This window comes from Peromyscus eremicus, chromosome 15 (genome assembly GCF_949786415.1).
Source record: "Peromyscus eremicus chromosome 15, PerEre_H2_v1, whole genome shotgun sequence".
Taxonomy (NCBI): domain Eukaryota; kingdom Metazoa; phylum Chordata; class Mammalia; order Rodentia; family Cricetidae; genus Peromyscus; species Peromyscus eremicus.
The window spans coordinates 71,333,231-71,477,409 of NC_081431.1; the positions used below are offsets into that span (position 1 = coordinate 71,333,231).

The 144,179-nt window shown below is 48.7% G+C and overlaps 3 protein-coding genes, 1 long non-coding RNA gene and 1 pseudogene across 5 annotated transcripts in view; 3 read left to right on the forward strand and 2 right to left on the reverse strand.

The window, feature by feature from the left end:
• Positions 1-28,644: 28,644 nt before the first annotated feature.
• C15H2orf76 (chromosome 15 C2orf76 homolog) lies at positions 28,645-95,624 on the reverse strand. The gene is made up of 6 exons (XM_059280857.1): positions 95,527-95,624; positions 66,378-66,522; positions 58,450-58,500; positions 49,714-49,751; positions 43,358-43,439; positions 28,645-28,802 (listed from the first exon to the last, which is right to left on the reverse strand). The coding sequence occupies exons 2-6, from the start codon at positions 66,508-66,510 to the stop codon at positions 28,726-28,728; spliced, it is 381 nt and encodes a 126-aa protein (XP_059136840.1). The 5' UTR covers positions 66,511-66,522; positions 95,527-95,624; the 3' UTR covers positions 28,645-28,725.
• Positions 82,399-83,102, reverse strand: LOC131924963 (prohibitin 1-like; annotated as a pseudogene).
• On the forward strand, positions 95,595-102,860 carry Dbi (diazepam binding inhibitor, acyl-CoA binding protein). Its single transcript, XM_059280859.1, has 4 exons — positions 95,595-95,797; positions 96,763-96,880; positions 100,061-100,123; positions 102,632-102,860. Exons 1-4 carry the CDS (start codon positions 95,789-95,791, stop codon positions 102,703-102,705), a joined length of 264 nt encoding a protein of 87 aa, XP_059136842.1. The 5' UTR covers positions 95,595-95,788; the 3' UTR covers positions 102,706-102,860.
• A 15,597-nt stretch (positions 102,861-118,457) lies between these two features.
• On the forward strand, positions 118,458-120,959 carry LOC131925191 (uncharacterized). 2 transcript variants are annotated; one of them, XR_009383171.1, is made up of 2 exons: positions 118,458-118,673; positions 120,413-120,959. It is a non-coding gene; the product is annotated as an uncharacterized LOC131925191 (long non-coding RNA). The 2 variants fall into 2 exon arrangements; XR_009383172.1 differs by having other exon boundaries at positions 118,458-118,637.
• Positions 120,960-137,148: 16,189 nt separating this feature from the next.
• Tmem37 (transmembrane protein 37) overlaps positions 137,149-144,179 on the forward strand; it is a 7,262-nt gene continuing 231 nt past the window's right edge. The window contains exons 1-2 of the mRNA XM_059280287.1: positions 137,149-137,542; positions 143,568-144,179. The exon at positions 143,568-144,179 is cut by the window's right edge and continues 231 nt beyond it. Of these exons, the coding sequence (XP_059136270.1) occupies positions 137,522-137,542; positions 143,568-144,140 (594 nt within the window). The 5' untranslated portion in view covers positions 137,149-137,521 and the 3' untranslated portion in view covers positions 144,141-144,179. The remainder of the gene's footprint in view (positions 137,543-143,567) is intronic.

Sequence of the window (144,179 nt, forward strand, 5' to 3'; positions counted from 1 at the left end):
AGGCTAAAAAGGAGAAGGAACAGAAAGAAAAGAAACCCCAAAAGTTTCATCAACGAGATGGCTCGGTGGGGGAGGGGGCGGGTAAAGGGCGTTCCACCAAGTCTGAAGACCCAAGTTTGACACCCAGCATCCACACGGCACATGGTAAAGAGAACCAACTCCCACAAGTGTGTTCTCTCTCTCTCTCTCTCTCTCTCTCTCTCTCTCTCTCTCTCTCTCTCTCTCTCTCCATGCACACACATACACTAAACAAATAAATGTAAGAAATACAAAAAAACAAGACACATGAAAATAAAAGGTAGATGTTAGAAATACACCCCATGAAAAGATCATTGTGCAGTGAGATGAACTCACCAATGTCTAAGATCTCTAAAGCCCCTGAGTCTCCAAGTCTGATGTGATCTTTCCGATACAAACCCACTGTCCTGAGGCTTTGCATAAACCTAGACACCAGTGTCTACTGAGGCAGAGCCAGAAGTCCAGCTCCAGGATTTCCTGCTCATAGGCAGTGAACAGGAGCCTAGCATCCATGAGAGCCTGCCTTCCAGCACACAGATGCTCCCAGAACAGAAACCAGCCTCCCTGGGCCCCCTCCCACTGCAGCTGAGGACCTCAGGAGGCATCCTCTCTAGGTTTTATATCCAGGAGTCGTTGAAATCACAAGCCTGTGGCACTGCAGGGCACCCCCGTCCTGGGAGGAACAAAGCTCAGCTGTTCTATACAGCTCTTTCTAAGTTCGGGTGCTGTGTGTGTGGACGTTCTTTCCAAGAGCTTTAAGAAAGGAGCGGGGAGCTGGATCAGTGTATGAAAACGCTTGCTGTACAAGCTTGAGGACCTGAGTTTGAGTCCCCAGAACTCACATAAAAATCAGGGTATGTAGTGTCTATAGTCCCAGGGCTGCTACAGGGAGATGGGGAGCAAAGACGGGAGACCCCCCCCCCCATGAGTTCAAGGGCCAGTTAACGTAGGGTACACAGCCGTGAACAAAAGATCATCTCAAAACAAGGTGGGAAGTAAGGACTGGCACCTGAGGTTGACCTCTGACCTCCACCCACATGTCACATAAAAACGTGTGTAAAATTGCAGAGAGAGAGAGAGAGACAGATAGACAGATCGACAGATAGACAGACGGGGGGACTGTGTTGGCCAAGGCCATATGGGCAATCACTACAATGAGCACGAATAGACTGCACTCTTCATTCAAAAGCTAGACATGGTGAGGAGTGCGTATGAAACCTCACCCCTAGCTGAGGAGCTGTTGGCCGGTGACGGCTGATGCAGGAGGGGACATCGGCTTTCTTTAGGGATTCGGCCCCTGTTAGACTGCCCATGCTCCAGTGGGTGACCCTGGACCTGGGCACGTCCTGGCAGCACTAACTAAACAAAAGATACCATGAAGTTGCGAGGAAAATATGACGGGGGGGGGGGGTCTGGGAGCAGTTAGAGGGGAAGGAATAGGGGTAGATCTGATCAAAACCTACTGTATGAATGCATAAAATAAAAATTGTTTGAAAGAATAAGCAAAAATATATTTTAAAAGAGGGAGATTGTCTGTTTGGATTTTGCCAATATAGTTCTGCATATAATTAATTATGCATACAGCTTCATACCTAGAGACTAAAGGCAATGGTCAGAGGAAACGTGTTAGGAAGGCAGAAACATTAAGACGGGGGTGGCTAGATTATCATGTAAGGTGTACTTTAGGACAAAAGGTATTGTTTGGGTAGAGAGGGTCATTACATAATGGTAAAATATTTGAACGTTTAGAACTGAATATTAGAAAATACGTAAGAGGGGCTGGAAAGATTGCTCAGTGGTTAGGAATGCTTGCTGATCTGCCAGGGGACCCGTGTTCTGTTCCCAGCACTCACATTGGGCAGCTCACAACCCCTTGTAACTCCAGTTCCAGAGGTTTCCAACAAGCCCTTCTGGCCTCTTCAGACACCTGCACTCACATGCACATACTCATACATAGACACACTTGCATACATATAATTAAGAATATAAATAAATAAATATTTTAAAAATACCTAAAGGAAGAGACACACTTGAGTTACCTTTCATGATAAATATCATGACCTAAAGCGACTTGAAGAGGAAAGGGTTTATGTTATCTTACACCTCACATTATGAGGGGAGTTAGAACAGGAGAACAAGGCAGGAACCTGGAGGCAGGAGCTGATGCAGAGGCCATGGAGGGGTGCTGCTTACTGGCTTGCTCCCCACGGCTTGCTCAGCCTGCTCTTTCATACAGCCCAGAGTGACACTGCCCATAGCGGGCACAGAGTTACCTACAAGCAATCGATGGCAGCAACCCCTAGGCTCCTCCTCCAAGATGATTCTCTCTTGTGTCAAGAGGATTACAACAACTAGCCATCACAGGAGGAATGAGGCAGGCAGGATGGGGAAGGGGCATCGCCACGCTAAATCCCAACAAGTAAGAATTACATGTGTGTTTAGCAATACAAGCTTGCCATCATAACAGGAAAATTCTATTCCTAAGAAAGCATATTAGACCATAAAGGAAATTTTAACAAATATCAAGGAATAAGTACCTAGAATACATTCTCTAAATTCAATGAAAAACATTAGATTTCAAGAACAATGTGGTATTTTAAATGTCTGCACATTTGAAATTTAAAATATTCATTTCTAATTAGGTCATTTATCAAAGAGAAAATTGCAATAGAAATTTTTCAAAAATTTTAATTGGATTATTATTAAATACCTCTATCAAAGAGTTCAGGATGCAATAAAAATATTAATTAGAAGGAAATTCATAGCCTTGACAGGAATCAAACATGACAGTAAAAAAATGAAAAATTTAAAGTCCAGACAAAGTACACAGAATGGTAAACAGAACGTAAGAGCAGAAATCTGTGAAGCAAGAAATGAAGACTTGGTAGAGGGGACAGCCAAACTCAAGATCCTCTTTTTCAGTTAAACTAATCAAATAAATCAATCTTCGGTAAGGCTGACGGTGACTAGAAAAACAAAGGCTCAAATAAACCCTTGCAAGCTTAAGAGGAGACAACAGTACAGATAAAACAGAATTTTTAAGAGACCATGAGCAATTACATGTGAGGGCTGGAGGGATGGCTCAGTGGTTAAGAGTACCTACTGTTCTTCCAGAGGTCTTGGGTTCAATTCCCAGTATCTACCTGGAACTTCAGCTCCAGGGGGGATCTGCACCACAGGTCTCCATGGGCACCTGCACTCATGTACACATACTTACACAATATACATAATTAAAAATGATGAAAATAAAAATTTAAAAAGCACTTACATGTGAGATTATGCAAATAAGCTTGGAAACTTGGACAGAATGAACCAGGCTATAATTATATGTGTGCAGTGCTCAGGGAAGCCAGAAGAGAATGTTGGATCCCTTGGATTTGGAGTTACAGACAGTTCTGAACTGCCATGTGGGTGCTGGGAACTGAGGTCCTCTGCAAGAGCAGCAGGTGCTCTTAACCACTGAGCCATCCTTCCAGACTCCTAAAAATATTTTTTAAAAACAAAAACTATTCTCTAACTTACTCTATGAGACTGTGAGGGCTAGTACAAGATAATATATAATAAAAGAAAATTAGTCCATTCATACTCCTAACACAAAGAAGACAATTGCAAGCAAAGCAGACTTAATCTTGCAATGTGACCAAGGTCATACATGTGACTAAGCTGGCTTATTCTAGGGATACAAGTGCGTCTTAATGTAGAGTCTGTAAACACCACTAACCACAGTCACCACATGACACTTTTGATCATCTCCATAGAAGGAAAATGATAAAAAAAAAACCTATCATCTATTTGCTATGGTTTGGATATAGCATAAATGTGTCTCCCAAAGTTTGCTTCATTGGAAAAATCTGTCTGCTATGTGGCATTATTAAGAAGTGATGGGACCTTTTAGATGTGAGGCCTGTTGGGGAAAGTCACTAGGTCATTACTGAGCATTGCCTTTGAGGGGGAATTAAGGAATAAGTAGCCTTGCAAGAACTGGTTGATAGAAAAAATAACAATAGAAAATAAAAACAAGCCAACGAGAACTCACCAGGGCCAGGGAGGCAGTTCAGCTGATATCTTCCTTAGGATTACTATTGCTGTGATGAACCCCACGACCAAAGGCAGCTCCAGGAGGAAAGGCTTTATTTGGCTTGTATATCCTGAATCACAGTCCACAGTCCACTGAGGGAAGTCAGGGCAGGAGCTCAAACCAGGCAGGAGCTGATGCAGAGGCCATGGAGGGGGGCTGCTTACTGGCTTGCTCCCCACTACTTGCTCAGCCTGCTTTCTTATAGAACCCAGGACGACCAGCCCAGGGATGGAACCAACCCACAATGGGCTGGACCCTCCCTGGGCCCTCCCCTATCTATCACTAATTAAATTAGGAAAAGGCCCTACAGGCTTGCCTACAGCTGGATCTTCTAGAGGTAATGTCACAGTTGAGGTTCACTCAGTTCTCAGATGACTCAAGCTTGTGTCAAGTTGACACAAAACTAGCCAGTACAATTGACAGAGTCCTCAGTGTGAGTCTGAGGACCTGAGTCTGGTTAACCAGAAGCCCCCAACATGCACACCTTTTCTAAAAAGCTAAGCATGGTGGTGTGCACTTGTAATCTCTGCGCCTCTCTGCGCCAAAGAGACAAGATGGGCGATTCCTGGGGCTTGATGGCTAGGCACCTGGCCTACTGAGCAAATCAGAAAGAGACCTTGTCTCTAAAAACAGGGTGTATGGCCCGCGAGGTTATCCTCTGGCCTCCGTATGTACATGCATGCACTTGTCCTCAAACCACGTACACATGGATCTGCACACACACAACATGCACATGCACAACACATACATGCACACGAAAGAACAGCTTCCTTCTCTCCCTCTACACATATCCCCACAGATGTGCTGCCATCTACCAAAAAGCTGTCCAGCCGTGGATTTTCAGCCTCCAAAACTGTCAACAAAACCTGTTTTCTTTACAGATTACTAAACTCATGTATTTTGTTATAGCAGCAGAAAACAGACCAATATACCACTCACGATGAAAGAGAGAACTTTCTTAGAAAAAGAGAAACCCAACAGATTTTTTTTTCTTAACGCAATATACATCATCTATAAATCTACAGCAATTATCATTTTGATACTGAAACGTCAGTCACATCTGACTTCAAAATCCAGAACAAGGGCTGGGGATGCAGGTCAGTGTACAGCATTGGCCTAGCATGGCAAACCTCTGGATTCCATCCCCAGTGTTGCCAAGATTTAATTGATTAACTAAAGAACAAGACAAGCGCACTCATCATCATCGTTCTATGTACGACCGAATCTGTTGTAGAGATCTCAGCCAAGGCGTAAGGACCAAACGATTAAAGAGGCAAAGCTGGGCTGGGGATTTAGCTCAGTGGTAGAGCGCTTGCCTAGCAAGCACAAGGCCCTGGGTTCGGTCCTCAGCTCTGAAAAAAAAAAAAAAAAAAGAGAGAGAGAGACAAAGCTACATGCAACAGGGAAGACGCACCTCTCAGTACTTTCAAATAACAGTCACTTGCATTGGAAAGTCAGAAAAATGAACGTTCGTCCTCACAGCCACTCAGAGGCTTTGGGCAGCCTGCTTTTCATTAACATAAAGATCTGCTGAGAGCTGGACCATGGCTCAGTCAGTAGAGAACTTGCCTCAAATGCACAAAGCCCTGAGTTCCTGAGTTCTATTCCCAGCACAGAATAAACCAGGGCTGGTGATTCAACCCCAGCACTCATGAGGAGAGGGTTGAGGCATGAGTTTTAGGAGTTCAAGGTCAGCCTCAGGGAGTTTGAGGCTATCCTGGGGAATGTGACACCCTGCCCCCAAATAATAAACGGGTGGATAGACAGACAGACAGATAGATAGACAGATTGTTCAACCTTCAGGATCTTCTCTCAAGAAAATAAAAAAATGGCCGGGTGGTGGTGGTGCATGCCTTTAATCTCAACATTCATGAGGCAAAGGCAGGCAAATCTCTGAGTTTGAGGCCAACCTAGTCTACAGATCCAGTTCCAGGATAGCCAGGGATACACAGAGAAACTCTGCCTCAAAACAAACAAACAAATAAACAAACAAACAACAACAAAAACCTGAATTCTCATATGCTAACAACAGTGGTTTAGAAAAAGAACAATTTTAAAATGATTTTTGCAATGACAAGAAGAATATAAGCTGTATAGAATAAAATCTAATACATATGACAAAGAACTTTAACGAAATGACAGAACTTGATTGAAAGCATTAGATATGCTCTTGGGAAAGAAAACTCCAGGTTCGAAATTCCAGTTTTCTCTAAGTTTATCTATATATTCAACGAGATCAAAGCCCAATAATTCTTTTGAAATAGAATTGTTCAGCTATTTAATAGGTTTCACTAGTATTTTGCTATAGTGCTGCCAGTGAAGGATTATTGTACTCACAGATCTGGTGAGAGAGTCATCGTGCTATGATTGGCCACACGAGGGAGCACTGGGGTCAGTCGGGAGGCAAGCGGGTGGGGGGATGGGCAACTGACTTCATCATAGCGTCCACCAGAGGGAACTGGCACGTAGAGCAAGCAGGGTTAGTGGACTCGGGAGTATGTCCATCAGTGGACTCGGGAGCATGTCCATCAGTGGACTCGGGAGCATGTCCATCAGTGGACTCGGGAGCATGTCCATCAGTGGACTCTGGGAGCATGTCCATCAGTGGACTCGGGAGCATGTCCATCAGTGGACTCGGGAGCATGTCCATCAGTGGACTCTGGGAGCATGTCCATCAGTGGACTCGGGAGCATGTCCATCAGAGGACTCTGGGAGCATGTCCATCAGTGGACTCGGGAGCATGTCCATCAGAGGACTCTGGGAGCATGTCCATCAGTGGACTCGGGAGCATGTCCATCAGTGGACTCGGGAGCATGTCCATCAGTGGACTCGGGAGCATGTCCATCAGTGGACTCGGGAGCATGTCCATCAGTGGACTCGGGAGCATGTCCATCAGTGGACTCGGGAGCATGTCCATCAGTGGACTCGGGAGCATGTCCATCAGTGGACTCGGGAGCATGTCCATCAGTGGACTCGGGAGCATGTCCATCAGTGGACTCTGGGAGCATGTCCATCAGTGGACTCGGGAGTATGTCCATCAGTGGACTCTAGGAGTATGGGCTGTCTCAAGTTGCTCAGTATCGGGCTGTGAGATGATGGTGAGGAGCAGAGAGACCTAAAGTGTGAGACTCCAATACAGAAGTGGCTGGGGGCACACAGTGAGGATTTTACATTAAAAATGTGGCCTGGAGAGATGGCTCAGTGGGTAAGAGCACTTGCTATGTAAGCATCTGGACCTGAGTTCAGACCCCAGAACCCACACAAGAAGCCAGGACTGGGGGCTGGAGATATGGTTCAGCAGTTAAGAGCACTGGTTGCTCTTCCAGAGGACCTGGGTTCAATTCCCAGCACCCACATGGTGGCCCACAACTGTTTGTAACTCTAGTTCCAGGAGATCTGACACCCTCTTCTGGAACCCACATGGTGTATAGACATACAGGCAAAACATCCATACACACAAAACAAAAATAAGTAAACTATTAAAAATAATAATAAAGTCAGGCTTGTCTGAGTGCTTCTGTAACTCATCCTACAGACAGGAGGAAACAAGGGCCCCTGGAGCTTCCTTCAGCCAGCCTGTACCAGGCACAGTGGAGGACAGAATGGAATGCATAGCATCCTCTGGCCTCTGCATGTGCACACACCACACACACACACACACACACACACACACACACTCACCACACACACACACACACACACACTCACCACACACACACACACACACACACACACACACACTCACCACACACACCCACCACATACACACCATGCACACACACACCACATACACATCACACACAAACACACACCACACACACACACACACACACACACACACACACACTCACCACGCACACGCCATATACATACACAATGTGTACCATAGAAGGAGAAGGGTGACAGATTAGCAAGGGGCCAAGGCAAGGTGGCTTGACCATATTATGAGGTCAGCCAAAATAAGGTGTGCCTGGCAAACACAGGTAGGGTGGGTGTGAACACGGGCTCTCCAGAAGCTGGTGCCAACATCTCTGAAGAGAAACTGAAAACCCAAGTCAAGTTAAGGTACTCGTGACGAATCAGACGTGGAAAAGTGCCCTACCAAATATCAAGATGTATTTTAAAGTTATCCTAATTAACACAATGTGGTGGAAGCCCAGGAATAGATAGAACAGAAAACCTAAAAACAGACCCACACAGATATGGAAACCTGATACACATTTTATTGATTCAGAGACACACAGCTTGCATATTTTAATTTCTCTGAAATCAGAACACTGCTTGCAATTGATAGCCTCTGCAGCACCCCTGGTTAGCAGCTACTCAACGGTTACCACCCACATTCATTTGTTGATGTGTGCATGTGCAAACGTGTATATGTGCATGGGTGCACATACGCCACAGTGCACATCTCAAAGGATGTCTTGTAGCAGTTGTTCTCTCCCGCCACCGTGTGGGGCCCGGGCATCGAACTCAGGTCATCAGACTTGGCAGCAAGCATCTCCACCTGCTAAGCCATCTTGCCAGCCCTTGCACTGCTTTTGACTCCCCTTCTTGTAGCTGATCTTTCAGGCAGGAGGTGACTTAAGGAAGAAGAGGCTGGATGCATAGTGGTTCTCACGTTACAGCTCCCTGCTGGTAAAATCAGGAGAGGGCATTGGAGGGGAGGGAGGCACAAGCTGCAATCCCAGCATTGGAAGTCAAGAGAGGAAGATGAGGAGCCCCAGGTTCCCCTCGGCTACACAGTAAGTTTGGGGCAGCCTGGAGTACAGAAGACCCTGAAAAATGAAAGAGGGAGGGAGGAAGGAAGAAAGGGAGGGAGGGAGGGAGGGAGGGAGGGAGAGAAGAAAGTGCTTTTGTACAACTTATAGAATAGTTATCAGTTGTATTGAAGAAAATTCCAGAAAAAAAAAAAAAACCTAGCTCATCAAACAAGTTCATCACCCTTCTAAAAGTCTTGCATAGTAAAAAGAACGGAGCTATTGATACATAAATATTAGTTCACCAACAAAGACTTCATGCTGAGCCAGAGGAAGTCAACCACAGAAGGACACAAAGGGACACGCTCAGAATCCATTCATGCCTGAAGAGGGTGAAGCTGAGAGATACAGAAAAGAACTCAGTAACGAATCGGAAGAGAGGCCACTGGACATGGACATGAGCACCTTTTCGGGAGGTGGACATGTGTGTGTGGACATGTGTGGGTCATATCGGCAAGAGTGGGGGTCACATGACACACACAGTTACGGAGGATGAAGCTATGCATATGACCACATTTCGGCAGTTTACTCCTTATGCCTCAAATACAAGTTTTCAAATTGTGTATCAACAATGCTGTATGGTTTCGTCTTTGGTGGAGAGCAGAACCCCCACCCCAACCCCCAGCTACACAAGGAGTTGGAGGCACAAGGAGAAGGAGGAGCAAGGCAGGAAGAGGAGAAGGATGTGGAAAGAAAGAAAGATCAAAGAGGAAAAAAAAACTGGCCCCAAATGGACAGAATCAACTTTTTTCTGAACTCTGGAAATGAGTCAAACATTTATAGTCACCTGGTGATTTATATTAACATCACCTGGGTTAATGCTGGAACCAGCCAACTGTGAGAAAGAGCGGCGTTCTGTTGCTGTTGGCCTGGCTCTGTGTGTGTGTGTGTGTGTGTGTGTGTGTGTGTGTGTGTGTGTGTGTGTGTACGTGTTTGTATGTGTATAGGAGGACACGTGTGCATGCGCATACACATATTATAGAGGTCAAAGGACAACATCAGCTGTCAGTCCTCAAGAGCCAATCACAGCGTTTTGAGAAATGTCATTTTACTGAGACCCGGAGCTCACCAGCTCACTAGACTGGCTGGCAAGTGAGCCCGGGGATGGTTCCCTTTCTGCCTGCCCAGCACGGGGATTACAAGTGTATACCACCGGGTCCCACTTTAAAAATAATTTTTAAGCGTATGAGTGTTTTGCTTTTACGCATGCCTATGTATCCTGTGCGTGCAGTGCCTAAGGAGGTCAGCAAAGGGCATCAGGTCTCCAGGAACTGCATTCTACCGACGTCTGTGTATCTCCATGCGGGTGCTGGGAATCAAACCCGGGTCCTCTGGAAGAATAGCCAGTGCTCTCAACTGCCAAGCCATCTCTCCAGCCCATGCCCAGCTTTTTTACTGGGCTCTGGAGGTCAAACTCAGGGCCTCATGCTTGCAAAGCAAACAACCGAGCCTTCTCTTTCTTTTTGAGGGTTTCATGAGGTAGTCCAGGGCAGTCTGGAACTCTTGGCAAATTTCCTGCCCCAGTTTCCCATATGCTGGGATTACAGGTAGGAAGCTACCATGCCTGGTTTATTGTTTTTTAAGTTGCCCAGACTGGTCTTGAATTCAATTCTCTGAACTCACTTTTCCAAGTCACTGGGATTCTAGGCACACACGACAATGATCAGCCAGAGACATTTGTGAAAGACAATGACAGATATTTCACTGTGCAGCCACCTGGGGTGTTAGAGAAGAGTCAGGGCAAACTGGCTGAGCTATAGAGGAAGATCTTTTTAAAAATGAGGAGGAGAGAGAGAGAGAGACAGAGACAGAGACAGAGACAGAGAGACAGAGACAGAGAGAGACAGAGAGACAGAGAGAGAGCGCTATGGGGAGGGTCTGAGAAGAGTTTGGGTCAATATGATCAAAACACATTGTACGCATGTGTAGAATCTCAAGGAATTAATAAAAAACATACTTAAAGTCAAAGTCTATCCTCCTTTCCTTACCCTCCAAGAAAGAGGGTATCCCTTCTTTTCAACGAGTTATTTAACATTCAAAGAACTGCAAGGAAAAACACATAGTTGTTAAAATAACTGTTCACATGAGTGTGCATGCAGCGTAAAACAAGAGAGAGAACCATGAACACTTCACACAGTCCATGAAAAAGAAACTGCTCTGACCCATAAGCCTGGCCCTCCCTTTCCCAAACACTGTTCCCTTCCCTCCGCCTTTGGGATAACTCTCTAATCTTTTCTGTGTAGAGGGCCTCCCTATCTGACCACCACAGTCCACTCTCCCTTTCCTTTCTCTTTGCTGCTGTCTGTTCAGATCTGGTCTATCTGGAACATCCTGTGTCTCTTCCTTCACTCCCCCTTGTCACTTCAGACATTGTTCCCGTAGGTTGGTGAGATGGCTTGGCTGGGAAAGGCACTTGCTGCCAAGCCTGATGACCCAGGTTCCATTCCCGGAACCCCTACAGTGCAAGGAGAGAACTGACTCCTTTGGGTTGCCCTCAGCTTCCACACACACATGTATTTTTAAATGTATATAGCATTATTGTGCATAATTGCTCCACATTAGAAAGCAACTCGGGTTTAATCTACAGGAGCCTTCATGAATATATTGTGCCATTCAAATGATGAACAATCTATAGCTGAGTGAAACTTGAAAACACAACATGGGATGGGAAAACAGCAAGTCACAGAATACCATATGTCATGAGCTGCCATTTACATAGACCTCAGATGCTAAGCAAAAACTGGATAACATACTGTTGAGAGATGCATAGTTACATGGCTTTTAAAGCTGTGTTTCAAGGAAGTATGATGGATTAAAAACCAATAGATTATATCCTTTTTGACACTACTTTTATAATGATTAGACACAATCACAGGCAAACATTATTATTTAGCAGTGTGATTTAAATTTTTTTAATTACTTTTATTTATTCATTCATTTTTAATTTATTGTATGTATGTGATGTATGCATTTTCACCACAGTTCATGGGGTGGGGATGTTCAGAGGACAACCTGCAGGAGCTTGTTCTCTCTCTAGCATGTGGGACTCAGGATCAAATGAAGGTTGCCAGGCGTTGTAGCAGGTGCCCTTATCCTTTGAGCTACCATATCAGCCCTAGATATATGATTTCTAAAACTGTGTTTAAAAAAAAAAAAAAAAAAGAGGAGCCAGGCAGATCTCTGTAAGTTCGAGGCCAGCCTGGTCTACAGAACGAGATCCAGGACAGGCACCAAAACTACACAGAGAAACCCTGTCTCAGAGAGAGAGAGAGAGAGAGAGAGAGAGAGAGAGAGAGAGATAAAAAATAAATTCAGGATAGTTTTTGCTGTTGTTTGTTGGTTTGAGGTAGGATCTCTCGTATTCCAGGCTGGCCCAGAACTTGCTGTGTACCTGAGACTGTGAACTTCTGATCCCTCCTGTCCCTGCCTCTAAGCTAGGTTTACAGGTGTGTGTACCATGCTTGGTTCATGCTGGGGTTCGAACACGGGGCTTCACATAGGTTGGCGAACGCGTCACAGATGAGCTCCAAACCCAGCCCCGAGGCTGGTGTCTACTTCTAGGGAGGCAAAGATGAGGGGAGCCGTACAGCAAGTATCTAAAGCGTGTAGATCCACGGTGTGCTTCTCAGTACCGTGTCTGGGGCTTCACATTGGTTCTAAACGAAGACTAGAGAGGATCTGCCCACAAAGAATGCGAATCCACATTCACCCTTCAGCAGCCATTAATTCAACTACTCACTCAAAAGACAGCTGTTGTGCATCTGCAGCATGGAGGCACATGGGTTCCCGGCCACAGCAGTGGGGGTCACTGAACCCGTTCCTACCTCACAGCCTTCCGGGAATTAACCACACTGTCAGCAAGTAGTTTGGGGAAGGTCTCAGGAAGCAAGATCCAGATCAATCCAGAATCAGAGTCATCAGTCTCAGAATAGCTCAGGGACACCTTCTTGGTACCATTTGAAGGAGGTGATTAGAAAAATAAAGCCAGTGAGAAGGCTCACCCGGTTAAGTGCTTGCCAGGCAAGCCTGACAGCAGAGTGCAATCTTGGGAGCCACGTGGTAGAAAGGAGAGAAACACCTCCCACAGTTGTCCTCTGGCCACCACGCATGCTCCATGTGCACACATACACGGTATATAAAACATCACAGATTAAATTCCATTTGTCTAGAAAACCTATCGGAGAACACACGTTTTCTCTTTCATAAAACAAAAGATCTAGAAAGGGTCTGGGGGAGCTCAGAGAAGACGTGACACAGGCTGAAATGGCCTCTGCCCTCAGCCAGCAGACCTGTGAAGGACTCAGGGCAGCCCTCTCCTTCTTCTGTCACTCAAGGTCACCCTAGTCCACCAGCGTAACCGAGCACCTTGAGTCCTGGCAGGGAGGCTCAGCTTGGGAACCCATCCTCAAGAGGCCAGTCAAACAGACAGTAGTGAAAAGCAGAAAGAAGAGACTGATTCACTGTGGTCACATTGAGAAAGGGACAAATAAAGAGGTTCCCTGTAAGTCCATCTTCAGGGTCCTGACGTGAGGTTCAGGTTTAAGTAGGGAGAAAGAGGTGTGCAGAGCCAAACAGTCCTGGTCAAGGTGTGGTCCTGCCCGTCACTGACCCATCATAGTCTGGGCTCCAGTTTCTGTTGCAAGGTATTCTGACAGGCTGTCATCACTGTGTGGTCTCTTCCTGGAGACAAGCCCCCACCCCCACCCCACCCCACCGCCGGGAGACACCTGCTCCAAGTAGTCTTTCCTTCTCCTAGCAAGAGACTGATGGGGAAATTCTAATTTCTTGGGATCCACTGATAACCAAAGTGACAGGCACAATGTCTCTTTAGAATATCTTCATGCCTTCCAGGGTAGTTACACATGGCTGTCCATGTCCTGGAAAGTTCTGGAAAGGCCATTAAGATGTAAACAGTTGAAGAAGTTGGAGATGTCCTGAGTAATTGGCATAAATGAGACATAAAAGGAGGCATTCTCTATGGATGTGCTCACAACCATCACCCTCAAGCAGAGAGCAGGCTCTCACACTTTCCTTACTCCTGTGCAGGAATCTCTTTTCACTTTGCTCTGAGGCTTTGCTGTCTGAGACACAGCCAAAACAGGACTGTCACTCACCAGACCTCCTTGCTGTCCTTGATCTGGGGTGATGCAGCACTTTCCTGGAGGTGATTCCAGGTGACACCGTCACAGCCAACTTGCTTTCTGTCCTCTTTGGCAGAGAGGCTGGGTTTTTTTTCCCCCATGCATTTATTCCTTTACCATTTGAGACAGAGGGCTAAAGGGTATTAATAGATTTGGGATCTTGGTGCCTCTGAGGCTCCTGCCTGGTGTGGCTCATGTGACAAGCCCATGTAAAGGGTCAGTCTCTAGGGTCTTGGTGGACAGGGTGAGCACCCGTGCATCGCTCTGTGAGAGGATCAAGAGGATGGTTTGAAAGCAGAGCTCTGTCTCTGTCCCTGGAGAACAGGTGTCGCAGAATCAACAACACGCGCAGCACTGCATAATCAGCCCAACAGCAGAATAACAAAAATAGGAAAGAAGATTAAAAAGTAATCCAGGTTTTGCAGTGCTGAGGGCTGTGAAGAAATGAGAATCAGATGAAGGTGTCATAACCCAGAATTGCCAGTGTGTGCAGTCAACATGCATATGTGTGCATGTGCGTGTGAGGACAACCTCAGATGTCACTCCTTACACACTCCCTAATTTGGTTTTGGTTTTTAATACGTTTGTTTTTGAGACAGGATCTTTCACTGGCCTGGGACTGGCCAACTAGTTTAGGCTTTCTGCCCAGCAAGCCTTAGGACTCCTGTCCCTATCTCTTTAGTGCTGGGATTGCCAGCGTGTGCCACGGTACCTGGCTTATATGTATATTTTGGGTGTATAGGACGGAACACAGGTCAAAGCATTCTACCAAACGGGCCATCGCTCTAGCTGCTTTCACTCTCAACACCTCAAGACTGAAGTAGCAAGCAATCTGCCTGACCTTGGGGGAATTCACCTAACTGCATCTGACATTCTCTCTTTGAGGATGTACACAGAAGAAACTGAAATTCCAGCTGCCTTGGAAGGGTGTCACAAATCTTTAGCTGGACCATTTACCAATAGGCCCCTATATTAGTTACCTTTCTCCGTGCTGACAAACTACTGAACTGTGATGGTCTGAACGAGAAAGTCCCCATAGGTACATATAATTGAATGGTTGGTCACCAGTTGGTGGAACTCTTTAAGAAGGATTAGGAGATGTGGCCTTATGGGAGGAGGTGTGTCACTAGCAGAGGGCTTTGGGGTTTCAAAAAGCCTATGCCATTCCCAGTTAGCTCTCTTTCCTTCATGCTGTGGATCAAGATATAAGCTCACAGCTACTGCTCCAGCACTATGCCTGCCTGCATGCCGCCAGGCTCCCCACCACGATAGTCATGGACTCTAACCCCCTGGAACTGTGATCCCCAAATTAAACACTTCCTTTTACAAGCTGCCTTGGTCATGATGTTTTATCACAGCATTAGAGGAGTAACTAAGACACTAACCAAAGCTACTTAAGGAGGGAAGGGTTCCTCTGGCTCACAGTTGGAGGGGATGGTCCACTGTGACAGAAGAGCCGTGGTAATAGGAGCCCGAGGCAGCTGCTCATGTGGAACTCACCGTCAGGAAGCCCCGGGAGGAGAATGCTGGTTCTCAGCTCACTTTCTCATGTTTTAGCCAGTCTGGGACCCCCAGCCCACGGGATGGTGACACCCACATTTAAGGTGGGTCTTCCTACCTCAATTAACCTGATCTAGAAACTCCCTCATAGACACGTCCAGAGGTTTTCCCCGAGGTGACTCTAGCTCCTGTCGAGTTGATGAGCAGTATAACCATCACAGGCCCCTTGCTTGCCCAGGGAGTCTGTACGGAGCTCCTTCTGGGTTCCCAGCTGCCTGAGAGACGCTGAGAGCAACTCTTCTGAGGCTCTGGCTGGATGCCCGTGGTGGCTTCAGTGACTTGTAGTCGGGGAAACACAGGAGCTGAGCCAACAGGCTGGGTGGCCACCCCTGCCCTCCCATTCTGTGGGTTACATAATATCTTGGCAGGAAAAGCTCCACCGGGCCCTCCACTGCTACACCCTCCTCTCCCCACACTCCTGGGAGCCCAGCCCAGCCTCTGCACTGTTCCAGCGTTTCCGTCCCTCCGTCATCCTTACGTTCCGCTTGCCTGTCTCTCCCCTCTTCCCTTCCTTCCATCCATCTCAGTTTTGAAACATTTAAGGATTCAGACCTGAGGATCTTTCTGTTGTTATACACCATCCCCGAATAGAAATTGGTACTTTGACAAATGGGACTGAAATTTGACACTGGGGCTCCCCAGAAAGTCCGGCCTCGGGTGACCCCAGGCTGAAATGGCCTAGACCTTCACGAGCATGGTGAAGGTCGTCCCTGATGGAGTCACAGATGCCCTGCTATTCTAAGAGAAGAAAGCAGGTTTTATACAGACACCACACTCAGGGTAGGTGGGATGGCTCAGTGGCTAGAGACACCTGCTGTCAAACATGACAACCTGAGTTAATCCCAGGGACCCACATGGTGGGAGAGAACCAATTCCCCAAAGTTCTCTCTCTCTCTCTCTCTCTCTCTCTCTCTCTCTCTCTCTCTCTCTCTCTCTCTCTCTCTCTCTCTCTCTCATACACACACACACACACACGCATCAGTGAATGAATAAATCAATAGGAAATAAGGATCTATTTACATGTTCTCTTCTTTAAGGTGTGTGTGTGTGTGTGTGTGTGTGTGTGTGTGTGTATATACAGATGTTCATGTGAGTGCAGGTGCCCACTGAGGACAGAGGCATTAGAACCCTCTGGAAGCGGAGTTGCAGGTGGTTATACGCCACTGGACTTGGGGACTTGGGACTGAAGTCACGTCTTCTGCCAGAGCAGCACTCTCCACTCGACCACTGAGCCACCTCTCCAGTCCCTCTTCACACGTTCTTACCAAATTCCTTAAAAGTTGAGAGTGGAGTCAAATCCGAACAACACGCACACACTTTCTAGAATTATCTGCAGTGCATTCTGGAAAGAATGATGCTATAACGATCGAGTTTTATTCAGCATGATGTAGTGCCATGGTCTCTGCACAGTGACCTTAACGGCTTCCAGACTCCTTCCTTATTTTTACCACAAGTCACAGTGGTGAGACAAAAGCTTGACAGGGTCACACAGCTACCTGTGGATGTGTGCAGGCATCTCCGGGGACAGGGAGAAGGTCTCATTAAATGACATCAATGGCTGCTGCACCCCCACCCAAGGGTCTACCCTACCCCCTTTTCTATGTGTCAGGTCTTCAGTAGCTGGAACATCTCCTCTGTCTCTTGTGTTACATCCCAGACTCCCAGCCAGCTAAGTTTACAAACCAGTTACCACCAGACACATAACCCGAAGGGTAGCAGGGACTTCTCATGTAGAAACTGTGGTCCTGCCGCGAGGCACAGATAGTCTTGCTGAGCAAACTGTACAGTGGCTGATGTACCTGGAGATTGTTGCTGGTATCTGAATCTCCTCATGTAAGTTCTGGAAAGCCCAGTAAACTCCAGAAGAATATACAATATAAGATGGACAGCCAACTGACTCATCCATACACAGATAAACAGATCCACATTTCTGTTAATTCCCAGTATGTGCCAGGGAGTGGAGATGTAGAAAAAGCATAGCCCAGTAGCAGAGGCTTGACCATGCATTAGGTCCTGAGACCCATCCCTTCCATGCAAAACAAAGCAAGTCACAGCATTTTACCAGGTTCTAATAAGCTGGCATGGTCACAGTTTTACGAGAGAGAATTCCTAGAAAGAAGTCATGTCTGCAAAGGCTGGCTGACTGACTGAAACTTCAGCGACATGGAGAGGTTGGAATGTTCCAGGTTCACAGCCTAATCATAATTCATCTTGGGCCATCTTTAGCTCTCTGAATAGCCATTCCTTGCCCACGTCTGCCAGACCTAACATCCCATGACTAATGGGTGAAACCCTTCGGGATGTATTAACAAAAGCCTATTCTCCACCATCAAAGGGCTAAGAATCCCATCCGAGGCCTATAGCTAAGGTCTCTCTGCTGGGCTGTAACCCACCTCTGGGATGTCCCACCCATATATCCGAAAAAATACCTTGATTATCACTGTTTGTTACCATAAAAAACAACATGAAATGACTTCCACATTCGAAGATGGAGTTTGGAGTGACCTAAGTCTGTGTCCCTGAGCCATGGTCACTCATAGTTGGCTCCAGGATAAACTAATTCTTCTACCTGTTCAGGTGAGAGCTGTTTTGTGTCCACAGTTGCTAGGATCAGAGCCTGGCAACCCTAACAAGCTAGGATCAGCCATCATCCTCAGCAGGCCAACTGAGGAGGCACGTGTTAGCGGAAAGGAGGGAAAGAGTTCAGTCTACTGACTAGAGACGGTGGTGGAGTGGTGGGGCAGGGGGTTGGGACGTAATGGGGTGGGGGTTGGGAAGTGGGGTGGGGGGTTGGGAAGTGAGGTGGGGGGTTGTGTAGTGGAGTCGGGGTTGAGGAATGGGATTGGGAGGGTTGGGTAGTGGGGTGGGGAGTTGAGTAGTGGGGTTCGGAGGGTTGGGTAGTGAGGTGGAGGGTTGGCAGGGTTGGGCAGTGTCCCAGGAGGCATCAGGCAGCGGGGCTTCTAGAACTGGCTCGCCATCTTCAGGCCTCAGCTTTGAAAAATAACCCTCAACACATAAGCAGGGCATTCCATGACGGGTTAGCACATCCTTGACATTCTAGAAATCAGCCGGCTGGGGGCTGGGGAGGTGGCTCAGTCGGCCACGCGCTTGCTGGACTCACATGAGGACCCGAGTTTGATCCCCAGCATCCATGTCAAGTCAGGTATAGTGGTGCAGAAGGGGTTGGAAACAGCTGGGTAACACAACTCCCTGGCCAGCAAGTCTAGCCAATCAGTGAACACCAGGTTCAGGGAGAGACTCTGTCTCAAAAACTAAGGTGAAGAACTACAGAGGAAAGCACCTGATATCAACTTCTGTCCTACACACACATACACACACACATGCACACATACACACACATGCTCACACACACATACACACACATGCACATGCACACATACACACACACGCGCACACACACACGCGCACACACACACGCACATGCACACACACATACACACACACATGCACACACACATGCACACACACACACACACACACACACACACACACACACCCCAGCAAGAATATCAGAGGTGCAGTATGGAAGTCGTGCTGTGACTCTTGAGTACTCAGGCCCTGACTTCGACATTAATCAAATCGTGGACACTAGACATCTCACCACCACTTCTGAGCACTGTCAAGGGCCACACCAGCAGCACGCTAACGGGTTTGACTTTGAGCTAAAGAACTCAAGGCCAGCCACCCGCAGGCGGGCCAACCGCCCACTCCAGGTGATGAATAAATGATAAATGACTCACAGGCTCTGCCCCCAGCTTCCGGTCCTCGGCAGACTCTGCTGCCACCTGGTGGCTGACGGAGGGCAGCCAGGCACCGTCTACTGCCTGGCCTCTGTAAGGAATGCAGGCTAGAACCCCAGGAAGGTACCTCACTGAGACCAGTGGCCCGGCAGTCATCAGCTGGGACTGAGCTCCGTATCTAGAAAATTCAAAGTGCAAAAACGGGCTCTGCTAGACCACTCTACCCAGAAACCATGTCTGGCCTCTCTGCGTCCATCTGTGCTGTACCTGAACTTGAAGCAAGCTGTGCCCAGAGCACATGGGAAGTGTGAGTTCATCTGCTGTCTTGGGAACTCACGCTTCCTACCTGGAAAACAAAGTGAGAGGAAAAAGGGGGACACACGAAAGTGACGGGTCACGTGCTCTGGTTCCCTTACCCAGGTATAAGGCATCTGGAAAAGGAGACTGGGAGGCAAGGGATTATGGGAAATGAGAGTCCTTCCTGGGCCGCTGCAGAGCTGAGGGTTTGACTGGCAGACACCAGCAATCAGGGCAGTAGGAGTGCCCGCCTTGTGGGAAGTCCAGGTACCACGAGTGCTTACCTCATGTGGGATATAACATCCTGTTCAGAATCCAGTTTCTTTTGTAAGTGTGTATATGTGTGTGACGTATGCGTGTAGTGTTCATGTGTGTGTGTGCATGTGTGCATGAGAGTGCACATTCACGTGTGTTCACGTTCATGTAGAGGACGGAGGCCAATGTCAAGTGTCTTTCACAATCACTCACCTGCTTCTCTTTCTTTTTGAAAGATTTAATTTTTATAATCGTGCAGATATGTGCACAGGAGTGCAGGTGTCCTTAGAGGCCAGAAGAGGGTGTCGAATCCCCTGGAGCTAGAGTTACAGGCATTTGTGAGCCACCTACCATGGGTGCTGGGAACCGAACTCATGGCCTCTGGAAGAGCAGTACATGCTTTTAACTGCCAAGCCATCTCTCCAGACCTTCCACCTTGTTCTCTGAATCAGCGTCTTTCACTAAACCCCGAGTTCCCCTATTTGGCCAATGGCTGGCCAGTGAGCTGGGGGGGGGGGGGGCCTTGTGTCTGCCTCCCTAGCACTGGAATTAGAGATGCACACCACCACACCCAGCTTTTTATGTGGGCTGCTAGGGATGAGAGCTCAGGTCGTCACACTAGAGTGACAAGCCCCCTGCCAACTGAACCCCCTCCCTAGCCTCAGTGTCTATACTTCTGGTGCAATGGGATTGATGCTGATGAAGCACAGACGGGCTAGAACAGCAGGTGTGCTACACACCTTGCCACTCATTTCCCCAAAGCCCAAGGGCAATCCTGCCAGGTCAGCATGGACATCCCCATTTAATGGAGCAGAAGACTGAGGCTTCCACCCCACCAAGGTCAGACCTCTAGGTCAGTGGTGATGGGTGTTGGTTTTCCAGGCTGCTGCTGCTGCCTGACTACAAAGCGGATGCTCCTTCCTTCTCCTCACGCTTGCCTAAAGCAAACACAGCAAGACAAATAACAACCCATGCGAAAGTGCACCATTTGCCTTTTGTAATCTGTACGATTTGAAAAGTCACCCCAAGTTCACCTCGAGGTCACTTCTAAACAAGCCACTTTGCTTTAAGGCAAGTGGGGGAAACTGCAGGGAAACGTGTGCACTTCTAGAAGCCACTGTTGAGCTCTGTACTCCGCTTTCCAGGGACAGTTCAAAAGGAAGCATGACAATCTAGGACACTTATCTTTCCCACGGTGGATAATCAGAATAGCGTTTTGTTTTCTGGTTGGCAAAAGAAAAAAAAAGTCCTCATAAGGCACAGAATTGCCTCTGGGCATACAGGGGACTTCCTTGCAGGCAGAGAAATACATCTGATACCCAGAGATACAGACGCGGTGCCTATGGGAGGGGGACGGACACTAACTAATCTGCATCTCTCCATTTCTCTGTCTCTCTTGGAGACAAAGTCTCATGCAGCCCAGGCTGACCTTGCTGTATAGCCAAGGGTGACTTTGAACTTCTGGTCTTCTTGCCTCCATCTCCCAAATGCTGGGGTTATAGGCATGCACCACCATGTCTAGTTTTTACGGTACTAGGGATCATGCCACAGGCTTCATGTGTACTTGGCAAGCAGCGCACCAACTCAGCCCTCCCCAGCCCCTCTAACGCACTTTTTCACCGTATTTCTCAACTCCTTTTGGAATGCATAAGCACTCAGGACCACTGAGCAATTGTTTCCAGAGCCCAGCCCACACAAGTTTATGAAGCTGACTATATAAACGTATTCCTTCTATACAGACCACTGAATTTATTTTGCTATAAAATGAGTGTCGGGGACTGCCAAGCTTTGTTTAAAAACCCAAACCCAACCTCCAAGTCATTCATTCATGCAAGAGAGAGTTGAAGTCAGAGAGCTGGTGGCAGAGAGGTGGCACGGGCCGGTCACCTAGGGCCTCTAAGCCTCCTCAGGAAACTAGTCTTGACTGAATGTGGTGTGTGCGTGCATGTGTGTGTGCGTGTGTGCGTGCATACACCACAGCACACATGTGAAGGTCGGAGGACAATTTGCAGAAACCAGTTCTCTCCTTCTACCATGAAGGCCCTGGTGATCAAACTCAGGTCATCAGGCTTGGCCACACACACCTTTATCCACTGAGCCATCTCACTGGTCCATCTGTTTTTTTCTTTGAAAAAGTATTTATTTTATGTGTATGTATGTGTGTACCTGAGTGTATGTATATGCACCACATGCATACAGGAACCTACAGAGGTCAGAAGAGGGTGTTTAATCACCTGGAACTGGAGTTTGGGGCAGTTGTGAGCCACCACGTGGGTGCTGGGAACTGAACCCGGGTCCTCTGGAAGGGCAGCCAGTGCTCTTAACCTCTGAGCCACCTCTCCAGCTCATCACCTGTTTTTCTTAAGTGAGTTCTGGGAATATGAACTCAGTTCCTCATGCTCATGCTGCAGGTACAGTACCTACTGAATCCCACCTGCCTTTACTTACTTCAAAAGACTCATACAGCATCATCTGAGACCCAAAGTGGATTCTCTCTATCTTCAGTCTGGCTGCCTACAAATATCGTTATTGTCTGAGTACTCACTCGGAGCCGCACGGAACAGATTAGGGCGCATTCTACAAAACACAATGTGAGCAGTCTGACACGCACCCTGGATGCTTCTCTTAAGCCATTATACACTGTATGATCTCTCACTGACTAATGACAAAAAAAAAAAAAAAAAAAAAAAAAAGAGATGAGTCACCAAAGGCCATTATCTGAACTCTTCTGTTCATGTTCTCACCCAAAACGCACATTTGGGAACCAGAGGCTGATCTCAGGTCTGATTCATTGAATAAATGTGTCGGATGGGAAGAAACGACAGGATCACACCTTCTCCTCTGAACCCGCACTTGCCAGAGATGCTGGAGGTGTAGGGAGAGGGGAGAGGAGAGCCGGGTCTCATGCTGTGGGGTCACTGTGAGATACGGGGTGCTGACCCCTGCAGAGCCCTAAGCCCCGTCCTGATGGCGGAGTTCAAGTCACCACTACATCAACTAAGAGAACATCTTCATATTGAGTAACTTTCCTAATCGAACTCATCAGGAGTTTCTGAGAATAAAATGAGGTGAAACAGCCAGTCAACAGTAGTCGCGAGCTAGCCTGTCCCCTGAAAGTACACACAGTGAGAAACGGAGAGCAGAAGTCCATCTGCCTGGGGTCAGGGAGATGGTCCAGCCAGTAAAGCGCTTGCTGCACTAGCGTGAGGACCCAGGTTTGAATCCCCAGGACCCATGTAAAGCCGGTGGTGGTAGAGCCTGTCTACAATCCCAGCAATCATACAGTGGAATGGAATACAGAGACAAGAAATTTCCCAGACGCCTGCAGGCTAGCCAGCTTAGCATCAGAGGCAGCCAACTACAGAGACCCTGTCAAAACAAGGTGGATGGTCGAGATTTTCCTCTGACCTCCACACGTGCACGCATATGAATGCACACACACATAAAATAAATATTTTTGTTCTTTTTTTTTTGGTTTTTGGAGACTAATTTGTGCACATGTACACTGTGTAAGTTGTATGTCGTGTTACTGTGACAATTCTGCAGTGTGGCCCCTGCTGTCTTCTCCACGGGGGAAGCAAGCTTTCTTGGTGCCCTTCCTTGGGGCTGAACGACCGTTTGAGGTCTGAGGGCCTCGGCTGAAGCAAACTGAGGCCTTTCAACCCTAAGATCACAACCCTTGGCTGCCGCCACCGCGGCTCAAGGGGCGCTCGCTGCCGAGCATGAGGACTGGAGCTGGATCCCTCAGTCTCACATGGTGGAAGACGAGAACTCCCAAAGTTGTCCTCTGCTCTGCACACAGGTACCATCACACACACACACACACACACACACACACACACACACACACACACACACACACAATTATAATCCTTTAAAGTGTATATATTGACAAAATGTGTGTGCTCTCCCACCTCAGCCTCTGGGTCCTTGGGACTACAGACACACTCCAGTGCACCTACAACATGCCTATGTACTTGAACTATATGTGCAGAAAATGTCTTAAAATGCGTACAGAAAGGTGGGCAAAGAACTAAGCATAGAATGAGGGAATTCAGGGCCAGGGATGTGGCTCAGCCGGTAGAGCGCTTGCCTAACCTCCATGGGGCCCTCTGCTCAATCCCCCTACACCAGAATTGAACGGGGTATGGCGACCCACGCCCAGAATCCCAGCACTTGGAAGTAAAGGCAAAGAGATCAGGAGTTCAAGTTCATCCTTGGCTACAAAACAAGTTTAAGGCTAGCCTAGGCTACAGTATATATTATATTTATAATGTCATAAATGTAAATATATAAAATTATATACATATTACTTTTTCACCTCCAAGATGGTTTCTAAGAAGTAACTATTACTTGTCAAACTTAAAATACATAAGACAAGATAAACAGTAAAATATTAATATAGGGAAAAACAATTCAGAGGGAAATAAAATACTAAAATGTTCAATATGTTCATGACATTTACCTGATGGGTTTCTTTTCTTCTTCTTGTTTTCCCTGTTATTTTAAATTTGCTGTATATGTATTAGATTTGTTTTTACTGACTTTGAAAGCAAATATATTCTGGTACAATTCAGCATTATAGATAAGACTTTTTGTGTCTTTTCTTCCCAACCCTAGCTTCCTCCTGTGTGTCCTGTGCACATGCATATTGCGTAACTTCTATGTCTTGTTGCTGGGACAAAATTCCCAACAAAAGCAACTCAAGAAAGAAGAGCTTATTTGAGCTCACAGTTTGGGGGTACCGTCCATCATGGTGGGGAGTCATAGGAGCAGGAGCAGGAGGCGGGTGGTCACATGACATCCACAGTCAGGCAGCAGACAGATGGATGCTGATGCTCAGCTCACCTTCTCCTTTTTACGCAGCCCAGGACTCAAACACAGGGAACACTGGTGCCCACGGCTGGTGTAGACCTTCTCATCATAATTAACCAAATTAGAAACTCACAGACATGCTCAGAGCTTTGTCTCCATGGTGATTCTAGGTCCAGTCAGTGTGAAGATCAATGCTGACCACCATATAGATCACCGTGTGTATTCGTATACGTATGTGAGAGAGTCAGTTCTCTCCCTCCACCGTGCGGTCCTGGGGATTGAACTCAGGTCACCAGGCTTGGCAGCAAGCACCTCTACCCATCAAGCCTCATCTCCCTGGCCCAGGGTTGCTTTTGAGAACTGGCGTCACATCTGTTTGAGACCCTCCACAGTTTCATCATCATGTCTCAGACTCCGTGTCACTAAGTGGCACGATGTCCTCATCTAGAACAGAGACACACAGTGACACAAACTCTATTACCATCATCTAGGGTGGTTACAGTTTCCTATTTTAACACTACAGCGAATTCCCTTCTTAGATATTTCTTTGGAAAAAGACTCCAAGAATTGGACTTCTGGGTCCCTATAATTTACAGTTATTTCAATAGACACTCCTCCAAATTGCTCATTTAAATGACTGGGTACGATTTACTCTCCCATCAGCAGTACGGGCACACCACTGTCAGCGGCGGCCCAAGGCTTTCTTTTTAGTCAGTCTGTTAATGGAAAGTGGAATCCTGCTATTGAACTTGAATTTCCTTGGAAAATGCGCTCTCTCTCTCTCTCTCTCTCTCTCTCTCTCTCTCTCTCTCTCTCTCTCTCTGTGTGTGTGTGTGTGTGTGTGTGTGTGTGTGTGTGTGTGTGAACACTGCTTGAAGCAATCAGTTTTCTTCTTCCACCATGTAGGTCCTGGGACCAAACTCAAGAACTCAGGCTCAGCAGCAAGCCCTTTAACTGATGAGCATCTTGTCTGTCCCCTGTATTCCTTCCCTACAAATCTTTGTAAATTTTCATTATGTAGTTGTCTTCTTTTCACTGACTTGCAAGAGTCCTTTAAGTAGACTAGAAACTAGCCCTTCATTTTTATGTGCAAATAGACTCTTTCAGTCTTTGTATTTTGACTTTCACGTGACTTTTTTTAAAAAGATTAATTTTTAAATTATATGTATGTGTGTACGCTTATGTGTGGGTTTGTGTACATGAGTGAAGTGCCCACAGAGGCCAGAAGAGGGTGCGAGATTCCCCTGAAGCTGGAGTTACAGTGGTTGTGAGCTCCTGGAGGTGGGTGCTGAGAACTGAACTCACGTCCTCTGTAAGAGCAGCTTAACTGCTAAGCCATCTCTCCAGCCACTGTGACCTATGACCTAGGTTCTCATATTTGTATGTCAGATTTGATGAATGTCAGAAGCCACATTTGAAGGTCTTCTCTTTCCCAAGGTCATGCACATTATCCAAACGTTCTTCTCAAACACTCATCATTTTTCCATGTTTATTTTCACACTCTGCAATCACAGTCCCTGTCCCCAGCCCCTGGAACCCACACTTCCCACTAAAGCCCCACGCTCTCCCACGCCGCCTTGCCTGCATGCTTGCTAGTGTCTCGTGAAAAAAACAAAACAAAAAACAAACAACAACAAAGACAAGACACAACAACCACAGCAGCTACAACAACCACAACCACAGCAGCTACAACATCAACAACCACAGCAGCTACAACCACAACCACAGCAGCTACAACCACAACCACAGCAGCTGCAACATCAGCAGCAACAATTCTTTCCCTCAGCACAACTATCTGTTCGGTTCTTGAAGACACAGCTCAACCAGGACTTAGAAAAATACTAAAACAAAAATAACACCTCACAGAACTGATGGCCCCCTTGTCCGTGCTCCTGTGGCAGTTTGTCCTGCCATTCTAGTAAAAGCGTGTCTACCATTCCCACTTACTGAGGCAAAAATTGTCTGAAGCCATCTGTGTATTCAGCACTTTGTTTAATGAGCGAATGAATAAAACAAACAATCTCTGTTTTAAAAAAGGACTCTATTAAACCTTCCAACAAAGCGGAGTGCTTCTGACCATGCTAATCAGACTCTTCGAGATGATTCCTTTAAAGAGAAAAACATTAGCTGCCTCGCAACTCCACCACGGTGAAACCAGTTCCCCGTCTCTGCAAAGGAAGAGGCCAACACTGGAAGCCCGGAGCCAGCCAGCCCTTCTGGACCATCTACGCCGAAACGTGCTAGCTGAGACCCACAAAACAGCTCCTGCTCAGCACCCCCAGGCACCAGGAGAATCACATCGCTCTGGAGGAACGTGTCTTCCAGGACACAGACTGTGTCTTCACACTTTTCTCCTGGAAGTACACACATCCGGCTACCTACTCTCTCCCAACAAATGAATTTGGTTCTATTACAGTTTGCTGTAATAAAAGTCAGGAAATGACCCAGAAAAGAAAAAATGCTAGCAGCATAATTTGTGAGGACTGATGAAAAGAAACAAACAAACAAAAAGGGCAAACAACCCTTTCCTTTTAGGAAACTTCCCCAAAATAACCCCTACCCAATGCCTTGGGGGCACACATCTCACACTGCTGGGTAAGCAATGGCTGTGACTGTCCCTTACCAGCTTCCTGCAATCTCTGCCAGTCAAAGACAATAGTAGTTTCTCTAAAGAGTCTCTCCCAACAGCATAATCTTGGATGTATCTTTCTCTAATGTTTTTTAAGTTTGTGTGTGTGTGTGTGTGTGTGTGTGTGTGTGTGTGTGTTTCATGTGTGTGCAGGGGGCACCCACCCCAGCATGTGCAGAAGTCAGAAGAGGATGCTGGGTCCTGTTCTGTCACTCTGTTTCATACCTTTGAAGGGTCTCTTACTGGACCTGGAGCTAGGCCGGCAGCTTGCACGCCCCAGTGACACTCTTGTCTGTCTGTCCCTCCACGGCTCTGGGGTTACAGGAGCTAGGCCGGCAGCTTGCACGCCCCAGTGACACTCTTGTCTGTCTGTCCCTCCACGGCTCTGGGGTTACAGGAGCTAGGCCGGCAGCTTGCACGCCCCAGTGACACTCTTGTCTGTCTGTCCCTCCACGGCTCTGGGGTTACAGGAGCTAGGCCGGCAGCTTGCATGCTCCAGTGACACTCTTGTCTGTCTGTCTGTCCCTCCATGGCTCTGGGGTTACAGGAGCTAGGCCGGCAGCTTGTATGCTCCAGTGACACTCTTGTCTGTCTGTCTGTCCCTCCATGGCTCTGGGGTTGCAGGAGCTAGGCCGGCAGCTTGCACGCCCCAGTGACACTCTTGTCTGTCTGTCCCTCCACGGCTCTGGGGTTGCAGGAGCTAGGCCGGCAGCTTGCACGCTCCAGTGACACTCTTGTCTGTCTGTCTGTCCCTCCAGGGCTCTGGGGTTGCAGGAGCTAGGCCGGCAGCTTGCACGCCCCAGTGACACTCTTGTCTGTCTGTCCCTCCACGGCTCTGGGGTTGCAGGAACACCTGGCCACAGCCTGCTTTCCACGTGGGTGGTGGGGATTGAACTCGGTCCCTCATGCCAGTGCGGCAGAGTGCTCTTACCAATCTCTCCTGCTCTGCTGTATCTTTTTAAAGAACCCAACACATTAAGCCACCAAATAGTTCCTAATTTTAGGGAAAAAAAAATCATTTATTTTTGAGACAGGGTCTCATGTAGCCGAGGTTGGCCGTGAACTTCCTAACAGACAAGGATGACCTTGAACTCCCGACTTGCCTCTCAAGTGCTGGCGTTCCAGGCATATGCTTTCACACAGGGTTTATTCATTACTGGGGATGCTTTTTAAACATTTATTTCATTTTTCAAAATCAAATGTTTTGTTCATTTTATGACAAGAAAGGAAAGAAGGAAGTGATGAAGGGAGGGAAGGGGGAAAAGGAGGGAGGGAGGAAAAGAAGAAAAGAGAATGGCAGAGACCCCTATAGAGAAAGATCATCCACGGATTAATTCTTTAAAGATTTATTTGACAATTTAAAAAACTCACTTGTGGAAGAAAGGAATGCAAAGGTGTACCCCGGGCACTTTCACCAGGAGGAGGTGGGATTAGCTTTGTATCTCTTATAATCTTCTCTGCAGAAGAAAGCAATTTCAGTTTCACTGGCTGAAAAGAAGAAACAGAAAAGGAGAGAAACAGGATTTTAATGTGAAACTAGATTTTAAGCAAGTATGGAAATCCGTATTACATTGGTTTGTTATCATGGATGCTTAAAAGGAAAAGACAAGTTGATGGTTGGACTGCGTAATAACTTTTTACCAAACCAACCAGAAGTTTCCGTGCGGTTATAGTAGATTAAAACTCAAATAATTCAAAAATAAAAGGAAGAATAATTCATGCTAGTGAGATGGTAAAGGAGCTTTCTGCTGAGTCCGGCAGCCTGAGTTCAGTCCTCAGAGTTCACAAGCTGTCCTCTGACTTACACTGACACACACACACACACACACACACACACTTACAAATAAATGAAATTGAGAGTTAACACAAGAGTGAAGATTTTCAGGGGGTTGCCTACATTGCTCATTTATATCCCTGGAAAATAGAAAACCTTGATCTCTTTCAAGTAGACTAGTCAGTTCCAGAAGGGAAGGGGCTCCCCCGCCCCCTCCTGAAATTAGCCCGTAGGTATAATAATTTAATACTTAGAGGATCAGTAGAATATTTTACAGATCACTTTACATTCTCCCTCATGACCCATCAAAATATGTGTCTGAAGAAGTTAATTTTTGGCCCTGCTTATGATTAATTCATGAGGCTTCAGCAATATGCAAAGTGAAAGACACAAATTGGCTTCTATGCAATACCTTCAAATGCCTCTAATTATTCACGGGGGAAATGGCTCAGCTAAAGGACCCACAGAGGTTCAGAAGCTTTCAACCTAGCGGGTCAAGGACTCCGTCTTCTAAAACAATAAGTCAGCAGCATTATTAATTCAGATCTGATGGAGAGCCTTCCCATTATTAAACATGTGGCTCTTCAAGGAGTTGGCACCCACAAGTTCCACACTGGTTTTTTAAAATTAAACCAGGAGTTAATACAGTCTGCTCGGCTTTCACAGAAGGCAAAAGGCCTTCCAAAGCTCAACAAGAAAACAGACATGATTATTCGTAATGAATACTGAGTACTCAATTAACATAGACGCTCCAAAGAGACAAGTGAAACTCTTCAACCCAAATAAATAGGATGAGGAGTGCAGAGGATTACCTCCGGTCTGCAGCGTAGAGCTCTAATCTCATCATTAGATTCTATCACAAAAGAATGAAATTCAAGAGATTAGTACGACATTTCATTAAGAATGTCTTTTGTTGTTTGCAAGAATATCATATGTAGTATCTCTCTAACATAAGCTATCCTGTGCTCCAGAGAAAAATGAACAAATATTGAGGGAAGGAAAACGATACGGCCATATCCACAGATCCTCGGTCCAGATGTACTTCACCCTCGGGATTAAATTTAATCCAAGGGGTTGATAATTTGATTGGGAACTCTCATGGAATTGAGCCTGGGTTGGGTAGGCGCTGCAGAGAAAAACTGAGAATCGAAGACGGGCTAGAGACGAGACTCCCTCAGCAAACAGTGGCTTAGCGAGCAGGTCGTCACGTTTCAAAGAATCGGCTGACTGTAAAGCGGGGCGGGAGGGGCTGGGAGATGGCTCAGTGGGTAAAAGCACTTGCTCTGCAAGCATGAGGAACTGAGTTCGAATCCCCAGCACCCACGTAAAGGCTGAGCATGGCTGCGGGAGTCCGTTACCTCATCACTGTGGGGTGGAGACAGGAGGATCCTGAGAGCAAACTGAACAGCGAGCCTAGCTGAAACAGTTAAACAGCGAGCTTCTGGGTCAGTGTGAGCCCCTGTCTCAAGGTAAGAAGGCAGAGAGTAATAGAGGAAGACACCGGTTGCCCTGCTCTGGCCTCCACAAGCACACAACACACACACACAAGCACTTGCACTTTGCTGAGCAAAGGGGGGGTAAGGCTTCAGAAAACTAGTTATTCCAAGGGAAGGTATCTGGAGCACTATGCCTTGTAAAACAACAACAAAAAGTTTTTTCTGAAGGGACCCATACTGGGGGGAGAGATACACGATTCATTCCTCCCTCTCTTCCTTCTTTTCTTCTTGACAGGGTTTCTAGCCCAGGGTGGCTTTGAACTCCCTCTGTGCCAAAGATGACATGAACTCCTGATCTTGCCTCTACCTCCCCAGCTCTGGAATACGAGTGTGCACCATTAGCCCAGTTAATGCAGTAGTGGGGATGGAACTCAGGAATCTGTGCATACTAGGCAAGCACTCTCCCACGGGCTACACCCTCGGCCCCAGAGCTGTGCTTCTAGTAGAGAAAGCGAAGGCATGTGCTCAGATCACAGGGCAAGGCTTCGTCTTCGTGTGCTGTTACATACGAAACTCTGCAGTCTTTGCCCACCTGGCACTCTGCTGAAGTCACTGAGCTGTAACCACATTTGTCACTGCCTGCCTTTGACACTCACCTGCAGCCTCTCAGGATAATCGGGGAGAAGGCCAGCGCTGAACAGGCAGTTTGATTTTGAGGAGCCATTAGAGTAACTCAATAACTTATGGCTTGGCTTTTGTTAGCCTGTTGGTTTTGAGACAGGGTCTGACTATGTAGTCCTGGCTGGCCTCGAACTCACTATGTGGACCAGGCTGACCTCTCCTCACAAAGACTACGTTACTCAAGTTTAGGATCTACTTTTTCGTTTGTTCAGTTTGGGTGTTTGAGACAAGGTGGAATCGTACAGTGCAGGCTGATAGCCTGGAGCCCATGACCCTCCTGCCTCTGTGTGTACCACCACGGCCAGCTGTGACTCGGTGTTTATACAGCGTGGATGGACGCAAAGGCTCAGAAGAAAACCACTGAAGGTGGAGATTTCATTTTTAGATCATGGCCCCCCAGTCTCTGGAAAACTGGGCCAATAAATGGGTTAAATTTAATGCTTATATATATTATGTATATATTTATATATGTATATATATTTATATATGTATATATTAAAAGCTCGACTGTAACAAATCAGAAAACACAAGCTACAAATTAACTATTCAAAGGTAAAACATAAAGGACTGGAAAGATGGCTCAGTGGTTAAGAGTACCTTCTGTGCAAGCGACCTGAATTTGAATCCCTGGCACCATGTAAAAAAAACTTAGTGTGGTCACACATGCCTGTAACCCCAGTTCGGTGGGAGGTAGAGACAGGAGGCTCCCCAGAATTTGGTAGCCATCACCCTAGCTCCAGGTCTTAAAGAAATAAGGTGAAGAGTGATAGAGCAGACCGTCTGGTGTCTTCCATTGGCCTCTGTGGATGCACCCCCACACAGGCACACGACACACAAGCTCACATACAAAGTAAAGCATAAGACAGTGTCTTAGTTAGGGTTTTTATTGCTGTGAAGAGACACCATGACCCTGGCAACTCTTATAAACAAACATTTAATTGGGGGCGGGGCTCATTTACCGTTTCAGAGGTTCAGTGCATTATCATCATGGCGGGGAGCATGGTGGCGTGCAGGCAGACATGGTGCTGGAGCTGAGAGTCCTACATGTTGACTCAGAGGCAACAGAAAGTTGACTCACTGTCACACTGAGGGAAGCTTGAGAAAAAGAGACCTCAAAGGCCACCCCCACAGTGACACACACCCTCCATCAAGGCCACACCTCCTAACAGTGCCACCCCCTTTGGGGGCCATTTTCTTTCAAGTCACCACAGACATAGTGGCACATGCCTAAAAGCCCAGCACTTGAGAGGCTGAGGCAGGAGGATCATAAGTTCCAGGCTACTGGCATGGATTACAGAGAGAGGACTTGACTCAAAAAACTCTAACTAAACAAACAAACAAACAAACAAGTATATTTTAGACTTTAGCAACATAGTTTCCAAATGGAAAGAATAATTGTTTTTAAAAATCTGGATATCCGTTGGAAATATTTGAGAGACTGGGTTCAAGTACTTAAATTTTTTAAACAATTTAAACAGCAATTACAAATGGTTTTCTTTTTGAGACCAAGTTTCCTGTAGACCAAGTTTTTCTGATGTAGATGAGGATGACTGAACTTCTTAGCCTGCCTCCACCTCCCAAACGTTGGGGTGATAAGCATGGACCACCATGCGCAAGCTGGGGCTAAAGCTGGGGGCTTTGTAGCGGTCAGCAAGCACTCTACCAACTGAGGTGCAGGCCCTCCCACAAGTGACTTTTATGACCACTATCTAACCATTCTCTCCACTAGCATCCCTTCAACTCTTCCTCCCCAAGCTCTATTTAAAACACTTCTTTAAGCTCAGCAGAAAAGAGCAGGTAGGAAGGGGGCACCTGGCTTTAAGTTAAATGTGCTTTGAGCACAGTACAGTGGGTGCAGAGGTCTCGCTCGGTGTGGGAATCTGAAGAGACTGTGAGATCTAAAACCAAGTGTCCTCGTGTCACTATCAAATGAAACCAAGGAGAGCCGCCAAATACATGTGGAGTCTCTTAATTCTGGCCTGCCATTGTGACATGAGCGGGGACATCCAGACTTTAGATATAACATTAAGAATTTTGCCGGGCCGGGCGGTGGTGGCGCACGCCTTTAGTCCCAGCACTCGGGAGGCAGAGCCAGGTGGATCTTTTGCCGGACGGTGGTGGCGCATGCCTTTAATCCCAGCACTCGGGAGGCAGAGCCAGGTGGATCTCTGTGAGTTCGAGGCCAGCCTGGTCTACCAAGTGAGCTCCAGGAAAGGCTCAAAGCTACACAGAGAAACCCTGTCTTGAAAAAACCAAAAAAAAAAAAAAAAAAAAAAAAAAAAAAAAAGAATTTTATAACACTTTTAAACAGATTTCACACACACACACACACACACACACACACCACACCACACCACACACACACACACCACACACACACACACCACACCACACACACCTCTTCAGTGGGACACTGATGATTACTTGAATTAAGAGAAAGTAAGAATAATCTACTCTAACTCTGAAATCTCAAGAGAAATTAGTTTAATCAATCCTCTGACCTATTGAAACACACTTATTGGCTATCAACAAAGACACACTACAAGCTCTCTGTCTACCTTCCTGACCTTATGCTGTGACTTACGTAGTCTGAGAAAAACAGAAAAACAGGTATGTCCTGGCTTTGTGGGACATCCAGGACAGAGTGTCAAGTGATGATAACAGCATTTAAAAAAAAATAGATCTCAGAACAAATTGATGTCCAAAGAGAGTTCCACTCTCTCTTCTGCTCCAGGAAAATGTTTTATCCTTCCTTTTGTATGTATGTGTGTGTATACATGCGTGCCCATGTATGTGTGCACGTGCATGTGGAAGCAGAAGTCAACCTTAGGTGTCATTTTTCAAACACCTGTTTTTTGAGATTTATTTTTGTTTATTTTATGTGTATGGGTTTTTGCCTACATATACATCTGTGCACCACATGCGTACAGTGCCTGCAGAGGCCAGAAGAGGGAGTCAGGGGCCATGAAAGTGGAGTCACAGACACCCGTGAGCCACCAGGTGAGTGTTGGAAATTGAACCTAGGTCCTCTGGAAGATTTTAACTGTTGAGCCATCTCTCCAGCCCCCCACCTGGTTGTTTTTGAGGTAGGGTCTCTCATTGGCCTGTGAGAGTAGGCCAAGTAGGCTACGCCGGACCTGCCTATCTCCTCCTTCCCAGAGCTGGGATTAGAAGTATGCACCATCACACCTAGCTCTTTTACATGGATCTGAGGGGACCGAACTTAGATCCACATGCTCACAAAACCCTAACCTTCAAATCTTTCTGTGTAGAACTCACAGCTGAGTTCTGCTTCTAAATTTTTATCAATGGAGGCTGAAATGAGGGGAAATGGTCTTACTGGGACCTTTATATCATGCTTGCTTTGTCTAGGGCTGGCTGTGTAAATCAGCCAGTAGGGAAGATTTCAAACAACACATGAAAGACAGCACATAATGAAACATCTGAGCTTTCGTACACCAGGCACATGCCTGCTTGGAGTTGGAGAGGTAAAAATATCTATGCAGTGGAATGCAATCCAGCCATGAAAAGGATGGAATCCTAGCATATGTAACAATATGCATAGAGCTTGATGACATTAGATAAGGACATACATCAGTCACAGAAAGATAAACACCTGTGGAGCTCACTCCTATGTGAAAGCTAAAATGTACTTTTTGGGGATCGAGGGGCGGTTCAGTGGGTAAAGTGCTTGATGTAGTATGTTGGAACTCTAGCACCCACATAAAAAGCCGGGCATGGAGGTCCATGTCTGCAACCCCAGTACTTGGGGAGATAGGAGGGTCTCTAGAGCTCATGGACCAGTCAGCCTACATGAGTTCCAAGGTCAGTGAGACACTGTCTCAAAAAATAAGGTGGAGAACAATTGAAGAAGACATTCAATGCTGACCTCTGGCCTCACATGAGCATGCACACACACAAACTTATACCCCACTGTAGTGTTTTGAATAAAAATGGTCCCCACAGGCTAATAGAGAGTAGCACTATTAAGAGGTGTGGCCTTGTTGGAGGAAGTGTGTCATTGGGGGTGGGCTTTAAGGTTCAGAAGCTCAAGCCAGGTCCAGTGGCTCTCTCTCATTCCTGCTGCCTGACAATCTACATGTAGGACTCTCAGGCCCTCTCCAGCACCACGTCTGCCTGAGTGCTGCCATGCTTCCTGCCTTGATGACAACAGACTAAACTTCTGAACTGTAAGCCAGCCCCAATTCAATGCTTTCCTTTAGAAGAGCTGCTGTGGTCATGGTGTCTCTTCACAGCAATAGAAACCCTAACTAAGACACCCAAATGTACACAAACACATACATAATCTACACACATTTTAAAAAGGTATTTTCATAGAATTAGGCTTCCAGGGGTCAGGATATGTTGTATTTCAAAATGGCTTGAAGGACAGGTTTCTCATGTTCCCAACATTAAATAAGTAATGTGTCTGAAGTGACAGACTTGATCATTATATATGTATACATGTATGTATGTACGTATGTATATATATGTGTGTGTGTATGTATTTGTGTATCAAAATATGACACTGTACTCCAGAGTGCAAATATCTTTACTTATAAATACATAAAATTGTTACAAACACATAAAATCATTATGTGTCAATTTTATGTGTCAAAAAGTGATACTTTAAAATAATAAAAACCATGGTACAGCTCAGTAGTGCAATGCCTGCCAGTGTGTGCAAGGCCCTGAGTTTAATCCCCAGCATTGCTAGAGAAAAGGAAAACATAAATAAAACCTAAACAACAAATGCTAACAGGAACAAAGGAGGATGAGCTGAGAAGGTGGCTCAGTTGGTCACGTGATGTCTGGCAAGCTTGAGGATCTGCTTTTCTTTATTCCATTCCTGAGGCAACCGGGGGTGTGGGGATGGGGGGGTGGGAGGGTGGGGGGTGGGGAGCCGGCAGGGGAGCCAGGCATGGTGGCCTGTGCTCGTAATCCCAGTGCTGTGAGGCCCCTGGGGCTCACCGGCCAGCCTAGCCTACTTGATGATTTTCAGGCTAGTGAGAGACCCTGTCTCAAAAAACCAAAGTGGATAGCTCCTGAAGAACGACGATTGAAGCTGTCCTCAGGTCTGTGCACTCACATGTGCACATATGCACACCTATCTGAACACACACACACACACACACACACACACACACAGCCCACAAATAAAGGAAGAAGCGTCGGTAGGTGTGGTGATATTGTGTTCCCCAAAATATTGTGCACCCTAATTAACTTATCTGGGGTCAGAGAACAGAACAGCCACTACATACAGAGGCCAGAAAATGGTGGCACACACGCCTTTAATCCTAGCATTCCAGAGGCAGAGATCCACCTGGATCTCTGTGAGTTTAAAGCCACACTGGAAACAGCTAGGCATGGTAACAAGGGCCTTTAATCCCAGGAAGTGATGGCAGAAAGCAGAAATGTATATAAGGCACAAAAACCAGGAACTAGGCCTGGTTAAGCTTTTAGGCTTTGAGCAGCAGTTCAGCTGAGATCCATTTGGATGAGGACTCAGAAGCTTCCAGTCTGAGGAAACAGGATCAGCTGAGGAAATGGCGAGGTGAGGTAGCTGTGGCTTGTTCTGCTTCCCTGATCTTCCAGCATTCACCCCAATACCTGGCTTCAGGTTTGTTTTTATTAATAAGACCTGTTAAGATTCATGCTACAGGTAGGGGTGCTTTCTGAATCTGTTCTAGAACCCCAGCCTGCATTGCTGAGTCTTGACAGCCACTGTGACAGGGAAGAAAACACAGGACAGGCAAGGGCCTGGATCCTTAAGGAAATGCAGACCCACACTGTGAAGGGGGGGGCAGAGACTTGCACAGTGTTTCTCTATGTAGGATGCGACCGAGAGGTTCTGGATGGAGGCAGAGGGCAGGATGCTGACGGCAGACGTGATACACAAAGTGAGAACCAACCCCAGGGGAGTTGTGGGATTATTACAGAACCACGGTTGGCAAGAGAGGCCTCAGATAATCGGTGCTGGTGTGGCCCACTGACACCGGCTTTAACGTCTTCACAGTAAAACACAACCTGCTCTGTGAGAGTCACTAAGCCGTGAATTCTTTCTCACAACAGGACAGATTCAAAGAGGAGAGCGGGAACACAAAGCAAAATGAAACAGATGAAAACAGCACTGCAAAACTTACGGCACTTTTCCTTCTGAGGTAAATTAGTCCAGGAAACTTCACTTATTGAGGACAACCTTTGAGTCATATAAGTTAAATGTCTCGGTGAAACTCCCTCCTCTTCCCAGTAGTAAATCCTATTTTTCTTTTTGATGTGTGTTGTGTAGGTGCGTGCAATATCTACATACATGTGCACACAGAGGCCAGGGGAGGATGTCAGTGTCCCGGTCCATCACTCCCCACCTTGTTTCTTCCAGAGGGTCTCTCACTTAACCTGGAGCTAGGGTGGCAGCCGACAAGCCCCAGTGATCTCCTGTCTTAATCCTCCACAGCTCTGGGGTTATAGGTAAATGTGTGTAGCCATGCCCAAGCTTTTTATACGGGTGCTGGGGATATGAACTCAGGTCCTCAGGCTTGAGCAACAAATCCTCTTAATCCTTCAGTGATCTTCCCAGCCCTAAAGCAAATCACTTTATTTATACAAGTCCCCCAACAAAAATGGGCGCTACTGTCAGGAATATACCATGGGTGGTATATGTTGTATACTACTGTGTGGGATATATCACGGATGGTATATACTGTATGCTACTGTGTGGGATATACCACGGGTGGTATATATCGTACACTACTGTGTGGGATATGCCACGGGGTCCCAGGAAAGCAGAAAGGCTGCAGAGGAACGGCATCTTGTTCTCTTCTCCCGGCTCCTCTCCCAGCCTTTCTTTTCCAACTCCTGCAGAAAGTCAGGATGACACATTTATCACACTGGCATTATTCCCATGGTAACTGGCTGTGATAGCAGACTGACAGCTTTTCAGTGAGATCAAGGAGAGGAGAGGAGCGAGTGCTGACTTTGAGTTTGTCTCTTAAACCTCCCCGAAGCCGAAGCAGACACAGGCAGGGAGGAAAAGTCCCTAGAAATATCACACTTGACAACTCGACTCCCACTTGTAATTTCCTCTGCTCTCGGGGGACTGCGTCCTCCCCCAGATATAACCAAGGCTTGTTCCCCAGAGGACAGAACACAGCTCTAGGAAATGGAGGAAATTGTTTCTAGGAAGGACCCACATGCTGCCTTGCCAGGTCTAGAGGGCATTTTTGGGGATCCCTAGATCACTCCAGGCCCAGAGGTGACTCCATAAAAAGGATCTGATTTGAATCAGAGTCTGATCAAAGCCTTAAAACAAAAAGGGGCAAAATGCTCGCCTTGCCAGCATCAGGACCTGAGTGTCATCCTCAAAACCTACATTTTTAAAAAGGCCAGATGTAGTGCACACACTTGTAATCCTGGGACCCAGAAAGTGGACACAGGCAGGTTTCCAGGGCTCACTGGCTGGCTGGTGTGTGGTCCTTCCTCCATACACACTTACAAACATGGATTATGTACCTTTTATTATTTAAAAATTTTTAAATATTGTTATGTATGTGTGCGTGTGTGTTTGTGAGTAGGTATATACATGTGTGTGTGTGGAGGGGGAGGTACAGGCAGTGGTCAGAAAGAGGGCATTCGATTCCCTGGAGCTGGAGTTACAGGCAGTTGTGAGCCACCCAGTAGGAGTCCTGGGATGCAGGCTCATCTTCTGGAAGAGCATCAAGTGCATGTAACTGCTGAGTCATCTGTTCAGCCCCATGTGTATGTTTTAAATGATGATATCACACAATATATTTTTTATCCATGGGATAAATATCCACATCAGTGATTCAGACGAGGAATCGGAAAGGGAACCCTACCGCCTTCAGAAGGTGGACCTGAGGAGGCATGCTCCTGTAGACTTAGAAGACTTAGAAGGACACAGAAAGTGGTCCTCAACTACAGAGCATGAAAGGAAATGTATGCTCTCAGCAGATGTGCATGAGAAAGTCCTATCCCACACTATAACCTACCTGAGGCTCACCAGTTTTATTCATGACTGCCAATCTTGTAATAATTGCTGGTGGTTCAAAGTCACCCAGATGGACACAGTGGACAGAAACAGGTTCTGAGCCCAAGCCCTGGGGGCCAGGGTGTACTCTCAGTTTCTTGGCTCTGCTATGCAGATAGCATCTCTTTCAGCATGCATTTGCCACCCGAGTAACAGTGTGGAAGTATTTTTGACATCGTAACTGTTCCTTCAATCTGTACAGTTTTTCATTTTTTTCTATACTAACTACAAGGTTGTTTGCATGTATGTCTATGTTGTATGTGTACATACACATGTGTGTTCAGGTGTGTGTGTGTGTGTGTGTGTGTGTGTGTGTGTGTGCATGTGGAGGCCAGAATTTGATATCAGAAATCTTCCTCAGTCATTTTCCACCTTATTTTTGTTTTTACTTTCAAATTCAATTAATTTTTAAAAATAGTGTGTGTGTTTGCACATGCTCATGCTCAGTGATCAATGAAGTAAGAAGGTATAAGAATTTGAGACATACAAAGTTGTAAGCTGCCCAACATGGGTGCTAGGAACTGAACTTGGGTCCTCTGCAAGAGCAGTGTATAATTTTAGCCACTGAGCCATCTCTCCAAATCTTCGACGTTATTTGTTTGAGACAGAATCTCACTGAACTTGGAGCTCAGTGACTGTTTAGCCTGGCTGGCCAATGAGCCCTAAAGATCCTCCGGTGTCCACCTCCCCAGCACTGAGATAACAGAAATGGGCCACCACACCTTGCTGGTTTTGTTACCTACCTACCTACCTCCTCCCTTCCTTCTTTCTATTTTAATTTGACTGCTAAGGATTAAACTTGGGTTTTTACCGAGTAAACACTTTACCCATCACCTCTCCAAGTCCTGAAGAGTTCTTCAGTCAGGCTATGTAGTAGGACAGGCCCATAGGGTCAAGGAAATTGACTCAAACCAGTTGCCAAGGCATGCACATAATGTACTTCCTTATGAGCCAACCTGGAGTCTGTCTGAGGGCCTAGCAACAGGAGCTGTCAGAGTTCCTGATTGTGCCCAGCCAATGAGGGATGGCCATGCAATGTCACACAGCCTGGGTGCTGGCAGGAGGGTATATAAGGCTTCCCCCATTATGGACTCCCAGTGTCTGTATCATTGATGCCACGCCTTCTCACCCCCTCCCCTGAGTAAGCCATCAGGATCCAGCAACAAGGCCAGCAACTTTTTATGTGTCATTGAACACTCAACATACGTATTCATAGTTTGTTATTTTTCCTTTAGGTCTGTGTCTTATTTAGGGTTTACACTGCTGTGATGAAGACCACGACCATAAGCAAATTGGAGAGAAAGGAGGTTATTTTGGCTTATAGTTTCACATCACAGTCCATCATTGACGGAAGTCATGTCAGGAACTCAAGCTGGGCAGGAACTTGAGGTAAAGGCTGAAGCAGAGATCAAGGAGTCCTACTTACTGGCTTGCTCAGTCTGTACCCAGCACCACCAGCCCAGGGGTGACACCATTCACGGTGAGCTGGGCCCTCCCATATTAATTATCAATTAAGAAAATGTATCGCAGGCTTGCCCAGAGGCCACTGCTGGGGGCATTTTCTCACTGGAGGCTCTTGTTTCCCTGAATGACTTTAAGTCAAGTTGACATAAAACTAGCCAACACAGTCTCTTTACCATTTTTAGTATCATATTATACATTTCCCCTTCTATAACCTCTCCTCTGAAGTCATGAACTCACATTTTTATTAGATGACAAGATGGCACTTGCTCCAAGCCTGAAGTCCTTAGTTCCATTCCCTGGGACCCACAGGCTGTCCTCTGACCTCCATATGCTTACCACAGTGCATACCACTGCACCCCCCTCGCACATGAACACACTTACATAGATGCATGCAAAAAAAGTATAAAAAATTTTTTTGAGACAGGGTCTCACTATGTAGCTCTGGCTATCCTAGAACTCACTCTGTAGACCAAGCTGGTCACTAACTCACAGAGATCCACCTGCCTCTGCCTCCCAAGTGCTAGGATTAAAGGCATGTACCCCAATACCTAGCAAGTAAAAAATACTTTAAAATTATTTTTACATTGTGACATTAATTCATCTAGAATTTCTTTTTAAATAGAGACTGAATTAAAGATTTAAAATTTATTTCCTAGAAACTCACATAGTTTTGGCTAATTCATTTCTCCTTTGTTTATTTGCAAGATGTCAATTTTATTATCTCAAAGTCTATCTCCTGAGTCCTTGAGCATTCTGTCTTCCTTCAGCAGGAGTGTGTCGTCGTCCTCCAAACCCAAACACAACAAAAATTTTACATTGTTTTTCACTGAGCTACTTGTCCACTCCCACATCAATACCAGTCTATAACGTTCATTTCGGTGCTGGCTTTTAAAGCAAGCCAGCCTTCCCCCAGGCTCTAGAAGTCTCAATTAGACAAGTGCCCCCTGCTATAAAAGCAGCATTTGATACAGCAAGTGTCAAGTTAAAAAATCATTTCTCACTGGCACAAAATAAGCATTCAATACCTATTTGGTGGATGGCTTTTTCCAAATAGCAAAAACATTAATTTATTATTTATTTATTTATAGACAGGCTCGCAGCAGATAGTCTAGATTGGTCTTGCACTTGCTATATAACCCAGGATGACCTGAAACTCACGGCCGTCCAGCCTCAGCCTCCCCTGTGCCAGGACTAAAGGCATGCACCACCATGCCCAGAAAGAAGCCATTATAATTGTCCCAAATTTGATTTTACTTCCAGGGAACTTGATCCTGGATGAAGTTACAGAAAATAATACAAGCATCAGAGAATACAATTCCTGTGCACAATTCAGACACAGAAAATGATTTTTAATTTCATATAACAATAAATCTACTGCATTCATAATATGAACAGGCACTAATTACAGCAAATTGTGTAGACTTAACACAGATATCAAGTTTATGATTTCATAACCCACCATTTATTTATTTGTGTCTCTGTGTGTGTCTGTGTCTGTCACTGTGTCTGTGTGTGCAAGTGCCCATGCAGATGCAAGAGTTGATGTGTGCAGAGGCCAAAAGAGGACATCAGTGGTCCTGCTTGCCATCTTATTCCCCTGAGGCAGCGTCTCTCACCGAACCCGTAGCTAGGCACAGCCAGCAAGCGCGAGAGACCCTCCCATCTCCACCTCCCACACTGCTGTGGTTATAGGTACTTACACAGCCACACTCCCCTTTTTTACAGGGATGCTGGGGATCAAACTCAGGTCCTCATGCTTGCACAGCAAGCTCACCTACCCACGGAGCCATCTCCCCAGCCCTTTGACCTAGTATTTTAAATCCTGTTTCCATGGAAAGATCACTGTCAGGAATTCACATAAACCATGTGAATCCTTTAAAAGTAGATTCCTGGCATGCAGTAAAAGCGGCTCAACTGAACACCTGTCCAAAATGACAACAAAACCTCACGGCTTCCCAGTGTAACCCTCACTGTCCACATCTCTTACCTACTGTACTTGGGGACTTACGGAGGAAGTGTGCGCTGGGACACTAGCTTGCTCTCAGAGCACAGAGGTGTGTCAGAGGCAGCAAGTGCCTTCTGCTTAGAACTCCTGCTCATATTCATGCACATACTGAAGGCCTAAGTAGACTAACACTGACATCTAATGGCCACACAGAATTTCTTTCAAATGGAACTGAACGCACATTCTAAGTTGAAAGGCTAAATCAGGTCATTTTCTCACTGTACACACCAGGCTTATAGTTTAAATTCCACGGCTTAGCTGGCCTTGAGAGTCTTGAGTGACTGTCAGAAGTTACACTGCGTGTTGTACAAACAACATCTCATTTCATTATTCTACATTAGTTCCACTAGGTCCATTTCTCTCCAACCGTGCTGATGACAGTCGGCAGTTAGTGTACTAATAGCCTGTCAATCATTTACAATGACCCTCACCAGAGTTCGGAACAAACCTGCAAAGAACTCTTTGCATTCTGCACGTATGCAGAGCAAACTCCAGTGCCCTGGGTCAAATGATCAGCACGCACAGCATTCTCAGCACAGGGGCTTTACTTTGGGAGGATTCTCAGACACTTTCATCCAGGGGCCCTCGCACACAGGCCGGGAAGCCCCATGCCCCTCCATCCACCCCAGCCCTTCTTACCTACTCCTGAGTCCTTGAGTGTTCTGTCTTCCTTCAGCAGGAGTGTGTCATCGTCCTCCAAACCCAACACAAGCTCATTTGTCTAGAAAGAAAGAACCCCCACTTGATCAGGACACTTGGCCAAGACGTCACAAAGACCAGAGAGTGGTACTTGGAGAGGCTGGGAAACGGCTGAGTCAGCAGTGTTCGCCCTGCAAGTTCGAGGACCTGAGTTTGGAACCCCGTGCCATGCAATCTCAGTGTTGGGGAGGTGGAGACAGGAGGACCTCTGGAGCTCACTGACCGGCCAGCCTAATCAATCAGCAAGTCCCAGGCCCAGTGAGAGACCCTGTCTCAAAGAGGGATGTGGATGGGACTGGAGAGATGACTCAGAGGTTAGAGCTTGCTGCTCTATCATGAAGACTGGAGTTTAGATCCCAGCACCCACGTCAGACAGCTCACAACACCAGTAACTCTAACTCCAGAGGATCCAAGACTCTTCTGCACTCTACAGGCACCCTCCACACACACACACACACACACACACACACACACACACACACACACACACGTACATATACCCACATTGACACACGCAAATAACAAACAAAGAAATATTTTAAAAAGTAAAGTGGACAATAGAGGAAGACACCCAACACTAACTTCTGGCTTCCATATCCATGCACACATATATGCACCCAGCATGTACATGGGTACACACCTATACCACACACACACACACACACACACACAGCTGTTACGTGGAGTCTCAGCAATAATCTAAGTCATGTTAAATTCTACTATGGTAAGGAGATAACAGAGAAGATGCAGAATGTAGACCTACTAAGTGCTAACACTGTAAGCTACATTGTAGACAGTGCTACAAAGAGGCTTTGGAATCAAACTAGGGTTCCAAGGCATGTTCCCTTGGTGCCCAGCTCTGTGCGCTCAACACTGCAAACTTCTCCAAGCTTTAGTTACCTTGCAGCTACAGAAGGAGAAGTGAGTGCAGCTTCCCCTTTCTTTCCCTAGTACTGAGGAAGATGTGTGATGATCCGATGACCCGTCCGGACCCTCAGCACTGAGTAGGCCCTCTACGTCTGCTGTCACCGTGCTGCGTCATCATCACAAGAACCTGGGAGGAACTGCAAAAAAGTAGGCCTGGGGCGAGTGGCTCATCAGAGGTGGAACTGAAGATGCACTCTTGACAAAATGTGACTTCTCAGAGGAGCAACTTGGCCTTCAGTGGCCCCGAGGGCACATATCTAAAATCCTCACCCAAGCTGACAAGGATTTCAGCCCGTGTCTTATTAACTGTCACATTTCCTCGTGATTTGGAGTGGTACTGATGTTTGTTCTCCAGAGATGTTTGCAAATCCAGTTGGACATCACGTGAGACAATTTGAAGTTGTTGTCTCCCCTGAATAGCACCTGGAAGTTCCTGTGGATTGGGCACATGGTACCACCTGCCAATCAGAATCCAGCTGTTCGTAGTCTATTCTAGTTCCCTTTATGTGTGTGCATGAGAATGCATGGGTATGTGTGCAATGGAGGCCAGGAGCCAATGTTGGGTGGCTTGCTCAATCTCTACTTTGGAGATTTTTGGAACAGGGTCTGTGGAGGTTTGAAAGAAAATGTCCCTCAAAGGGAGTGGTACTATTAGAAGGTGTGGCCTTGCTGGAGTGGGTGTTACCTTGTTAGAAGAAGTGTGTCACCGTGGGGCAGGCTTTGAGGTCTCCTTTATGCTCAAGCCACACCCAGTATCTCAGTTCACTTCCTGTTGCCTGTAAGATCTAGAACTCTCAGTTACCTCCCCAGCACCATGTCTGTTTGCATGCTGCCATGTCCCGCCATGACGATAATGGACTGAACCTCTGAACCGTAAACCAGCCCAATTAAACTTTTTCCTTTATGAGATTTGCTGTGGTCATGGTGTCCCTTCACAGCAATAAAACCCTAAGATAAGGTCTTTCACTGAACCTAGAACTCACTGATTAGCTGGACTAGCTGGCATAAGCCCTGGGGAGCTGCCTGTCTCTGCCTCCCCAGGCTGATTACTAAAAAAAAAGATTTTCTTTCCTTTTACATACCAACCCCTGTTCCCCCTCCTTCCTCTTCTCCTGCTCCCCCCACCTACCCTCATCTCACCCCCATCCCCTCCTCATAGAGAGTAAGGTCTCCCTTGGATAGTCAACACAGGCTGTTATACCATGTTAGGGCTAGACCTAGGCCCAACATGCATCCCTCCTGCATCAAGGCTGAGTAGAGCATTGCACCATAGGAAATGGGGTCTAAAAAGCCAGTTTGTGTACCCAGGATAAGTCCTGGTCCCATTCACATCAAGCCACACAACTTTCACCCCCATTCAGAGGGCCTAGTTCAGGCCTATGCAGGCTCCCCAGCTGTCAGTCCACAGTCCATGAACTCCCATTAGCTTGGGTCAGCTATTTCTGTGTTTTTTCCCATCATGATTCTGACCCCCTTGCTCTTATAATCTTTCCTTCCTCTCTTCAACTGAACCCAGGATCTTGGCCAAGTGCTTGGCTGTGGGTCTCTGCATCTGCTTCCATCAGCTACATCAGCTATGATGACAATTAGGGTAGACACCAATCTGAGTGCACATTCTTAGCCATCAGGGAAATGCAAATCAAAACGACTCTGAGATATCATCTTATGCCTGTCAGAGTGGCTAAGATAAAAAATATAGATGACAGCCTATGTTGGAGAAGATGTGGAGAAAGGGGAACTCTCCTCTACCTGCTGGTGGGAATGCAATCTTGTATAGCCACTCTGGAAATCAGTATGGCAGTATCTCAAAAAATTGGGAATCCACCTACCTCAAGACCCAGCAATACCACTCCTGGGTATATACCCAAAAGATGCTCAACCACACCACAAGGACATTCGCTCAATCATGTTCATAGCAGCATTATTTGTAATAGCCAGAACTTGGAAACAATCTAGATGCCCTTCAACAGAAGAATGGATAAAGAAAACGTGATACATTTACACAATGGAGTATTATGCAGCAATAAAAGCCAATGTCATCATGAAATTTGTAGGCAAATGGATGGAATTAGAAAAAATCATCCTGAGTGAGATAACCCAGACCCAGAAAGACAAACACAGTATGTACTCACTCATAAGTGAATGTTAGAAGCAAAGCAAAGGATAACCAGTCTACAATCCATAACCCAGAGAAGCTAGGTAAAGAGAAGGACATTAAGAGGGACACACATGGACCACCCCAGGAAAGGGAAAGGGTTAAGATCTCCTGGGCAAACTGAGAGGGGAGAATAGAGGGGAGGGGGTGGGAGGGGAAAGGAGGTGGGAACATGGGGGAGAGATGGGGAGGGAGAGCAATGAAAGAGATACCTTGACAGAGAGTACCATTAAGGGGATGGGGAGAAGTCTGCAGCTAGGGAAAACCCCAGGAACTCAGGAGATTGTCCCCAGCTAAAACTCATAGCAGTGGTGGAGAGGGTTCTCACACACCTGCCTTTCTATGTGAGTTCTGGGGACCTCAACCCTGGTCCTCATGCAACACTTTGCTGACGAAATCATTTCCCAAGCCCAGTCCACCGTATTTCTAGAATATATTTGAGACAGACTCAACAGAAAGGTCTCTCCACTGCCAAACAGAAGCCCCACAAGCCAGAGACCACATTCCACGGATCATGAACTTCACTCAGTACAGACTTGAACTTGAACTCCAGAGTACATTCACCGAAAAAAAATTCAACGCTTCATTAAAAAGTTCTTTTAGAACACAGAATCTAAACACAAAATCCCCCAAGCACATAGAGAGTGAAAACTGCAGTCTCCCACCCCTACGCCCTAGCTACTGAGCTGTCCTCTGCAGAACCTGTACCTGGCCATGTGTGCTTCCTGACACCACCGACATATGCGTCACACGTGTGGAGATGTGCCTGTAAACTTTGCTGTGCAAACAGAAATGCATCATGTGCCGTCTTCTAAAGTCTTACGGTTTTTCTCTCTTAAAACTATGGCTGTAGGGCAGGAGAGATGGCTCACCCACCAAGTAAGAGTATTTTCTGCGCAAGCATGAGGACTTGAGTTCAAATCCCCAGCTCCCTCAAAAGGCTGTGGGTGCCTGTGACTTCAGTGCTATATGGAGTGCAGACAGGAGTCGCTGGGGCTCACTGGCTGCCAGCCTAATTCTCCAGGGAGTGTGGCAGAGAGTGACCGAGCAGGACCCAACTCCCTCTGCTGGCCACAGCACACACACATATGCACATATACACGGGGGGTGGGATGGGGTGGGGGGTACTGAGCTCCAGCGTCCATGGCTCTGCTTATTATAAATGCCATGCTTGCCCCTCCACGATGGCCTGGGTTTTAGGATATAAAATAATAAAGAAATAACTCCCTCTCTCAAGCCTCTTTTGTGAGGTATCCTACCACAGCAAAGAGAAAAGTAACTAATAAAACATAAAACAAAACCATACCTTGCCTTCTCTACTGTTTAGAAATCAGAATGAACACACTCCATGGATGAAGCCTGTGGTCAGACTGTGCTAGAACATTCTGGTATCCACAAAAGGAATGGGTGCCACATGTAGTCTCAGACATGCGTGAGACACTGTCAAATGTTCATACGCAATAAATGTCACTAGGTCCCTGACACCGGCTGACACTCTCAGCCACTTGTCACCAGGTCCCTAACCTGACACCGGCTGACACTTTCAGCCACTTGCTCTGTGTCACCTGTGACACACATTTATCTGAAAGCTTGAGTTTACAATGGCACCAATGACTTGAAACAAAAATAAAATGAAATCAATTCATTGATAAATACTTCACTCAAAACTTGTTAGGGAGAGCCAGAGAGATGGCTCAGAGGGGAAAAGCACCTGAGGCCAAGCCTGAAGACCTTGATCCTTGTAACCCACATAGCAGGAGAGAACAGACTCCTGAAAGTCACCCTCTGACCTTCACACATGCACTCACCCACATACACTTGTAATAAATAAATAAATGGAAGTGCAATCAAGATTTTTAAAATTACAAAAATCCCTATGACCCAGGCATTACACTCGATGATAGATGTAAGAAGAGGCTTGAATAATAACATGGTCCCTCAGAGCTGGGATGTAGTCCAGGCAGTCAAGTGTTTGCCACAAAAGTGTGAGGACCTGGGTTCAAAAGCTGGTCACGGTGGTGTAATCCCAGTGTTGGCAATGGGGAGAAAAGACGATCCTGGGGATAAGCCAGCCAGTGTAGCCAAATCATGAGCCCCAGGCTCAGTGAGAGATCCTATCTAAAAGATAAGGTGGAAGCCAGGCTTGGTGGCACCCACCTTAAATCCCAGCACTCCCCAGGCACAGGCAGGTAGATCTCAGTGAGTTCAATGCCAGCCTGGTCTACATAACGAGTTCCAGACCATGCAGACCCAGATAGCGAGACCCTGTCTCAAAAAACTACAATAAAAAGTGGAGAGCAATTAAGGAAGACATTCCATGTGGACCTCTGGTCTTCACATGCATGTGCACACCTGTCTCCATACACACGTGTAGATGCACACGTACACACAGACATACACACGCCCACACAAAGGTGTGTCCCTTATCCTTGAGCAGTTAATGTAAGAGTGAGTTGACACGTCCAATGAGGAGTCTATGAAAGGTCACCGAGGCTCCAGAGAAAAGACGTTCCCATCCCATCTGAGAGGCACACCTTTGGTGGCAATGTCATCAGAACCTTACATAAATATTCAAGAAGGTATGAATGAAAGCACAAAACACATAAACGCACAGCTCTCTTCAGGTAAGGGGTACCCTGGAGGGGTGGGCGGGGCCTCTGTGACAGCCCCCACCAGGGCTCTTGTGGCCTGCATCTGTACACAGAGTACCACTGTTTGCTTCTGGGCCTTTGTTTCTGGTGCAGAATTAGGAGGGCAGACTGCCTGCCGGACAGCAAGTCACAGTCCACACACGAAATGCTGCTTCAGCTTAGTCTCTGAGACAGTGTCTTCCTGAACCTGGAGCTCACCAATTCAGCTAGGCTGACCTGGCTCAATTGATCCCCCTGTCTCCCGATTCCCAGTGCTGGGATTACAGCTGTGCACCACTGCATCTGACTTTCACCTGGGTGCTGGGGAACCAAACTCAGGTCCCCACGCCTGTAAGGTAAACACTATTGACCGGGTCATCTCCCAGACCCTATTTTTCTTTCCCTTTAATAGGAAAGGAAGGCTGTAGAGAGTACTCCTCCAAAATTTAATTCCCAGAGTAGGAGATTTTAGACATACACCTCCATTTGCATACTCCCCATTCCAACAACACTGGTGAAGCTGGTGTCCAGAAACCCCACCCATCAGAAACCCCACCCATCAGAAACCCCGCCCACAGACACACCTTTGCTTTGTGAGCTTGATGAAGAATCTTCAGTGTATCTGAAAGAAAAACAAAACACGTTCTTTGTTCACACAGATTTATCTAAAACCTCTGTTGTAATTATTAGGTGAGAAACTGGAAACACGGAACCCCTTTCTTTATAAACACACCTATTTAAAAATCTGTCCTACTATAAGAGAAAACGCACTTTAGCAAATCATTCAAAGTGCAGCAGGCAGAAGTGGGCGCCGTGGTGGACGCTCGCCTGGCAGAGGGAGGTCCCGGCAGGAACGAGGAGGGACCCCAGGGAGAAACCAGAGAGGAGGGAAAGGAAGACAGAGGAACTGAGAGGGAAGAAGAGGAAGAGGGAGGGAGAGACACCCAGACATTTTAAATCAGTAAGTGTACAACCTTTTGACACTGAGTGATACAAAATTGTCATCTATAAGTTCATAATCAGGAACCACGGAATTACCAAAAACAAATCCCAGAAAGTTTTGCAACATTTTAAGTACGAGTCACTTATGTGCTGGGTTCATGAGGCCTGTGGGCCAGGCATGCCCATGTAGGTTCATGAGGCCCGTGGGTCAGGCATGTTCATGTGGGTTCAGAGCTTAGGCTTTGACCTGCAACCATGGAGTAGCAGAACTGGAAGTCTCAACAGTGAACACAACTCCATTTTATCTTCTAGAGCCACTAAAGGCCAAAACTGAACAATTAAAAAAAACCCACATATAAATCTTAAATTAAGACACAGTGACAGGCAGGCATGGTGGTGCACATCTTCAATCCCTGCACTCAGGAGACAGAGGCAGGCAGATCTCTATGAGTTTCAGGCCAGCCTGGTTTACAGAGTGAGTACTGGCCAAGGCTGCATGGTGGGACACAAGTGAAGAAAAGTGGCTTTCAAAAATCACTAATCCTTTGGGGGCAGTTATAAGGCCTGCAGAATTCTAACATTATCTAGGCTCAGTGGTCATGTGAACACGCCAATGCCCAAAAGACACAATATCTGTTATTCTTTTTGTGTGTATTTATGTGTGTGCATGGTGTGTATGTGTGTGTACAGGGGCATAGATGTGTGTGCCTGCATATATATATATATATATATATATATATATATATATATATATATATATATATATACACACACACATGTATATATATATATATACACATGTCTGTATGTATGCACAGGTGTATGCATGTGTGTATGGGTGCATGTACATGTTTGTGCATAGTATGCATGTTGCATGTACATGCACAAGGAGGCCTGAGGTTAATGTCAGGTATCTTCCCCTATTGCTCTCCACCCAGTGTTTAGAGACAGTCTTTTACTGAACCTGTAAGCATTAGAACTCAGATGGAAAGGTATCCTGGCAGGTGGGAGCCAAGGAACACCACCAAGTCATTTTGCAGCTTACAGCTCTGCCCCAGGGAAAGGTTTTCCCAATACAGTGTAACAACTCTGCTCCGGCAGGGGAGGTTTCCCCAGCAAAGTTGTTACAGCTCTGCTCAGGTCCAGAGAAGTGATACAGCTGGGCTTGGCTAGGGGGGAAGTGTTAGAATTCTGCTCCACTCCAGCTCAGGAGAAAGTTTAATAATTTTCTACATACATTTCCAATACAGCTAGGCTTCTCTCCAGGAAAAGTGTCACACTGCTCAACAAACCTCTTTCGAGATGTACTGGGAAGGAAAAATCCAGGAGGGTGGCTGCCTCTAGGGTGAGCAGGAGCCAAAAACGGAACCAAGTACAGAGATTATATAGGGGGTGGGGAGGGGGGGACTTTCCAGGGGAGCTTGGGATTGGTGGGTTTTTGTAGCCTAATTCTGGGGCAAGCTCAGGGTTGGTGCAAGGATTCTGTGCTCAGAGATCTCAGGGATTGGTGGGATTCTGTGCTCAGGGATTGGTGGGATTTCAAGCTCTGGTCCTGAGGTCAAGTCAGGATCAAGGTGTTTCTCCTCGGCCCTTTTTACCATATAGAACCTGGAATTCACATATTCTGCTCAACTGGCTGGCCAGTGAATCCCAGGGATCTTCCTGTCTCTGCCCTGCCAGGGTTAGCATTTCGGGCGTGTGCCACCACATCCAGCTTATTATGTGGGTGCTGGGAGTCAAACTCATTGTCTTAGTTAGGGTTTTTATTGCTATGAAGAGACACTATGACCACGGCAACTCTTATAAATGAAAACAGTTAATTGGGGTGGCTCGCTTACAGTTCAGAGGTTCTATCCATTATCATCATGGCGGGGAGCATGGCCGCATGCAGGCAGACATGGTGATGAGAATCCTACATCTTGTAGGCAACAGGAAGTCAGCAGACTCACTGGGTAGTATTCCAAGCATAGGAAGCCTCAAAGGCCACCCTACATACATACTTCCTCCAACAAGGCCACACCTCCTAACAGCGCCCCCCTTTGGAGGCCATTTTGTGAGCACTGTGAAGTACTCATTATCTCCAACAGTCTGGTTGGGGAGAGGGATCAGTCAGTAAAGTGCTAGCTGTCCAAGCAGGAAGGCCTGAGGTCCATCCCCAGAACCCACGTAAAAAAGCCAGGTTTAATGGCACACACCTGTGATCCCAGCACTGGGGAGGTGGAGACCAGCAGAACCCTGGAGCTCACTGGCTGGCCAAGTCCAGCTGAGTAAGTGAGCTCCAGGTTCAGTGAGAGACCCTGTCTCAAAATAAATAAGGTGGATAGTGCTAGAGGAAGATACCAGATGTCAACACACACTTGCATATATGTACACTCCCCCACATATATGTACACATACAAATACATACACACATAAACACACAAGAGAGAAAGAAGAATCAACTTTCAATTATCTATTGCAATCTTTTTTTTTTAGTTATTTTTATGTGCATTGGTGTTTTGCATGTATGTATGTCTGTGTGAGCATACCAGATCCCCTGGAACTGGAGTAACAGAAAGTTGTGAGCTACTACATGGGTGCTGGGAATTTGAACCCGGGTCCTCTGGAAAAGCAGCCAGTGATCTGAACTGCTGAACCATCTCTCCAGCCCACAATCTTTTTTATTATTGCAATTTTAACACTATTTCAGCACCCTAGGACCATAACTATAGATTTTTAAACTATTTCTTTAGTGTGTGTGTGTGTGTGTGTGTGTGTGTGTGTGTGTGTGTGTGTGTTGGGGTTGGGGTTCTCTCCTCCCACCACATGGGCCCTGGTGATGAGACTGAGTTGACAAGCTGAGGAGTAAGTGCCTTTACTCGCTGAGCCAGCTTGCCTATAACTCTTGTTTTTTGAGCTAGCTCTGGCTACCCTGGAACACACTTTATAAACCAGGGTGGCCTCCAACTCACAGAGACCTGAGTGCTGGGATTAAAGGTGTGTGCCACCACACCTAGCTTAAACCCAGACTCTTAAGGAATAAAAATAAATATAGCCTAAGTAAAATATGAGCATCATCAGGAATGTGAATATGCCCCAAATGCCGAAATAAATTCACAATGGACCCAGAAAAAGAAGCAAATGTGACTTTTAGATTATCTACAATTCTGAGTCTTCCACTGCATTCTTTTTAGTCACTAAAAATCAATGTCCATCTAGTATTTGAGACAAGGGGGATACCAACAGTAATTTATTTTAAGTAAAGAAGCTTGGGGTCTGTAGACTCCACCTGCAAAATTGTATTCTGAACTTATGAGCATTATCCATGACCTATACATTTTGTTAATAAGATTTTTAAAAGTTGTGTGTGGGTTCATGTACAAGTACATGTACATGTGCCTTCATGTGGAAGCTAGCAATGAACCTTGGGTTTTATTCTCCAGGTGATATCCACTTTGTCTTTTTTTTTTTTTAAGATTTATTTGTGTGTGTGTGTGTGTGTGTGTGTGTGTGTGTGCTCACGCTCGTACACACAAATCATATGTGTGGTGTGCCCACACAGGCCAGAGGAGGACCTATCTGGAGCTGGAGTTACAGGCAATTGTTGCTTGGAACTGAACTCAGATCCTTTTCAAGAGCAGTGCACAATCTTAACTGCTGAGCCATCTCTCTAGCCCTCCCCGGTCTGCCCTGTAGCTCTCCATGTAAGCAAGGCTGACTAACCAGCACACTCCAGGAACCTGCTGATCTCCACCCCCTCAGTACTGGCATCACAAGAGCCCACCACCAGGCTGGGCTTTTACGTGGGTGCCTGGAATCAAACGAAGGTCCTTATATGTGCAAAGCAAGTGCTTTACCAAATGAGCTACTGTTTAATGCAAAATGCATATTTTAGATTTGTTTTCTATTCCGTGTGCATGAGAGGCTGTATAAGCACCATGCAAGTGCCTGGTGCCATCAAAAGTCAGAAGAAGGCATTCGATCCCCACGGAACTGTAGTTGAGGATGGCTGTGAGCAGACACATCTGTGCTGGGAATCAAACCTGGGTCCTCTGCAAAAGCGACACATCCCCTAACTGCTGAGAAACCTCCCCAGATCCTAAAGGGAAATAACGCTCCAGCAGGCTCAGCAAACCCGCAATAGGGGAAGCTACGTTTTCTTAGCAGGACAAAAATGGTGCAAACAGAAATTTTCACCCTGATTTTTCCCTTCAACAGAAATTGGCAGAACCAAAGAAAGTGGAGAAAAATGTCACTTCCTCTACAGTGATGTCCTCTGTCACTCTGACTTTGGGGTGGTTTGTTTGGTTGTTGTTTTTGCCTGGTTTTGATTTTTGTTTGTTTGTTTGTTTGTTTGTTTGTTTGTTTGAAACAGGGTCTCAAGTTGCCCAGGCTGGTTTTGAACTTGCTGTACAGCCAAGACTAGGCTTGGACTCCTGGTCCTCCAGCTTCTAACTCCTCAAGTGCTGGCATTGCAGTCATGTGAATTTTGACTTCTTAAAAAAAAAAAACAAAAAACCCAACCCACTTTATTAACAAAAACATCTTTCCTTAATAAAAAGTCTTTGAAAAATGCAACTTCATAAATATATCATCCTAGGGCTAGGGAGCTGGCTCGAGGGTAAGAATGTGTGCTGCTTTTTCAGAGGACAGGAACCCATGCTGGGTGGCCCACCATCACCTGAGACTTTACTTCAGGCTTCAGGAGATCCGATGCTCTCCCCTGGCCTCCACAGAAACACACACACACACACACACACACACACACACACACACACACACACACAGCATCCACACACAGAGACACATATGCAAATAAAGATAAATCTTTAAAAATTATATCCAAATAGGGTCTGTAAAAGTGACTCAGCAGTTAAGAGGATCCAGGTTTGGTTCCCAGCACACATGGGATGGCTCACAACTGTCAGTAACTCCAGTTATGGGGAATCTGACACGGCTTCTGTGGACACGGTATATACATGGTACACATACACACACACACACACACACACACACACACACACACACACACACACACATACACACAGGCAGACATACGCATAATCACTACCACAGAGAAAATGGAGTTCTAAATGTTTAAAGTAAAAAAAAAATAGTATTGTATATTTGTGGAGTATTCAACATGCTAGCCCATGCATTGTTAAATTTCATACTACATCAAAAACACACCAGGCTAGCCAGGTGTAGTGACACACACCTTTCATCCCAGATTTCAGGAGGCAGAGAAATGCAGATCTCTGTGAGTTTGAGGCCAGCTTGGTCTACATAGAGAGTTCCAGGTCAGCCTGGGTTACATAGAAAGACTTGGTCTCAAAACAAACAAACAATAAAATTTAAAGACTCACACACAAGGCTTAGCAGAGTGTACAGAAGTCAGGATTTCTGTGTGTCCAAACGCATGGTAGCTGAACCCCCAGGACAAACAGCTTATTCAACAGCTGTAGACACTGATCATATAGGAAGAGAGCCTCAGAAATCACTGTGGCTGTAAGAGCAGGCCCTTCGCCCAACAGCACAGAACCAATGACCAGCAGGAGTGAACCTGCCGCTGAGACCCCCCCCCCCCCACTTCACACTCAGTACGCTGTTCTGTTGCCACAAGTCAGACAAGTACCTGGTGACCATGGCAGGTGAAAAGGTGGCACCAAGCCTTTCCTACGCAAGACAAAGCAGTGGACTGTTCCTCAGCCAGACCCAGCCGAAGAGCGTCTCCACGCCTGCCGGGGTCCAGTGCCTCTGTAATTCCTTCCTAGGTTCCTGCCTGCTCATCCGAACATATGGAAATGCTATGATGCACGGGGTTAATGAGACAGAGGAATCTCCATGACATGTTCTCTACCCCAATGACGTGTTCTCTACCCCAATGACGTGTTCTCTACCCCAATGATGTGTTCTCTACCCCAGTGAGACTTAGCAACCTGGAGACTCTGATGGTTGTACTTTCTTCTTTAATAGTGTGTGTGTGTGTGTGTGTGTGTGTGTGTGTGTGTGTGTGACAGTGTAGAGACCAGAGGATAACTTCGACTGTCCTTCCTTGGGAGCCATCCACTCTGTTATTTATTTACTTACTTATTTTTGAGACAGAATTTCTCACTGGCCTAGAGCTCACTGGTTACATTAGGCTGGTCTGGCCAGCAAGCCCCAAGAACACACCTAACTCTACCTCCCCGGCTCTGGGATTACAAACATGTGCCATTGTGCCCAGTATGTTTGATAAGGGTTTGGGGATTGAATTTAGGTCCTCATTCTTGTCCAGGAAGCACTTAGCCAAATGAGCCATCAATAGCTCCCCAGATCTGCTTTCATTGTTTTAAAAGTTATCTTTTAAGAGAGCTGACATTGCACACATTTGCCCCCACACACACACATGCACACACACACACACACACACACACACACACACACACACACTCACACACATTCACACATACAATATGCAAAAAGGGAAACTATATGTAATTTGCAGGTGGATTCAAGCTTAAGATTTGAGATTCTATTCATGGCATTCTCCTCCAAAAGCTGTGAAAGCCACAATTGAGAAGTCTCATATTTCCCTCAATCATGCTTTTGATTCCTTTCTCTGCTTCAATACTGAGTGTATAAATGCTTGAGGTCTCATAAATCAAAGTACTTTCCACTCAGTGCCTCTGCCTCCTGCCTGACCGCCTCTCCAACCTCACAATTAGACTGTGGTATTAAAATGCAGGCCCACGTAGATTGTGATTTAGAAAGAAGGTAGGTCATTGGTTGCCCTATCAGATGGGAACGGAATGAAAAGCCACTCTGGAAAATGACTTAAGGTAATAAAAAATTTACACTTTCAAATGTCTGTCCTAATTAGCAGAAATATTTATTAGATGCATTGTAACTTTCAAGCAGGGGTCTCAAGTCCAAGTTTGCTCAGTACCACTCCACTGAGGATGAGGGGCTAGAAGGTCTTTATAACAAATAATGACGCATAGCCTCTGGCTTTATTACAGTATTTTTACTTTTTATTGTATTTTATTTATTTTGTGTGTTTGTTTGTGCATACATGTGTGCCAAGGTAGAGGACAACCTGTGAATTTGAGTTCTCTCTTTCCATTATTTGTGGGTCCAGAGATTGAACTCAGGTTGTCAGGATTGGCAGCAGGTGCTTTTACCTGCTGAGCCATCTCACCAGCCTTCTCTCTCTCTCCCTCTCTCTCTCTCTCTCTCTCTCTCTCTCTCTCTCTCTCTCTCTCTCTCTCTCCCTATCTATCTATCTATCTATCTATCTATCTATCTATCTATCTATCTACCTACCTACCTACCTACCTATCTATCTGTAAGATGGCGTCTCGTGTATCCCAGGCTGGCCTTTACAGCTTGCTTTATAGCTAAGGGTGATTTTGAACTTCGGATCCTCTTGTCTCCAGCTCCCAGGTGCTACGGGACTACCCACTTTATGCAGCAGTAGGGGTCTCACTGAAGACTCTCTGCATATGAGGTAAACACTCAAACAACTGAGCTTCACCTCGGCTCCTGTTACTGGATTTTTAGGTCACTAATTGCAGCATATCAAACGAGCATGTTCAAGTGATTGGCATTTAAAATGCCAAACCACTTCTTTTGAGACAAAGATGCATCCCAGGTTGGCCTTGAACTCCATTTGTAGCTGAGAATGACCTTCAACTCCAGATTCTCCTGTCTCGCCTCCCTGCTGGATTACAGGTGTGCACCGACACACTGACTGGATCACAAGTGTGCACCAGCACACTCAGTTTCATTTGGGTCAGGGATGAAACCCAGGGCTTCCTGCAACCGTAAAACCTCCTGATGGAGTCACATCCATCACCCTAAAGACTTCTTTTCATTTTTGGTCCCTGCCATTTTTTTTCTTCTTTGTTTACCTGGCAAAGAAACCTCATTTACAAACAGTTTTGCCAAGCAAGCTATTCCTCACAAGCATGCTACTTCCCTACACAATTACAATTGACTTTCACAGCATGTTAGACTCCTATACTCCTTAGCAAACTTCCATACTGATGTGTGTGTGTGTGTGTGTGTGTGTGTGTGTGTGTGTATGATATGTATTTATATTGCCAAAGACCCTCAAAAGCATCTCTGATTCATATGCTAAGCAAACATCAATGATATAAAAATAACAATGGCTCATACATGCATAACAGTCCATGAGTATACGTAGTATATACTTGTATTATATATACATTAGTGCTGGGATCGAACCAGGGTCTTGCCCATGCTAAGCACACATTCTTCACTAAGCTATGCCTCTTGCCCCTCCAAAGTGACTTTAATTTATAGTAAATTAATTTTTGAACACCACATTTGAATTCATGCCAACAAAAATAATGCAAAGTTATATATCTTTTAAAATAGTAAGAAAAATTGGTTACCGTATTTGTAATTTCTGAGTGGTGGTGGCAGGCTGGTCCTCAAAGGGACATCTGCAAGAGAGAATGATGATTTCTCATTACAAAATATTCAATAGGATGCCGAGTCTTTCAGTTATGGCCAGGTTCTTTCACCTTTTTCCTTTCCTTCAACAGGGTCTCATGTAGCCCCAGGCTGTCCTTGACCGCCACATGTATCCAATAATGATCTTGAACCTCTGATTCTCCTGCCTCCACCTCCCGAGTGCTGGGATTACAGGTGTGTTACCATGCCTGGTTTGCATGGTGCTAGTATGGAACTCAGGGTTTTATGCATGCCAGGCAGGCACACTCCCAACTGAGCTACATCTCCAACTACAGACTAAGCTAATTTTAAAAATTAGACAAAATGAAGCTAATGCAGCATCAAAATCCAGGAGCCATCTACCATAAGGAAACCATCACTGAGATGCGGAGCTGGTAGCCACTGAACTGAGAATTTGGCGGAACTATTGAAAGAATGATTCCTGGGAACAGTGAGAAGGTTCGGTCAGAAAAAGTAGCTGCTTCACAGCATAAGGATCCCGATTTGGATCCCCAGAGCCCACAGAAAATGTCAGAGAAGAGTGGTATACTTCTGCAACCCTGGCCCTGGGGGAGGGAGAGGACCAGCTGCCATCCTAGCCCCATAAGTGGGCTTCAGCTTCAGCGACAGACCTTTCTCCAAACATGAAGGTGGAGAATGACCAAGGGAAGACACTGGACATTGACCTCAGGCCTCCACACAAATGTGTGCTCACCTAAATGTGCACCCGAACACACATGTGCCATACATGAGGCCCTGGGTCAACGGAAGACACTGGACACTGACCTCAGGCCTCCACACAAATGTGTGCTCACCTAAATGTGCACCCAAACACACATGTGCATACATGAAGCCCTGGGTTTCCATCCCAGCACTGCATAAACTGGGCATGGTGATACACGTCTATAGTCCTAGTACTTGGGGAAGTTGAGGTGGGGGGATTAGAAGTTCAAGGTCATCTTTGGCTACACAGAAAAGTTTGAGTCCAGCCTGGGCTACATGAGATCCTGTCTCATAAAAATAAATCATTATTTTTCTCAAGATTTATTTTTATTAATTATGGGTATAGGGGAGGGTATATACACATGACCGCAGGTGACCGCAGAGGCCTGGGGGTTGGATCCCCTGGAGCTGGAGTTTTAGGCAGTTGTGAGCTGCCCACCATGGGTGATGGGAGCCAAACCTGTGTCCTCTGGAAGAACAAGAAGAGCCCTTAGCCTCCGAGCTGCCTCTCCAGCAGTTTTCAAAAACAAACAGTGTACAGGCTAGAAGGAGAGGCGGTGGGGAGAGGCAGGGGAGAGAAGGGGAATCCATATCAGGCTTGGCCACTGAGGGCAGATCAGACGCTGTGCCCTGAGCCAGACGATGGACTCCCGGAAAGTGATCAGGTGAAGAACTGGTCCTGACGCTATTGTCGTGTGGAGACACACAGAGAGGGGGTCATGGCCAACACACCTTCCTTTGCACCCCCTCTCTGCTGTCATGACCACCCACAGCCCCATGGGCACTAGCTCCTTGGATGCAGGTATAGCCATGCTGGTTTACCTGAAATGTCTCCATTCTCTGCTAATTCACAAATCCCTGAAGATGAAGACACCACAGACTGTCTTCTCAAATATTGCATAGAGACCACAGCCTGCTTTTCTCACTGTGTAGTTACTTTCTAAAAATCATCCCTGGTGTGTGGCAGGCACTCAGAAACCCTCCAGAAGGAGAAACACCGTCAACCCCTTCACCTGGCTGTTGTGAGTACCAAGGTTCCAAGGAGGTAATTAGTGACGCCTGGTGGCTGCGGGCTGGAATATCTGTACCAAAAATGAAACACTTAACACACATGCACGTATGTACATGTGCACACATGCCAGGAATACCAACTGAAACCAAACACCAGGGCTATAACCATGCAAGCAAGTCAAAATAAATATAAACATAAATATAAATAAACTCATTATTATTACAAATGATACAGAAAGCCCACTCTCAGGGAGTGAGCAATAACTCCCTGATCTTCAACTATTGACTGTGCACAGAAGTAACTTCCAAGGCTCCTGTGACACAAGCTGGCCTCCAAGTCCCTAAGTAGCTGAGGATGGCCTTGAACTCCTGGTTCTCCTGCCCCCACCTCCTGAGCGCTGGATTACAGGTGTGCACCACCATACCCAATTCATGCAGTGTTTAGACATCTAAGTGACGTCTCTGGCAGGCTCACTTTCACGGCTACACTTTCCCACATACTCAGTAGAAACAGGTCCTAGTTACGTCGGTGCTGTGGCTGCTGAAAGGTCAAGCAGGCAGGCCTGAGCATCTAGCTGTGACAGGCACCACCATTCTGTTGGGGACAGAGGTAACCAATAGTTACTGTGAATGAATCATTCTATGGTACCTGGGAGGCGAAGAGCAGAGCGACCCAGGGAACCACGACTTCCTGTGCCACCATAGCAACCTGAAAATCACATCTTGTTCCTGAGGACTTCAAGAGGGTCCCATCCTGCCTGACAAAGAACATCACACTCTTGCTGCATCGATGCCAAGAAACACTCAAACCCTCGGCATCCGTGGAGACGTGAACACGCGGGCCGGGAGACGGCTCAGCAGCAGGTAAGCGCACATGCCACCAAGCTTGACGGTCTGTGTTTAATTCCTGGGCCCCACGTGGTAGAAGGGGAGAATGACTTCCTCCTCCACTCACACACTCTGCGGTACACACATGCGCATAGACATGCACAAGCAGGTTGGCATGTGCATGAACACACGCACACACAGAGAGAAAATAAATAAAATGTATTAAAAATGATAAAAGAATTTGAAAATAACTCTGTAGAAATCAAACTTCAAATACGCTAAGGAATGACTTTCAAAAAGCAGGCCGCTCTGTAATTGGCACTGGAAGTGACCAGAACATGCCATCCTGATATATGCCTACCTGGCACAGGATTGTTTGGAGCGAAAAGCTGATGCCTAGTGCTCTCTGCCCTCCCTGTTTGCCAATGACAAAGCTACACCCTTTCTCCCAGAGCAACCTTAGAAGGCTGTTATGCCCCTCATCGGCCTGCAGGGGGCATCAGAGTGTGCCATACCACAAGGCTTCAGCAACCCCTCCTCTACTCCCTGGTCTATAAGCTTCCACCCCTAGGTATCCAAAGTCCTCCTTGTCCGGGCACTTCTCTGAGAATTTTTCACTCCCTAGGAATCCCACACACATGGCGTGCACTCAGCAGTAACTCCTGCTGGTTTTTCTCTTGCTTATCTGTCTCTTTCAACTGAGAACTTATGAGGCTGGAACCGGGGCGGACGGCTTGCCATGCAAGTGTGAAGACCTGACTGAATCCTGAGTCCACGCCAAGCCTGACATGGTAGTACACGTCCATAACACCAGAGCTACAGACAAATGAAAGGCAGAGAATCGCCAGAAGCAGAAGACACAAAACACCCTGTCTCAAATGAGACGGAAGGGGAAGACTGACATGGAGTTGTCCCCTGACTGCCATGTGTGCTCTGGGACACACAAGTGTGTGTGTGTGTGGGGGGGGTGCACACACATAGGCACACACCATACACATACAGATTTTTTAAAAGAACTTAAGAGTGGGGAAAATTTACTCCCCCCTCCATTAACATTATTTCTTAGTATGAAATATCAATACCCCCTAATAATAAAGAACACAGCAACAGATAGCTGGGTGTGGTGGTGCACGCCTTTAATCCCAGCACTTGGGAGGCAGAGGCAGGTGGATCTCTGTGAGTTCGAGGCCAGCCTGGTCTACAGAGTGAGTTTCAGGACAGCCAGGGCAACACAGAGAAACCCTGTCTTGAAGGCAAAAAAGAATACAGCAGCAAAACTTTATATTCTAAGTGTAAGTCAGAAGTTACTTCGTGAACTACTTTAATGACAGCAAAGGAACCTGTCACCAAACCAAGTCCGTTCCTTTACCTCTCACAAAGAGAGCCCGAAGAATTAGGGTGAGTAGTTAGAGCAAGGAAACAGTTCACTCATGGATGGAGAGACGGCTCAGCAGCTAAGAGCGCTTGATGCTCTTGCAGAAAAACCCAGGTTCAGCTCCAGAACCCACACCAATGGCAGCTCACAACTGTCCATCCCCCAATTCCAGAGAACCTAGTGCCCTCTCCTGGCCTTCATGAGCACTGCATGCACGTGGTAAACATACTCACACACACATAAAATAAAATTTATAAATCTTTATAAAAATATTTACTCAAGATGCCTATAAAACCAGAAAGACAACAGGCCAATGCCTTGGAAAAACACGTCAATTTTTAAAATATTTTGTTTATTTATTGTTTATCATTGTGGACACACATGCCATGGTGCACTTTTGGTGGCCAGAGCAGAGTCAGCTCCCTTTTTCCACCACGTGGATCGAACTTGGCTCCTCAGGCTTGGTGTCAAGTGCTTTTATCCATTAAGCCGTCCCAGCGGCCTGAAAAAACACATCTTCACTCAGTGTAAGTGAGGCAAGGGAAGAGCAGAGGGCTTAGGTAAGGGAAGGAGGGAGGCTGCACATTCTTAGGCCCCGTCCCCATGGAGTGGAACGAGACGGGGCCGTGAAATCGGTGGTCAGCACTCGTGCGATCAGTGAAATCGGTGGTCAGCACTCGTGCGATCAGTGAAATCTGTGGTCAGCACACGTGCGATCAGTGAAATCTGTGGTCAGCACACGTGCGATCAGTGAAATCGGTGGTCAGCACTCGTGCGATCAGTGAAATCTGTGGTCAGCACACGTGCGATCAGTGAAATCGGTGGTCAGCACACGTGCGATCAGTGAAATCGGTGGTCAGCACACGTGCGATCAGTGAAATCGGTGGTCAGCACACATGCGATCAGTGAAATCTGTGGTCAGCACACGTGCGATCAGTGAAATCGGTGGTCAGCACTCGTGCGATCAGTGAAATCTGTGGTCAGCACACGTGCGATCAGTGAAATCGGTGGTCAGCACACGTGCGATCAGTGAAATCGGTGGTCAGCACACGTGCGATCAGTGAAATCGGTGGTCAGCACACGTGCGATCAGTGATATAGGTGGTCAGCACATGTGCAATCAGTGAAATCAGTGGTCAGTACACGTGCAATCACAACACCGTGGTGCTCATTGGAACAGATATGGCATCTATGACGGTCATGCCCAAGAACAGCCTAACCAGGTTGAAAAAAAGAGAGAAGAGAAAAATATCATCCTGGTTTTTAAAGTTATTCGTGTGCTTGTCTGTGCACCTCCTTGTCTGTGTGTGCACCACATGCATGCAGCGCAGCGCTGACAGAGGCCAAAAGAGAGCCCCGGATCCTGGAACTCAGTGTTAGGAACCAAACCCAGGCCCTCTGCAAGAACAGGCAGCACTCTTGGCCACTGGGCCACCTATCCAGCTCCCTAAGCAACCTTACGATTGTGCGTGTGGATCATTTCTAGGGCACACGTGGCCCTCAGGCCACAGGTTAGATACACTGGCTTGAAACCTGGAAAGTCTATCAGCCACCCCCATCTTGACGCCTTTTGGCTTAAAGAGAGAAGAAGGATTGGATGAGTTTAGTACAAACGATTGTTTACCACCTCCCAAGTACACACCAAGTGACTGAGATGTCTACACAATGTGACCCAAACGTTAGGGTGGCAAGGGGACAGACACAACAGACACAACATGAATGCAGAAACGCCCACTTTGTCACCAACAGACCCAAGAGAAAAGTGAGGGCTTTAAACAAAAGTGGCTTTCAAGTCCCTGGAAAGTAGCTCTGGCAACCTTCACTATCACGACACACACAGCCTGCACACATGTGCACACACACAGCCTGCACACACGTGCACACACACAGCCTGCACACACACAGGCTGGGGAGATGACTTAGTGGTTAAACCACTTGCCACATACATATGATGACCAGAGTTCAGACCCCAAGAGCCCGGTGGGTGTGTGTGGTGGTTTGAATAGGAAGGGCCCCCATGGACTCATGTGTCTGAATGGTTGGCCTATAGGGAGTCGCATTATTAGGAGGTGTGGCCTCATTGGAGGAAGTGTGTCACTGTGGGGGTGGGCTTTGAGGTCTCATATGCTCAAGCTACGCCCAGTATGGGAGACAGTTCACTTCCTGTTGCCTGAGGATCAAGATGTAAAACTCAAGATGCTCCTTCTCCAGCACCACATCTGCCTGCATGCTGCCATGCTTCTTGATAATGGACTGAACCTCTGAACTGTAAGCCAGCCCCAATTAAATGTTTTCCTTTATAAGAGTTGCATGGTCATGGTGTCTCTTCACAGCAATAGCATGTTATAATTCCAACCTCAGAAGGCAGAGACGGAGGTATCTAGATTGAGCTGGCTAACAAAACCAGCTGGTCAGTGAACTCTGGGTTTGACTGAGAGACTCTGTGCCTCAGTGAATAAGGTGGAAAAGCAACAGAGGGTGATTCCCAACATCAACCTCAGGCTTCCTCATGTATACATGCGTATACACACACACACACACACACACACACACACACACACACACACACACACACACACTATAAATAAATATGAAAAGTGTAAAGAGTGTTGTCTCTGTGACCACAGTGATCCAGTCTCTCCTGTTTGCTTCAGCTCCCTGCTGCCCTAGCCACACTGCCCAGCAAGGCTCCTGTGTGCTGGGAAATGACACAGTCAGCTGCATTCCACTCCCTTCCCATTCAGTCTCCAAAGATAAACTCCTTACGGGTGGACTTGACTTTCTTTGTGTGTACGTACATGTTTATGTATGCATATGTGTATGTGGAGACCAGACGTCAATACCGGATGTCTTCCTCAATCTCTCTCCGCCTTATTTTCTGAGACAGGCTTCTCACTGTACCTGGAACTCACCAACTCTGTTAGACAGATGCAAGGGGCAGAGAAAGCCAGGAGTGAGCGAAGTCCTGAGTAAACGTGTATTTTGACATAAGCAAGGCCTGTTAAGGACTCCGAGACCAATTGGTCCAGGGTAAACTGGCAAAGCCATTACCCATATGGGCCAGGCTCAAGAAGGATGGCAAAGCCTGGGCATGAGAGATTATGGATCAGTGTGTGCAAAGATTAACAACTGCAGTGTCCTCCTCCCAGAAGCTTATAGCCTGGGGTTGCTCACCTACAGAGACCTCCGACCAAGACCAGCCAACCCCCACCCCATCCTGTTCCCAGCTCGGTTGTCTGTGTGTCTGTCCTTCCTTCATTCCCTTGCCATCCCTAGCCAGGGTTCTGGGACCCAAGTTGTGTGGGATGAGGCAGGCAGGCCAGACAGTGAGCCCCAGGGATACTTTCTCCACCTCCCCAGTGGGATTACAGGTTCACACCTCTATTCCTTTATTACCTGGGTTCTGGAGGATCAAACACATATTCTCCTCACGCTTGTGTGGCACACACTAGACAGTCACCCCCCCTGCCCTGGACCTTAGCCTGTTTGAGGCTAAACACGATGGTTGTAACTCCTGGTGAGTGTGTTCACACTATTCACTGACAAACTGGGGCAGCTGGTGGCAGGGTCCAGGACACAGCCAGCCTGGCCCCTGTGAGCACCAGCTTCCCAAGCACTTCTGGACTGGGGAAGAACTACTTCAGTGCTGTTCTTGGTTGATTTTTTTTAATTACACATAAATACAGCTATGTAACCCAGGCTAGCCTAAACGTCACTATATAATCTAGGCTGGCCTAAAACTTGCTAGATAGCCAAAGCTAGCTTTGAAATCACGATTCTCCTGGCTCTACGTCCTGAGCGCTGGGATTACAGGTGTGCACCACTAGGCCCAGCCTAATTTTGTACTTTTCAAAGATTATTTTTAACATCACAGTCAGATGTTTTTCACCGTCAAAATACAAATGAAACAAAGCAACTCTATTTCTCATACCTTGCTTTAGAAATATTATAAATTCCTTCACAGTTTGGTTCAAATTAACTCCATGATATACCACAGGCTTGAAATTTCGATGCTCAAATGACCGGATGAGGCGAACTGTGAGGGTCCCTTCCTCGGCAGCCATGTGTAGAGACACCTGTGGTAAGACACATGGGTGAAGTGGGTAAAGGCATTGCCGTGAAAGAGTGAGCGAGCAGAGCTCAGACCCACACAGAAGCTGGGCCCATACAGGAGCCTGCTGCAATCCCAGCGCTTGGGAGTCAGAGACAAGAGACACCCAGGGCAATCTGGCTGGCAAGACCAGCCAAAACTGGTAGCTCTGCCTCAATAAATGGAGATTGACCAAGGAAGACATCCATTGCCAACCTCAGGCCTCCTCCACACGCACACATGTGCACCCAAACACACATGCACACACTACACATACATACACACATTAAAATAAATAAAAGTCATTTCTTAGTGGCAGGGGCCTTAATAATTGGCAACATTCTATACATCTTAAGTAAGATATTAAATATAGGGACAGTACGCTATTTTTATGCCTTTCAATTTGTCTGAAATAGTCCATAACACACAAATAAGCCACACAAACTTTGCTCAGAAAGTCTCTCTGAAAAACTGAGTGCTTGTCCAACTGTTTTACTAAGTTTGGGGAAAGATACAGCACATTAAGCATGGAGAGCTAAGGAGTTTACTATTTGAATGCACCAAATAATTTTTAATTAAAATTAGCATATTAGCTATAATGAAACGGCTTCTATAAAACCTGAAATAGATTTTCCCCATAAAATAAAGTAAGGGTTCATCTAATCTTGTCTCATGGCTAATAAGCCTAATAAATCTCTTGATAATTCCAGTATTGGTTATTACAGCATTCCTCATTACTTCCTTCATATTCTCCTCAGAAAAACACGGTCCTAAAAGCTACCAAACAATAGTTCAACACACATCCACAAAATAAAAATGTTTAACATACTGAGGCACTTAATGATTATTGGCACAATCCATGATTTCAGGGATCTTGTGAACAAATATTCTAAATCTCTTCTGCAGGCTGGGGCACAGACTCAGAGACTGGCATGTCCTCGGTCTGTGCTCTTCCACTGAGCGGCTCCCCACCCAGCCCTGAATGTCCTGTTGTGTTCATGTCATGTGAGTGCATAGGTGCATGTATGTTGTATGTATGGGTGGAGGTCAGAAGACAATGTCACATGTTGCTCCTGGGGTGCTGGGGTGGTATGAATAGGAACGGCCCCCATAGGCTCACATATTTGAATGCTTGGTCATCAGGAAGCAGCACTGTTAGGCGGTGTGGCCTTGCTGGAGGAAATGTGTCACTAGGGGTGGGCTTTGAGGTTCCAAATGCTCAAGAGAGGGCCAGTGTCTCTCTTCCCGCTGCCTGAGGATCCAAATGTGGAACTCTCAGCTGCTTCTCCAGCACCATGTCTGCTGGTGTGCAATGCCACCATGCTTCCCACAGTGATGACAATGGACCAAACCTCTGGACTGTACGCCAGCCCCAGTTAAATGCTTCCCTTTAGGAGAGTTGCCGTGGTCGTGGCGTCTCCTCACAGAAGAGGATCCTGACTAAGAGATGCCTTCTACTTTTTGTTTGAGGCACCGATTCTCATTAGCCTGAAATCTTACCAAACTGGCCAACATTAGCCAGCCAATGAGCTTCCGGGGACCCACCTGTCTCTGAACACAGCACCACTCTGGGAATTTTAACATGAGTTTGGGTCCTGGGGATCCAAACTCAGGTCCTCATGTTCGCAAGGCAAGTGTTTTACTGACTGAGCCGTCTCGCCAGCCCAGGTTCTCATCCTCACTACATTTACTTGTTTATCTATCTATCTATCTATCTATCTATCTATCTATCTATTTACTTATTTATTTACTTACTTACTTGCTTGCTTGCTTATCGTGTGTGTGCATTTGGTTACACTGTGCCGTGGTACCCATGTGGAGGTCAGAGGACAGCTGGTGGGACTCAGTTCTCCCTTTCCACCATGTGGATCGAACTCAGGTTTTACAGCCAGTATCTTTACCCCCTGAGCCATCCCTCCAGCCCACGCTCTGGTTCTTGACTATGACATTATCCATCTTTATCTACACATGTGATAAAATCACATAAAATAAATGCATGCACACATAGACATGCCTAGACATACACATACAAGTGCATGTAAAACTAGTGAAATCTGAACAGAAGTCTGGTTGTGCCAACAGCAGTTGTCTAGCTATGAAAATAGACTTACAGTCAAGCCAGGTACCACCACCGGGGGGACACTGGCGGAGAGGTATAGGAACTCTTTTCTGCATTATTTATAACGATTTCATGTAAAACTATCTCAAAATATAAGTTTCTAAAAATTATCATTCAGTATGGTGGTTTGAAAGAAAATGGCCCCCAAAGGGAGTGGCCTTGAGGTAGTTGTGGCCTTGTTGGAGGAAGTATGTCACTGTGAGGGTGGGCTTTGAGGTCTCTTTTGTTCAAGCTTCGCTCAGTGTGAGACTGAGACTGCTTCCTGTTCCTGCAGGTCAAGATGTAAGACACCGGCTACTTCTGCAGCATATGTCTGCCTGTACATCGCCATGTCCTGCCATGATGATGATGGACTGAACCTCTGAACTGTCAGCCAGCTTATTAAATGTTTTTCCTTTATCAGAGTTGCTGTGGTCATGGTGTCTCTTCACAGCAATAGAAACCCTAACTAAGACATTCAGACAAGCCTGCTGAAATCATGAATGGAGGGAATACACTGAATAACAGAGTACTAAAACCATCAGGTAAGAGACTGGCAGAGAGCTTAGAATGGAGACACCAATGCAGCCAGCCACTGGCTGACAGCATCCAAACGCACCCGCCAATCTCAATGAATGCATCGGGCCCAGAGCTTCCAGTGTATCTGCTCTGACAGAGAGGGTGTGAGGCCAAGTTCATTGACACCAGAGGTACCAGCCAAGGTCCGAGGCTAAGGAAGTCTACTGGAGGCATGGCCTGGCTTCTCCAGCAATCTCACAAGGAATAAAAGAGGCAGTCGAGGGAGATTGCTCAGTGGGTAAAATGCTTACTGTCCAAGAGTGAGGAGTGAGTTCAGCTCCTCAGAACACATAGAATGCCAGACTTATTCCAGTGCTTCTGTGAAGAGATGGGAAGTGGAGACAAGAGACTCCCAGAAGCTTGCAGGCCAGCTAGCCTGCCATACAGAGAGGGGGATAACAAGGTGGAAGGGGCTGGAGAAAGAGATGGCTCAGCAGTCAGGAGCACTCACTGCTCTCACAGAGGGACTGAGTTCGATTCCCAGCACCCATGTCAGGCAGCTCACAACCACCTGTAATTCAGCTCCAGGGATCCGATGCCCTCTTCCGGCCTCCATGGGCTCCTGCATCTGTGTACACCAGTGGTTCTCAGCCTTCCTAATGCTGTGACCCTTTAACACAGTTCCTCACGTTGTGCTGACCTTCAGTTATAGAATTTTTTTTGTTGCTACCTCATAACTATAATTTTGCAACTGTTATGAATCATAATGTGAATATCTATTTTCTTATGGTCTTAGGCGACCCCTGTGAAAGGGTGATTCAGCCCCAAAGTGGTCGTAACCCATCGGTTGAGAACTGTTGATGTACACAAACCCTACACTGACCCAGATCCAGGCGCATAAATTAGAAATAATAAATAGAGGCAGGCAGATCTCTGTGAGTTCGAGGCCAGCCTGGTCTACAGAGTGAGTTCCAGGAAAGGCGCAAAGCTACACTGAGAAACCCTGTCTCAAAAAAACAAAAAACAAAGAACAAAAAAAAAGAACAAAGAAATAATAAATAATAAGGGCTGGAGAGACGGCTCAGCAGTTACGAGCACTTTCAACATTTCCAAAAGACCAGAGTTCCGCTCTTAAGTCCCACATCAGATGGCTCACACACATCTGTAACTCCTGCTTCACGGGACCCAGTACCCTCTTCTGTCCTGCTTGAGCACCTGTACACATGTGGAATACACAGACACAGACACATACACATACACAGAAGTACATCTTTAAAAAGAAATAAAAAACAAAATAATAAACAAAATGTGGAAGGGGAGGACCAACCCCTGAGGTTGTCCTCTGATCTCCACATGCACACCATGGTATGTATGCAACTTCTCCCACACACGTGAGCACACACACATACACACAAAGAAAGCATGCACCAAGAGTGACGGCACGTATCTAGACTAGCGTGGTTCGGACATGGGCTGTGTCCCTTGGTGCTGCGTATGTCAGAAACTTGGCCCCCAGTGTAGTGGTATGGGGGGGGGAGGACCTTCAAAAGATGGGAACCTCCTCTGGAGATGGGACTCAGCGGCAGAGCACACGCTCAGCATGAACGGGGAGCCTGGGCTCAATTCCCAGCATCACGTGGTTATATTCCAGCTACATAGTGAACCTCAGCAAATAAATCCAAACAGCATGCAGCAGTTGGGGCACCAGAATCAAGTCACATGCCTGGAAGGAGTCTGAGCTTGTCTTGGCCCAGCCTGGGAGTCCTCACCATCACAACCCACGCTCCTCCCACACTCAACCCAGCCCGGGAGTCCTCACCATCCTAACCCATGCTCCTCCCACACTCAGCCCAGCCCGGGAGTCCTCACCATCCTAACCCATGCTCCTCCCACACTCAGCCCAGCCCGGGAGTCCTCACCATCCTAACCCATGCTCCTCCCACACTCAGCCCAGCCCGGGAGTCCTCACCATCCTAACCCATGCTCCTCCCACACTCAGCCCAGCCTGGGAGTCCTCACCATCCTAACCCACGCTCCTCCCACACTCAGCCCAGCCTGGGAGTCCTCACCATCCTAACCCACGCTCCTCCCACACTCAGCCCAGCCCGGGAGTCCTCACCATCCTAACCCACGCTCCTCCCACACTCAGCCCAGCCCGGGAGTCCTCACCATCCTAACCCATGCTCCTCCCACACTCAGCCCAGCCTGGGAGTCCTCACCATCCTAACCCACGCTCCTCCCACACTCAGCCCAGCCTGGGAGTCCTCACCATCCTAACCCACGCTCCTCCCACACTCAGCCCAGCCCGGGAGTCCTCACCATCCTAACCCACGCTCCTCCCACACTCAGCCCAGCCCGGGAGTCCTCACCATCCTAACCCATGCTCCTCCCACACTCAGCCCAGCCCGGGAGTCCTCACCATCCTAACCCACGCTCCTCCCACACTCAGCCCAGCCCGGGAGTCCTCACCATCCTAACCCATGCTCCTCCCACACTCAGCCCAGCCCGGGAGTCCTCACCATCCTAACCCATGCTCCTCCCACACTCAGCCCAGCCCGGGAGTCCTCACCATCACAAACCACGCTCCTCCCACACTCAGCCCAGCCCGGGAGTCCTCACCATCCTAACCCACGCTCCTCCCACACTCAGCCCAGCCCGGGAGTCCTCACCATCCTAACCCACTTTCCATGCGTCCTTCCAGCTACAGTCACAGCTCATGGCTTCCCACACAGTCACCAAGCTTGGGCTACACTCTTCCACTGTCAGGGTCTCCACCCTCCAACAATGGGTCCCTTCAGGAAGCAGGTCAGAGACTCCCAATGTAGGACAGCTTCAATCTCGGTGCCTCCTCCCTCAGGCTGAGCTCTGGCCCTGTCTCTCCTGTTAAAGGGTTCCTCACAGGAAAACACACGACATGCTTGCTTTCTTCTAGATCCAGCCACTTGGGCTACATGAGGAGCGTCGGGGGCATCAGGGCTGCTTGCTGGCTGACAGCAGGGTTGGGGACAACCTGTGTTCCCCGGGACACACTAGCAGAGCAGTCCCGCATCACCATCGCAGGGCCCCAACACCATCGCAGGGCGGGCGGCAGGAGAGGTATGAAAGCTGAGAGTGAGCGAGCGGTACCGCGCCTGCCTGGAAAGCACGAGGCTGGACCACAGCACCCCAAAAGGCATCAGAGAGGGAGGGAGGAAGGGAGGGGAGAGGGGATGAGTAGAGCAGGGAGGGAGGGGTGAAGGAAGGACATACAGGAGGGAAGGAAGGGTGGGAGAGAGAGGGGAAGGGAGAGCAAGAGGGAGATAAAAAAGGAAGAGAGGAATGGAGGTGAGGAAGGAGATGGGCAGAGGAGAGGAGAGGAAAGAAGGAAGGAGACGTAAAGAAAACCTTATTGTTTCCCAACAACAAAAAATCATTTTAAAACCAAAATTAATATTGAAATGTCTATAAACTGGAGCATTCAACAGCAACTCAATGTCTCTGTATTACAGGCAGTTCAGCTGAATTTAGACGGGAACACCCTAGTGTACAGGCTCAGGCAGGGCTCTGAAAAGGGAGAGAGCCCGGGGCTTAGGAAGGTCTTTAAACCTCCCATCTACAAAACCTGTTCTGGCCGGTGCCTGCTGGAGCACCCGGTTCCCTGGTGGCCACATCTCTGCAGCCAGATACTCAACAGCCCCTGCAAAGCCCTCCCTTAGAACCGAGGGCCACACTGGCCCAGGCTCCGGCATGCTTAGGGTCACCAGAGCCAGGAGGTCTCCAGACTCCAGTCCTCTGAGCGACAGAAATTCAGGAACCAAGCAAAGCAGGGACAGGCTGCCACACAACACTCCAGGACTTTTCAACTTCCCAAGCCGGCGGCGCCTCCTGGCTTGGCGGAGTTCCCAGCTGCACAGCTAGGAACCCAGCAAGGCTGGCTCCTGAAACGCCAGCGCCCGACACTCCCACAAACATGGAAAACACATGTTCACATCACACTGGGTTGTGGGCTTTACACTGATCTATATCAGCTCGAGAAAAACATGTAACTACACTTTGATTTTGGCTGTTCATGTAGTTTGTGTCTATGAAGTCGGCTCTCAACAATGACTTACAACTCATGAACCCCTGCTAAGACAACCATGGGGTGGGGCTCCTAGGAACCTCTGGTCCTGGCACTTCTGTCGACTGATCAAGACACAAACTGTCCCGTTCTGCCTGCATGTCTGTTGGTCAACATCGAATTCACAGACGATGACAGTGACTGTGTGTGAAAAGCTGCCTGCTGTACCTGTTTGCTCTGTGTGCGTGGCCTTCTCACACTTACGAACACTCAGTGGTTCAGATCTACACCTGGGGGCATTACGTACAGCGAAAGATGGGGCCAGCGAGATGGCTCTGCCTGTCACAGGTGCTTGCTGTGAAAGCCTGAAGACCCAAGTTCAATCCCAGAACCCGAGTGAAGAGAAAGAGAGAAAACTGTCTAAGACAGCCAGGGCTACGCAGAGAAATGCTGCCTTAAAAAAAAGGGGGGGGGGCATAGGCTGATTCCACAGAGCATTCTCTGGGCCTCTGTATCACACTGTGGCACATTTATGACCCTCATACACAATAACACTAACTTTTTAAAAATTAAAAACAAAATGAAAAAGTAAAAGATGGGCCGGGGAGACGGTTGAGTTGGTAAAGCGTTTGCCTCATAAGCATGAGAACCCAAGTTTGGACCACTAGAATCTACAGAAACAGCCAGCACAGGGGCGGTGAGGGGCCTTAGCAAGTAAACGCCCTTACCACTGCGCAGGACAACCTCAGTTTGAGTCCAGACCCCACACCATGGAAGGAAAAACCAACTCCGGAAAGCTGTCTCTTCTGACCTCCAGTGTGTACCCCCACCACATACATATAGAGGGCATTTTTAAATTAAAAAAAAATGGCTGGGGCTGGGGAGATGGCCCAAGACGTGCTGCCAAACCTACTGTCCCGAGTGTGACCCTTGGGACCCACAGAGTGAAAGAGGAGGAACGATCCCTCCGTTGTCCTGGACCTCCACACATGTGCTATCGCACAGCACATACACATATAATAAATAAATAGATGTAGTTTAAAAACTGATGAGTCAACTTAGAAGTGATTCGAGGGAGGAAGGGAGAGGGGAGGCGGGGAGGAAGGAGAGGGAAGGGAGGGAGGAGAGTCAGTACAGTGGCACATGCCTAGAATCCCAGTGGCAATACGGCAGGCAGAGACAGGCAGGTCCTTAGAAGCTCAGGAGAGCTAGCCTAGTCTACTTAGCAAAGTCCAAGGCTATTAAGAGACTCTGTCTCCAAAAAGGGGAAGGTACCCGAGGAGTGACATTGAAGGTTGTGTTTCACCTCCAAACACACGCAAGGCAGACACGCACACACACACACACACACACACACACACACACACACACACACATACACCACACCACACACACACACACCACATCAAACATACAACACACCATACCATGCCACAAACACCACACCACACACACACACACACACACCACACCAAACACACCACCACACCACACCATACCACACCACAAACACCATACCACACCACACATACACACATACACACACACCACACCACACACATACACACACTGTACCATACCACACCACAAACACCATACCACACCACACACATACACACACACACACACAAACACACACATACTGGTGAGGATGTGGAGTCATTACAGTCCAGCCACTATGAAAATCAGAATGGAGGGTTCCCAAAACAAACCCCCAAACACTCTTTAAGAAGCACTGCCATATGACCTGGAACCCCAGTGCTAGGGAACAACCTGAGAGATCCACACAACCCACACACTGACACACCATGCTTACTGGAGCGCCGTTACCAACAGTGAATTACAGAATCAGCCGTGTCTGTGTGTGTGATGTGTGGTATGTAGTGTATGGTGTGTAGTGCAGTGTGTGTGTGTGTGATGCATGGTGCTTAATATGTGGTGAGTAGTGTGGTATGCATGTGTGTGTGTGTGTATGTGTGTGTGTGTGTGTGTGTGTGTGTGTGTGTGTGTGTGTGTGATTTAGTCAGAAAAGAGTAACAGTATATCTTCTGGAGGAATATGGATGCAATGGGAGAGATACTGTGTTGAACAGTCTCTGTGGGATGCTGATTTAGAGCGGTGTTTCTCAACCTGTGGGGTGCGACCCCTTTGAGGGTTTGCCTAAGACTATCAGAAAACAGATATTTACATTATAGTTCATAACAGCAGCAAAATTGCAGTCATGAAGTAGCAACAAAAACAATGTCATGGTGGGGGTCACCACAACAGGAGGAACTGTATTAAAGGGCCACAGCATTAGGAAGCTCGAGAACCACTGCTCTAGAGTCCTTCACATGTACATTCAAGACTAGTTTAGCTGGATGACTTGTCTTTAACTGAGAAACCTCCCTTGGGATCGCCGTGGTGGCCGCACAAGTTTACATTCCCACTGGAGCAAACAATGGCTGTCTTCTCCCCACGTCCTCACCAGCGCTGACTGCCCATTTTCTTCCTCATGAAAACCATTCTGACTAAAGTGAGATGGAATCTCAGATTTCTTTCCACCATGTGAGTCCTGGGCATTGAACTCGAGTCTTCAGGCTTAGCAGCAAGTGCTGTGTCCGCGGAGCAATCTCAGCGCCCCTGTGAGACAGACTATCAATGCAGCTTTAATCTACAGTTCCCTGATGGCTAAGGGTGCGGGCTCTGTTTTTCAAATATGTGTTGGCCACATGTGTCTGTTCCTTTGAGCAGCATCTTTTCAGTTCTTTAGGACATTTATTAACCAGGTGACTTGCTTTTTCTGGTACTTTTTCCAGCCATTTGTATATTCTGCATATCAGTGCCCTGTCGGATGTTGGTAAGGATTTTTTTTTTCCAATTCTGTAGCCTTTACCATTTCCTCTGCTGTACTTCTAAATGTATTTCATTCTATCTGTCAATTCTTAGGATTATTTCCTGTGCTTCTGGAGTCCTTCTCAGATGCCTACGCCTGTATCTTTACATGCAGTGGTAGTGGTCAGAGGCATCAGATCCGCTGGAACTGGAGTTACAGCCTTTGAAGAGCTGACAGACATGGGTGCTGGGAACTGAAGTCATGCTCTTCACTGACCAGCTTCCAAGCCCCTGTTTGTACCTCCAAGTTTTCCCCTCCAGCATTCTCGAAGTTTCAGGCCTTACATTGAGGTTTGTGCAAGGTGAGAGCTGCGTGTTTGGTTTTATTGTCTTGCCTGTTGAAGCTTTCCCAACCAATGCATGTTTCTGACACCCCTGTCAGAATTAAGTGGCTGTAGCTGTGTGGGTTTATTTCTGGGTCCTCAATTCTATTCCACTTGTCTCTGTCTGATTTTGTGTATGGCTGGAATTTGAACAGGCACTTGGGTGGAATAATTTTAAAAACCTGAATCATTTTAGAGTTACATATATTCTATCAATTTGAGTATTATAAAACTCAGAATTTCCATTTGCTTTAAAGGTCATAACTGCAGAGGGAAAGTACAAAGTACAGCTTTCCAAAAAGTATGGTTTATCTACAAACAAACAAACAAATCATATTCATATTACCTTAAATGCTTAGTTTCCTCTATATTTAGAGATCAGTATTATAAGTGTACAAGTTTACAGTTTTAAGTTTCCAAATTTTATTTTGTTTATTTTGAGGGTGGGTGGGGGTATGTGGAGGTCGGAGGACCGCCTATAAGAGTCGGGTCTCTCTTGACCATGAGTCAGGGATGGAATTAAGGTCACCAAGCTTAGCAACAAGTGCTTTACCTATAAGCCACCTCACTGACCCTGTTTTCTTTAAAAATGAATTGGCCTTGTATGTGTGATCCTGTGATGGCTTCTTGTTTTATTTATTCATTAGTGCCTGCGGGGGCGGGGGGCGGGGGGCGGGGCGGGGGCGGGGGCGGGGGCGGGGCGGGGGCGGGGCGGGGGCATGCCACACTGCACAAGTCAGGGTCAGGAGATAGCCGTGGGATGGGTTCCAGGGATGGAGCTCACACAGTCAGGCTTGCCCAGCAGGTGCTTTCACAGGCTCTCATCCCAGCTGCCAGGTGGTTAATGCTGGTTGTTGGCATGGTGAAGAAACAGCCAGGAGAACAGGGCACCCCTCGGAGGGCAGAGTCCGTCTAGGAGGTGTGTGCAGAGACCATTAGATCACGGGAACTCTGATCTAAGGAAAGGATTAGATGAACTCCGAGGACAATGGCACAGTGGGAGGCAGTGAATGGTGGGAGGTGAGGCCTGGCTGGAAGAAGGAGATCACTGGGAACTTGTCCTTTGAGGTTATATTTGCCTTGGACTCTTCCTATATCCTCTTTCCTCCACTTCCTGTCCCATGTGACATGAGCCACTCAGCTCTATCCCCCTTGCCATGATGGACTGAGCCCTCTGCTGTACCCTCCCTGTATGAATGGACTGAACCCTCTGAAACTGTGAGCCCCAAGAAACCTTCACCCCTGAACTTGTTCTCTTGGGTATTTTGGTCACGACAACAAGAAATTAACTAAGAGTAACAAAACTAACACAGATGACCAGGTATAAAAGATGAAAATGGACTGGAGAGATGGCTCCGTGGGAAAAGTGCCTGCCACACAAGCATGAGGACTTGAGTTTAATCCCTGAGCCCCACACAGGAGAAGTAGAAAGCTGACACCTCCAAGTTGTGCTCTGACATCCTCACACACTACGGTATGTAGCCCTTCCACACACGCGCGCACACACACACACACACACACACACACACACACACACAAATAAATATATATGATAAAAACATAGAATCTAAAGCCAATAATAAGAATTGGTAATGTAAAACTAAGAACTTAAAAACTAGGACCATGTGACAATCAAAGGAACATTTGGAAACTCTGCCTTTTTCTTTAGTTTGCTTACACACTATAAACCAAAGTACCATTATTCTAGAAAGATCGGTGTGAACATATGTCACTGACAAAACTTTTAAGGAAACCACTTCTAACATTAATTCAAGAACGGTTGTAGCTGGAAAGATGGTGTCTTAGTCACTATTCTATTGCTGTGAACAGACATCAAGACCACAGCAACTCTTATAAAGGAAAGCACTGGGGGCCGCCTTATAGGTCCAGAGGTTAGAAGTCCACGATCATCACGGCAGAAAGCAGAGAGCACGGTGGCAGGCAGGTGTGGTGCTGGAGAAGCAGCTGAGAACTACATCTGATCTGTAGGCCGAGAGACAGAAGGGGGGTGGGAGGGGGAGACTGAGATTGGTGGGACCTGACATGGATTTTTGAAATCTCAAAGCTCACCTCCAATGATATACTTCCTCCACCAGAGCACACCTTCTCCAAAAAGGCCACACTTTCTAATCTTTCTCCAATAGCGTCTCTCCCTGGTGACTACACATCCAAATATATGAGCCTGTGGGGGCCATTCTCACGGAAACCACCACAGATGGCTTACTAGTTAAGAGTGTGTTGCACTAGGAAAGAACTGAGTCCAGATCCCAACACTCAGGACAACTTACAACTCCAGCTTCAAGGAATCCAATGCCCTCTTCTGAAATTCCATGAGCATTGGCACACACATGCACAAGCCCACACACACAGAGACACACACATAAAAAAATCTGAAATAAAAGAATTCTTTTAAAATTTGGATCATTTTTAAATAAGTTAAACGAAAAACCTTTCACCTGCTGATATTTAAGTAACATGGTAGGCTCAAAACAAACACGAGCTAATCTAATAACTCCCACTCGTTCCCCCGTGTTGCTGGGGCTCATCACATGGTGACCTCAGCAGCTGAGGATGGGTCATTATCAATGCCAAATAAGTAAATAAGCACAAGATCCCTGCTCAGGCCTCGAGTCTATGACCTGCTGGCACCAACACACACAGCTCCAGAGGTGCCTTGGCCGTGGCCCTTCATCGTGGGCAAATGTGCAAGCAGTCCCTTGTTTTCCGGGCTGAAGACACGTGAGGTTTAGGAAATGATCCAAGGCCGCCGAGTTTTCCAGATCTGGGAGAAAGACTGTTTCATGCACATCTGTTTCCCTCTTATGTCTCTCTGTCCATCTCTCTGTCTGTGTGTCTACAAGGCTATTATTAATTAGGGTGTCTTCCTCAGTCACTCTCCACCTCATTCATGAGACAGGGTCTCTCACTGAACTGAGACCTCACTGATTCGGCTTGACTGGGCTGGCAAATGAGCTCCAGGGATCTACCTGTCTCCACCTCCTCAGTGTCAGGATTACAAACAGGGGCCACTGTGTCCAGCTTTTTTGGCCTCACTGTACATCTCTAACTGGCCTGGGACTCACTGTATAGATCAAGGTGGTCTCAAATTTACAGAGATCTACCTGCCTCTACCTCTGCCTGTGGAATGCTGGGACTAAAGGCATGTCCCACCATGACCAGAGTGTGTCCAGCTTTTTATGTAGGTTCTGGGGGAATGTGAACTCAGGTCCTCAAGCTTGTAAAGTAAGCACTGTACCCAGAGTCACCTCTCCAGCCCGTTACTTCCCTTCTTAGACAAGGCACATGAACAGGAACCCATTTCCCTCGATCACAATCATCAGGGAGAAGGTCCATCCCTCCGTGCTGGTCTCTTACAGATTTTGCATGCATTATGAGCAGAGGTGGTGGGTGGCCTTCTGCTGTTTTAAATCATCTTTCAAGCAGCTGAGCAAGACAGAGATGGGACCTCCTCCCAGCAGAGCAGGCAGGGCTGGTTACCGTCTGGTAAAACGAAGAGAGGGTCTCCCTCAGAGGAACGTTGCTCGGGGTCCTATTATAAAGGTTTGGATTACCTAAAACTGAGATTCTACAGCTGTGACACAAACACATGTATGTGTACCAATTCTGAGCCACACAGCCCTGACCCCTGGGACTTCTTGGGCGAGAGGAACTGAAATTATGGTAAGTGCCATTGGCTGTGCCATGAACAACAAAGTCCTTTGTCTCTGACCCAAGAGTTTCATGTCTCCTGTCAACATCAATCAAGACTTAGATAATCTGGCGGCAGATGTGGTTCGGTTGGCAGAGTACCTGGGTTTGATCAAACCAGGCATGGCAGTGCACAGCTGTAACCCCAGAATTCAGGAGGCGGAAGCAGTGAGTCTGAGAACAGTCCAGGGTACAAGAGACTCTGTCCCGAAGAGTGGGGTGTGTGGGACTCATGAGATGGTTGTCTGGTTGGTTCTAACTGTCAACTCCTCACAATCTAGAATCACCTGGGAAGAGAGTCTCAATGAAGGATTGTCTACACCAGTTGGTCTTTGGGCGTGTCTTGGGGGGACGGTTATCTTGATTATGTTAATTGAAGTGGGAAGACCCACTGTGGGTGACACCATTCCCTAGGTAGGGGTCCTGTCTCTAAGAGTGGAGAAAGTGAGCTGAATTAGCGTGCACTCCTTAATTGACTGCTCTTTGTTCTTGACCCTGTTTGGCTGCTCCGAGCTCCTGCCACCCTGACTTCCCACTATGATGCACTGTGACCTGGAACTGTTATCTAAAACAAACCCTTTCTCCCACAAGTGGTTTTTGCCAAAGTATTCTATCACAGCAACAAGACACAAAACTAAGACAATGGCTCAGTCAGGTGGTAGAGAACTTGCCTTGCAAGCACAAGGACATGAGTTTGGTCCCCAGAACACACGTTAAAAAGCCAGGTGTGGTGGTGTAGCCTTATAGCTGGGGATGTGGAAACGGCAGGTCCCTGGGGCTTGCTGGCCAGTCTACAGGCAAGTTCCAGGGTGGTGAGAGACCCTGTCTTGAAAAAGAAGTGGAAATGGCCTAAGAAACAACACCCAAGGCTGTCCTCTGACTTATGCATGCACGCATATACAGGCACAGGCACACCCACAGACACGTGTACCCATATGTACACAAACACACACATAAGACGATTCAGATGACCTAAATGTGAGGGTCTCCACTCCAGCAGAAACCCATTTCAAGGGAGGCACCCACAGAGGCCACTCTTTGGGACTACAGAGCTCAAGGAACTGGTATAAACATAGCTTGATAAAGCAAGTAGAGTGAAGCCATTAGCTCTGGCCTCCATAACCAGAGTTCTCAGGTAGGCAACTGGGAAACTGGCCTGGCGATATCTCAGTAACACAACAAAAGGACAACCTTCAATTCCCTGAGACAAGGGACCTCCCCTCTGACCATAAATAAGCAAATAGCTCAATTTCCAAAACCTAATATGGCAAACACCTCCCTACTTGTTTCTGTCTCTGGGTTGTAAAAACATAGGCTGGAGATGTGGCTCTGTTGGCGGAGTGTTTGTCCAGCATGCATAGAGCCCTGAGTTCTGCCCCCAATAACATAAACCAGGCACAGGGGCACACTCCATTATCCCAGCACTCAGAGAGTGGAGGCAGGAGGATGAGAAATGCATGTTCATTCTTCACTATGTAACAGTAGCTATCCTGGGCTACAAGAGGCCCTATCTTAAATGAACAAACAACAATTAGAGAGAGAGAGAGAGAGAGAGAGAGAGAGAGAGAGAGAGAGAGAGAGTCAGAAGAACCAATTTTGTGACTTGTGGGAGGAGAGTCCTCTGTGAAGGTCATTTTCTGCCTGGCAGATCATGTATCTCTTCCTCTTGGGCCAGAAAGGTGGCTTAGGTCCCTGTATCCACTGAGCTATTAAGTCCCCACTCCCACGTTCTCCAGAAGTACTTGGATAAGAGATACAGGGCTACTGTGACCCACCCTTCAGGCATCTTTCTTCTTTTTTTGGGGGGGGGGCGGTTTCAAGACAGGGTTTCTGTGCAGCCTAGGAGCCTGTCCTGGAACTCACTTTGTAGACCAGGTTGGCCTTGAACTCACAGAGATCCACCTGTCTCTGCCTCCCAAGTGCTGGGATTAAAGGTGTGTGCCATCACCATCTGGCTTCATCTTTCTTCTTGCTATATATGTCAGGATGGCCTCAACTCTAGAGCAGTGGTTCCCAATCTTCCTTTTTTATTGTTTTTTCATAACTAGAGATCTGAAGTGATTTTACTTTTATTTCCTTCACTGTAAGCCAATCAGGAAATTTCGCAGTGATTTCTGGGGTGGGGGCAGAAGGAAAGCGTCACTCAGAATTATCAAGGCCATGGCCTGGTTGGCCTGAGAAGGTGCAAGCAGGGACGGCCTCACTGGGGAAGCTGGAGGAACACCCACTGTCCCACTGGCACCTAGGCAGGTGATGTCCAAGAACAGGGAAGCTGGCAGGCAACGTCCTCAGCAGCTGCCATCACCTGTGGTGGCCGGTGAGCTGGTGATTGATCAGCTCAGAGGCCCTGGAGTCATCCTCAGCAGAGGTGGTGGCTGCCTTCTGCTGCTGCTCAGCCTTTCCACCACAGATCTGGTCCTCTCCACTTCCTGCTGAGCCCCCTGTTGGACTTCCACCCCTTCTGTGAACTCCTTCCTGGAGGTCAGATGTGTCCTTCCGGGACACGTCCTTCAGGATGAGCCCAAATGTTGCTGCTCACTCTATGAGGTCATCACTCACCTGCCTGGAGACCGGCTCTCATTGGGTGATCAATTATCCATCATCAAAGCAAGCCACTACTGACTTGAGGATCTCCATGGTGATGGATGGCAGCACCCACTCATCATAGTCCTCACCGATACTGGTGCAGACACAAAGAAGCTAGCTGGCCATCAGCCGGAAGAGGATGTGTAGTGTGATGTTGATGTTCTGCAAATCTTTGCTACCAGTGATAGCCAGTACATTGCGTGGTCAAGAGCAGCAGCCAAAGATATTTGGTTTCTGTACCCAAGGGATGAGAAAGTTTGTCCCTTCCCCTACCAATGCCCTGTACTCCACGGAACCAGTCAAAGATGACAGCTCTGTGCCCTGCATCCACATTTATATAAGGCAGAGTTCACCACGTTTCCTGTAACTGCTAAACTCAGGCTGAACTTTCCAATGGACTCCAACACTTTGGCAGCCATGATTCCTTCCGTTGTCCTCACTCACACCTGCTTTCACAAAGACCTCCACATGAATTCCCCAGCCATTCTCAATGCTGAGACCCTTTAATGCAGCTCCTCATGTTGTAGTGATCCCAACCATAACATTATTTTCATTGCTACTTCATAACTGTAATTTTGCTACTGTTATGAATGGTAGTTAAATGTGTTTTCTGATGGTCTTAAGCTACCCCTGTGAAAGGGTCCTTTGATCCCCAAAGGAGTTGTGACCCACAGGTTAAGAACCACCGTTCTATATCCTCCCGCTTCAGATCTTCAACCACTGACCTCCAAAGAGCCCAGATTATAGGTATATGCCATCATGCCTAGCAAAACACTATTTTAAGATCATACTCGTAGATCCCATGGGCCAAGAGTACAGTCTAGGCCCAACAGGGATGGCTGGTGTCTACTCAGTGCTGCCTGAACCCTGGCTGGGAAGGTTCTTTCTCTAGCTGATGACCTAGGAATGTACTGTCTGACACCTACTGACCTGGGGTACCACACACACTGTCCACTGCCCCCCATCCTCATGCTATATCACCTTTGGGGTTCAGCCCTATGAGATACTCGGATTTTATTAACAGGGTTTAAATAGGACTCACAATTTGTCAGCTTCCATATAACAAATATCTGAGATGGGAATGGCCCCAGAGACTCTTATATTGGAATGCTCGGTCATTACGGAGTAGTGCTCCTGCGAGGGGTCAGGAGGGGTGGCCTCGCTGGAGAAAGCACGTCACTGGGGAGGAGCTTTGGGATTTCAAAAGCTCAAGCCAGGCCCAGTGGCTCTCCGTGCTGCCTGTGGATCTGGTTACAGAACTCTCAGCCATCGTGTCTGCCTGCACGCCGCCATGTTTCCCGCCATGAGAAAAATGAACTAAACCTCTGAAACTGTAAACCAGCTCCAGCGAAATGCTTTCTTTTATAAAAGTTGCCGTGGTCACGGAGTCTCTTCACAACAGATCACTAAGACACAACAAAAAGAACGAAAGGTTTCTTTGGCTCACAGACCAAAAGTTCTCAGACAAATAACCATCTATGGCCCCACTGCTTCAGGCCTATGGCAATACAAGATGGCCACAAAAAGGTGGCAGAGCGGGGCCACTCACCTCAAGGTGAGGGAGCAAAAGACCAAGAGAGAGACAAGGGCTTACCCCGCTGATCCGGAGACTTCCCACTAGGCCCCATTTCTCGGAGAGTTCTGCTACCTCCCAACAGCACCAGCTGGAGGACCATGCCTCTAACATACGGGCTTTCAAGAGATGCTCAAGGGGGCTGGTGAGACGGCTCAGTGGTTAAGGGTGCTTGCTGCTCTTTCAGAGGACCAGAGTTCGGTTCCCAGCCTGACCATCACTTATAACTACAGCTCCAGGGAACCAATGCCCCTTTTGGCCTTTACACGACCACACTCAAGTGTACAAACCTCTCTCTCCCCCTCTCCCTCCCTCATGCGTGCATGTGCTCGCTCTCGCTCTCTCTCAATTTTTTAAATAAAAACCTAAAAAATTCAAACCACAGAAGGGAAGGGAAGGGAACTGGCACAGCCCAGAGGGTAGAGTCCTCAGTGCCAACTCAACACCCAGCTGACTCCCACAGCTGGGTGTGCCACAGAAAGGGGCATCCCCAGAGGCTGGTGCTGCCCACCCCCAGCCGCAGAGGGGCCTCTCCAGGACTCTGGAGGAGCTACATGTGGAGAAACGCTAGCAAGACAAACTCCCTGCCATCTGTCATCAGTGCGTGGCCAGGATTTAAAGCAAATGACCCAGCTCTGGATGTCCCAAGAGTCTATTGCATAAAACAGCAAGCTGTTGGCCGCTGAATCACAAGCAATCATTTTGCCATCCCTGACTGTGCTGGGATCTCCTCTCTGTCAGCAAAATGTGGGGGTTACGTCCCTACTCTGGGGATGGTTAATACTGATAGCCATAGCCGTCCTGGGCAGGTGTCCTGAGCTGTACAGGAACCCTAGTTAAGCATGGGTTGGTGAGTGAGCCAGCAAGCAGCATTCCTCCACGGTGTCGGCCTCCCGTTCCTGCTCTGACTTCACCCAGTGATGAGCTGTGACCTGTGAGCTGAAATAAACTCTCTCCTCCCCTCAGCTGCTCTTGGTCAGTGTTCTCGTAGCAGCAGCAGAAAGAGAACTAGAGCCCTGCTAACGCCCGGTTTCACAAAGTGTGGGCCTCCGGAGCGCAGACTTCTGTTGTTTTAACCATTCTGCCTACATGTAGCACTGTGTGTCTAAGAAACAGATAAAACGCCAAGTCGTAACAAGAAGGGGACTCTTGAGACCAGAACAAGCAGCACAGGGGACATGAATCGCAGGGCCTTCAACACGTGTGTGCACACCCCTGCACGAGTGTGCAGAGGCTGGAGGACAGCCCCAAGTATCACTCTCAGGATTGGTGTCCGCCTCCTCTGGGACAGGCCGGGTCTCTCACCGGCCTGGAGCTCACTAGTATACTAAGGCCTGCTGGCCTAAGAGCCCCAGGGAGCCACGGTCTCTGCCTCCTCAGTACTAGAACTGCAGTGCTTGCTACCACGCCTGTGGTTTTCACACAGGTCCTGGGGATCAGACTCCCATCTCCCCAATCCCTCAACAGCAGTTTTAATGCTGTTTCTTTGTTTAAACTACAGCTTTCATTTTTTTTAAAGCTGAGGCTTCGCTACCAGCTCTACCCCCAAACCACGCGAACGTCTTCATCCCACAAGTCCATGCTAAAAAGAACAAAGTAGTTCTTGCCTAATTACAAAAGTGTCGATAAAGAAAGGTCACTTGAGGGCCACCCAGGTGGCTGCCAAACCCAACGGTCTGAGTTTTAACCCCAGGACCCACATGATGGAAAGAGAGATGAAAAGGTACATATGCATTCTCACACACCCCTACACAGACAGACAGACACAGACACACACACACAAATAAATTTTCAAAAGTTTTTTTTTAAAGAAATGATGCCTGAGCTGGGCAGATGGCTCAGTAGGAAAAGTACCCGAAGCACAAGTGTGAGGACCTGAGTTCGATCCCTGGCACCACATAAAAGCTGGCTACTGTAGCAAATGCTGGCAACCCCAGCACTTGGGGGGGTGGAGGGGAGAAAAGCAAGATGATCCCAATCTAACCAAAAAGGTGAGCTCCCGGTTCAGACATACACACAAATGTTTTTAGTGTGTGTGTGTGTGTGTGTGTGTGTATGTGTATTTGTGTGTGTGTGTGTGTGTGTGTGTATGCGTGTGTATGAATGCACATGCGGAGGTCAGAGGACATCTGTCCATGTGGGTCGTGGGGACAGAATTCAAGTTGCTGGGCTTGGCAGCAGGTGCCTTCACTGAACCACCTCTTCTGATTGAATTCTGACATCATAGAAATGGGAGCACAAGATGTGACCTCTGCCCTTATCGTGGCCTGTTGAGCTTCTGTACTACGAAACCACCCTGTGACAGTGACGACTGCTACTCAGAGTGTGTCAAACACAAGCAGAGCTTCCCACGCTCACTCCGTGCTCACCCCCACTCTCCAGGTGGGGGAAGAAGGACGGAGGGGTTAGAGCCATTCGTGATGTTTGACCCCCAGAGCAGATGCTGTGCTACACCAGGGAAGGATCTGACAGGCTAGAAAGAAGAGCGCGCGTCCCGGGGGTCAGAGAGAGCATTTAGGAGAGGTAAATTCCAGCTGTCGTTTGGCAATGCTCATGCCAGGAAGGGCGCTCTGTAAGACAGATGACATCTGCGGAATGCTCAACAGTGTTTTCACAGGCTCGAAAGTTGGATCTGGCCTCAGTTTGGTGGACAAAGCACTAAGCGCAAGCAGCTACCACACATGTTCTTCTTCATTTTCTTTTCTATTTGAAAAACCTCGTGTGCGCGTGCACATGCGGGGGGGGGGGGGGGGGATGCTATGGCCCATAACTGAAGGTCAGAGGACAGACAACCCTTGTCCTCTCCTTCCACCCTGTCTAAGACGGCTTCCTGTGGTTTGCCTACTGCATACAGGCTAACTGGCCCATGAGCTTCTAGGAATTTTGCTGTTTCCTCCTCCCATCTCCGGCAGGAGCCCTGGGATTACAGATACAACGTTACCACATCCAACTGTTACATGGACTCTGGAGACTTGAACGCAGGTCTTCACCCTTGCAAAGCAAGCTCTTTACCCACTGAGCCATCTCCGCAGCCCATATCCTGGATTCTTAAGATATGACGATGTTCTACCTTGTACCCAACTTTCTGATACCTACATTATCACTAATGTTTCTCCCGCAACAGTGGAAACTCAAGAGTCTTCACCGGACTGTTAAGAACCACAGGAGGGGGGTGGGGGGAGCGGGCAAGATGGCTCAATGAGAGAAGGCATTGGCAGCCATGCCTGATGGTGGAGGAGAGAAGCCGCTCTTACAAGTTGTCCTCTGACCTCCACACACATGCATGCCCACTCAAATGCACATGCACAAAAAATAAACGAATAGGACAAAGATAACCTAGGAAGGGGCTGGAGAGGTGGCTCAGTGGTAAGAGCACCTGTTGCTTTCCCAGAGGACCTGGTTCAGTTCCCAGCACCCACATGGCAGCTCACAATCACCTGTAACTCCAGCTCCTGGGGATCCAATCCCTCTTCTGCCCTCCATGGGCACCAGACATGCATGTGTGAATAGACATACATGCAGGCACACAATACACATTTTTAATTTTTTAAATAATAATCTAAGAAAAAAACCAGAAGACTGTCAGGAATTACACATTCAGGATCCAGTGTACTTTGTAGAAATAATTTTAAAATAAATAGTTTTATTTACTGTTTTGTTTTGGGAGGGTGGGGTTTGGTTGTTTGAGACAGAGTCTAGCTATGTACCCCAGGCTAACTTCAAATTTGAAATCTTTCTGCCTCATCCCCCCAAATGCTGGGATTACAGGTGTGTCCCTCTAGGCCTGGTGAAAATAAGGTCCATGGGCTGGAGAGATGACTCAGTGGTTAAGGGCATTGCTTAGAGGATCTGAGTTCAGTTCCCAGTGCCCACATTGGGCAGCTCAGAACTGCCTGTTACTCCATATCCGGGAAGTCTGACACCCTTTTCTGGCCTCCATGAGTGTCCCCACGCAAGTGCATACTCAGCAAAGATATACATAGATACGCATAAATATCTGGAACTCACTTTGTAGCCCAGGCCGGCCTCGAACTCACAGAGATCTGCCTGCCTCTGCCTCTCGAGTGCTGGGATTAAAGGCGTGCGCCACCACTGCCCGGCATAAAAATAAATCTTAACAATGAGCTCCAAGTGGCGCCATCCGACATGAGGAAGGTGGAAATGTGCTTTTCCCTCTACATCAACTCCAAACCCCGATAGTATACCCAAAACAAAGCTAAAACTCTGAAACATGGAGGGAGGGGGGCAGGCAGGCTACCGACCTCAGGATCTGGGGCATAAGATGGTGGCGGGCTAGTTTCCTGGGCTTTCTTGGGTCTCAGATTCGTTGCTTAGCAACTCTCCAACCTCAGAAATACCAACAATGAACAACGTGGCTCTGCTCCAGTAGAGACCACAAAAGACTGTGACCCTACCTCTACCTGGACCAGCAATATCCCAGGGACCCTGGGAGTCCCATCCTCAACAGGCCTTAATGGGGCACCCCGTCACCTGTCAGACAAGGTAGGGAGCTGGGCCAGAGTGCATTCTATTCCCATCTTCCTCATGGCAATGAGGCCACCTGGGGATCTCCAACTTCCACCCCATCACTGGTAACACGCATTCCTTCCTCTCTGGAGAGAGTGGTGTAAGGTAGACCTACTGAAGGGCCAGCACTGTCCCTCTATCCACTGTGGTAAGGCCACCCTCCTAGCCCATCTCAACATCCACAGAAGACAGGTCATAAACAGCAGCAAGGCATTCCTGTCCCTGACAGCAAGGTGGCTGCAGAGGTCCTCGGGAGTGCCAGACCCCCTACCTTAGAACAGAACTTTTTCCTCCATCTAGTAATAATAAGTCAGTGATCCTTTCTTCTGTCAGAGTGGGATATCAAAGAAAGGCACTGAGACGGGGCTAGAGAAAGGTCTCAGTTGGTGAAGGTTTGCAACATAAGGTCCTTAAGCAAGGACCCAAATCCCCAGAGCCCATGTTTAAAAACTACCCCGGGCATGGTAGCAAGCACTGTGATCCCAGCACTGGGGAGGCAGAGACAAGCAGACCCGGGGTCCACTGGCCAGCCAGCCTACCCAGGGAGCTCCAGTCCAGGAAGAGATCCTGTCTCAAAAACAAAGTGGACCATTAAGGTGAGTCAGCAGGAAAAAGCCCTTGTCTTGCAAGTTTGATGACCTGAGTTCAATTCCCAGGGCCCAGGGGAAAAGCCGGATGCACAGGCGTATAGCTGTGATCCCAGCACGCCTACGGTGAGATACAGAAGAATCTCCTAGAAGCTTGAGGGCTAGCTACCCTGAAGAATACAGAGCAACCTAAAAGGGAGAGACACTGCCTTAACAAGGTGGAAGGAGAAAACTGAGCCCCGAAAGCTGTCCTTTGAACACTCACACTGTCACACACACACACACACACACACACACACACACACACACACACACTTTTAAATAATAAAAATGGAGCTAGAGAGATGGCTCAGTTATGAGAACTTGCTGCTCTTCCAGAGAACCTGAGTTTGATTCCCAGAACCCACATCAGAAAGTTCACAATCACCTGTAGCTCTAACTCCAAGGTGAATCGATGTCATCTTCTGGCTTCCATAAGCACCTGCACACGCACAGCATACACTCACATTGACACACACATATACACACAGTTAAAAAATAAATACTTGGGACTGGAGAGATGGCTCAGCAGTTACAAGCACTGACTGCTCTTCCAGAGGTCATGAGTTCAATTCCCAGTACCCACATGGCAGCTAACAGCTGTCTGTAACTACAAGATCTGACACCCGCACACAAACATGCATACAGGCAGAACACCAATGCACATAAAATAAAAATAAATAAGTTATTTAAAAATAAATAAATACTTAAAGAATGTGCAAAAATAATTTAAAATAATAAAATTAATAAAAGATAGACTGTGCCTGAGGAACACCAACTGAGGCTGTCCCTGGCCTTCACACACACACACACACACACACACACACACACACACAAACACGACTGTACACACAAAGGCACTACGACAGGATATGTAGCCAAGGATGACCTAGAACACTGATCCTTCCCTTTTCTCCCAGTGAATGGAGGACACTTCCCTGTAGTCTTCCACCGCCAAGCTCTCTTGGTGTTCAGTGCTGTCACCACTGGACACCAGCCCACATGCTACCTGGGTACAGAAGAGGTAAGGATGGAGAGAATACTAAGCGTGTGCCACACACACACACACACACACACTCACACCCGCCTTGATACAGTTCCTCTCAACATAAGTATCTGAGGAAAGGCAGAGATGTTCCGAGCTCGGCTGGCAAGTCTCTCTCACTGCAGCTGTGGGAAAGTCATGCTCGCCTTCCCGCCCCACTCTCTGGGCTCTCAACCTCCACAGAGCCCAGGCTACCACCCTTCGCTCCCGACTCCTACCTCGGAAACCCTTCCCAACCCCTTTAAAAAAAGACACTATTCTCCTCCGAGCTCTGCTGGAGTCTGGCCAGAAGAGTCACATCCCAAGAAAATGGGAACCACGCGGAGTGTTAACTGGCCTTGTGGGAACGCCCTTGCCTTCCACGAAAGCTCTCTTGCCAGGGTAGTTTGCCCTTAACTCTTTTCTTAACGATTAGGTTACTTTTAGAAATTAGAGGTTTCCTTTGTAGTAAGAAACTTAATCTTAAACCACTCTTCACACTCACTGGGTGGGAACAATTTTCACTTGTTCGTGTGTCTTGCCCATCTGGCTTAAACTAACAGTAAGGGAAACCTGTGTATACAGACACACAGGAATCAACCTCAAAGTGACCGGGAAACTCTCCCTGCTGGCTAGCTTATGTAATGCCAGAAGGTGGAACGCAAGCCGCTTCTTGGGAAAAGACCTCAGTGGTCTTATCCAGTGTTGGATCCCGCATGCTACAATACTAACCCTGCCTGGCAAAACATGCCTACTGGTCAAACAGTGGCAGGACAGTTACAGGGGTAGCCAACTGCTTTCTGATATTTGCTATGCAGCCTGCTTCACAGCAGGAATGTCATGCCTGGTAAACCTGGTCAGTCTAACTAAGCTGAGAGCAAGGGATGCCTATGGATGGTCAGAATGATACCTCATAGATTCCCATCCACAAGGACAAGCTGCAATGCTGGTAACTGCTACTGACTGGCTGACAAGTTGGCTGGGTCAGGTTCCCCATCCTCCCTAAGCCCTCTGCTTCCAAGGCTGGGAGTACTACCAAAAGATAGCACAGGCCTTGGGCCAGAGTTCATCTGCTTTGTTCCAGCCCATGGTCTCATAATCAGCTCTAATGAATTCAGTTGTTTTCCAAGTTGGCAGCTAGTTAAAAGGAACTTCTTGATTTTTTTTTTTTTTTTGCTCTTTTTTGTTGGTATATGTATGTGATGTATGCCTTTGGATGTGTGTGTGTGTGTGTGTGTGTGTGTGTGTGTGTGTGTGTTTAGGCCAGAGGCTGACATTGCATATCTTCTACAATCGTTCTCTACCTTATTTTTTGAGACAGGGTCTCTCACTGAACCCAGAGCTCCCCAATTGGCAAGGATGGCCACCTAGCAAGCTCCTGGGATCTGCCTGTATCCCCTTCCACAGTGTGGAAAATCAGTTTTAACAGTTATGTGGGGGCTGGAAGTCTTAATTCAGGTCTCTGTGTTTGCAAAGCAGACACTTTACCAACTAAACCATCCCCAAGTCCTTTTTGTTTGCTTTCTGGGAGAAGGTTTTAGTGTGAGGCCCAGGCAGTCATCAACTCTCAGGGATGCTCCTGTGTTAGCCTGCCTGGTCCTGGGATCACAGTGTGTGCTATTAAGTCTAGCCAGGAGCACAGCCTACAGAGAAAAGGCACTTTCCTCGGTCAGTAAGTGTTTGTCGAGTCCCTAAGAAGAGCAAGCATCAAGAGATGAGGCAGTGGCCAGTGCATGGTGACTCTACTCTCCTTAGCTCATGTACGGGAGAGAGCAGACAGCAGACAAATAAAATCATGACGGGAGAGTCGCTCATGAGGACATAAACAGAACTGAGGACTCCATCACTTCTCAGCATTATGAAAAGCAATGACCTTTTCTAGTTTTGTAGAAGTATATAACTAAAAAAAAAATCATATGGCTTACCCCAAATAGACTGAGTTTATTTTTAATATATTTATTATTGCATGTGTGTGCAAGAACCGTGTGTACGAGTGCAGGTCTGGGCATGTCACAGCAGGTATGTGGCGGTCAGAGGACAGTCTGGTGACATGGTTCTCTCACCACCTTTATACAGGTTCTGGGGGTTGGAGTCAGGTTGTCAGGATTACATGGGATGTGGTCTCCCGCCTGGGAAGCTTATTTTTAACAATGAAATTCCAAGGACTGAGAAGCCTGAATCAGGAAAGTGTTTGACACACAAGCATGGGAACTTTGAGTTCAATTTCCATAAACCATGCAAAACACACAGGCATGCATGGTGGCATATGCTTATAATCCCTGTGCTGGGGAGACAGAACAGAAGGACCCCTGGGGCTCACCGGTCTAGCTAGTCTAGCCTACTTGGTGAGTTCCAGGACAAGGAGAGACACTGTATCAAAAACCAAATGGAAGGCACCTGAGGAATTCCAGCCCAAGATTTTTTCTATGGCCTCCAAATGCTACCCCAGCTCCCTGGGGTAGAAGCACTGAGGGCAGGCAGGCCTCTAAGTGACACTTCCGGAGATGACGCACCAACACAGAGTCACTGAGCAGCAAGACAAGGATCACACAGTATGCTGAGAAGGATGCCCTGGGTGACTCTGAAACAGGGCCTAGGAGAAACTTCACCACAAGGAGAAGTGCTCTTCCTTCTCCTCTGGCTCAAGATGACTTAGCACCCACAACCCTTCAGCATGCTGTTGCCCACTTGAAATAGTCTTTGTATCCTCATCTGGAACCACTACATGGAATTAAGAAAGTGAATCATATTCCTCACAAGCAACCAACAAATCAGTCTTGAACTACATGCAGACTAGCAAGATAACGGCACCTCCACTGATCTCCTGTCTGCGTTTGAGTCCATTCAAAGCTCCATGGTGCCAACTGATCTTTCAAAAGTGACCAGGAAAATTACAGCAAGGAATACAAGTCTACCACAACTATTCATCTGAGTCTTGAGGGGGTGGGGTCCCCTAAATCGCCCCTATGGAAGAAATCCACATTCTTTATACTTCACAGGCAATTTCTTCAAATTTAATGCCAAAATGTTTGTTACTTTTGCTTTCTGAGCACAGTGGTTCACAAAACCTGTATGTGTTCCCTGTAATTAAATTTCTTTTTTTTTTTAAGATTTATTTATTTATTTATTATGTATACAGTGTTCTGCCTACAGGCCAGAAGAGGGCACCAGATCTCATTACAGATGGTTGTGAGCCACCATGTGGTTGCTGGGAATTGAACTCAGGACCTCTGGAAGAACAGCCAGTGCTCTTAACCTCTGAGGCATCTCTCCAGCCCCCAATTAAATTTCTTATTCCACAAAACCTGGCTGATACTGTAGGTGACATCTGAAAGCTTGGGCTTAAGTTTTCTATTTTGCAGGGCTGGGATTCTAACTCACGACCTCAAACCCACCAGGCAGACATATCCAGCACTAAGCAAGAGCCCAGCCCTCCCTTTGTAAAGGACTACAGTTATGATGAGGCAGAGGGTAGAAAGGGTAGCAAGCTGTGGTCCAGGCCTCTTGCCACACATTAGCAAGTGAAGGACAATTTCCCTTTGTAATGACCTCTAGGGAATTTTCTCTTCCACCTTGGCATCCAGTGCCAGAAAATCCCCCCTTTGGCCCCCTTTGCCTCCTCTCCTCACACTCCTATGGAGCTTAGCTTCCCATGACAACCTCCCATAAGACACCTGTGCACTGCATCATCTCTGCTGGAAATCCCAATCGCTTCCATCTCCATCAGAATGATCGCCTGCATCCCCAGAATGACCAACCTCATCTAGCCAGCCTACCTCTTTGTGAGTTCTCCAGCCTCATCCTCGTATTTTCCTTTTCTTAATAAGCTAGCTCTATTTCTACGTCTAACCGGGTGCCTCTGGTACAATCCTCTGTCCTGAGACACATATGCTTGGAACCGAATGCCCTCTGAACTCAGTGTCCCGCTGGGCATTCCTATGCATGTTCTTTCTGAAGTTCTGGGCTTTCTCACTGTTTCCTCCAAGCCTAGCTTAAAAGGCATGGCTTTTCCTCCATCTCCTTTTCTCCTAGTGGCTGTCAGAGTTTTCAGCTTGTCTGCTGTTTTTGTTTTTAATCTCAAACTTCAATGAAGTTGTTCTCAAGCTTCCTTCTGAGTCAGTTTTATTTTGTTAATGAGGCTAAACTCAAAGGGAACCTTAATTTCCACAGGAACCCATTGCTCACTCCTGCTCTCTGCTAGAATGCTTTCTCTCACTTGTAGGGCTTGCTTAAACAGCATCTTCTCTCCACCACATCCCCCCCCCCCCCCCACACACACACACACACCAGTTAAAACTTCCTTTGCTCTTTCGAGACAGGGTTTATCCGTGTAGTTTTGGTGCCTGTCCTGGATCTCGCTCTGTAGATCAGGCTGGCCTTGAACTCACAGAGATCCGCCTAGCTCTGCCTTCCAAGTGCTGGGACTAAAGGCGTGCACCACCACCGCCCCGTTTCCAGTTCTTTTTAAAAAGTCTGTAATTGACTATGCCAACTATTAACCCACTCTAAGACGCTCTAAGGGTGCAGAGGATTCATCTGTCCACTGCTGCGTGCTCGAGGTCTAGAGGCCTGCACTCATCAGGCCAAGTGTTTAAAAAACGTTTGAGAAGAAAAGTTATTCACTTAACCAAGGCTTGTTGGGCACCTCTTCCCGTGCAAAAGTTATCACACTGCCTCCACCTTTATAAGGCACTGGTGGAACACTGGACCGCGTTAAGGATGCAAGACTGAAAACTATGGACAATGCGCACAGGTCAAAGAATGTGCCAACAGTTCAGAGGAAAGGCTTGGGCACGGGCTTGGCCCGACGGGTCACCGACGCGCAGGGCACCAAAGGTTCTTCCCGCGAGCCTCTAAAAGGGATCGCGACATCCCATTTTCCAGGCTGAGAAGTTACTAGACCAGAGATGCAACTTCCGGCCTCATCCCAACCGGCATGATATTTAAAGGGAAAGAACCATACTGATTTCTATTCTGCTGCAGCAGCACCCCATTCCACGAGACCTCAGTTCCTGCCCAGCTCCGGTCCAACCGCCCTCACCCCGAGTGCCGCACCCCCCCCCAAAAAAAAAAAAACCCGTAGTGCGTCCCACCTGCTCCCGGCGTGCCCCGCGGCTCCTCCCCGCGCCTGCGCAATAAATGCCCTCTTGGGTCCGGGAGGGGCTGGAGCTCCGGCCTGGGCTGGACACGCCCCCGAAAGCAAATTGGACTTCTGATTGGCTGCAGGCGCTCGCCCGAGCTCGGTTGGAACGCCGGGGCAGTCTTTTAAAGGCGCTACCCTGTGCACTCTGGAACTTGAGTGCTGCTTGCCTGCGCTTGCTCCCGCGCTTTCGGGATCCAGATCACCTCGCCAGTATGTCTCAGGTACTGCGCGTGCCCTGCCGGGCTGCGAAGGTGCAGTGGGTTTGGGGGAAATCAGTCAGCAGGAACCCCGCGGGGTGTCCCCTCCCCGGATACTAGGCATCTGCTCTGGGATCCAAGCCCAGCTCATAGCCTGGGGAGCGGAACTTTTTCCCTTGCAGATTTCTGAAACTGCCACCCACGCCGGAACTGCTGGAGAGTGGCAGGTGGGCTGGACTTCTGGATGAAGCAGGCACAGGGTCCTCGAAAGAAAGATGGGGCAATAAGGGAACGAAGGGCAGAGAAGATTGAATCCCATACTGGGAAGGACCAGAATGGAACAGAGGGGCACTAATGGCTCCTGGCTGGGGAGCCTGGAGGTCGAGGGAAGTAACTAGTCTTCTGCCTGGCGTGCCCCTGTACAGGAGAGATGCGACTAGGCGAGGTGGCCCAGAAGCCTTTCCATTCCCTCCAGTGGAGACCCCTGTCCCGGACCGAGCCTGTAGGGCGATCCCAGGCTCCTCCCACTTGCCTCTCCTTAATCTGGGCACTGGGACAGAGGTCAACGCTGAACTCCAGGCCCCATAGGAAGGGACCAGTGGGCTCCTGACCCTGGATTCCACTGCGTTCCTGTCCTGAACCCTGATCGACTGTTGTGATCACGCCACGTTTCCCCTCACTGCCTCGTCGATCTCCGCTGATCATAGGTCGAGGCTTTGCTGGAACCCCAGCAGTCGCTGGATTTGGGCCAGCGGTGGTCAGGCAGTTGGGCAGGAAATTTTTCAAGGGCGTGTACTCCCACTGTGAGCCAAGTCTATTCCCAACACTTGACACAGTGCTGCAGCTGCGTGAGTGGACAGGTGGGCCTTTGCTGAATCTTAGTGAGAGGAGAGAGTTTGGGAGGAGTGCTGCTTTCCTGCCTTCCCATCCGTCCCTGGACCTCTCCCACTCAGGCATCCTCCATCCCCGTTCCTCTCCCTCTCTCTTAGGCGGAATTTGACAAAGCTGCTGAGGAGGTGAAGCGCCTCAAGACCCAGCCAAGTGACGAAGAGATGCTCTTCATCTACAGCCACTTCAAACAAGCTACCGTGGGCGACGTAAATACAGGTATGGCCAACTTTCTACATCAGAGTAGGCCAAGTTGGCTCGACAGCCCGGGAGTCTGAGAACCTCACTTTCCAACTGCCTGAGGCCCTAAGGTTCAGGCAGGCTATGGTGACATAAGCTGGGAGATTTTTCACCTGCAGAGACCATCTTCCTAAATTCTTAGTGTGATCCTGGGAGCAGATTCAATCTGGTTTTAGAAGGACTTTACCAATTATCTCAGCATCTACTGTGAAGGAAGCGAAGGCCCCGGAGAGGAAGCTGGGCGCTAAGCCCTGTTGCCCAGTAGTAGCTTTGTTGAGCCTACTGTTCCCACCAGATGAGCAGGGTCATCGAGCACTTGGCAGCCACCCCAAGCCTAATAGATGAGCAGGGACGCACCTGGTATCCTGGGGGCAAGTTGGAGTTGATGCTGGCCAAAGTCTGCATCATCCAGATGACTCTTTTCCCTCTCTAAAAATCTTGGTGCAGACTTTTTCATATGGTCGGAGCATGTGCAGTGGAGGCCAGAGAAGAGCCTTGAGTATTGTTTCCACTGGCACCATCCACCTTTGGTGTTTTGCTTTTCGTTTTTATTTTTTGAGACAGGATCTCTCCCTGGCTTGGAGCTTGCCATGTAGTCTAGGTTGGTGGGCCAGCAAGCCTCAGGGATCTGCCTGTCTCGGCCTCTCCAGCACTGGCATTATAAGCACAGGCTGCCATGTGTCATGTTCCTCCCCCCCACGTCCCCCCCTTTTTTTTACACATGAGTTCTGGGAATAGAACTCAGGTCCTTCTACTCACCAGGTAAGCACTTTATTGGCTGACCTATCTCTCTAGCCCCTTGGTACAGATTTTGAAGCTGTGCTGTGGATTACTTTGGTCTTTCTTGTCTTTTCTGCTGCCTCGGGCAGTGGCTGTATGCTGAGGCACAGTGCGTCCTAGCAAAGACTCATGTCAGCACAGAAGGAAATGTACCCCTCAGCCACCCACCAAGCGGAGCTGGAGTGGCAGGCCACGCAGGTCAGATCAGAGGGCTCACAAACATCCAGGAAGAAGAAGGAAGTGGGAAGAGAACGGGTAGGCTGGGAGGCCTTGCTGCCAGAGGTACTTGCTGGCATAGGAGCATCGGTAGACTGACTCGGAATCTTGTCACTTCCTGATCAGGAAACTGTTGTCTGTTTTTCGGCTGTACTGTTCAGTACAACAAAGACCAGCCACATGTGGCTATTCCTAAGCAATGGCAAAAGCTCAGTCTGTCGCTGCATGAACCGTGTTTCAAGGGCTCAGTAGCCACACGGGGCAAGTGGCTTCTGAATTAAATGTTGCAAGGACCAGTGAAATGGCAGCAGGTAATGGCCCTTGCTGCCATCTCCGACTGCCTAAGGGACCCACTTGGTGAAAGGAAAGAGCGGACTCCCCAAAGTTGTCCTCTGGCATCCACACGTGCACAGTGGCATGCACACATGCATCCCAGTATACACATCAATTAACTGAATGTTGTGAATATACATTTCCATCTCAGGAGAGCAGACTGGCAGGGAGTCTTCCACTGGGCTTCCGAGGCTTCCTCTGTAGGAACAGTCTCCTGTAAAGTTCCCAGGACTTCTCCCTCAGAGTCAGTGCCCCAAGCCTTACGCCCTGCAGTAAGAAGGGTGGTGGGAGGGCTTCTCTCCCAAACGCAGATGCTCTGGAAGAAGCCTGGTCTTCAGTTAAAACAAAACCCTACAAATCAACGAGGAGTCCAGCAAAGTGGTGGGAAAATATAGAGCCGGGTTATAAAGACAGGTCGCAGGCAAGGCCATCCACTGGTGACAGTGATGTTAACAGAGAGAAACCAGGCCACCTGGGAGTGGGGGCGGGGGTGGGCGACCTAATAGTTTTTCTTTTCAGAATTGTCTTTGGGATTTGTTGTTGTTTCAATGTCGTGTGCATTGGTGTACTACCTGCATGTCGGTCTGTGTGAGGGTGTCAGATCTGGAGTTACGGACGGTTGTGAGCCACCCTGTGGTTGCTGGGAATTGAACCTGGGTCCTCTGGAAGAGCAGCCAGTGCTCTTTAACCGCTGAGCCATCTCTCCAGCCCCATTTTTTTTCAGAGTTTTTGGATTCTAAACCATATGAATAGATGTTTGTTTGTTTAGCAGGTTTGGTTTGGTTTGGTTTGAGAAATTTTGGTCTTTTTTTTCTTTTTTCTCCTCCTCTGTTTTGCTTAAGCCAGAGTTTCATGTAGCCCAGGCTGGCCCAAATTCACTATGTAGCAAAAAAAAAATGACCTTGAAGTTCTGATCTTCCTGCTTCCATCTTACAGCTGTGGATCACCAGGCCTGGTTTATCTGGTGCTGGGGATGAGACCAGGGTTTGGGACATGCCAGGCAGGCACTCTGCCAATTGAGCCACACCCCTAGCCCTTTTATTATTTAATATTTTGAAACAATCTCACTAAGCCATCCAATCTGGCATTAAGCTCTCTCTGTAGGCCAAGCAGGCCTTGAACTTCCGATCCTCCTGCCCTAGCCTCTGAAGTGGCTGGTCTCACAGGTGTGCACCACCAGGCCTATCAGTTTTCTTTTATGGTGTATTTTATTTTTTGAGACAAGTTCTCATGTAGCCTGGGCTGGCCTAAAACTCACTATGTAGCCGAGATGACCTTGAATTCCCGATCGTCCTGCCTCTACTTCCCAGGTGTTGGGATTATAGGTGTGTGCCACCATTTCCTGTTTATACAGCGCTGAAGCATCTACCAGCTAGGCCTCATCCCCAGGCCCAAAGACTAGTGTTGTTTTTAAAGTAAAACTTCGGGTTTTAAACATTTAACTTGAAGTACAAAAACAATCTAAGAACACTTTTTTGTCCTGTTTTTCCCCAGTTTTAAGTTTGGGTTTCTCCGAAGCCATCTGGGTTTCTTACTCTAGAACCCCCTGTGTGAGACACTGGGAGTCTGTGCGTTCAAAAATGTCTTGGTGCCGGGCGGCAGTGGTGCACACCTTTAATCCCAGCACTTGGGAGACAGAGGCAGGTGGATCTCTTGAGTTCAAGGCCAGCCTGGTCTACAGAGTGAGTTGCAGGATAGCCAGGGCTACACAGGGAAACTCTGTATTGGGAGAAAAAAAAAATGGTATCTTGCTTTTCATGGGGGAAAAAGTTGATGAAGTTCTCCATTAGAACTTGTAATAAATCTACTGTCTGCCCTTTCTTGTTGCAGATCGGCCCGGGCTTTTGGACCTCAAAGGCAAGGCCAAGTGGGATTCATGGAATAAGCTGAAAGGTAACGTGTTCTGATCAGCTTCCCTTCTTTGTGAGGCTGGGCATTGAAGACTCTCCATTCTGGAGTGGGGAGGACGTAGTTAGGAGGCACACATTGGAAGCCAGCCCAGCCAGCCCTGGCATGGGAAAACTAGGCCACCTCCGTCCCCTCCGAATGTTGCCGATGTCTCTTCTAAGAGCTCTGTCTCTGGGCAGAGGTGTTATCTGGAGGGAAAGGACTTGGGGATCAGCCACTGAGAAATAGGCCAGGGAGTGACATTGTTGCCGTGGTCTTTGGATGTAAAGAGAGTAAAGTGAGTTCTCCCACCCACGTCTCTATCTCCGCAACAAGGCCAGGCAGTGACCCCTTAGCCGAGTGGCCATTCCCCAGTTCCCTTTCAGCCAGAAGGGCACATGAAAAAAAGGGATGAGGTAATGCATGGCCAGTGAATGGAACTATTATTTGTTAAGCACAAGCATCCAAGAAGTGTCCAGGCTCCACTAAATCACGTGCTCCCCTGGCAGCAAGCCCCAAAAGCTGGCACAAAGCTGTTGGCAGCTTTCGTGCCCTCGCTAGCCAGTTGCTGAATAAGCCTCTGTCTTCACGAGGGGGAAAGGCGTGAACTCAGGAAGGGCCTAGCACACGAGAATGCGCTGCTAGGGGGCCATGTGGGTCTGGCTATCCATCTTCCACACCATTCTCAGGCCCCGGATACCCTAATACTTTACAACACGCTTCATCAGTCCCCGAGGACTTCTCAGGACCCTGGGGGGATCTAGGAAACCCAGTGTGGCTGTCCCTCGGGGTGTATTCGTGTCTCTTGTGTCGTGAAAAGGAGACAAAGATTGGCCTCATTCCTTTCCAAGAACGAGCTACTTTCCCTCAGTCTCCACCTCTTCTCCCAGCTTCTCTGTGTGGGGCAGAGGGTGGCTGGCTCAGCTTTTTCACAGCCAACAGCATAGCTCTGGGAGATAAGAATCCAGAACAGATAGTCCATAGGCTGAAGCCAAACACAAAATCGGCAGCACCGGGAAAATCACCGCGGGGACACTTTCCTGCCTGTCTAGGAGGCTGAGGTCCGCGCCGCCTGCTGCCTTGGTGCATTGTAAAGCAGAAATCATCCCCTGGAGTGCCGTGTGTCTAGTCCTCGGGCCGTCTCTGAGATATAAGAGCTGTGCTGTAAGTGTAAGAACAGCCTTCAGTACTAAACTGGAATCACAGCCAGTGTGTCCAGCCTGTGGCCCAACACGTGTGAGGATCATGACGTCGTGTCGTAATGTTCAAAGCTTGGCTGTCTGGGGCTGGGGAGATTTCTAGTCAGCAGCTTGCCTGCCGTGCAAGCACAAGGACCTGAGTTCAGGTCCCCAGTGCCTGTATAAAAAAGCCAGACACAGCAACATGCATCTGTAACCCTAACGCTGGGAAGGAGCTGAGACGGGCAGATTGATCCTCAGAGCGCACTGGCCGATCCAGGAGTTCCAGGTTCCGTGAGAAACCTTGTCTCGTAAAATAAAGTGGAGGGTCTGGCGAGATGGCTCAGTGGGTCAAGGTGCTTGCCACCAAGCCTGAAAACCTGAGTTTGGTCCCCAGGGATCACGTGATGGGAATCAGTTCCCACAAGTTGCCCTCTAACCTCTACCCATGCTGTGGTAGTATATAACCCCTCCATCTTAGTTACTGTTCTATTACTGTCAAGAGACACCATGACCAAGGCAGCTCTGCTTGCTTACAATTGTAGAGGGTGAGTCTGTGATCATCCTGGCAGGAAGCAGACAGACATGATGGAGGAGCAGTAGTCAAGAGCTTTACACCCTGATCCACCGGCAGTGGAGAGAGAGACTGGGCCCCAATGACACACCTCCTCCAATAACACCACACCTCCAATCCTTCTCAAACAGTTCCACTAACTGGGGACCAAGCATTCAAATATATGAGCCTGTGGAGGCCATTCTCATTCAAACCACCACACCCCCCTTGCAAAATAAATCCATATTTTTTTTTTTTAAGTAGCTAAGGTAGGGCTGGAGAGATGGTTAATTGATTAAGAGCACCTGCTGCTCTTACGGAGGACTTGGATTTGGATCCCAGAACCCACAAAGTGGCTCACAACTGCTTATCACTCCAGTTCCAAGAGATCTGACACCCTCACCTCACTTCTTCAGGCACCTGCATGCGTTTGGTGCACATGCATCTATGCAGGCACCTATGCATACTTATTCATAAATAAGTAATAAAAGTCTTTTTTCAAGTAAATAGAGAACAGTGGAGAAGACACTTGACATGTAACTCTGACCTCTACATTGCACATATGTGCACATTTGATGGCAAACACACAGAGACATACATACATATTACATCCACTGTACAGATACGCACACACAAGTTTTTAAAAGCCAAGGCCGGGGACACACACACACACACACACACACACACACACACACACACACATGCCCCACCCCCACCCCCGCCAGCTCGATGCCTTTCTAGCAGACTGCCTTCCTGATGTGTATTCCCACCGATTCCTTCCAGGAACTTCCAAGGAGAGTGCCATGAAAAGCTACGTGGAAAAAGTGGAAGAGCTGAAGAAGAAATACGGAATCTAGAAGACCAGACACACGGTGACCCGTGAGGACATAATGCCTTGGTGTTTTTCTAATGTAGATGATACGGCTCTGATAAATTAGGGCCGGGATTAATTGCTGACCCTACTCCCTGTGTAGTTTTTACCTGAAATCAATTAAAAGTACATTTGTTACTGAATGTCTTTCGTCATCTGGGTTCTTTTATATTTTTTTAATTTTTATTCATCTAACTGTATTTGTTTTGTGTGTGTGGGGGGGGGGGGGTGAGCACACATGGGTAGGTCAGAGGAAAGCCTGCCAGCGTTGGTTCGCTCTTCCTACCATGTGGGTCCCAGGGATCAGTCTCAGCTTGTCAGGCGTTTTTGCCACTGAGCCATCTCGCCAGCCCATCCTCCAGGTTCTTGAAGTAACCTGCCTTGCTCCATTCTTTCATCTCCACTTCCTTCTAAAGATGCGCTGTGGAGCTGCGGATTGTCACTCAGTTTGGCAGAGTGCTGCTTAGCCTGCACTAACCCGTGGGTTCAATTCCCCGACACTGCACAAAAATAATCAGGCATGGTTGTGCACACCTGTAATCCCAGCACTCAGGAGGTAGAGTCGGGCACATCAGGAGTTCAAGGCCATCTCTTGGTGACGGCAAATCTGGGACCAGCCTGGGCTACCTGAGACCCTGGGACATAAAAATCAAATAAAAGTAAAAATAAACGAAGATGTGTTCTTAGAGCCCCTCTGCTCTCTTTCTCTGTACCTGGATGGAATGTGAGGGGTGGTCCTACTGTTCCCGTGTATACAGCTATGGTGAGGGAAGCGTTTCTCCTGCTTCCAGCCACCTCAGATCAGGAGAGCTGGCTGGCACCTGAGCCTACAGATGTCCTAAGAGCTCAGGGGCCGCCCTCAGTTCTAAGGAAGGCGGGATTGACAGCGTTTGAGCTTTGTCTGGATGCAGCCTCTCCCTGGATCCAGAGCAGTTGAGCAAGAGTAGGAGCCCCCTTGGGAACAGCATGCTCCCGGCCTGAGGTCTCCCAGGGTTCCTTTGGAAACTGGGCCACAGTGGGGGCAGGAAGGCCAGTCAGCCACGAGTCAAGGACTTCCTCAGGGGGAAGAAGGGAGAGAAGGGCTTGGGGAGGCCACAGAAAAGCAAGGCTGGACTCTCACAGAAGGATTGCTGTTCAAAAGAAGAAAAGAGACAGCAGGCAAAGTCACGCTACAGGTGAGTCCCTTCTGCAGCCCTGAACGTGGGGTACTGTAGGGCTTTTCCATTTCACGGGTGAGGGTGCTGAGGCTGAGCTCAAGAATACTCCAAGGGCAAGTAGTTCTCTCTAAGCTCTCCTCTTCCAAAGCCCAGATCCATAGCCACAGTTCAGCCTTGCTCCCAGAACTACAGTGAGGCCTGAGAATAACTCATACCAGCTCCCTCCCCTGGTAAATAAATGGAGAATCAGCTTTTAAATGCAGGTCATCACCCTGGTGCCAAAGCCAAAGCCTGCAGAGAGGCAGAAAGGAAGCAAGCAGTTGGGTGTGGTGCCCTCTACCACAGGACGAGGGAGAGCAGGCTTAAATGTGTGTAGTTCTGTTCTAGGCAGTGGGAGCACAGGGAAGCAGATGTGAAGGTGCCATCTGAGGGCTGAGGGGTAGCTGCTGTCTGCAGGACCTGAGTTCAGTCCCCAGAACTCATAAAACACTAGGCATGGTAGCCTGCACTTGTAATCCCAGCACCAGAGAGACAGAAGCAGGCAATCCCCCAGGGCTCTCTGAGAAACCAGCCTAGCCTACCTGGCGGGTTTTAGGCTAGTAAGAGCCTATCTTTCAAACAAGAAAGGTGGCTCAGCAGTTAAGAACACTTGCTGCTCTTGCAGAGGACCCAGGTCGCTCACAAGTGCCTGTAACTCCAGTTCCAGGGGATCCAACACACTCTTCTGGCTTCCATGGGCACAAGGCATGCATTTGGTACACAGACAGACAAAACACTCATACATAAAAATCGATCTTTTTAAAAAGGTGCACAGTGCCTGAACAATGACACTCAAAAGTTGTTCTCTGGCCTACACACACACACACACACACACACACACACACACACACACACACACGCCATCTGAGTGAGTGGGAGATTGCTTTAACAAAGCAAGAGGCCAAGATTATAAGTCCACTCATGCACCCAGAGGGTGTGACTTCCTAAGTGGCAGGGTCATTTATGAGGAAGTGTGTTTTTTCTGGTTGTTAATGTAATAGTGTATTTGAGGCAGGACACACACTGTATTATTCTGCCCTTCCTAGCTCCATGCCACTGGGGCTGTCGTTTCCTTGCTCTGTTATTGCTCTAAAAGTAAACAGGCCTGAAACAGGGGAGGAGGGGCGGGAGGGGGCGGGAGGGGCGTAGGCACGCCAAAAGAGTCAGGCACAGACTGATGTACACCCAGAGTCCCGGTTGCCTCGGAGGCTGAGATAGGAGGATCACACATTGGAGATCAGCCTGGACAAGACCCTGTAGAAAGCACAGAGGTCCTTGCCCTCACCCATGAGCACCAGAGAAACCAAGAGTGTTACCACACAGGTTGTCTTTTCAAAGGGAGAGATGGAGCATCTGTTTTCCACCCATAAGGCTGGGAGCTGAGGTGGTTAATAGCCTGGCGACCTCAGTGCTATCCTGTATGGCCAGGCTCCCCCAGACCGTCATCTTGAACCTGTTTATCTCAGCCAATCTGCCGCGCTCTCCTCTCTGGAACTTAGCATGAGCATGGTTTACCTTGAGCCTGCTTCTTTACTTAATCTTTATGGAAGATTCACCTAGCTTTATAGAAGATGTCACTTGTATTTTGTAAGAGCTGTGACATAATCATGTCGTAGGCTTTATTGTGCACATAGGATTGAGTTAATTATCACCAGGAAACTTTTGTCCAAATTGTGCTGTGTTTAAATATGCCTAAAATAAACTACCAGTTTTAGACCCTTGAAGTTTGAACCAACACTGACTACTGAGTCGTGTTGAACCAGACTTCCAGCCTCTCTCAGATTGACACTCTGCTAACCATGGTGTTTGGAGAGACACCTCCCCAAAAAGACACCATCTCAAAAAATCAACAACAAAATCGCAATAGTAGAGGGTATGTTTAACATGGAAAGAAGGAGAGACAGACAGAAAAAACTTAAGGGGAAAATATCCTTAAATGAAGTCCAAGATGTCGCTCTCCATTCAGACTTGGCTCAAGGCTCAACTCAGCAAACTCCCCTGGAGGCCAGTGGTGAACCTTGTTGAGACTGTGAGAGGCTTATGACACGACATGGAGCTGTCACCATCAAGATTCCTTCATCGGGATCTTGTCTCCCACCAGCTTTCCTACCATCCCTAGCAACCTTCCAATCTATAGCTGTGGGAATCCAGGAAGCCTTAGGCCTGGAGCTCATGACCATTCAGCCGGTAAGGCGGCTTGAGTGGATAAGGAGCACTGGGCAATCTTCTGACTGGCTTGTGAGGCAGCTAGGCCTGCAGGGCACCATTTCCTGAACTTTCCTGTGAGGAAGCCTTCAGGCCTGACACTATAGTTACATGGCTCTAAGACTGTCTTCTGACCTCTTGACATATCTCTGGGGATGGAAAGGAGCCATTCTGTGGGAACGAAAAGTCAGTGGCCTTGGGCCTTTGGGGGTCCCCATCTCCACGGCCTCCTATCAGCGGACTTTGTTTACTGAGAACCTGACAAGGCTATCATTCACAGTCTTCATTTTGGGGTTTGCATCCTTGGGTGTGGGGAGTGCACCTCATTACAGTGAACTTATTCTTGGGGAGCACATTCCAAGATGCGGTACACATGCCTGAGGCCACTGAGTACCAAACCACACACACTATTTTTTTCTTTATATGCATATCTGTGGCTTAATTTATGAAATGTACGCATCAAAAGATTAACAATAACTAGAATGAAATAGATGAACTAGAAAAGTATAATCATACACTAGTTAACCTAAAAATTATCAGTTGCTTACTTGTGGAGTTTTCCACCCCTAACCTACCCAGTGGAGGGCAGGGTAGGGGTGAGGGTTGCCCTCCTCAATCTCTACCTTTTGTTTTGAGACAGGGTCTCTCAGTGAACCTGGAATTTACATTTCCCAACTAAACTAGCTGGCCACTGAGTTCCCAGAATCCACCGGTTCCTGTTCCACCGCACAGGGCTGCTTATGTGGATTCTCATGTTGGTGCAGCAAACATTTTACTCACTGAGCCTCCTCTTTTAAAAGTGGTTTAAAACTGTTACTTATTTATTGTGTGTGCATCCAGGCATGTGGTACACTTCGGCCACGTGTGGGAGTCAGAACCTCTTGTACCCATCACCACCTTTCACTTTGTTTAGAACAGTGTTTCTTCCTCTGCTGTCTGCCAGACCAGCCGGCCCTCGGGCTGAGGGGGATCCGCTGCCTTTGCCCCCATCTCTCTGTGGGAGTATAGTGATTACAGACAGGCTACCCAGACATCTGTGTCATTCTAGGGTCAAACTCAGGTCCTCACACCTGCACAGGAAGCATTTTTACCTCAGAGAAGCACTACATGCACTAAGCCTTCTTCCCCGCACATTTTTCTTTTAGTTGTGACAATCTTTCTATGCAGCCCAGGCTATCCTCAAACTCAGGATCTTCCTGTCCCAGCCTCCTGAGTTCCTGGGTTACAGGTATGCACCACCACACCCCACTCCCATTCAGTAATTTTGGACTTGTTTATCACCGGTCCTGAAACCACAGAAAACAAACACAGATGAGCAGGCCCCGCTGCACCTGCCTGGGAGATGGCTGTGTTCATTAGCCAAATAAGGAGATTAAGGCTCGGGTGATACAGATGCATTAGGAAGCCCTGCTTCTCCCCTTCCGTCAGGTTACCTCTCGTGATCGCCAGCCACACCTCAGAGCTACATCTTCACCGACTGTCTGAGGACAAGAACGACAACTTCTTCTTCTTCTTTTTTTTTTTTTTTTTTTTAAGATTTATTTTATTTATTATGTATACAGAAGAGGGTGCCAGATCTCATTACAGATGGTTGTGAGCCACCATGTGGGTGCTGGGCATTGAACTCAGGACCTCTGGAAGAGCAGTTGGTGCTCTTAACCTCTGAGCCATCTTTCCAGCCCGAATGACAACTTCTTGTGCTCAAGTCCCGGAATCCATTCCTGAGAACAGTCATGCAAAAGCAGTTCTAGCTCTACCCGGAGGGGGCAACTTGCTTTTTAAGGTGATTCTCAGGCTGAGTAGGTGTGTCAGCCATCACCCCACCCCTCCCCACACTACCCCACCCCATCCCCGCCACCGCTGCCACCACCGCCCCACTATGCACACACTGGAGAGCAAGCAGTCCTACTGGTATTTACCTGGCATTCTGAGGTGTCAGCAGTAGCTTCCCCTCAGGGGCTCTTCTGGGCTTCCACAGTAACACAGGTCCTGGCCTGGCGCCACAGCGCTGTGCCTCCACCTCGGCAGAGCTCCAGAACAAGCAAATGTGGGTTGCTCAAAGATGTCCTCCCTACACCAAAGTGCTTCCAAGATCCAGAAGTCTGGAGACAGCATCTCAAAGGCACATGGAAGCATCACTGGACTGCAAGTCAGGATTCTTCAGCTCAGCAGCCACCCAAGTTAATGAGACACGGGGGCAAATTATGTCACATCAGGGAGCCTTCCTCAACAAGATGGAGCTGAGGGCTGGGAGGTGGGGAGAGACCAGTAGGTAAGCGCTCGCCTGAGTTCAGCTCCCCAGAACCCATGTGAAGCTGGGGCTGTAACACACTGCTGCAATCACAGTGCTCATACAGGGAGATGGGAGCAGAGGCAGGAGAATTCCTGGGAGTTCTCGGGCCAGCCAGCCTAGAGTACACAGTGAAAACAAGAGGCTCTGTCCCAAACAAGGTGAAAGGACCACCTACCATTGTCCTTGACCTCGACATGTGCGGTGGCACCTGCACACACACACACACATACATACACACACACACACACACACACACACACACACACCACACCACACCACACCACACCGCACCACACAAGGAGCCCAGGACCAGAGAGCTGGCCCAGCAGTTAAAAGCACTCACTGCTCTTGCAGAGGACCTAAGCTTGATTCCCAGCGCTATGTCCGATGGCTCACACACAACCACCTGTAATTCCAGATCCAGGGGGATCGGATGTCTCCGGTCTCTCAGCACTTGCACTCACATGTTCACACCCACACACACAGACACAGATGCACACACACACACACACACACACACACACACACACACACACACCCCTACACATGATTTTTTTCAATAATAGAAATATTTTTAAGCAGTGCTAAGGAGGTTAGTGTCCCATGAAAGCCACAGAAGGGCAAAGAGAAGCCCCCAGGGGTGGCTGGGTTGCTAAAGTCTGGCTGGAATATTGTAAATAGATGTCTTAAACAGTCAGATAATTATAGCTACTTAAATTACAGGTACTGAAGTTGAGGATGAGGCCAGAGAGGTCACCAGTGAAACAGGCTTCCCTAGAGCTTTGCTTTTGGGCTCTGGGTCAGGCATTATATCCGCAGGGGACTTCGTGAGACTTTGCCATGCTACCCAGGCTAGTGAACACCTGACGCGATTTCTGTCATTTGACATTTTGGAACTGCCATCGTGTGCAGCTAACTGAACTAACAGAAGTGAGGTATGAGTGAGGAAGGGATTGTTCTGTGGTCTTTGCAGGTATAAAGGGAAGGTATTGAGGTAAGATCAACCTGGATTCAAGGTGGGGCCTGGCTCACAACCAGAGAACTTATGGAGAGACGAGAGTACAAAGACCATTTAAAAACGGGGATAGATTGGAGTGGCGCAGCTCAGGGCATCCACAGTGAGGGCATGTGCCAGCAGCTGCTGCTGAGCGCATGAGAGAGAATACACCAGAAACTTAACTGCAGTGTAGACCCAACTCCAGCTAATCCCAGGTGAGCCTGACCCAGCCACCAGCAGCTAGACACCTGTGAGCCGGAGACAGGTGAACCAGTGTGACCCTAATGAGTGTGTCTGCAGAGTGGGCCACTGTGATGGTTCGTCGGTAACACGCAATCTAGAATCACATGCGGAGAGAGTCTCAAAGAAGGATTGTCTGGACTGGGCCTGGGCCTGTCTGAGGAGGTGTATCTTGATTATTTTAATTGAGTCAGGAAGACTGGCTCATTGCAGGTGGCGCCATTCTATAGGTTGAGAGGCTGGATGGTCTAGAGAAGTGAGCTGAGCGCAAGCGTGCATTCATCCTTGCTCGAGGCTACTCATCTCCCCGTCCCTTCCCATCTACCCTCTTGTTTTATCCCGGGGAGGGAGGAGGCTCCCGCCCCGGGATAAAACAAGATAAAACTTAAAAGAAAAAATCTCGTTGTGGAAGCTGTAGTGTGACACAGTGAGTTACCCTGTCTTTTAGTCCATATATCGTTACTTGCGAGTGTTTATTACGATGAGTCATTGGTCTGGTTTGATGTCTCTGGGTTTTGCGACATCATCAATGCTGGGGCTCCTCTTGGATATCCTGCTGTGTTGTGTCATAGAGATCCTGTAACTCTGGATCTGCAGACCAACCCCTTCACGTGCTCTGGCAGACAATAGATGGAGTGGATGATGGGATGCACAAACTCATAGTTCTGGTTCCGGGTCTGGGTGGTCAGACCCACCAGCTCTCCTTCATCCTCAACACCAGATCATTAGAGCGAGAGCTGGCCCTGCCTCTCACCAGCTGCAGCACAGAGTGGCCGCTACACCTCAGCATAGTAGAGCTGGTCCTGGTGGTGTAGCCGTGGGCAAGCCAACAGAGGACCTGACAGCAGGAGAATTGGCCCTTCCCCTTACTGCTTACTACATAGGGTGAGCTATCTGGGACAGTACTGGAAAGCTCACCATGGTGTTCAGGATGAGGGAGAACTGGCAGGCTGACCAACCCAGCAACCACCTAGACCCAGAACCAGGACTATGAGTTGTCCCATCCCATCATCCACCCCATCTATGATCCCACCTACCACAGTCCTCGAGGGGCATGGGTGGTGGGTTCATCTCTCTTGCCCACACCCCTCTATGGTAGATGAGGGATGGGGCTTGGTCTCTTACACTCACACTCTCAGGGCCAGCTCACCCACACCTCCATCTACGGGGTCAGCTCTACTGTGTTGTTCACAAGGTGCAGGGCCCACTCTCCCGACTTCTACATCTGGGGAAGGGCAGGGGCAGCTCTCGTCCACCACAGGTCTGCCAAGTGTTTTTATCCCCGCAACAGGAAAAGTAAGACAAGTACCATTGCCCCAAGTGCTTGGTACTGACATTTAACATCGCTGACGTCTTCATCCCATCCCATCCTGCACTGCATTCATAACGATTCCTTTTTTAAAAAAATTGTTCTGGAATATGAACCAATGGCTGAGGGGTCACCAACTGGATCAGGCCCTCTGAGTGGGTGAGACAGTTGATTGGCCTGATCTGTTTGGGAGGCATTCAGGCAGTGGGACCGGGTCCTGTGCTCATTGCATGAGTTGGCTGTTTGAAACCTGGGGCCTATGCAGGGTCGCTTGGCTCGGCCTGGGAGGAGGGGACTGGACCTACCTGGACTGAGTCCACCAGGTTGATCTCAGTCTGTGGGGAAGGCTTTGCCCTGGAGGAGATTGGAATGGGGGGCGGGCTGGGGGGAAGGTGAGGGGGGGAGGGGGGGAGAAACAAGGGAATCTGTGGCTGATATGTAGAACTGAATTGTATTGCAAAATAAAAATTAAAAAAAAATTGTTCTGGTATGTGTACCAAATATGTATACATATTTTACAAATATACATATTTTGTGTTTGTTCCGTGTGAGTGTTCATGTGTGTATATGCATGTGCGCATGGAGGCCAAAGGTCAACCTCTGCTGTCTTTCTCAGTCACCCTCCACCTTTTCTAAAGCAGGGTCTCTCAAAGATTCAGCTGGACTAGCTGGCCAGCAAGCCCCGAGGATCCTCCTGTCTCCGCCTCTCCAGCACTGGGATTGAAAGCTCAGATCGGCATAACCAGCTTTTTAAAATGTAGATTTGGGCAATGCAGTTTAGGTCGTCATACTTGCACGACCCTGCCAAAAGGGGGTCCTGGGAGGCTGCCCCTCACCATAAGTAAGCACAGACATGGGAATACCAGCAAGTCCTCTGAAGGAAGGAGGGAGAAAAAACAGGAGTTCCTTTTCAGAGTCCCATGGTCAGCAAAATAATAGTCTCCCTAAAGATGTTTCTGTCCTCAGCCCCAGACTAAGGGCACAGATGGAAATGAGGTTATTAACTCACCCAGTTTTCAAAGTAGTCCAGAAGAGCCCACTGTGATCACAAGATGTGAAAGTGGCAGGCAAAGAAAATCTAATCAGTGTGCAAGTGAGAGCTGGCTTTGAAGACAGATCACAACAAGGCACAGGAAGCTCCTGGAGACCAGAGAGGTCAGGGAAACAGTTTCCCCCTGGAGATACCAGGAGGAAAATGGTCCTGTTATACCTAGACACTCACCCACAGGGACCCACGCCAAACTTCCACCCCGCAGAAGTGGTGGTGTATTTGTGTAATCCCAACAGGGTGGGAGGTAGAGGCAGGAGGAACAGGACTTCAAGATTGTCTTTGGCTACATAGTGAGTACAAGGCCAACCTGAGCTACATGAGACCTTGTCTCAAAAAGATGGAGGGTTATCTACCCTGTGTAGCCAGACACCCACCCATGTCCTTTCACGTGGCTTGAGCTTCCTTACAGCATGGTGGCTGAGTTCCCATGCAGTCTCCAGAGATCCAGGCATCACCTTTGTGTAGGTGTGTGTGGATGCATGTGTACATGAATGTTCATGTCCACGTGTGTGCACATGCATGTGGAGACCAGAAGCCAACCTCAGGTGTCATACTTCAGGACACTGTCCACCTTGTATTTTGAGACAGGGTCTCTCACTGGCCTGGAATGCAATGATTCAGCTAGACTGTCTGGACATCCAGCCCCAGTCACCCAATCATCTCTGCCCCACCCCACCCACAGCTCTCTTAGTTCGAGTTTCTATTGCTGTGATAAAACACTATGACCAAAAGCAAGTTGGGGAGGGAATGGTTCATTTGGCTTACATGTCCGTCACTGAAGGAAGTCAGGACTGGAACTCAAGCAAGGCCAGAACCTGGAGGCAGGGGCTGATGCAGAGACCATGGGGTAGGCCTTCCCATAGGCCTGCTCCTGGTGGCTTGCTCAGCCTGCTTTCTTATTGCACCCAGGACCACCAGCCCAGGGACAGCACCACCCATACTGAGTTGGGCCCTCCTGCGTCAATCATCAATCAAGAAAATGCACCCATGGGCTTGCCCAGAGGCCAGTCTGGTGGACACATTTTCTCAACCAGCCTCCCTCTCCCCAAATGACAATGGCTGGTGTCAAGTTGACATAAAACCAGCCAGCACACCACGCTAGGGTTACAAGCTTGTGCCACCATTTCCAGCTTTAAAAAAGTGTTTGTTTTATTTTTTATGCTATGTTTTGGCTGCATGCATGTGTACCACATGTTGTCTCTTCCAGTGACCCCTCACCTCACTGTGGTTGGTGGCAATTACCACTCTGGCCATCTGTGTTGCAATAGAGCGGTGGCAGCAACCTTTGCCACTTGGGACAGTTCATAGCCTTGCAATGACACTCTGTTGTTTTATGGTGTATTTGCTCCAGCATGGTGTGGACAGAATTCTGCTCCTCCATTCCTGACATTTCCATCGATAGGATTCTAAACTAGGGCCTGGTTGTTGTTGTTGTTGTTGTTGTTAATAAACAAAAGGTTTTGAAAATGGATTTGTTCTTCTTTGGGGGTTTTGAGACAGAGTATGATATAGCCCAGGCTGGCCTCCAACTTACTATGTAGCTGAGGATGACTCTGAATTTCTGATCCTGCCCTTACCTCCTTTGTGTGCTGGGATTATGAACATGTACCACCATGTTTAATTTATTCAGTGCTGGGACTAAACCCAGGGTTCCATGCATGCTGGGCAAGCACTCTTCCAACTGAGCCACACCCCCAGCCCCCCTTTAATGTATTAAATGTTAATGTGTCTTTGCTGACTGGAGTTACCATTTTTAGAATGATTGTATTTTCATAGCTTAGCAAGCAGGGATGGTATTTTGCTACTTCAGGCTTCCTTGAAAACGAAAATTTGGCAGTTGCCTTCTCTATGGGGCTCGCTCTCGCTTCCCTCCCTCTCCTCCCCCTCCCCCTCATGCTCACCTCACTGCTGAACACCTCTTCCTGTCCTCTCCCTGCAGACTCTTGGGTCCAGCTGTGCTCTCAAATCTAACTGTGCCCAGGAGCAGCAAGCCAGATGTTTCTAGTCACCGAGGGGTGTGTGTGTGTGTGTGTGTATGTGTGTGTGTGTGTGTGTGTGAGAGAGAGAGAGAGAGAGAGAGAGAGAGAGAGAGAGAGAGAGAGGAGAGGAGAGAGAGAGAGAGAGAGAGAGAGAGAGAGAGAGAGAGAGGAGAGGAGAGAGAGAGAGAGAGAGAGAGAGAGAGAGAGAGAGAGAGATTACCTAGCACCCTCCGGGGCCAGTGGGAGTGTGGACTGGGCCTTCCTACCCCACCCCTCCCCCACCCCCAGGACCGGATGTGTCGCTCAGTGAACCAAAAAAATGGTCAGTGTTTGAGGAAGCAAGCCTTCACAGCACACCACCAGGACTCATGCTTAGGAAGGCTCCGGAAAGGCTCCTGTGGGCAGACTGTGAGTCATCTGGTGGGAACGTATTCAGAGCTCTGAGAGGAGAAAGCCACCTTCCAGCAGAGAGCCACAAGGGGCTTGAGGAGCTGCCAAAGATGCCCCCCCCCCCCGAGCAGGGGCCAGAACAGAAAGCCTTACTTTAGCTGCTCCAAGCTGTTTCTGATCAGTGGGATCCTCCTGCCTCTACCTCCCCCGGGGCTGGGATTGCTAATGTGCACCACCACACAGCTTTTCACATGGGTTCTGGAGAATCAAACTCATGTCTTCAGGCTCGCACAGCAAAGCCCCTTACCAGCAGAGGCATCTCCCCGAACTTATTGGGACTATTTTGTTATAAAATATTTCAAACACCCAGAAAGGTAGAAATAACACTGTAGTGAGCAGCCATGTGCTCTCTCAGGAGACTCTTATCTCAGCACTTTATCCTGGGCACCGTATCACACTCACATCGAGCCCTTTATCCGTCCCAGTACTCTTCCAGAAAGCCGAGCACACTTTCATACATTTCAAAGTACACGTCCCCATAGTCTTAAGCATGGACATTGTCAATTGGTGCTTGTATTTACACACATGTCTATTGTTTATTTGGCACAAATTTTACGTACAACATGTTGAAGGCTTGGTGAACACATGCTATCAGGAACCAGTGAGCCTTAGGGATGTGGGATCTCATGCAAGAATATTAGGCCAGTTGGGGATGTGAGACCTCAGCTCCTCCTCTCTCCCCTCTCCTTCCTCCCTTTTCCTTCCCCTCTTCTCTTCTCCTCCGCTCCCTTTCCTCTCCTCCACTATGATGTGTTCAAAAAGCAACAGGACCGAACAGCCACGAATGGAAGTGTCTGAAACTGTGAGCCAAAGTCTCTCTGGTTGTGCCAGTGGCAGGAAGAGAGAAAACAAGAACCAGAGAGAAGATAACTATCAAAACCACTTTCAAGGGAGTCTGAAATGACTTTTATCCACTTTTATGAAGATCAAAACCCTTTAACGGAAGCACTGGAGCGCCCTCTGGAGGTCAAAGGAAGAACAGCACTGCTATCTAACAGTTCCGGCCTAGAGCAACAACCTTGCTCAAATTCCTGCTGCCAGGCCAAAGTGCAGAACCTCTACTTTTACTAGTTGAAAAGGTGCTGTGAAAACAGAGTCCTGCTGAGTCCTGAGCTCTTGAGGCAGATCTTAACCTGAGACTCCATCACCTGCCTGATGAGACACACAAAGTCCCTGCTTCTCTGGTTCACCTCTTTCTGCTCCACCGAAATCCTACAACAGGCTTCCTGCATTCTTGAGGACTGGTCTCAGCTCTCCTTCACTCCACAGATCCCCCTCCTGTCCTACAACACCCCCACAGACACTTTTCTGTCACAGAATTCTAAATGCCAAAGTGCAGTTAGCACAGAGGATTGGCCCCTCTTAAAGAATCAGTCAGCTTGAGGCCCTTGGAGACAACGGCTTACCTTCCCTAGTCCTGATACTCAGACATCAATTACATAAATCCCTAAGAAATATATGGTGAATAGATAAGCGGATGGATGGATGGATGGTTATGGAAATTCCATCTCCTTCTTGACTCCCTCAGTCCTGTCCCCTTCAAAGGACACGAGCTCCTGACTTGAGAACCCCGGCGTGTTGACATGGTTGAGTTAGTAGAATGCTTGCTGTCATTCACAAAGCCCCAGGTTCGGTCCCTAACATTGTATAAACCAAGTGTAGCAGCACACACCGGCAATCCCAGGACTCGGGAAGTGCAGTCAGGAGAAACCGAGGTTCAGTATCATCCTCACCTACATGGCAAGTCTGAGGTCACAGCCCCCATCCAAAGATGAAAGCATTGTGTAGAAAGGGATTGGCTATGTCTTATCACCAAGCATCACAGCTAAGCATCTGGCACACCGTGGAGTGTCTGTATTTATGATAATGACTCTAGTTGATTGGAAGGTTACAGTGCCCAACTCTAAGAATGAAGATCATCCTATACAACCAGGGAAAGGTCAAATTCCAAAAGTGGAAGTGTCGGTTCTACTGAATAATTCCTTGAGACTTCAGAATGCTAGCCTGGGATTCAGAAACTGGAGCTCACAGCCTGCTTTTATAAATAAAGCTTTATTAACACAGACACACTCTCACATACTACCTATGGCTGCTCTGGTGCCACAACAACAGTGATACATGGTTAGAACAGAGATCTAAAAGGAAGCTTGAGGGTTGGTAGAGTCCCTCAAGCATGCATGAAGCTCTGGGTTCTACCCTAACACCACGTAACCTGGATATGATGCCGTATGATACCTATAGTCCCAGCACCAGGGAGGTGGAGGCAAGAGGATCGGAAGTCTCAAAAGAGAATCAGGTTTAGAGTATAGTTCGCTGGTAGAACACGTGCATACAGTCCTGAGGTTCCATCAGCAGTACTGAGGAGAGAGAGAAGAATGGGAACTTGGAAGATGAAGGGCAAAGCATTACTGCACACCAGAGCATACAGAGAATACACTTGGGGGCCAGCGAGGTGACTCCCCCAGATCAATCCCTCAGACTGGGCAGAAGGGGAGAACTGACTCTGTGAACTGTCCCCTGACCTCCATATGAGTGGGCACCCCCCCCCCAAACACACACACAAGAAATAAATGTCCGATCAAAATTTTAAATTAAAAGATAATATTTTTACAGTCTGCTCTAAGGAGTATTTTCAGGCCATAGTAAAAAGGAGTCTGTACGGAGACTCAGAGGGAAGCAGGTAGGGTAGGGGTGAGGCCAGGAGCAACCCCCCAGCACCTTAGGATCACTAAGTCTCAGGAGAGCAAACCATTAGGGTGGTTGGGGAAGGGGAACTGGGCTAGACAAGTTGCCCCATTTCCTGCTTCAGGACACCCGAGTGGGCCTCGGGGAGGTTGGAAGATCCTTGCTGAGGAGAATAGGATGGAGGGGCATGGAGGGTTCCGGCCTCACCAAGATCCAATATGGTGGAGTACAGAGCTCCCTTGGGAGGCAACCTGGTCCGATGAAGAAGGAGGCTGAAGAAGGGCCCGCAGGAGAAGCAGCTGCGGAATGCAAAGCCAGGGCTGTGCAGAGCACATGGCTGCAAATGGGACATTCAAGGAATGCAGGGGTGAGGCAAGCAGCCCAGAGCCTCTGCTGGCTCCGTTTCCCGTTCCTTTCAGCCAGTTCTCCCGCCCTCTAACGCTTAGCGCTTAATGTTGACTCCGGAGAAGGCTTAGCAGGTCCGAGCCCTGAAGCCACCCACATATCAGTAAGGAATTTCTGGAAGAGCTGAATAGTCCGAGATGTCACCCTCTGCCCCCACCCCCGACCCCTTGCTAAGGAGAGGTGAGAAAGAGGAGTTCTGAAAAGAAGTCTTAACTCTGCAAAGACTAGATCTTTACAAAAATCTCCCTTAAACCAAAAGATACCACGGTGACATTACCATTCTAGTCTTCCACCCTTCATCATTGGAACCTACCCTCCTCGGTGTACGCAAGCCTGAGGCCAGGGAGCCATCACAGCCCGCGCTGCACTTTGGACCCCTGGCCGCTAGAGAGCGCACGTTCGCTTTGGTTACCCAATTGGGGGAGCCAATTCCAGCTTCCCCAGTCAGCACCTCCCACCAGACTTTTGCGATCTGTGTTGCACTTCTTCAGGGGGTTGTCCTTTTCTAAATGTAAATTCTGTAATTTGATCTAATTTGTAAACACGCGTGTCCCGTCCCACCCAAGGGTTTCCTATCCCTACGCATTTGCGCAGGAAAGTCAGAGCGAGTCATTCATTCCTTAATGCGTTGTAGAGAGCACAGATGACCCCTGAGCTTCCGAACTCTGGGCTCTCCTCCCGGGTACCAACGGTGAGGTCTTCGTGATTATCTACCGTTGTTTTAGATGGTTTCATTCCACGGTGACCAAACACCGAGAAAAACAAGTGAGGCTCATGGTATCTGAGGTCTCTGTCCGTCAAGGCAGAGAGGGAGAGGCAGAACCGAAATGGAATAAAGGAAGGAGCCAGAGCAAGATACAGTCCCCAAAGGCATGCCCCTGGTGACCTATTTCCTCCAATAAGACCCTATTTCCTGTCTCACCATTTACCGATAGTGCCACCATACTATGATCCTGTCAGGATATCAACCCATTTAGATGGGAGCCCTCAGATCCAAAGACTTCCCCAACAGAAGCCTGCGAGGGACGCTCCGTAGTCAAACCATAGCAACCGTCTCCGCAGTCCTCAGTGTTCACATGGATACAGCCCATGAACCATCCCATGGCAGGTGAGGTTTGCTTGGGACTCTCCTCATACTAACAGTGTAAGTTTTTCATCTGCCAAATCCTTAGCCCAGGGCAAGCCTGGACAAGTGGTCCCCTCTGCTCATACCTGAGGGACTTCTAGGCAGGTCTGCCTGGCAGCCTAACTTCCAATCTTTCCACCACGAAACTGTGGCTTTTCCAAGTTGGTAAATAGAGTGGTCTCGTTTGTGAGTTATGATGGTTAATATCAACTGTCAATTTGATCCGCTGTATAGTCACCTGAGAAATGGGCCTCTGGAGAGGCCTGTTACTTACTTCCCAAGTCCTCCCAGGCCTGCCCCCACCCTTGTGCCCCCCATAAAAGGTTTTTAAAAACTCCAATTTGTGTTGTCCATATAGTCATTGGCTCATAGTCCAACTCCCGGTGGGCAGCAAGCCCCTTAAAGAAAACTGAGTCTTTCCCCTCCCCGCCCCCACCCCCTCCAGTAGCCATCTAGTCACCTGGGAACTTGATCAAAGGCACATTCTCTAATCTCAGCCCAGACCTTTGGAACCCGGGAATGGATCTGGTGATGTGGGGGTTTTGTTGTTGGTTGTTTTTAAGATTTACTATTTTTTTGTTTTATTATTGTTACTATCATTAGTTTGGTTTGGGTTTTTTGTTGTTGTTTTTTGTTTGTTTGTTTGTTTTTTGAGACAGGGTTTCTCTGTATAATAGCTCTGGCACTCCCAGAATTTGAGTTGTAGACCAGGCTGGCCTTGAACTCATAGAGATCTGCCTGCCTCTGCCTCCCAAATGCTGGGATTAAAGGCATGCACCACCATGCCCAGCCTACTTTTATTATTTTTAATTATATGTGTGTGCATGTGCACACAGATATACACACACAAAAGACAGACAGATAGATGGGGGGAAAAGAAAAGGCAAGACACTGAGGAAGGGACTGAGGCACTCCAGGAGTGTGGGTGTAGACTTCTCAGTTAAGTGTCTCAGTGATGACAGTATACAGGAGTTCTGGAAACGTTTAGAATTCCATTGCTTATTGAGATTCTAAGGGACCCTCCTCTCCTGTCTCTATTCCTTTTTTTTTTTTTTTTTTTTTTTGATAACTGAGACTACAGGGTGGCTCCAGAGGTGATAAGGTAATCCAGGAGTTCCAAGGGTGCCCACGAGGCTTAGGACGTTGTATACCACACACTGGAGCGCCAGTGAGTGTCCTGGAAAGCTGCAGCTCCACGGTGGGAAGGGAAAAGGCCTGAGGCAGATGCCAGTTGTGTTGGCCTCCTTTCCAGATGAGAGAGGCTTCAGGCAGACTCCTCGTGAGGGGCTCCGGTCCTCCCCGCGTCCCTGTAACTTGGCTTGTTTTCTATCCTCACAACTACACCACGGAAGGAGCCAAGCACTTGGGAGCTACAACTCCCCAGACCCAGGGACAGAGAGAGGGCGGGAGAGAGAAGACGGTGGACACTGAGACAGAACCCAGTCCAGGGCCAAAGGCTTCTGGTTCAGGACCCTCCTGCTGTACTCTGTACCGGGGCCTCTGGGCGACCTTCCCCTCAGCATATGGAAGAGGGGCACAACTAACACTGAAGACAGTTGAGGTGTCTGCCCCTTCTTTCCAGGTATCTTTATGCTCTTCATTCACTCATTCATTCATTCATTCATTCACTTTCATTCATTGATTCATGGAGCCCTTACTGAGCACTGCTGTGTACCACCCACCCTGTCCAGGACTGGAACACAGAGATTAACAGTGAGATTCATTCCTCTGGGTGTCTCCTAAACTTCCTCTTACAGGGTCCCCCGCCTCCAGCTACAGAGCATCAAGGCTAAAGGAAGATGGAAAGAAGCAGGATCCTCCATTGTCAGATGGGAGGTGTGTGGTGAGGACGGAGCAGCAGATAGACCATGTGGTCCAAGGACAAGGTTAGCCCATGGAGGAGGCCACCAGACCAGACCCGGAGTCTGAGAGTCCACAGTGTGTACAGCTCATCAAGCCGGAGATACTGTGGTCTACACCAGCAGAAGGGAAGGGAGGCTGGGAGCAAGATGGAGCAACACTCAGGAACTCGTTCCTAAGGAGTGACGAGATCAGATGGAGTCCAACAGAATTTGGCTACCCTGGTGAAAAGCCAGGAGTTATCTGTGGATGTCCTCTGTGCGGTGGCTATGATAGATCATGTTTTAAAACCCTGACTTCTTAAGTCTGTAGGTCACAGCTCCATACGGGGTCACTTACCTGAATGTGGAGGTAACAAAAAAAAAATGCACAACAGTAAAATGTTTCTGAACATACAGCTACCAAAAATTAACTCAAATTCAAATATATACCAGATCGAAGGTGTTCTAGCAGTTTCCCTCATGTTTCACTTTGTGACTTCACCACAGCCTTGGTTCTGAACACATACACACATACACATGGTGCAGGAGCACCCATACACACACACACACACACACACACACACACACACACACACACACACACAAAGATTAACATCAGATGTTGTGATGAGACCATGTGGGAAAATTCAGTTCAACATTGGCTCGACCTCTGTAATCAAACAAAAGACATTTCTTCTGGGGGAATTCTTAAGCATTTCCCTTTGTGCCTGCCCCCAAACCAGACTTCTCTAAAAAGGGAATTTTACAGCCATCCCTGGAACACAGGAATTTGTAGGCCTTTGCACCGGGTGTGGAGCCTAAGACCTCCCAGTTCCCAGCAGGCGCCCTCCCGCTGAGCGGCAGCCCAGCACCCAGCTAGCCTTCTCGGTTGACCTTCCTGACTCTGTGCCTTGGCTGGAGTGGAAGCTGTGTTCAAAGCACTGTCCTCTGTCCCCTTCTACACGGGGACATTCTCCTGCAGGACCCGGTATCATCACAGACAGGGGCTGTGGCGAGATGGTGTGCCCCTACCATGTGACCTGATGGCTTTCAACCCTGGGGGACCAGGACTGCAGGTGAAATAACAGAGTTTGTCTCCGTCCAGGCGAATGAGGGACTCAGCTGTGGGAGCGAGGACAAAAGAGCATGCGCAAGGAGCGGCTGATGATCCTGTGCAAAGATAGAAAGGGGATCTATCCCTGGGTGGTGACCCAGCCTCGTGGACCAGGGCAGGGACCCCTTGGAAGGCAGGTTCACCTTCAGATAGTGAGCTTTTTCTTGACCTCACCTCCTAGCGCAGTCCCTTGGTCCAGCTGGGTCTCCCACTCCGAGTCAGGAAGGCATAAGGGCTGCTCCTTTTTCTTGTCCTTTTCCTCTGGGTGCTGGCCAGAGCCTACAGGCGCTTTTAAACTCCTGGTCCTTTGGGCTTCCTGACTTTTTCCCAAAGCTTCCTCCCTGTGTGGCTGCCTGTCACCATGTGGCGACCTTTATGCTGGCTTTCTGTCATCTCCTGTCTCCTCTGCGAAGCTGTGACATGTAGCTTACCTGCCCTGTGTTTCTCCTTTAAACTCTACCAAATAGCCCTGGAGCTTCCACTTAACTCTGTTCCTAATTTTTTTTCATTAGTGAGACTCAGAACCCCAAGAGGGGACCCCGATTTCCCCTGTGCCATAGGGTGATGCCACCATGACTCCCAAGATTCTGACAACACTTCTTTTATGCCTTGTAATTCCTTAGTCCCATCAGCAGAAACGAACTGCTCCAGCACCCCTAGCCAGCATCAAAAAGGCCCGATGCTTTCCTGTGCACGTAGTGAGGATGGGGGATGTACAGCGGTGATCACACGGTATTATTACAGCAATAGAGAGCCGAGACACATGCTGTCCGAGTCTGCTTTCTATTGCTGCGATGGAACCCTGACCAACACCAGCTCAGCAAGGAAGAGTTTGTTTGGCTCACAGTTTACAGTCCATCCTTTAGGGAAGTCAGGACAGGGAAGACAGGAGCCTGAAGGCAGCGGTCCTGGAGGAACACTCTTTACTACCTTGCACTCTCTGGCTGCCTCAGTTTACTTTCTTACACACACCAGGACCACCTGCCCAGGGATGACACTGTGAGCAGTATGCTGGTCCCTTCTCCATCAATCACCAATCAAGATGATGTCCCTCAGGTTCCTTCTTTCCAGATGTCTCTAGCTTGAGAAACAACTACCCAACACATATGTTTTCACAGAGAATGGTGCATGGTCCTGGAAGAGAAGAAGACACAGGCCAGGTTGCTTCATGTGTGTTTGTGGTGGGGGAGGGGGACAGGTTGGTGCGTGCCTGTACACATGTGTGGGTGTATGTTTAGAGAGTGACGACATTTGGTGCATCAGCGTCTCCCGTAATTGCTATAGACCTTGCTTTTTAAGACAAGGTCTCTGAACATGGAGTTCCCTGATTCAGGGGGGCCTGAACCCCAAGGATCTTCCCATCTGTTTCTTCATCTCTCAGATTAGAGGTCAGACCTCAAGCCTGGCTTTTTTGTATGGGTGTTGGGGACTGAACTCAAGTTCTCATGCATGTGAGACAAGCACTTTACAGACTGGACCGTCACTCAGTCACCGTCCCATCCTCATCCCCAAGGCACTGAAAGTAACATTGGGCTGTCAGCTAAGTGTCTGCCGGCTACCCTGGGAAAATTTACTGACTGCGATCTCCGGGAGAGGACAGCAGAGGGAGATGTCGATATTTGCTGAGATGCGTTCTGTTCTGTCCTTTGCCCACACACAACTTTGCTCTCAGCTGGCACCGTTCTGTAGGGAGCAGTGAGGGAGAGGGAAATGGTTGAGGGAAGGGCGGCCCAGCCCTGGCACCCTGCCTAGGGATGTGGGGCCAGGAGGCTGAGAGGTTATGGACATAGGATAATCCAGTCTGCTCTATCCGCTGGGATTTTCCCTACAGTGCACATTTCCTGGTTCTCTGCTCTCCTACAGAGATAAACATTCCGAAACATCTCTCAGGCGCGTTGACACCAAGAAAGTCCTTGCCAGACACCCAATGGGGATGTGAAGAATGTGGGTATCAGGCAGGGGACCCACCCTGCAGAGAAGCCTGAACTGAGATCCTCCTCCTCCTACAGAGGGTGCTACAGATGGTGTGGCTATTCACAGAGGCTGGCTCTGTCTATCAACCCAGAGCTCGCTGACAGGCTAGTCTCCGCAGGCTTGCCGGCTGGCTCTGGGCATCTCCTGCCTCTGTCTTGCAAGGCTGGCATCATAGGAGGGTTGGCACATCTACTGGCCTTCACAGGGTTCTGGCCATGGAAACTCCCACCCTCGCTCTTGGGCACTGTGTGTTTTAGCCCCTGAGTCATTTCCCTGCTCACTCAGCAGGTTTTCACACATTAGATGTTTCCTTCCTGGGCTGGGGGTGTAGGGCAGCAGTTAAAAAGTATGTTCTTTGCATGTGTGAGGCCCTGGGTTCAACTCAGAGGTGGGGAGGGGCAGAGGGGAAGCAACTCTTACTCAGCAGAAGGGTTAAAGGGGCCACTAACAACTTAATGGTCATGAGTTTGACATCCTGCTGAGTTTCAGGTCCGTGGAAGAAAGAAAGTTGGAGAATGGTGGGTAGGGTAGGGTTCTGGGGCTAGCCTCAACTATAGCTCAAGCCCCAACCAATGAATCTAAACCTGCGCAGTGGGGCCCAGGATTACATGCTTTTAAAAGTACTCCAGAGGACTGATTCATGGGGTAGCCTGGCCTGGGAGCTGTAGGTCAGAGGAGAAAGCCACCCCAGAGCAGAATGCTGGTATGGGAAAGAGGATAGGAAACTGCCGTCTACCATTGGCAAGGAAGCATTTCCTCTCCCCTTCCAGCTACTGGGGAACCTGGGAAATAAAATAACAAAAAGACTGGTGGACAAGCGAAAAGTTTGATTTTCATCACATACTCGTGGATTCACACACACACACACACACACACACACACACACACACACACACAGAGGGATTTGGAGTTTATATGCCAGTTTCCAGGGGAAGGGGCTGCCATGGTTAACCTTGTTACCAACTTGATGGGACTTAACTCACTACAGAAACAAACCTCTGAACATGTCTGTGAAGGAGTTTCCAGATTCCATTCATAGGAGTGGGAAGACCCGCCCTAAGTGTGGGCAGCACCATCCATGAGCTGGCACCCCGGACTTAATGAAAAGGGGAGACTGAGTTGAGCACCAGCAATAATCTCTCTGCTTCCTGACTGTACGTACATAGGATGGATGTCACAAGCTGCCTCTTCAAGATCCTGCTTCCTCCAGTTTCTCACTGTGAGAAACCTTCACAGATGTACCCAGAGGCTCGAAGATTGGTTTCCAAAGACATTCTAGATCCGGTCAAGTTGACAGTCACTATTCACCATGACAGGTGTGGAGTCTGTTTTTAGTTCCTGACCTCTGGATCCACCTGCCTGGGTAGTATAGTTGTAAGCTCTTAGCATGTCCCGGTGAGACAGAACACAGAGGAAGGCATTTGCTGTAGCTGGCAAGATGACTTGGGAGGTAAAAGCTCTGGCTATGAAGGCCTCACAGCCTGAGTTCAATGCACACACTGTCTTCAGATTAGCTGTCCAACAGAGAATGAACTTCTGATCTTCTGCCTCCATGTCCATAGCACCAGAAACACAAGCGATCGACAGCGAGGCAGGATAGAAAGACGGGGAAACTTGGCAGAACACGAGAAGAGAGAGAAGCCTCTCACCCAGGCACCTGCTTGAAGGCTTTCACCAGCAGCAGGGCCAAAATTCTAGCAAAATTAACAACTGCTTTGGCTCTCTCCCTTCCCAGCCACAACCTGGAAGTTTTCTGGAAAGTGTACCGGAAGCCCCAGTTACAGAGAAAGGACCCAGCTAGCCACCTGTGTGGTGCCAATGGCTGCTTCTTTTATCTTCCAGGCCATCAGACCCATCCACTGTACTTCTGAAGCCACACACCATATTGCCCTTGTCAAGAGTGGGGGTGTTTCTCAGCAACTTTTTGAGATAGAACTTGGGAGTCACTCAAACGGCTAACGTCAAGTCAATCACTTACTCTGACTTGGAGAAGCTCCAAGGAATTGGGATCCCCAAGGGCAGAGCGGACTGGCTGCAGGGGTAAGGGCAGTTGTGGGAAATTCCTGAGGCAGATCTGGGCCTGGAGCCAGTTACAAGGAACAGAAACTACAGCCTAGCAGGCAAAGCAGCTATCAGCAGGAAGGGAAAGGATGACGCCTGAAGTAACACCCTTGTCACTCAGCTGGGCTTACACACTATTTCTGAGCCAGGCATGCTGGGTTTACATGCATGCCTGAAGCAGAGGCAGGAGGATTCTGAATTTAACAAACAGCCTGGCAATTTAGTGAGATTCTATCAGAAGTAAAATATGGAAGTGTTGAAGATTTAGTACAGGGATCATCCTTTGATCCCCAGTACTTCTGGGAGACACACAATATACCACTTAGCACCGGGTCAGCTTCCTGGGAGTAGACAGAGCCTGAGGTAAGCCTGGCGGCCTCTCAAGGCAGGATTGTCTAAAATAGAGAGGTGATTCTCAAGCTCCCCAATGATCTTGCTTTTTTAAGAGAAGTTTAAAATGCAAGGGATAACATCAAATCCTCTCAGTTGATAAGTGTTCACACTTGTATTAAATACACTTTGTGGTTAGGCATGGTTATGTACACCTGTGTATAGTCCCAGCGACTCAGGGGGCTGAAACAGGATGATCTTTGAGCCAGGAATTTGAGGCAAACCTGAGCAGCATTAAATTAATTCCACCATTGTGTTAATTTATACACACACACACACACACACACACACACACACACACACACACAGAGCAAGAGAGAGAGAGCATGCAGAGCATGCGGGCCTTCTGGGTGCTAAGGATATAGTTCAGCAGGGAGAGTGCTTGCCTAACATCCATGAAGACATGGATTCAATCCCAAGCACTGCACAAAAGCAGGAGACTCTCAGAGGCAGGTGGGTCTCTGTGAGTTCGAGGCCAGCCTAGTCTACACAGTGAGTTCCAGGATAGCCAGGACTATACAGAGAGACTCTGTTTCAAAAAGTATTTTGTATGCAGGAGTTGGAGAGACGGCTCAGTGATTAAAAGCACTTGCTACTCTTACAGAGGACCCAGGACACATGGTGTCTCACAACCACGCTTAACTCTAGTTCCAAGGGATCCAATGTCTTCTAACCTGCTCAGGCACCAGACATGCATGTGGTGCACAGACCTACATGTGAGCAAAACTCTCATATACATAAAACGAATCTGATTTTTTCAAAAGTACACGCACACATACACATCCTTATGTGGTGGGGGATGTAGCTTTAGTGGATTAATATTTGCCTGCATGGAAGAGGCTATAGGTTTGATACCAACACACACACCCACCCCACCCCACCCCCCCCCCCCACACACACGCCTGAATCCATCCATCCATCATCCATCCATTCATCCATCCATCTTTTAGGTTTGAGATTTCATCTCAGCTGTGAAACACGTGCCTAGGACACACAAGGCTAATCAAACAAGGGTTTGCTTCCCAGCCCCAGAGGGAAAAAAATTAAAAGAGGGTAGGCAACCAGCACCAGGAATCAAAACACCCAGTCCAAGGTCCAGAGGCTGCCCCACCCTTCCAAGAGCGCCTCCGCCACTGCCCCAAGTGAAGCGTCTGGAAAACCCTGGTCTCTTCCCCTTAGGGTGTTGGACCTGGCCTGCTTCTCTTGTAAAGCACAATTCTAACAGATTGGGTGAGAGTATGTCCCAGGCTTCCTCAGAACCCAGACAAAGCCCTGCCCAGGCTATCACGCTTCCCGCTAACACACTGCTCTCATTGGTCAACTCTTGGTGCCTGGCTTTGCTTTCAGGGCCCTTTGACCCTGCGGGGCTCCTAGTAAGGAAAGAATGCTGACAGGTTCCTGGAAGTGATGAGCTGGCAGTCTGCTCAATAGGATAACCCCGGGGCATTTGTTTGTTGCCCCACCCCCACCCCCAAGACACAGGGTGTTTCAGAATGTACTGACAAGTGTTCTAAGTTTGCGTAGAAAGAAGGTGATGGGGCCTGGGGAGATGTGCTTGCTATGCATGTGGACTGGAGTTTGAGCCCCAGACCCTGTGTTAAAAAGCTGGGTTTGGTGGGATGCACATGGGACAGCAAGGTTGGGGAGGTGGGGATAGGTGGATAATGGGGCTCACTGGCCAGCCAGCCTAACCTAATTAAGGAGCTGAAGGCCAGTGAGAGACACCGTCTCCAAGGAGATGGACAGTATTCCTGAGGATGACATCCAACCTTGTCTTCCAGCCTCCTTCCTTATGCACTCACAATGCATACCTCCCGCCCCCTCACACGTACACTCACTTAAGAATAAAAAGGCAACAGGGTCAACCTCACACCCATGGCCCCACCCACTACTGCCTGCTGCTCTGGAAGAAAGGCTCGGGCAGTGGGCGGAGCTGGTGCTCCGGGCAGCCTTAGAACGCAGTGAAAAGTGTCTATGTTGCAATAAGGCATCTGCAGGTAGGTTGAGATCCGAATGAGGAGCTGGAGCTCAAAGTCGCAGAGGCAAAGGGCACCAGGAGGCACGGGAGGAGGGGAAGGAACCTGCCTACCACCAGCAGGGGACCGGAGAGGACAACCAAATGGGGCAGACGGGGAGGGAGGGAGGCAAGAAACTGTGCACAACTCTCTCCGGGGCCACACACCAAAGAGACCTGGGAAGAGGCCAGGAGCCCAAAGCCAGGTGGGAGTGAAGGCACCAGACACCCGCAGCCCTCCAAATGCTCTTGTGAGTTCCCAGAAGACTCTGTGTTCTGACCCTTGGGCCTCCCAGCACGTGCCTGACCCACCTGACCTTGATACCTTTGGCTCCCCTCTCCACCTCTATCTACACAAAATAACTCAGCTTTAAACCTTGGCAAGTGGTGTATGCTTATAATCAAGCACTCTGGGGTGTTCACGCAGTGCTGGGGCGGTGGAACCCCGGCTCAGTGCAGCAAGGCGAGCATGCTGCCGTCCGAGCCTGGTTGTCAGCCCAGGAGATTCTAAAATTGATCTCTCCTTCCCTGCCCTTCTCTCCCCTTCCCTCCTACTTTTTTTTCTCCTTCTACAACTCTGAGATGGTCTCCTCCAACTATTCATCCTGCCTCAGACTCCCAAATGCTTGCATAAACGCCCCTCACCCCTGGCTAACCTGGGCTCCAGTTCGTGATGCTCCGCTCAGCCAAGGTCAAGCAGAGGAGCTTCTTCAGAGAATTTCAGTTCATGCACCCCACTTCTTAAAGGGGAGCCCTCCAGTGACCAGATGGCCTTCCCCGACTAATGTTCAGTACAGATGGGCCCAACTCTCTCATCTGAGGTTCCTGGTGGACACGACCATCAGACATGGAACACCCTGGGCAGGGGGATGACCAAGATCATAAGGCCCCTATACACAGGGATGGAAGGGACCGCTGATAGTCCTTATGCACTGTCTCCTGAGGTCCTCACAGTGTCAAGAAAGTCACATATCACCCAGCAGTGGTGGCACAAGCCTTAGTCCCAGCACTCGGGAGGCAGAGGTAGGTGGATCTCTTAGTTCGAGGCCAGCCTGGTCTACAGAGCGAGTTCCAGGACAGCCAGGGCTACACAGAGAAACAAATCAAAACAGGTCAAATACCACTGGACAGAAGACCGAGGCTCCCAAAGGGAAGTATTTGTTGTAACACATTTGCTGTTCGGTCCATCATCAAGCCTTGCTCACAGGCTCTTCTCCAGGGGCCCGACACAGAACAGTGACAGAGAGACAAAGTCCTGTCACTCAGGGATCTCGTGTGTTTAGAGAGGGCAGGAGAAAGTGTCATGGTCCACTCTTGGAATCCCAGCTAGTCAGGAGGCTGAGGCAGGAGGACAGAGAATGTGAGGCCAGTCTGGGCTACATGGGGACAGGAGGAGAGGGGGGAGGAGGAGAAGGAGGAGGAGGAGGAAGAGGAGGAGGAGGAGGAGGAGGAGGAGGAGGAGGAGGAGGAAGGAAGAGCATGGAAAGGAAGGGGAGGAAAGGGAAGAGGAAGGAAGAGAAGGAGGAAGGGGAATGAAATAAAAGGAAGAGAGACAGGAAGAGATGGAGAAGCGGGAGGGGAAGGGAAAGAATGGAGGAAAATAAGGAAACTGTTCAGCTGGTGGTCAAGAGTTTACAGAGGTGGCTGTGGGTGTAGCTCAGTGGGAGAGTACTTGTTTAGTATGTACAAGGCACAATGTCCTGGGTTTGCTCCCCAAGAACATACACACACACAGGTATACAAAAGAAATAGAGTAGCAAGTTTGGGGATGGGGAGGGACTAATCTGGCTGAAGAAGTCAAGGAGGTCCCCACAGACATCCCAGGAAGATCTATCACAGGGACAGCAGTCTGTCCAGAGCCTCTGAGAGTAGCAGAGCTCTGTCCAGGTCTGAGCAGGCAGGTAGAGTTGGAGCCTTGAACACGAGGAACTGGGGCCAGATACAGGCCAGATGGCTGAGGGAGAGGTCCCTCTGGCCTCATGGTCCTTGGGAAGGGTTAATGAGGATACTCCAAAGGGTACAAAATGAAGGTGCCACACAGACACCTGTGTCAGAGAAATGAGGGTGTATGGTGGGCAGAGACAGGGTAACTAGAAGGCCAGAGAGGAGAGGGTAAGAGAAAGACAGAGGGAAAATACGGGGCTAGATGGGTGTCTTAGTTACGGTCACTAGTGCTATGATAAATACCATGACCAAAAGCAACTTGGGAAGGAAATGGTTTATTTCACAGTTTTATAGAACAGTTTATCATCAGAAGCAGTGAGGGCAGGAACTCAACCAGGGCAGGAACCTGGAGGCAGGAGCTGATGCAGAGGCCATGGAGGGGAGCTGTTTACTGGCTTGCTCTCCCCATGACTTGCTCAACCTGCTTTCTGATAGAACCCAGGACCACCAGCCCAGGATGTCACCACCCACAACGGACTGGGCCCTCTCCCATCTAGTCACTAATTAAGAAAATGTCCTACAGGCTTACTACAGTAGGACCTTGGGGAGGCATTTTCTCAAGTGAGGCTCCCTTTTCTCTGATGATTCAAGTTGACATAAAACCGGCCAGTACAACTGGGGAGGCAAGGATGGGAATAGAAATGAAAAGGAGGAGATACTTTCAAGGATCATTTCTATAATTCAGGAAATGGTGTGTGCATGTGTGTGTGTGTGTGTGTGTGTGTGTGTGCGTGCATGTATGAGTGTGTATCTGAGTGTGTGCATGTCCATGTGCAAGCGTGAAACCAGAGGAGGGTACTAGCTGTCTTCCTATATCACTCTCCACAGCTGAGTCATTCTCCCCCTTCCCTCCCGCTAACCGTTCCCAGTTTACCCCCGCCCCACCCTGCTCCATGTCTTTCCTTTGTATTGTTACATATGTACATCTCAATATATAGATACACCCTGCTCAGTCGAGATTCAGCGTTACTTGTATATATATGATTGCAGGGCTATTTGGTATTGGATAAGCACTTAGGGGTCTCACCCCTGGGGAAGACTTCCTTCTGCTCTCAGCATTCCCTGGTTGCCTGTACTTCTTTTTCATGGATGGGGCCCCGTGAGATATCCCTCTTTCATGTTAGCAGGTCTGTTGGTGTTATATTTCTTCAGGTCTTGTTTAGGCAGCCATGCTGTTGAAGTGTCACGGGGAGAAGCTTCTCTGTCTTTTCTAGGAGATGATCTCACAGCAGACTTCGTGGTCCTCTGGCTCTTACGATCTTTCCACACCCTTTCCCATGATGTTCCCTGAGCTAAGGTGCAGGAATTGTGTGGTAGACGGATGTATTGGGGCTGGGCAACCCTCGATCACTTATCCTCTGCATTTTGACTGGTCATGGCTTTTTTTTTTTTTTGTTTTTTTTTTAAGAGTAGTTTCTTTGATGAGATGTGAGAGCTAACTCATCTGTGGGTATAAGGGGAAATATTTAGAATGCAGTTACATACCCAGAGAGGATCTGAACCCTGGTCCTCATCTCACACAGGAAGGACCTTTATACACTGAGCCATCTCCCCAGCCCTGGGAGAATTTACCTCTAAACCCAAACACTTTCTCCATGGAGACTGAATTTGTCTTCCCTCCATGCTGTTTACTTGGAGTGTGTGTTCCTGGCCAGCACAGTGTTGCAGATATGGTAAGTGAGTGATTCAATTAAGGTGTGTTAGGAATTCACCGTGTGCCTGGCTCTGTTAGAGCCTAGTGAAGTCCTTGGCCTGTCTGAGCTGTTAGAAATCATAGCTCCAGGCAGAGTGACACACAGCTGTCATTCCCAGCCACTCAGAGGGCTGAGGCAGAATGATCAGCTGATGGACCGGAGCTCCAGGCCAACCTGGATCCAACAATGAGATCCAGTCTCTAAAGTATAATGAATTAATCTTGCCTGTGTGTGTTCATGTGACTGTGTGCGTATATGCCAAGACCTCAAATCTTGTCCCTCTGGAGCTGTCCACTTTGCTGTCGCTCTGTGTGTGTGTGTGTGTGTGTGTGTGTGTGTGTGTGTGTGTGTGTGTGTGTTAGGGGCACACTCGTGCTACAGCATGCATGTGGACAACTTCACAGAGGCTGTTCTTCCCTTCAGCCTTCATATGGGTTCTGGGAATTGAACTCAGTCTTGCAAGGCAAGTAAATGCTTTACCCACTGAGCTGTCTCATCAGTTGTTCCCAACCCCCCACCCACACACACCCTCTTCCATCTTTTTGTCTTTTCTTTCTTCCTTCCTTCCTTCCTTCCTTCCTTTCTTTCTTTCTTCTTAAGAATCTTTCACTGGCCTGGAGATCACTGAGTAGGCTAGACTGAGTGGCCAGCAAGCCCCAGGATCTCTCTTCCTCTCGGTTTTTGGGGATTACAAAAACCAACTCAGATCTTCAACGCGATGAGGCATTGACTACACCATTATTGACTGGGGCATTTTCCAGCCTTAATTAACCATTGAATTTGCAGGTCACCTGCCTGCAAGGAACCCGTTATCTGCATTCTGAGAAATAAGGATTAGAGAGACAACCCACCTCCCACAGGCCTACTTCCTTCCTGATAATGAGGCTTCTCCCTGGTTAATCCTTTCCCTCCAGGTAGCTGGAGCAACCTGATGCTAAGCTGATGCCAGGGTTTTTCTACTGTCTCCACCTTGCAAGGGAGAAAAACCAAAATGATCAAACTGCCTTTTTGTTTCAAGTTTCTGTTCTCTTCAAGCTCCCTTTCGGTCTATAAAACCTCCCTTGCTCAGCTTAATTGGAGCGTGTGTCCTCTCCTATGGCATGGGTATTCTGATTTATGTGCTGTTGTTCCTGGACAGAGCTGACACTGTGGAGGAAGAGGGGGTGTGAGAAGGAAGGGGAAAGGGAAGAGGATGGGGGAAGCTGTTGTAGACGTGGTGGCCTTGTCCTTTCTCAGGGGATACCAGAGCCCAGAACCCAAAAGGATGAGTGGTCTTAGATGTTAAAAGCTTTTATTCCTTCTCTTTTCCCTTCCTTCCTCTCTTATATTTTATTTACTTTGTGTGTGTGTGTGTGTGTGTGTGTGTGTGTGTGCACCTGTGCATGTGTGCACACGTACTTTAGTCAGAACACAGGATGACTTGTAGGAGTTGATTCTCTCCTTCTACCCTGTGAGTCTGGGGATCTAACTCAGTCCATGAGACTTGGCAGCCAGTGTCTTAGCCTGACAAGCCATCTCACTGGCTCTCTCCCTCCCTCCCTCCCTCTCTCCCTCCATCCATCCATCCCTTCTTTTCTGTTTGTCTGTATATGTAGTATGTGGATTGGTGTGTGTGTGTGTGTTAGAGATAGAGGCTGAGACAGACACACACACTTGGGGGACCCCACTTCTCCTTCTCCAGACCTCATCCCCTCAGAAAGACCACCGAAAGTCCAGGCTCTTCCCCCAAAGCTCAAGGCCTTGCCAAGAGGGTATTTAAGGTCCTGCATCTAGACCTATCATGTGATTTCCCGCCCCCCCCCACCCCCAGCCTCACCTCTGGGTGGGCTGGAGAGTCACCCAAGAGTGCTGGACCCAATAAACCTGGTCTTTTAAATTCAACTTGATATGGCTTACTGCGTCAGCAGAGAAACCCATTATCGTGATACAAAAAACCCTATCAACACACACACACACACACACACACACACACACACACGCATGCACGCACACACGCGCGCACACACACACACACAGGGGTGGGGGAATCTGAGCTGTCATCCCTCAGGTGCATCCACCGTGTCCTTTGAGACGTGGTCTCTCACTGTCCTGGAACTCACCAAGTAGGCCTGGCTGGCCAGGGTGGACACCTGAACCTGCCTCCCTGCGTTGGGATTGCAAGCATGTCCCAGCACCTAGCTGGCTTTATGAGGGTTCTGGGTATTGAACTCATGTCCCTGTGCTCACAAAGCAGACATTTTACCGACAGAACTGTCTCTCCAGCCCTCCGTTTCTTTTTCTTTGTGATGCTGGCAATCGAACCTCTGGACTTGTACACACGTGTCCCTGATAGGCAAGTCCTCTCCCATTGAGCTGCACTCCTTGCTCAGGTATGATGTGTTTTGGGCAGAAGAGGGACCATGCACAAAGCCCAAGCTTAGTGGGAGAGCCAGGGACAGGGCTTGGTGACCGACCAATGAAGTTAGTGCTTACTGATTCACCAATCAGCATCAGTTCCCCCGGGAACTTCAGGGCCCGTGCCTGGGTCCTATCAGATGAGAGTGGGGGGCAGGGGCCAGGGTTCCTCTTTTCCTATCATTCCTTTTTCTCTAAGTCTGACCGGGTTTATGACTAGCAGGAGGGGGCAAAGGCTCAACCTGTCATACCGTCTGGAGAAAAGGCAGAGGACGTCAAGGAAAAGAGGTTCTGTGCTGTCTGGAAGACCACCAGGCTGTCCATGCTGCCTCTGGCTCTAACCCCTGGGGCCCCGCCCGGCCGTCCCCGTCCACCATGGACTCCGTTACACCCACATTCCGGCTGTTCCTGCAGTTCTAAGGGTCACAGCCTGGACCCTGGCAACCTGACCAGTCTGCCTCTGCCACTGGTCCCCAAGTGGCCAGTTAGACAAGTGAGTGAAAGAAACAAGAGCGAATCAAGAGGTCCTGTGACCCCTGAGTCCAGCGACCCCCAAGTCCAGCCCCAGGGTCCTGACGTGAAGTTCAGGTTTAAACTGAGGGCAAGAGGTGTGCATAGCTAAGCAGTCCCAGTGGGGTCCCATCCACCACTGACCCAACATTGTCTCAGCTTCAGTTTCTCCCGGAAGGTGGTCTAATGAGTTGCCAGGGTTGTGCAAAATCTCTTCCTGGAGACAAATCTCCGCTCTCTCTGGTGCTGGGCATCAGCCCATCCTTCCCCAGCCTGGGCTTCCTGGGGAAATTCCAATTCCTTGGGGTCTGTGTCTGATAGCCAAAGGGAGAAAGGCATGAGGCCTCCTCCCCTCCCCCTCAGTTTTTGAGACAAGGCCTAACAATGTGGCCCTGGCTAGCTGGGAAGTCACTATGTAGATCTCACAGATCACAGCCTGCCTCTGCATTCGGGGCTTAGCGGCATGCGCCACCTCACAAGCAGGGGGTCTCTCTTCGGAACACTTTTGTTTCTGCCAGGACAGTGTTGGTCTGTGCTGTGCCACTGGGAAGAGGGTGTGCTGAGGGAGTGTCATGGGTGCCTCAAGCCAACAGGGTCAGATCTTGGCACAAGCCCCACCCAGACTCCAGGCCTCTGTTCTTGTGCCTTTTGGGAACTGCAGAGACACTTCCTCATTTCTGCTTCTTAGACCTTCTTGCTGACAAGGCATGCTACTCTCAATTCAACTGATTCAAGACTTTTCTATTCTTATAAACATCAGCTAACAGGCACCCTTCCCACAGACATGCAGTCCAGAAGGCACGATATGGGTGCAGATTATGAAATCGACAACTCCTTTTTTTTTTTCCTTTTTAAGACAAGGTCTCATGTGGCCCAGGCTGGTTTTAAGCTTTTCATGTAGTCAAGAATGACCAAAAAAAAAAAAAAAAAAAAAAAAAGGCCGGGTGGTGGTGGTGGTGGTGGTGGTGGTGGTGCACGCCTTTAATCCCAGCACTCAGGAGGCAGAGGCAGGCAAATGGTTCGAGGCCAGCCTGGTCTACAAAGCGAGTTCCAGGAAAGGCACAAAGCTACACAGAGAAACCCTGTCTCGAAAAACCAAAAAAAAAAAAAAAGAATGACTAAACTTCTGATGCTCCTGCCTCCACCTCTCAAGTACCTATAGCATCCCACCCGATCATGTGGTGCTGGGGATGGGACCCAGGGCCTGGTGCATGCCAGGCAAGCTCTCTACCAGCCGAGCCACAGCTTCAGCTCTTTCTGGTGCTCACTCCAGGCACCGGCCAACCTCAGGTCAGGTGAAAAAAAGTAACCCAGGTCCCTCTGGCAGAATATTCTAGAGCTGCTTGAATGGATGGCCAGCCCCCCAGGTTGGGGGAGGGCCAGGTCCTTCTCTGTGAGTTCTTCCACTAGAGTCCAGCGCCCCAGAGAAATGAATGCCTGGCTTCTAGAATCCTGGACTGGGGAAAGCAGGTGGAGCTGTGGAGAGAAGGCCCAAGGGTGAAGAAAAGCCCAGTGACTGGACTTGGCTGCCTGCCCTTGGCCGGAGCTCAGGCTTCTAGCCCTAGAGCAGCACCAATGCCACTCACTGCAGGTGTCACCCCAGTCCCACTGGTCAGAAGTTCTGGGAAGGGGCCCAACAGTATGCTTGCCAGTCTCTTCGGGTGATGCTCACTTGGAACTGGAAGGCAAGAGAAGGCTAGGAGAGACCGCCACACCCCATCTGCCTGCCCCAGGACCGGCCGAGGGTTTCTCTGACGGTGATGGAACCAGATAAACATGGAAGCAGAAGGTGCATGTGTGACTGCGTCTTCCTGTTCATCCCCAGGACTCTTCCAGGGAGACATACGTGTAATGCTTTCAGTGTCCAATGTCCTTAGACAAACCAGAGAGATCTTCCTGCTGGCCAGAACAAGCTAGAGGATTTAATCCATCTAATCTATCCCGTAGTCGGCATCTTGTTTTACTTTAAGACCCCACCTACCCACTTCCCCACAGGGGATGAAGGAGGTATAGTGCTGGCAGAAACCCTTGCCCTGGGACAGACCTGCCATCCTTATGAGGGTGGGAGTATTTTAGTATACCCATTTTTTCCCTTCCTATTTACTTATGCTGCTGGGAAAGGAACCTCAGGCCTTGTACATGCTAGACAAAGCTCTTCACCTCCCTCCTCCTCTCCTTCCTCCTGTCCCCCCTCCCCTGTTTCTTCCTCTCCTCATCCTTCTTCCCATCTCCCTCTTCCCTCCTCTTTCGGTGATCACAGGGTGTCACTTTATACCAGGGCACTCTGGAACTCACCATGTAACCCAGACTGGCCTCCAACTCGAGGCAGTCCCTCTGCCTCAGCCCCTCAAATGCTGGGATTACAGGAATCTGCCGCCACATTGGTATAATATTTGCTGATAGTCCCTGAGGAGATCAGGAGACAAGGATGCTGTCAGTCCTCCTTAAAGGGTAAACTAAGGCAAGTGATAGCCCCCAGAAGGTTCTGGCCCGCTCACACGTCACAAAAGCCCTGCAAGAGCCCAGCCAATCACCCATTGTCTCACTTATTAACCAAGGCTCAGCGACGTTAAACTAGCAGTCCAAGGTCACACAGTGGGTGTAGAAGCCAGAATACCGGCGGGGATCCTCCACCTTTCGCCTCCAGGTGCTTCTTTGGGACACGCGGCCCTTCGAGCTTGGACTGGAACCAAATTTCCCCGCCCTCGAAGAATCTGCATCCAGGCGAAGATCGCGGGCGCGAGCGGGGTCACCGGGTACCCACTCTCTGGAACCCAGGACGCTGAGTCAGCGTAACCCGAGCAGCCTAGTGCGCGAAGCCCCCGCCCCCTGACTTGCGCCCCGCCCCGGGAGAGGGCCAGCCCCGCGGTCGAGCGCAGCCGGAGTGCGACAGCTAGGCCAGGCAACAGCGCGGCTGCCCAGGGCGCAGCATGACGGCCATCGGCGCGCAGGTAGCCTCAGGGGCCCGCGGGGAGCAGAGCCGGGGTACAGCCTACCATGGGGGAGGACTGGGGACCCTCCGTGACTGAAGCCCTGGGTCAGGGTGACAACTCCCCAAGGTGCCCAGTTCTTGCTGGGAACCCCGCCTCTCCCCCCCGGAAGGTTTCTCTGAGAGCGATCTAGGGGTACCTGCTTCCCCAGCGCAGCTCGCTCTCTGCGGTTTTCTCGGCCCCTGAGAGCGCCAGGGGCCACCAAACTTTCCTGCGGGGTCACCAGTGAGTGACCTGTCGGTTAGGCTTTTCGTAGGGGGTCATTGGGAATTTTTAAAAACCGGGCATCTGGAGTGGAGGACTGACAGGATGGACTTGCAAAATGCTAGGCTTCGTTTATGTAACGGTGGACTAGTTGCTTGCAAAGCCAGAACTTCCTGGGAGCCAAGACTGCAAATACCATCTTCCCCTAAATCCGTTTGGGGAGCTAGGTAAAACTAAGGTGGGAGTGTACCCACTGGGGACCCGACAACCCAGGAAAAAGGCTCCTGAGACAGGAGCCTCCGCTTCCCCTAAGATCTGGCTTCTTTTGGAGCAGTGCTGAGTGTTTGTGTTGGCTGAGAATCTCCACATTCCTACCCCCTTCAAAGGGCAGTCGGGAAGTGTCCACTACCCCGCGGGCTAGCTTCCTGCTCACCCAGGCATCCCGGTGGCTGGCTGTTCTCCAGGCTGTCCACTGTCGGGTCTTGTCCTGAGGAGCACAGAGGTCAGTTGACTCTGCCTTCAGATGCTCAGGCCCCATGACACTGATGATGTTAGGTCGTGTCCCACCCATGAATCGCCATTATTATTTTTATCATTATCGATACTGCTTGACACAGATAGGATCTTGCTTTGTTGCCCAGGATGGTCTCAGACTCCAGGGCTCAATTCATCCCCCTTCCTCAGCCTCCTGAGTAGCTGGCATTATAGCCATAGGCCACCCCTACAGCTCTACCCATTTTACAGAGAGATAGCTGAGGCTCAAAAGTGACCTGCCCACAGTGGGTAGCCAAGTGACAGAATGTAGACAAATTCAAGTCTTCCTGCCTCCAAACCTCACTTACCCCTTTGGTGAAAAGAAACCGGCCCTGCACAGGCCACCCCCAAACCCTTTAAGCAGAACTCAGTTGCTAGGGTGTGACAGGGACTTTGATTTGGTGGCTTCTTTTTCTTTGTTCCTGGGCATATTCCAGACCATCTCCAGGGAGGGGCCTTGGGAGGAAAACATACGAAGAAGAGAAGATGAGACCAGGTGTGGGCACCCCAAAACAGACATGGGCACCCCAAAACAGGTGTGGGCACCCCAAAACAGACGTGGGCACCTCAAAACAGGGGTGTGGCACCCCAAAACAGGTGTGGCACCCAAAACAGGTATATGGCACCCCAAAACATGTGGAACACCTCAAAATAGGTGTGTGGCACCCCAAGGAGATGCTTAGAAACCAGTGTGGATATGGGAGGAGCTAGGCTAAGAGGTACAAAAACCATAGATAGGAGCCCCTTTTCAGGGGAGGAGGAGGAGGAGAAAGAAAGAGGAGGGGAGGAGGGAGGGGAGGGGGAGGGGAGAAACAAGGAGAGGAAGAGGAGAAGCCTGTGGGGAAGAGGGGAGGGACAAGGAAAAGAAGTGATGGAAGGGGAGGAGGGGGAGAAGGATGGGAAGGAAGGTGGAGGAGGGAGGAGGAGGAAGGGGAGAAAAATAGCCGAGGGAGAGACAGGGAGTGGGCGGAGGAGGAAAGGAAGAGGCGGTAAGAGGAGGGAGGGTGGGAAAAGGAGAGAAAGGAAAGGAGGGAAGAGAGGAGGGAGGGCGAGAGAGGAGGAGGGAGGAGGAGGAAGAGGAGGAGGAGGAGGGTGGAGGAGGAGGAGGAGGAGGAGGAGGAAGAGGAGGAGGAGGAGGAGGAGGGTGGAGGAGGAGGAAGAGGAGGAGGAGGAGGAGGAGGAAGAGGAGGAGGAGGAGGAGGGTGGAGGAGGAGGAAGAGGAGGAGGAGGAGGAGGAGGGAGGAGGAGGAGGAGGAGGAGGAGGAGGAAGGAGGAGGAGGAGGAGGACAGCCCAGGCATATTTGCCCCAGGCTCAGGTGTGCGGGTGAGGAAGATGAGCTACACCAATGTCAGTGCTGGACACAGAGCTCACTTGTCCCTACTCTGAGGAGAACTTGGCCAGTGACCTCATCCCCATAGCAACCTTAGCACTTAGGTACTATTATCACCTTCAGTGGAGAGGAGGTGAAGGGGGAATAAGTGATAGCTGAAAAGCAAGACCTGTTAGTACAGGTCTTCATTCCCTGCTCCTTGGAAGGCTGGGGCAGGAAGATCGCAGGTTCAAGGCCTGCCTGGACTAAAGTGAGTGTAAGGCAACTTAGTCAGATTCTGTCTCCGAATAAAAGACTGAAAAGTGTGCGGCAGGAGTAGAGCACTTGCCTAGCATGCACGAGGGTCTGTGCCCAGCAGCAGGAGTGGGCACAAGGCCTGGATCAAGCAAGTGCAGGCAGAGCTGAAGGGACAGCTAGGCTGGCTCCTCAGCTGGCTGCAGAAATGGCAGTGTGTCAGGAGAGGTATGCTGGGATGGTAACCCGACCCAGGCCTGGGCAGAGAACACATTGCAGAGTGGTGGATACAGGAATGTGAGGAATGAGTGTGAATCCAGTGTGCATACTTGAGGTGCTGTCGGTCTTGGGGAGCAGAGGACGATATGACATGGCATTGGGGTTGGCCTCAGTAGCCAACAACAGGTCAGCTGAGACACAGGGTCAAAGAGGGAATAAAGAGGGAATGACCAGTGTTGTCATCGGAAAAGGTCCAGGCCCTGACTGAAGGAATGGCCTTAAGGTGCAAGGAACAGAGAAGAAGCGGATGGCACGGGACCAGCTGCCCACTTCCTCTTTCCCAGCCCTTCCACCGAGCTGCTGCCACTCAGCTGCAGGTCCCTACACACACCCATCCCCCCCTGCCCCACCTCCAGGAGAGGATTCCTGCCCCAGGGGTCACTGGAAGTTGGTGGAGGTGCCAGCAGTGTGGGGTGAGGTACACAGTGGTTCCAGATGAAGGCTAAAGTGTGCACGATCCTTGCTGGTGTTGATGACCACTCTCAAGAATCAGGAGCCACCTGTGGCCACACATTTTGTATGTGGGGACTAGGGGGACCCGGAAACCTGAAGTGCTGTTCCTCCTCCGGCTCTGTCTACCTTGTTTTCTGAGACAGGGTCTTGCACTGGCCTAGAACTCATCAGCCAGGCTAAACTGGGAGACCAGCAATTCCTAGTGACCGGCGGGTCTCTCCAGTGCTGAGATTGCTGGCATCCACTATACCCAGCTCGCTTGCTTTCAACATGGGTTCTAGGGATGGAATTCACGTCTTTGTGCTTGCAAGGCAGGCATTTTTCTGACTACCCTGATGATGTGGCCTGGAACTCACCAAGTAGGGAAGACTGGCTGGCCAGTGAGCCCCAGTGGGTCACACATCTCTCCCTCCCCAGTGCTGGGATTATAAGTATGCACCCACATACCCAGCTTTTTTTTTTTTTTTTTGGTTTTTCAAGACAGGGTTTCTCTGTGTAGCTTTGCGCCTTTTCCTGGAACTCGCTTGGTAGCCCAGGCTGGCCTCGAACTCACAGAGATCTGCCTGGCTCTGCCTCCCGAGTGCTGGGATTAAAGGCATGTGCCACCACTGCCCGGCCATACCCAGCTTTTTTTCGTGGGTTCTGGGGATCGAACTCAGGTCCTCACACTTGCGAGCACTCTACAGACAGAGCCATCTTCCCAGTCCCACACATCTCTATCCACACGAGCCTTTAATCCTTGCGGTTCTACTGGTGGTCAGAGAGTTTAAACGAAGCCTGCTTCAAGTCAACAGCAGGAAAGGTGACACCAGATCTCTGTCACCTCTGTCTGATCCCAGCGTGGCAGCTTCTTAAGGCCTGAAGATTAAAGTCCAGTCTGGGCCTGGGACAGGCGGGGCTGAGGAAGGGACTGGATGTGCCTGTTTTCCAGACAGCGTGAGGCCTCGGGTCAAAAGGTGTCTGAGCTGGCCTGCGTGTCTTGTGACCCGTTCGTTTCTCTGCATCTGTGGCTGCCCCATCCTGTGACCGTATTAGTCTCTAGGGATTTCACAACCTTGCCAGGTGCTTTCCTGCAGGGATCGCCAGCTTCACTGGGCAGATGAGAAAACAAGGGGACAGCCTGGAGGTGTGGCTCAGTCGGTAAAATGCTTACTTAGCAGGTGTGGGGCTTCAAACCCTAGCACCAGATGAACAAATGTGGCGATGCCCGCCCGTCGTTCCAGGGAGGAGGGTTAGAAGTTCAGTGTCAGCCTTGGCTGTACAGGGAATCAAGGCCAAGCTCGGATGTATAAAACTCTGGCTCAAAGTAAAGGGAGAGAAGTGAACAGAGAGAGAGAGAGAGAGAGAGAGAGAGAGAGAGAGAGAGAGAGAGAGAGAGAGAGAGAGAGAGAGAGGAGAGAGGAGAGAGAGCAAGCATACAAGTACATATGTTTGAGACAGGTCTCACTGAATCTGAAGCTCACTCATTAAGCTAACCTGGCTGGTGAACGAGCTCTAGGGATCCGCCCATCTACCCCCCAGCCCCACCCAGCCCTGGAGTTACAAACATGGCTCTCTACCACGCCTGACTTTTTATGTGGGTGCTGGGGATCTGAACTCGGGTCCTCGTGCTTGTGTGGCAGGCACTTTAATGGCTCCCATCTCCCAGCCCTAGCAGACAGCCTCATCAGGGCTCTGCCTACAGTCTCCCGGGACCCAGGCTCAGTGTCACGTCTTTCATAGTGAGGCACGGCTCACACTTGCCTTTGGAAATCTTATTCACAGCCGACACACAGTGCTCCCCACGGTCTCCTTTTCCTCACTCCCTTCATGTCCCAGCCCCAACCATTCTGTGTTATCTGTTTTTCCTGCCTCCCAAACAGTGATGTAACATGCTTCTGTGCATCCTATAAATGAGTCATTTAGCTTGTTGTCTGGGCAGGAGGCTCAGTCTGTAAGAAAACTTGACCAATTCCCCCAGTGCTCTTCCTCCAGTACCCACCAAGTACACAGATCTAACAGCATGCCAGGTACCACAAATACAGCAGTCTCTTGACATGTCGCCTTGCCCTCTAGGGGGACACAGGGTCCGGGTAGGACAGTTACTCCAAAACACCATCAGAATGGAGCGGAGAGCAAAACAGGGCACCTGGTGGAACAGCGGTAGAGGACCCGGTGGGCTGGCTGCCTGGGTGGGAGCAGCCTCTCCGGAGAGAATGAGAAGGATAGAGAAGGTATCATTCTTGGGGGTGACAGAGCGGCCCAGGAGCTCAAAGAGGGGGCCAAGAGGTCTGAAAGAGGGATTTCCCGGGCCTGGAACTATATTGATCAGCTGCCATGGTGTGCGTGTGTGTGTGCGTGCGTGCGTGCGTGCGTGCGTGCGTGCGTGCGTGCGTGCGTGTGTGTGTGTGTTTATGTCTGTCTGTCTGTCTGTCTGTCTGTCTCTCTCTCTCTCTCTCTCTCTCTGAGACAGGGTCTCTCGCTGGCCTGGAGCTCACCCAGCAGGCTAGGCTGGCTGGCCAGCAAGCCCCAGATCTGCCTTTCTCTGTCTCCCCAGCACTGGAATTGCACGTACTTAACCACCGTGCTTGTCTTTTGTAAATGTGGGTTCTGGGGATCCAACTGTGGTCCTCACACTTGCAAAGCAAACACTTTACCAACAAGGCCATCTCCCCAGCTCCGATTTGGGCTTTTCACCCTGGGTAGAGATGCTGAGAGGAAGAACAGTGATGGAATTAGTTTGCAGTTGGTAAACTCCTGGCGGGCTCTGGCAGAGGAGGAGGACAGGTAGAAAAAGGAAGGCCCCCGGTGGAGGGGGGTCTACAATGGGAAGCCGGGGAGGGTCACTTCATGGTTTCCCACGACATCAGAGCAGAAAACAGGGCTGGTGGAAGTGGGATTGGGTGCTGGGAGTTTTCTTCCCTGGTGTCACGGGCCCTTGCCAACTCACTAATTCCTGTGGTGTCTTCCAGACCCAGAGGCTGTTGGGCCCTAAGAGGCCCCACCGGTCCTTCTTCGAGTCCTTCATCCGGACACTCATCATCGTGTGCGCTGCCCTGGCTGTGGTACTCTCCTCGGTCTCCATCTGCGATGGTCACTGGCTCCTGGTAGAGGACCGTCTCTTTGGGCTGTGGTACTTCTGCACCATCGGCAACCACAGTGAACCACACTGCCTGAGAGACCTGAGCCAGGCTCACGTGCCCGGGCTGGCTGTGGGCATGGGCCTAGCACGCAGCGTGGCTGCCATGGCCGTGGTGGCTGCCATCTTTGGCTTGGAGCTGCTCATAGTGTCCCAGGTGTGTGAGGATGTCCGCTCACGGCGCAAGTGGGCCATTGGTTCTTACCTCCTCCTGGTTGCCTTCATCCTCTCCTCTGTGGGCCTCCTCACCTTCATGATCCTCCTCAAGCATCAGGTCACCCTCATGGGCTTCACCCTGATGTACTGGTGTGAGTTCACTGCCTCCTTCCTCTTCTTCCTCAATGCCACCAGCGGCCTTCACATCAACAGCCTCACTCAGCCCTGGGACCAGCTAAGAAAAGTCTAAGGCTCCTCCTGGGGGCCCTGGCTTCTCTAAGGAAGTGTG

Coding starts and splice junctions, on each gene's coding strand:
- C15H2orf76 (XM_059280857.1), bottom strand. CDS start 66,510: ATGGCTGCCGAGGAAGGGACCCTCACAGTTCGCCTCATCCGGTCATTT. Junction 49,752..58,449: donor ACTCAGAAATTACAAATACG/GTAACCAATTTT, acceptor TTTTTCTTTCAG/ATACACTGAAGATTCTTCAT. Junction 28,803..43,357: donor ACTCAAGGACTCAGGAGTAG/GTAAGAAGGGCT, acceptor TCTTCTTTTCAG/CCAGTGAAACTGAAATTGCT.
- Dbi (XM_059280859.1), top strand. Junction 96,881..100,060: donor CGTGGGCGACGTAAATACAG/GTATGGCCAACT, acceptor TTCTTGTTGCAG/ATCGGCCCGGGCTTTTGGAC. Junction 100,124..102,631: donor TTCATGGAATAAGCTGAAAG/GTAACGTGTTCT, acceptor GATTCCTTCCAG/GAACTTCCAAGGAGAGTGCC.